The following is a 144179-nucleotide window of genomic DNA, read 5'->3' on the forward strand; positions in this document are numbered from 1 at the left end:
AAAATGGACATGGTAGGATCTGCGGGTTAATATAAATTATTGCAGTTTTGAACTTTGATGGATCAAAACATGGCTGAACAGAAGGACAGCTATCATCTATCATCTTTAATGTCTCTTTTGTATCTCAGTTTATTAAGAAAAGACATTTCCTGCAAGTCTAATTCATAATTTAATAACTTTTCTTTGTCTCTAATCATTTTAATAACCCATCTTTTAAACCCTCTGGACTTGAGTGAAGGCTGGAGCAGAGTATAAAAGGATCTTAAATACTTAAAGATAATTATGGAAACATTAGCTTTGGTTGGTTATAGGATGAGTTGTACAGAGTTTCACCATCTTTGTTAGCTGGAGGTTTTTATGCTCTCCTAGAACATTCTGGTGAGTGCCAAAAACGCCCTCATGAAAATGTAAAACCAGCTCTTGAGTAAGTAAAATATCCTAGAGCTGGACTCAAGATTTTTGAGGGGCAGGGGCAAAAATGCTAAAAAGGCACCAGCTGTATGCAAGGGAGTGCAAATGAAATATTATTCAATTATTTATTAATTAATGATTTAACCATTTATTTCAAAATGTTCCACAAGGGAGCACATCAGTGAAAATGAACTACAGGTATATATGGCAATTTACTGAATCTTCTCCACTACTGGACATGTGCCATACAGGGCAATTTTGTCCATTTTTGATGGCGCACTACACCGCATTCCAAATTATTAGGCAAATTTGATTTTAGTGTCAGAAACATTCAGTTTTTTGTTTTTCAGTTAAACTCATGGATGGTGTTGTGTCTCAGAGCTCTCTGGATCACTGAAATCAATCTCAGTCACCTGTGGTCATTGGTTTGCCAGGTGAGCTCAATTAAAGGAAAACTACTGAAGAAGGATGTTCCACATTATTAAGCAGGCCACAGTTTTCAGCAAAATGGGAAAGAAAAAGGATCTCTGCTGCTGAAAAGCCTCAAATAGTGCCATGCCCTGGACAAGGTATGAAAACACGAGATATTTTACTAAAACTTAAGCGTGATCATCGTACTGTGTAGAAATTTGTGGCTGATTCAGAGCACAGACGGGTTTGTGCAAATGAAGGCATAATGAGGAAGGTGTACGATCCTCCAGAGGCTTGCAGTCGTGCATAAACCTACTATTCAGCCACCCCTAACCAATGTTCACAAACAGAAACTGCTGCAGAGGGTCCAGAAGATGTTTTCACTCTTCTGCTGACCTGCCTCAGCATGAGTGTGTGATAGTTCAGGGGGAAAAGGTTAGTTGTGTGAGTGGTAGTATACAAGGCCTGCTAGCAGACTGATTAGCATGGACTTAGCTGCAGCAGGTTTGGCCTGAACTGGACACGCTTCTTTATCAAAATAAGAACATAGAGCAACACTGAAAGCTTTCCATGACAGAAAAAATGTTATCTTGCTCTACTCCCGGTCTGCTTTGGTATGTGTTTCCAATCGTTGGCTGTGTCCGGTACATACGAGGCCTGCTGCTGTGTTAGCGTAAGCTGGGATGTTGCTGTAGGACAGCGCCCGTTTAATCGGAACTTGACCGCTGTTCTTGTTAAAACCAGAGCAGAGAGCAACACCGAAAGCTTGTCTTGGCAGAGAAGAGGTTTAGTACATCTTCTGTAGTGATGTATTCCCTCTTCGCACCAAAAAGCACAGAATAACAGGAGGATGTTTTCTCCTTCTACGCTGTGTTTGAGTCAATTTGTACGACTTTTAACCGATCAGATGTGTAAAGGAAAAAAAGCAGAGAGAGAGAGAAGTGAATGTAGATATATAAACTTAAGTAACCAGTAGTAATAAATTCCTTATAAATACTCAGTTGTGTAACATAGCTTTGATACAAAAGATTTTATAAAATGTTGTAATTCTGTCAGTTTTATGGATTGTTTATTGTCCCCATGCTCCATTTAGAGTCTCATTTATGTGGGAAATATTTTGACAAAGCAGTGTTATGTATTATATTATTATTTCAATTATTCATTAAAAGAAGAACAAAGAACAGCAGTGAGTTGTTTTCTGTTAAAAAAAAGACAAAAGTTGTACACTGACATGTCTACAGTCGCCATGGTTCGTGCTACGCAGCTCTCTATGGAGTTTACTTGTCTGTAGCGGCTACGTCACGTGTTTTGTTGCTGTGATTGGCCTTTAAAGTTGTGACAGACAGAACGTTCATCCAATCACCCTCCAGTTTTTTTTTTTCAATGGCTCTGTCCTTCCCCAAACGCTGTATAGATTGGTGCAGTCATGACGTAATTTTGTAGGCAAACCTGGAAGTTTGTGTTGCATGGGTTCCCTCGGCATTGAGCCTATGGGATTTTTCAATGGGTTTTTGGATTATTGCTGAAAATAAGATCTGTGTCCAATAAAAGTTTATGAAACTTAAACGTTTTGTTCATAGAGATAATCTTCACAAATTGATAATATAAGAATCATATTTGGTTCGTTTATCCAACTGGCGAAGTCAAAAGCCAACGTCATGCTATATTGAACATCAACACGGCCAACTGAATTTAAGGTCATCACACACGGATACAACTGAACAGCAGGCTCAGTTTCCACGCTTCGAATGATGACGTATAATGCGCTGTAGTCCTTGTTAGCTGTCTGTTATTATTATTATCTTTTATTAAGATGCGAAAACATGCACAATTCAAAGGTGGGGCACGTTTCAGATGTATTTTATGTTGTAGTATAAAATGTTAAACTCTCTTGAGCTTGTGTTCATCACAGACCTTATTTCAGGCATTTAACCGAAAACTTTAAAAAAATCCCACAGACATTTAGACGAGGGAACCGGAAGTGCTAAAATGCTAACTTACTTCAGCATTTAAGGACTCATTCCTGCACCACTCTATATCGAAGGTTTTCCAGAAGGATGTGTGAAACAAATCCATCTGGCGTGTAAGGTTACTCCAGTATGGCTGTCAAAACAATTCTGTGAAGAGGAGTGGACCAAAATTCCTCCACAGCGATGCAAAAGACTCATCACCAGTTATCGTAAACGCTTGATTTTGGTTATTGCTGCCCAGGGTGGAACAACCAGTTATTACGAGCAATTACGTTTTCACACAGGGCCAGATAGGCTTGGATTTTTATCCCCTTAATGAATAAAATTATCACTTAAAAACAGCATTTTGTATTTACTTTGGTTGTCTTTGTGAGATATTAAAATTGATTTGATGATCTGATACATTTAAGCGTGATAAATATGCAAAAAATATCAGGAATCAGAAAGGGGCCAATACTTTTTCACGGCACTGTATGTTTTAAACTTTTTGGATCCTTCTTTTCTCAACCTAGACACATAAGGGACAGCACAATTACACACCCCATAAATGAACTAGAATGGCCGTCTGAGGCAGCAGACCCACGCCTAAGCAGCGCCACCGAGGAACTCACGCTCCCATTGATTACTATGGTGTTCAAAATTTCAAAGCCCGAGAAAAAACGAACGGGTACACGGATCATCACCAAAATCTAACTGATTCTTCCCTGTCACTATCCCAATATTCCCTGAAAGTTTGGTGAAGAAACGACTTTCTGTTCTCAAGTTATCTTGTACAAATGCAAACAAACAAACAAACAAACAAAGACACGAAACCCTTTACATAACCCCCTGCCGATTTCATCGCCGTGGGTAATCAGGCATCACAGATAGTTGCAGTCAGCCAAATACAAGGTTTTCACCTAGCCTTGTTTATCTGATTATTGGTTTTTTAGATTCAGTATTTCTACTATTAATAAATTGTTAACACAATACAGTCTCAGAATAAGAGCGTAAGGGAGTATTTACAGGTTTTCGTCCACCATACCGGACACATTTACAGGTTTCACTTCAGAAATCTGATCACTTTAGTCTGTAAGGGTTCTGCAGTCTAAACACCCCTGCTGATTTCCAGAATGGGAGTCCTCACTTGTACTACAGTGGTCCTTCTTTAGCCTTCTTTCTGTACCATACTGTATGTACCAGCCTGTAGTCTATGTGTGCAGCTATGTTCCTCATTCTGTAATGTTATCGCTCTTATCCCCCAGAGAGAGAGAGCCCACGTCCGAATAAGAGCTACACCTTTACTTTATGATTCTTTTGCTTTATTCACTGGTCAGAGAAATCTATTAGTAATCTGCAGGGCTGCCTGTGGAGAAGTGAATTAAATTGATCTCCACGTTGACCACAGCTCACAGAGGTTAGAGTTAATTATTGATTTCTTATCTCAGGAGAGTCATACTGCTTACCTTAAAGGAGCCGGCACAGGATTGAGCCTCCCAAGGACCTCCATCCTGGTTGACTGAGCTGTAAGATATTGCTTAAACAAACATGAAAAATAGTAAATTTCAGGAGTAACTGGGTCGAGTTTGTCGCTATTATGAGCTGAAAAATCAACTTAAGCAGTCACATTACAAACAGAATGAGAGGTGCTCTGTGAGGTTGAGGGAATCCCAAAGAGAATTCATCTCTTATTTGGCCTTTCGATGTGAGTCGTCCCACGTGCGGTATAACAATTACAAGGTCTTTTCCCAATCTCGCTCGCACAGGATCGCCTGAGGACACCTGGGACCGACTCGAACAAGCCCCCCCCCCCCCCCCCCAGCTGCGACGCAGATAATTGCTTTCTTCAACAGAGGGGCTTCAACCTCCAAACACTCGGCAGATGTGAATGCCCTTCCGGGTAAAGACAAAGTCATCTGTATCCCCTCGTGAACAGAGCGGCGTACAGTAGCTTAGGGCGTTATCTTTAAAATCCTTCAGCTTGTAATGCAGGATTTATGAACCAAGTTATGTGACTTCCTTTAAAATATGGTGGATTTTCTTCCTCTTTTTTGTGTGTTGCCGCCTGCGTACAGATCTCTCCATCCTTTGCCGTCACCCTTCATGTGGGAACTCACGGTCCATCTCCACTGAGTGCCACCTGAGTGATGAACTTCAGCAGGGAGGTGGCCCGGCAAACCAGTTGTTATACGTATGTGATAGAGGATGAAGATCCAGCCCTGGCAAGCCTTAACGTATTTGAGGTGAGGCTGACACCAAACGAAATAGTAAACAGAGACTCCTTTGAAAGGAGGTGTATCAATAAAGATGTGTTTTTCAACCGTTAAAGTCTAAAATAAGAATTTTAGGATGAGGCCTCCAGCTTATGCAACACCCAAGCTGTAATCCCCACCTTGTGTAACCTGAGGTCATAATAAAGAGCTGAAGAGACCTTAAGGGAACTGTCATATTGTATAATAATCTTACATAAGTTAGAGGTGCTAGCCTCTGATTGCTATAGCCAGGAATGAACAGACATTACATCCTGTGTGCTATTGCAGCAGAACAAGGCAAAAACAGCGTTTGAGGCTGTAAATCTAACATCTGCTGTAAAATCTGATGACGCTCTATCACATGACATTCTACGTGACTGTCTAGTTGGCCGAGAAGGGCGACCTGGCCCTTCTGGAGAACCTGGTCAGGAAGAGCCCAGAGGTTCTGAAGGAGAAAGATGAATTAGGAGCCAGTCCGCTTCATCACGCTGCCGCAGGGGGCTACATCAACCTCATCCACTTCATCACCAATGTCATCGACGCACCAGGTAGGCACGCCTCTGTCATCTATCACATGTCGCACTCTGGCGTTGGTAGAATAAATGCATTGTGGATCAACATATAAATAGCTCTATAAAGACGACTGTTTGATCATGACATTACAAATGCAATGCTATCTACATGCTTTTGTGTGCATATGCATGCATTTTTATATTCTTCCCAGAGAGGAACAGCTGTGATGACCAGGGCAACATGCCGCTGCACTGGGCAGTGGAGAAGAACAGGACAGAGAGCTGCAGGGCTCTGCTGGAGCTGGGGGTCGACCCCAACATCCTGAACACGGCCCTCCTGTCCCCTCTGCATCTGGCTGTCAGCCTGGGACACAACGGCCTGGTGGAGGTGAGGGACACAGAAACTGTCCTGAAATAATTCATATGAGGTGGATTTTATCCAGGGTTTTTGTCTTACAAAGATCAGACATAAATGGAACACACTGTAACATTTCACATTTTCAAAGACAGGAAAGCAATACCTAATAATCTTTATAACAGTCTTTAAAAAATCTAGACTAAAAATTTGCACCTTAATTTTAGGGATTGTACAAGAACTTAAGAGTAGAGTGAAGAAGTTTTACTGGAGGCTAACCTTTTAGGTTAAGATTTATTTTTTAGAATTTACTTCATTCATCCATTTCTACACTCTGTTTTTGAACTTACCTGAACAGAGGAAAAAATAAATGAAAGAATAAACAGATATACAGTCATGGACAAAAGTATTGGCACACCTGAAATTTTCCAGAAAATACACCATTTCTCCCAGAAATTGTTGCAATTACAAATAGTTTTGGTATACATGTGTTTATTGTCTTTATGTTCATTGGAACAACACAAAGAATCTGAAAAAAAAAGACAAAATCTACATAATTTTACACAAAACTCAAAAAATTGGCCGGACAAAATTATTGGCACCCTCAACTTAAAATTTGGTTGCACACCCTTGGAAAAATTTAACTGAAACCAATTTCTTCTTATAACCATCGACAAGCTTCTTACACCTCTCAACTGGAATTTTGAACCGCTCTTCTATGCAGACTGCTCCAGGTCTCTCAGATTTGAAGGGTGCCTTCTTGCAACAGCAGTTTTAAGATCTCTCTATAGGTGTTCAGTGGTATGTTTGACTGTAGGTACTGTGGTCTTTTCTTTGTAGGCCTCATTCTGTTTTCTGTAAACAGTAGGATGACCTGCTTTTATGAAAAGCTCTACCTTAGTCTCATCTGTCCACAAAATGTTCCCGAGAAGGATTGAGGCTTACTCAGGTACATTTTTGCAAACTCCAGTCTGGCTTTTTTATGTCTCTTTGTCAGCAGTGGGGTTGTCCTCGGTCTCCTGCCATAGCGCTTCATCTCATTCAGATGACCACGTATGGTCCCAGCTGACACTTTTGCACCCTGAGTCTGCAGGACAGCCTGAATTTGTGTGGAAGTTGACTGACGATGTTTATCCACCATTCCAACTATCCTGCGTTGCATTCTTTTGTCCATTTTTCTCTTCCGTCCACGTTTAGGGAGATTAGCCACAGCTCCATGGGTTATAAACTTCTTGATTATATTACACACAGTGGACAAAGGAATTTCTAGCTCTCTGGAGATGGTCTTGTAACCTTGAAATTGTTCATATTTTTCCATAATTTTGCTTCTTAAGTCCTCAGACAATTCTGGGCTCTTCTTTCTCTTCTCCATGCTTGGTGTGACACACACAGGCACACAACACAAATGCTGAGTCAACTTTTAGACATTCTAACTGGCTTCAGGTGTGATTTCTAGATTGCCAGCACCTGTTACTGCCTCAGGTGAGTTTAAATGAGCATCACATGTTTGAAATAAAATGATTTACCCACAGTTTTAAAAGGGTGCCAGTAATTTTGTCCAGCCCAATTTTTGAGTTTTGTGTAAAATTATGTCAATATTGGCTTTTTTCTTCTTTTTTTGTGTTATTCAAATGCACATAAAGGAAATAAACATGTTTATACCAAAACATATACAACTGCAACAATTTCTGGGAGAAATGGTGCATTTTCTGGAAAAATACCAGGGGTGACAATACTTTCATCCATGACTGTATATGAATACCCCTGTCTTAACCTCCTAAGCCCCTGCATGTACATACAAGGATGTTACAGTTTGGCTTTCCAACAATTTAATAAGAATTTCTGGTTTTTAGAAGTTTTGAGATATTCTTTTATAAATTCCACTGAAGCGTTTGTGATCTACTTAAAATATGGGAAGAATTTGCTGTAAAGCTATCAGGGATTTTCAGAGTAAAAGAAGGGAATTTATTTGGACATTTGAGGGAAGTTGCTTGGGAATTTTAAAGCATTTTCATTGTAAATTTTGGGAATAAGTTTGTATCATTCATGCAGGTTTTGGGGGATACTTGCTTTTTTAAAAATTAATTTATCAATTTGTTTTTTGGCAGGTTCAAGGCTATCCAGAAAATTTGCTTGGATGTTTAGGGAGATTTCTTTTTTTTTTTTTTAAGACATTTTCCGGCATTTTTATGGAAATTTGGGAAGGAATCTGTAATTTTTTTTGTCCATATTGTCCATCTTCTAACCTACATGGTTTTTTGATGCCTTTCAAATCGTGCTTTAGTTCTTATTTTACTACATTTGTTTCCTTATAAATGAAAGATAGCAGTGTTATAAAGGGATAAAATAATAACAAAGGTATTATCACATCACATCTTTATCAGTGCATGAACTTGTCACTTCAAGTAACAACTTTACTCCAAAGTGAACTGACAGCTCTTTACATATCAGACAACAAAAACCTGACTGGACTGTCTACTTGGGAAGACCTTGTCCTGTCGTCCCGTGGTGTTTGGCTGTTTTCCACAAACTGACTCAGAAACAGTGTGTGGGGGATAAAGGAGGACACAGGGGTGTATGTAAAAGAGAGCTGAGGACAGAAAGTGGATGGACTGTGAAAGTTTTTATCTCCCCACAGCTGCTGCTGACCTACAACGCCACAGACTGTAATCTGCAGGGAGACCTTGGGAACACCCCGTTGATTCTGGCCTGCTCCATCAATAACTGCGAGGCTCTCAGCATATTGGTTTGTACAGAAGTGATGCATTCACGCTCATGTATTCTCTCTGCCTACCTGTATAGGAGAGCTGTCCAGCTGTACAGGAGAGATTATGTAGCTGTTCTTTATGGTGGCAGCTTTGTCTCTGACAAAGAATTGTCTCTGTTTGTCTTTCTCTCCATTCATTCTCCTCTCTGTCAAAGATAGCGCATGGAGCGCGCCTCTGCCAGCAGAACAAGCTCGGCCATTTCCCCGTCCACGCTGCTGCCTTTGCAGGATCAAAAAAAGCCATGGAGGTGATCCTGAAGGCCGGTATGACAACAGGAAGCATCTGTCATAAAAGAAAATGAGAGTGCTGACAAAAATGAAGAAGTTATAACAAGGCCACACAGCACATCACTCTGATAGATAACAAGAACAATCCCCTCAGCAGCAAGGGAGCAGAAAAGCCTCCGTACACAGGCCAGATGCTGCAGACTGACAGCGTGTTTATCCACAGTGGGAGGTCTGTTTGGTAAATGTTGTGTTGTTGGAGGACCGTTTAGTCAAAGCACTAAATGTTTAGGAGTTTTCTGGGATTGCTCAGCTAGGGAATTAGTGTGGAGCCCACTGTGAATAGACACGGGTACATTATGAACGCCTTCATAATGAGGTCAGAGGAGGAAGGTTCGAAAAGAACATGATGATTAAATTACCTGGAGCTTTTCAGCTTTCAAAGAGCACAGACTAGTGAGCTGGGAAACCTCTTTCATGAGCAGAGAAGAATAAAATGCAGCTATCAGAGAGATTTTTAGTAGATGTTGCACTCTGGATTCAGATATGCATGCATAGATTCTGTTTTTATATCTTTGAAGGACTTTAGATGACACTCCGTCTTTGTTTGGGAAGTCAGTTGGTTTTTCTTGAGACACACACCTATTTTGCTCCTGGACACAGCATCCTAGATGAAGGACCATCTCTCCTCATGCAGAGGCAGTGCTAACATTTGGAGATGGAGGAATCTGCTAGAGGCTGCACAGCAGCGCAGGGGTTAGCACTGTTGCCTCACAGTTAGAAGGTTCCTAGTTCAATTCCCAGATTCCTGACTCTGTGCGGAGTTTGCATGTTCTCCCTGTGCACACGTGGGTTCTCTCCTGGTAGACATGCTCAGTGGGTTAACTGGGGACTCTAAATTGGGCATAGGTGTGAATGTGAGCATACCTGGTTGTCTGCCTCTATATGTCAGCCCAGTGATTGACCAGTCCAGGGTGTACCCTGCCTCTCACCCAATGACAGCTGAGATAGGCTCCAGCCCCCCGTGACCCCCAATGGGATAAGCGTTAAAGAAAATGGATAGATGGAATCTGCTTGAAAAACTCATGAATGAAATATGTTTAGATCCTCTAAGTCAGTCTTTTATCCTTAGGGTCCCCCTACTCATATCAGAGAGAAGCTAAGCCCCCCTTGAATGACAAAATCCCAACATAATAGGCCTTAATAAACTTATCCCTGACAAAAGATCCATGAATAAACTATCTATTATTATAATGGTTTATAATAGATAGGGCCTCTCTAGAAAAGAAAAGAGGAAAAAAAAACAAAATTCTCAAGTTTAAAGGGCCATTAGAGTTGTAAATGTATTTGAACCAAAAGATAGAATTACTGAGACTATAATGTCGAAAAATTGAAATTTCATACAGTTTTCAGTTTGGCTTCCCGTAAATGTTTTACCTTGCACCGTTGTAAAGTTAAAGTCGTCAAAATTAAAGACATTTTCAACTTTGAAATTCCATTTCTTTTCTTGTAAATTTCTGACTTTTTAAATTCTAAAAATTGGAGATTGATTTTTCGTAAATACATGACTTTACAATCTTAAAAAAAAAAAAAGAAATTCCAATATTTTGCACAAAGATCAACAGACTCTCTCATCTTATTATTATTCTAATAATGGTTAAAAATATATTTTTATGTACATCTAATTTTGACAACAACAGAGCAGACAGGGTCCCACGACCCCCCTGAGATCTTTACCCCCACCCCCTAAGGGTTCCCGGACCCCAGGTTGGGAACCACTGCTCCAAAAGACACATTAACAAACCAAAGAAAGTCGCTTCCCATCCTAATGTGAACACAGAGCTGAGAACAACAAACCCAGAGGGATCCAACCTCTTATTTTATCTAATGATATTCAGGATATCTACTATATTGATGCTGAAAATGTTGCTTACTACACCAAGTGTGTTGTGTTAAACTGTTGATGTAATCTTGTGCTGGCAGGTGAGAAGACTGGCCACCAAATTGAAGGTCATATCAACTACTTAGACAAGTCGAGGAGTAGCCCCCTCCATCTGGCCGTACGTGGGGGGAACACTGAAACCATCCAACTCTGCATCAGTATGGGAGCAAAAATTGACCAACAACAGGTACTGACATCTACGTCTCTATAACCAGATTCTGCACATTAAAACATATTTCATGTGTAGGAGGAAGAGTGTTCTCAGAAGGTGCCAGCTTTCTTTATTTGTATACAGAAGAGTGTTTTCAGATAGCTTTTCTGTGCTCTTTGGTTGATTAAAGAAGGAGTCTGTGGGTTGTGGTTCGATTTGGGACGACTTTTTATACTAAAGAATCGATGCATAGGCACCAGGATGTTCTAGGGTTAGAGTGCAAGCTGGAATGCATCCTGTAGTCCAGGGGTCATCAAGTACATTAACACGAGGGCCAGATGTAGTCCTGACAGAGACTCTGGGGGCCGGACTTTCAAATAAACATACATAAGATAGATATTTTGATCTGATTCACATATTATCGTGTTAGTATTTTATTTCTTTTAAAATGCAGGACATTTTTAGGCATTGCCTGTAGGATCTATCCATATTATCTATAACAGAAGGAGACGGCCCGCCCACAGAGTTGGCTGAAAATCCCAGTGAATGGGGCCTCCCCAGTAGCAGTTGCACCAGTAACTCATTTTTTGCCTCTTTAAAACCAATTTTTGCCACTTTTTCTTTGCCTGACTATTTTTGCTATACTTTTGCCACTTGTACCCCATTTTTAAATACTTTCTGTCCATTTTTACCTTTCTAACCAACTATTTGCCATTCTTTCCCCTCTTTTGAACCACTTTTCCTGCATGTTTTATCCCCACATGCCACTCTTTTATCCAGTTTTTGCAACTTTTTAGCTATTTTGCCCCTTTTTAACACATTTTCATTATTTTTTGCACCATTTTTCTGCTTAAACCAATTTTTATGCCTTTTGCCCCTTTTTTTCCTCTTTTACCATTTTTTTTGCCACATTTGAACCTCTTTTCCTTCCATTTTTGTCCATTTGTGAAACTCCACAACCCCACTTTGACACTTATCACCCATTTTGACACTCTCTAACCCATTTTCAACACTTTATTTGGTATTTTTTACAACGCTTCTGCCAGTCCTAACCCTTTTTTGATATTTGCTAAAAACAGATCAAATGTCATGTCATCAGCTTTTAATATATAACTATTTTTGGTATGGATTTAACAGCTGCAGACATTTTTAGCCAAAAGATAACCCTAAAACCCCAACATCTTCTTTTCTTCTTTTTTTCTGAATTTACTGATCTTCTGAGGGCCAGACAGGAAGCTTTGGGGGGCCTGATATGGCCCTCAGGCCGCCAGTTGATGATCAGTGCTATAATCCTTTGGCAATGCTGTACAACAGTGTTAATTTTGGCAGCTATTTTTAATACTAGATTTAGTCTTTAGACGAAATGACTTTTAGTTTTAGTCCCATTTTACTAATTTCAGCCCTTTTTAGTCTTAGTTTAGTTTTAATCCATAAAAAGTCCTCACATTTTAGTCTTTACTTTCAGTCCAAGCATTTATTCTCTTGCCTAAATCTGGTACCAGATCATGAGAGTGTGTTCTGTGCTTTCTGCCAAACCTGGGGTCCCTGCTTTCTACAGCTGAGAGTCAGAATAGATACAGCTGCATTGTTTTTGACAGATTTCCTACCAGTAGAGAAATATCATTGATTTAGAATGTCCGACAAAAACCTACATTACATTTTAGTCTAGTTTTAGTCATCTTGATGAAAACTAAATTTACTTTTTGTCAGTTTTAGCCATCACAGACCTTTTTTTTTGTAATCTTTGTCTAGTTTTTGTCATGGAATTAAAGGCTGTCGAAAGTTTTAGTCGACAAAATTCACACTGCTGTACAACTTTGTAGCCCTTTATTGATGCGTATAATCATAGAGTGAGACCGACACTCAGGTCAAAGTCGTTTCATTTTCACCCATTTCAATTCACTAAAGTTGGTTATTCAACTATAAACTATGATGTACAAACTTTAAAGTAAAAAATGGTGCAGTAATGCTTGACTGTACATTTTAACCTCCAAAGCCAGTGAATTCGGAGATCGTTGACGTCTTGACTTCAAGGAATGGATATAAAAAATATCTGTACACATGGAATCATACAGGTTTCTGTGAGTCTGTGTTTGTAGTTCAAGGAGTTTTGGCCAGCCAATTATCAGCAGGTTTCATTGTTTGTCAGAATAAAGGTATGGAGAGCATGAGCATGAAAATGTTTTCAGCTGTACTGACATAACAGTAACATACAACAGCATCTGCTCTTCTTAGAAGGCTTTCCACCACATTTTGGAGTGTTTCTGTGGGAATTTGAGTCCAGTCATTCTGTAGAGCATTAACGAGGTCAGCCTGGATGAGAAAGCCTGGCTCTCCATCCCAGTTCATCACAAATATGCTCAGTGGGGTTGAGGTCAGAGCAGTCAAGTTCTTCCACACCAAACTCATCATACCATGTCTTTATAGTCTTTGCTTTGTGCACGGGCACAGTCATGTTGGAATAGATAAGGCCTTCCCTAAACTGTTGCCATACAGTTGGAAGCATAGCATTGTCCAAAATGTTAAGACTGGCCTTCAGTGGAGATAAGGGGCCCAGCCCAGACCCTGAAAACAGCCCCATTCTGTTATCCCTCTTGGACCCAGCCTTCACAGTTAGCACAATGCAGGAAACATTCTCCCATCTGCCAAACCCATTGCTCAAAGCCATTATTCACTGCTCCACAGTCCAGTGGTGGTGTGCTTTACAGCACTCCATCCATGGCATGTGAGGTTTGTTATGAAGCTGCTCAGCCATAGAGACCAATTCCATGAAACTCCCATCACACCGTTTTTGTGCTAACGTTAGTGCCAGGGGAAGCTCAGGCCTCTTCAGCTATGGAGTCAGCAGATCGTTGCCAACAGTTACCCACCCTTAGCAGTCATTGACCCACTCTGTGATTGGTCTGCTTTCGTAGCTGAGCTGCTGTTGTTCCTAAATGCTTCCACTTTCTAATATCACTCACAACTGACTGAGGAAAATCCAGGCGGGATAAAATATCACAGTTTGCAAACGTGGCACTTGAAGTCACTGACTTCAAAACGACCCACTTAGTATCACTATCGAGTGCATGCCCAGGGCCTGATTTTAAACACCTGTGGCAATGGGTCTAATTGAAACACCTGGATTCAATAATTAACAGGTGTGGCCAAATACTTTTGTCCATAGACAGTTAACATTTTGCTAACAATCTGCTCTAATGCCAAGGTTTCAACTTTAGCAATGAATGTTGTTGATGCTTAGTTGCAGAAGTTTTATTCTAGCCTCTTATTGTTTATGGAAAACTGTGGTCACTAGAAACAGATGATGATGTTAATACTGGAGACATGTGGAAAGGGAAATTTGGCTTCACTTTGGACCTGATTATAGCCGCTTCTCAAGTCTTGCCCAATCTTAAATCGTTCCTTGCTAACCACTGGCTGCTCTTGAATCCCTGAAAGGGAAGCCTTTTCTCAGAGACATGTATTTCATGTGCGACATATCAGTCAACAGCCAGGTGGATTGAGAGATAAACAAAAAAAAGCCCCTATGCAAATGTCTAAATGTGATGAATTTGTCAGGAATCCCAGAGCTTCATTTGGTTATTTACCACTGATTTCCCTAGCACTCTTGACATTTTAGCACCTGGAAGCTACAGCTTACATCCTCTGCTAATAAAGAACCATCTGCACATGCAAGCTTTGACATATTTGCATTATTTATTTTGGTCTCAATGCTATTTGCCTACACCTGTTCAGCATTTCCCTGGCAAAGGGTCCTGGTCTCTACTGTTAGAGCATGTCAGTCTTCTCACAACCATCTGGCAGAGATTGTTACTTCCAGGCCTGGGGTAGTAGCCAGAGCTGCAGCAGGAGTAGTGAGTACAGTAATGGCTCCGGTTGGCTAAATTGATACAAATTACCTTCACTTACACAGTGGAGCTGAGTGGAGCGATCACTGGCCTCCCCCTCTGCCAGTCCTGGTTATCTCATTAAGGGCTTGTGTTACATCCCCAGTGTTCAGCCTCTAAGTCTAGGAGATACTCCACTAATGTTACACAGGGGAAGTGTACAATATGTATGTGTGTAAGTGAGTACTATGAAAAGCCAGCCTGCATACTAATTCATGTTCTGCTCTGTCTAACTCAGTCTGTCACAGTGTCTCTGCATGGAGCCGACATAATCATGTTTGAAGAGCTTGTGAATATTCATTGTGTTTGTTCATTATTCATCCCTCGTAATGTTTCCATGTTTGCTGGATCCAGAATGACAGGTCCACGCCGCTTCATTTGGCCTGCACCCAGGGTGCTACTGAGGTAGTCAAACTGATGCTGTCCTCCATTGACCAAGTGGAAGATGTCATTAACCTGACTGATGGGGCATGTCAGACCCCCCTACACAGGTGGGCTCACCCTATCCTTCCCCCTCACTCTCAGACTACTTCATTCAGTCTGTCTGTGTTTATCTGTTGACATTACTATCCTGTTTCTATCACTCCTTTCTGATGTATGTGTTAATATTACAATGCAATGATATGAGGCACCTCTTTTATTTATCGATTAATGTATGTGTTTTTTTAATGTCAGCACCTTTTTGTTTCCTTGCAACTATATTAGTGCTTTCACAGTTACTAATAGCTAACAAATTATCTGTTTTTCATCTAGCTCTTATTTTTCCCTGACCGATATTTTTAATATTTTCATCATCAACTAAGAATAAATTAGCAGTTATTCATCTTTCATTCCTCAGGTTTTCTCTATTAACAATGGCTGCCTTTTCCTTTTTATCAACAGTCAAAGGTCACATATTTTACCCCTTTAAGACAACTTTATATTGGTCTCAGGGGTCCCCAAAACATGTCTGTAAAGTTTGTTGCTGAAAAACACTCCAGTGTTTTGTATGTCTAAACACCCCTCTGTTTTAGTCCTGCTGGTGAATGTCACAACTTGTCCATGAGAGCGTTTTGGAGTTGTTGGATTGTCTATTTGATGAGTTTGATGAGGGATAGCCAGAAATACCGGAGGTCTCCATAGCGTTAGCTGAGCAGCTGGCATATCAGCCCCCCAGATCTAGAAACAGCTGCACCGACAACTAAAGGAAACAAACCTATTACTAAGACTATAGGGATTATGGCTAAAATGTTGAAGTATCCCTTTAAAGAAGAGCTGATACACAATGGTAAAAATGGACCTGTCCCTTCTTTTTTGTTGTTGCTATCAAAATCAAAATGAGCTAATATTTTTCATGAACTGTCTCAGTTTCTGATAAGTTGTTTGTGTTCTGTTGAGGATGTAAAATGGGTTTATGAGATATGCAAATTATTTCATTCTGTTTGATTTAACATTCTATACAGCGCCCTAACTTTTTTGGAATTGGCTTTGGAGTAGGATCTTTGTTTGTTCTGCTTTTGTTCTCTGGTGGCAAACTTTTTTTTTTGCATTCATCAAGGGTTAACAGGTAGCACATTCCTCATTCTTCTTCATTTGTTCCCAAGTATCCATGTAAACATTGGACCCAGTGGTCAGTGGTTAACCAACAGTTTGTCATTTGTTCCTTCTTTGTGCAATAATTATGCCAGGTCTGTTCTCACACTAGTGGTTAACCAGTAGTTAACTGTGCTAACTAATGTAAATGTGAATTTATATGACAACAGTTCATTATAGCATAATGGATAGACGCTGAGGAACTCCTCATCAGAGTGTTAAACTACAGAATTTCCCTTTATAGATCGATTACAGGAGCTTCTGCTCGGTTCTACTGGAATAAATGAGGGACAAAAGAGGAACTACTAATTAGTCGTGTAAGTTCATGATTATTTATGAGGGAGCAAATGAGGAACAAGTTTAACAGTATTCACCAGTTAACCAGAAGTTCCATCAGATTAAGTTGCCTCCTGGTAATTTTATCTTATAGTTAACTAAGCTGTGGCTCTGATTTATTCCTGATTCAATTCAGAGTAACTCTCCTTTCCTCGACTGTTCTCTATTATCTGACAATTAGCCACTCCTTCACATTTGATAAGGCGATACTCAGTATACATACAGTGCTTTGAAAGAAAAGAATTTGCCCTCTTTCTTCACTCTTGGAGTCATTTTGGTTGGCCGACCACTCCTGGGAAGGTTCACCACTGTTCCCAGTTTTCTCCATTTGTGGATAATGGCTCTGACTGTGGTTCACTGGAGTCCCAAAGACTTGGAAATGTCTTTGTAACCTTTTCCAGACCGATAGATTTCAGTCACTTTGTTTCTCATTTGTTCTTGAATTTCTTCGGATCGTAGCATTTCGCGTTTCTTTCTGAGATCTTGACCTACTTCATTTTTTCTGACAGCTTCTATTTAAGTGATTTCTTCATTCAACAAATCTGGCGGTAATCAGGCCTGGGTGTGGCCAGTGAAACTGAACTTAGCTTTCCAAGAACTGTGATTAATCACAGTTAACTCATGATTTAACAAGGGGGGCAATTACTTTTTCACACAGGGCCAGATAGGTTTGGATTTTTTTCCCCTTAATAAATAAAATCATCATTTAGAAACAGCTTTTTGTATTTATTTGGGTTTTCTTTGTGAGATATTAAAATTGGTTTGATGATCTGAAACATTTAAATGTGATCAATATGCAAAGAAATCAAGAATCAGAAAGGGGGCAAATGCTTTTTCACAGCACTGTACCTGTTAACTTAAAGTTCTTATTTTGTTTCTTTTATATAAATAAGCTTATTTAAAATGTACACCACAGCATTTGTGGAGATTTGTATCTGTGGTTACTCCAAACTGCTTGCTCATGCTATGGTAAGACCAATCTATCTGCACAATATCAGTGCTTTGACAAACAAGAGGGGCAGATATATAAATCCCTTGGGTATGACAAGCCAAATAACTTTTTAATTAGGAGCCAAACAATGATATGAATATTAAGCTTTGCTTCCAACTATCCAAGAGCTAAGAGCCTCACAGTATGACCTGATTGGGGTATTTCTATGTAACATTACAGTGCTCTTATCTTTTACCAGCTAAAACCATCATCAGTGATTTTTATATTTCAAGATTATCGAGCCCCTGCAGACCATTATTCCACCATGGAAACAGCAGTTGTGTGATTGCATTAAATCTCCATCATTCTGCAGTGTGCAAACAGAATACCTGTTATCAAAAGGCATCCTTGAAATGAGCCAGTCTGTCTACTAGACAGCAGATAGTGATCTGTTTGTAATATCTTGCACTGACTAGGCAGAATTATAATTGGATAGCCCTTATTTAACATCTGATGGCAGTTGAGGCCTTTGCTCACAAACCACATGTTGTGTGGCTGGTTTTACAACAACTCTATTTACCTTTCCAGGGCTACAATATTTGACCACACGGAGCTGGCAGAGTACCTAATTTCATTGGTAAATAAGGCAAACACACTCACAAACACACCTCACAGCTGTCAAGGACATGGCATGCCCACCTTCAGTGTCAGTGGGGTGGGGTTTTAATCTATTGCCATAAGCACCAGATCCACATCTAAACAATGCTTGCAGTTTCGGCTTGATGAATGTTTTAGACGCTGCCCATCCAAACAGACCATCTGCCAGCATCTTTATTAAGATAATGTGCTGCTGGAAAATACCCTGTAGTTATGTTTAATCTCTTGTCAGCTTATTTTGTGAGCAAACACTGCAACAGGTAATAAACTCTGAGTGTGTTGAATTAGAAATGACAACTTGGCGAGCTAAGTTAAAGCTGAGGCTAAAGGTCAAAGAGGTAAAGTTAATATCCTCATTACTAAATGATTCATAGCTGTAGACTCATCAGTGTAAGATAACAGTGTTTTTTGTTCTTACATCACATTGTTTGGCTTACATCAGGGTAAGTCAGAATATTTGTATGGCTAACTCTAACACAAGCTTTAACTTTAGCTGAGGTACCTCCATTAGTATACCATAGATGTTTATACTTAGATGCTGCGTTCGTGCCTTTTAGATGCGTCATGTGGGCGCTTTTTGCAAGAGGAACAATTGCAGCTGATAAAGAACGTAAGTCAATAGCTGGGTTTCCATTACAGTTTTTCGCAAAATAAAAGCGATATTTCTTAAATTTCGATTAAGTACAATTGCGCTTTGAATGCGTTTCCATTGAAGGGAGTTTTGGGCATAGGCCTTGCAATTCTTGTAAAATCTCATCTTGCATGAATCTGCTGCAGGGAAGCTTGACACTTAAAACCTGTTGCGTGTTGGTATGGTTTTGGTTACATGTACGGTGGTTGCCTTGATCATTTTGAACGAAAGGTGAAGGCAACAGATGATAGTTCAGAGGTAAAGTCTGGCAAAAGCCACGTATAAGGGTAGAAGTATGATGTTAAGAAAAGTCTCATCTCTTCTTCTGTCTACACGTACCGCGCCATGTTGTCTTGGAGTGACTGGCCATGTGACACCGTACGTCACGTCCCGTGACTTGTAAATGCGGAAAAAGTGTTTCCATTACACTTTTGCGATATATTTCAACACCGATACACCTGAAAAACCTCCTCATGAAAGCGTAAAAACTTTTTAGCGATATTTTAGGTTTTTTTCAAAATTCAGGTGTTTCCATTACCAGTTTTTTATTGCGCTTTGTAGATTTTGCGCATTTCCAAGTGTAATGGAAACCCAGCTAATGACAGTGGGAGGTCTACTCAAAAACAAAAATGCTCTTAAAGGGATATTTCAGGATTTTTTGAAGTTGGGTGGTACGAGGTGCTTGGTTATCGTAGTGGCGTTAGCCTCCAGTGAATTCTGTAAAAGTTGCTCCTGTGGTTATTATGCGGCATAGTGGCTATAGATGGGAACATTTTATTTGTGTTACTACTTCTAAAACATGTCTACACATAATCTAATCCCAGATTTGACCTTTGACCTTTTTGTTTTATTTACAAAATGCTTCTTCATCTGTAATGTTTGCAATGTAGTTATTTTATAGATGCAACTGCTAAACATTGTTTAAGACTAAAATTGAACTAAAAAACATTAAAACTGGAAATATGTTGTACTGGCCAAGTAGGACACTTCCTTTCTGAGATATACTGCGTCCCAGATGAACGGTCTGTGAGAGTGGTCATTGCAGATGGATGGTCTGCATCCAGACTTTTGGGAAAAATTAAGTCCTTTGTACGTTTTTGCAACAGTGCACAGGCGAGCCGACATATTTTCTTGGCCCATTTTTACATAAAACTCGCGGAGAGACTGTTCCTATCTACAGCCATTATGCCGCGGATCTCTCTGAGCTCGAAATAACCACAGGATCAACTTTCACAGAAATCACTAGAGGCTAATGCCACTCCTATAGCCAAGGACCTCATATGACCCAAATTCAAAAATCCAGAAATATCCCTTTAACATCTCTAATAACTATTAAAATGCATATTTAAATGGCCTGAAAATTACATTGAATTTCATTAATTTAACTCCTGTTTATTGAAAACTTTCGAACTGCAACTGGCCTGTAATATTTACTTCCAGTGTTGCTTGTTTCCCCATGGTTTATTTTGTTAGAAATAATTAAAGCAATGTGTGTTCAAACTGATGTGTTGATCAATGGTATCTCCTCAGGGTGCAGACCTTAATCGTATTGATTGTAAAGGGAACTCTCCCCTGCTGCTTGCTACAAGCTGTGGAGCGTGGAAAACAGTGACTCTGCTGCTTACAAAAGGTGAGCTACTGTACTGTAATTCAACAACAGTTACTCTCATTTAATTTATAAACTGCCTGATCATGTTGGTTGTGTGTTTTGTTGTCTTTAAGGGGCAAATATTAACGTGAAAGACAGATGTGGTTGTAACTTCCTTCACTTGGCCATCCTGCAGCCTAAAGGTCTGAAAAACCTCCCTGAAGAAGTACTACAGGTACCCTCAGATGAACCCCTGTCTGTGACTCATCAAATTTACTGCATGGTGTTAGACATAGACGTCATTAAGACTTGATTTTAATTGGAATATTGTCCTTGATCAACTAGCCTTGAGCTGAGTTGCACATATTCAAGGTCTGCTGATGAAGTTCATTATACTCTCAGTAAGCCTGATGATCCTTTAAACTGTGTAAGCTTTACCTAAAGCTACAATAATGCCTTTAAAATGAGCCACAGAGGATGGCTATTATTGACACTGGGTATAGAGTCCACCCATAACAGTGATTACACTACATTAGTATTTATATAATGTCTGTAGGCGTTTTTATGTGTGCCACTGCATTCATGGTTATATAATATGTATGCTGCATGTCTGCTGCAGGATACATCCTTTATGTTTTTACTTTATTAAATATGCATATATGATATAATATGATGCATGAATACATAAATGCATTAATGTTGTCTGACTTCAGCGTAACAGTGTGAAGGCATTGCTGAGCTGCGAGGATAACGAGGGCTGCACCCCGCTCCACTACGCGTGCAGACTAGGGATCCATGACTCAGTCAAGAACATGCTGGGCCTCTCGGGGCAGGTCGGCCTCGCATGCAAGTCCAAGGACAAGAAGTCTGCCCTGCACTTTGCTGCTCAGTGAGTTCGATTGGTCCCTTAAGGCATGACTTCACATACCATTGGACTAAATAACTCTGATCTGACCTAATCCTTTTTGCTCAAAGTTGCACAAACTTTCTTTGTTTGATCAAAGATTTGCAGGCAATGTCACTGCTTTTGACATTGACCAGTGTGGAATCAAGAGTATCTTCCTTGTTCCATTTAAATAGGTTCTGCTGATTATTTTAAGCTTCAGATTTCTTTTGCAGAAAGTGCCAGCCTTCAGTCCCTCAACAATACTTCCTGTAAATCTCACTAGGTTGCCATTAGAGCTTTAACCTCCTAAAACCCTGCATGCACATATGAGGACATTACATCTTGGCGCTCCTACAGCACAGTGATCATTTCTAACATTAGAGTTTTTAAGATAACTGTCTGGAATGAAGTTTGAATAATTCACTTAAAATACTGAGGGGATTTGTTATGACGCTTTTAGACATTTTTATGGATATTTTTGACCGTTTCTTTGGGAGTTTGTTGCCAAGAAATTTTTGAGTATTTGCATGACATCTGGAACTTTTCAGATGTTTCAGGGATTTTTTTTCTGGAAATTTTCAGGGATTTTGGAGAATTTTATTACAATTTTGGGGGGTATTTGCTTCGAATTTTTTGTTATTCTCAAGGAAAATTGGGAAGTTGATTTTTTTTTACTCTGGAAATTTGATTGTTAATTGGGAGGTAAAGCGTCTTTTGGAAATTTCCAGAAATCCCTGATTTTTATGGAATCTTAATATGTATGTATGTTTTGGGGAGTGTGTTGGCATTAAGATTTTTGGGAGTTTTTGAAACATTCCAGGAATTTACATGAAATTTTATTTGGGAAATTTTTATTAAAATTTAGGCTTTATGATAGAGTTTCACAGAAAGATTTTCAGGTATATTTATAGAAATTCAGGGTACTTTTCATGGGAAACCTGAAAATATGTTTAAGGTTTTTTCACAGAAAGTTTTAGTTGTTTCTATGAAATCTGGGGGAATTTATGTTGATATTAGACATTTATGGTCAAAATAAAATCCTGTTCAAAGACAAGGCTGAGCTTTTAAACTTATCAGGTCCTGATTGTTCCAGATAAGTGGAAGGAAACAAAAATACTTTGCAAACAAAAGCTCAGGTCTCAGGAGGTTAAAGTCACAAACAGCCGAATTCTGAAGGAAAATAAAGCAGCTGCACACGTCTTGCTTGTCTTAAAAATCCATTTTCATGAGCATCTTTAGATCCCCTTCAGTTATTCGTAAACAAGTGTTTATTATTGATCAGTGGCACCACAAGGGAATAAACTTTAATCAAAAGCAGCTTCACCGAGGATTTTGATTTACAATCTCACTAAAGCCATGACTTTTATCTTTATAATTGAACAATGGTCAAATGAAAAATGGACATCTAGCTTCATTTAAAACTGTTACCTCACCGCTGTTTTATCCAGTGAGCTCTACTCAGAAGCCTTTTCATGATTAATTGCCCTGACTTACCTATTATACAGTGACCCCGCTGGAATTGTCACAAGAATAGAAATCAATTAGCGAAGCTCATGTAAAGAAATGTTACTAATAGTGTGAAATGAGTGGACATTCAACATTATTGTTATTGATTTTTCTATCATGTACACCTCTTTCATTAGAGCTAGAGGGCAAATGAATGCCACGGTATGATCTCATGCTCTAACTCTTACAGACAGCTCATTCTGTCCCCACCCGTCCCACTGCACCGACACAAAGTACTGCTGACCTTCTTAAAAGGTTCACAGACAAAGAAAAATCACAGCACCAGCCAACGTGTCACTGATCTGATCCTGCAGTTTGCAACACCATTAGTCATTAACATTCCCAAACACTTCAAACCTATATTTTACCTGCAGGTTCAAGCCCTCCAACAGCAATCTTAAGTGTTTTTTAGCAAGACACTCAATCGCCAAGACGAGCTGTGCTGTAACTGCCCCCGGCCTCTGGCTTTGCTGTGCTGTGGGCTGTGCACAAAAAGCATTTCCATTTCAGGGATCAACAGATCATAACAGTGGGAAAAGTTGCCCTCAAAAACTAATGCTTCTCTTCACCCCTCTTTTCTTTGAGATACGGCCGCATCAATACGTGCCACAGGTTACTGGAGACCATCACCGACTCTCGGCTGCTAAATGAAGGTGATGAGCGAGGCCTGACTCCACTCCATTTGGCTTCAAAGGAGGGCCACACTAAAGTGGTGCAGCTGCTACTGCGCAAAGGAGCTCTCTTTCACTGGTACACTCAGACAAATGTGCATACAGGAAAACTGGTCCTTTTAATACTGCAAACACACAGATGAGTACACATAACCATGCAAAAGCACGGTCTATTTATGCTGCCACCTGCACACCTTAGGCTCTAACAAAGCCCTCAGACAAATTACTGCCATTCCCATGTTAGGTTTAATATGCAGTTATAATATTTTAGTCACAGTATGATATGAGTCCAAACATATGTCACAGCGTGTTACAATGTTGGAGATGAAATGCAAAATAATACAATACAGTACAAATGGATACGATACAACATGGTATGGCACAATAAGATACAGTACAATATGATTTAATACGATCTGGTAATGATTTTTTACCATTAAATAACATATAATCCCATACCATAACATACTGCCTCATTCTGTACTGCACCCTACAGTTCCATAGCTTACCGTACAGTATCATACCAAAACGTACCACCTCGTTCTGTTTACCACACCATACCACACCAAACCATACCATACCGTACCATACCATACCGTACTGTACCATACCAAACCATACCATACTGTACTGTAGCATATCGTACCATATCATACCATACCGTACCATACAGCGCTGTAACATACCATACTGTACTATACCCTACCAAACCATACAGTACCATACTATACCATACCATGCTATACCATACTATACTATACGGTACCTTTTCAATCCAAAGCGTATCAAATCGTACTGTACCATACTGTACAGTACCGTATAGTACTGAACTGTACCACACTATACATGCCACACCACACCATACCATACCAAATATTAACAAATAAAACAAAGCACTTCCTTGAATCAACTATTTTGTATTAACTGAAAAGTCTATACTGAACATTGTTTTTGTTTAAACTTTTTTGAATGTATGAATGTGTCTTTTTTTACAGCGATTACAAGGGCTGGACTTGCCTGCACCATGCTGCATCAGCAGGATACACAAAAACTATGGACATTCTCCTGTCAGCCAATCCAAAACTACTGGATAAAGTAGATGAGGATGGGGTATTAATCACTGTCTCTTTCAAATAAATCAATCTCATCTAAAATCCCTCCATTATTTCACATTTTTTGATGAGAGTTAGGAACTTGATTTTGTGGTTCATAAAATGCTACACAGAAAAAAGTAAGGAATCAGAGAATTTCAAAGTGTGACATAAATGATACAGTACTCTCTGTTTTACAGTAAATGCAGAGTATTCACTCCTGTTATGTAATATTTTCCTAGAACACTGCACTCCACGTCGCAGCGAGAGAGGGTCATGTGGCTGCAGTCCGGCTCATGCTTGGCCGTGGAGCAGAGATTGTCTTGAACAAGAATGACACGTCGTTTCTCCATGAAGCCGTGCAAAACGGGAGGAAAGACGTGGTGAACGCTGTGATTGACAGTGACAGGTATGAGACTGATGAAGGCTCAGTTCAGAGAGAGACAAATGAACCTTTTTAACATTGTTCACTGCAGGTTCTTTGATTTATGTGCCGGTATTGTAAGCTGTGAGCATTTCAAGGTTTGCCCTGTGAAAACTATAAAGCTTTAAAACATCAACTGTTCATCAGCTGAGAAAAAATGGATTGTATCTGCTTCAGGGCACAGTAGTTCCAGACAGTATTCTGGGTTTTTAAAGTGTTTATCTACTCTTGGATTTAGTGGTTGACATACAGCAAAGGAAGGCATTGCTAAGGGTCTCAAGGCAAAGAATGTGAGTCATCGACAGATCGTGAGTCCTCAAAGTTTGCCGTGTCAAGGACTCCCATTTAGCATTACTGTCTTGTCCTGCAAAGTTCTCAAATCACTTGTATTGTACGATGGTATACATCAAACACTAAAGATGCTTCGGTTTAATATGCCTTCCTTGTTTTTTTCCAATTGAAATGAATTAAATCATATTCATTCATTCATAAACTCATTTTTTTCATTTGATTAGATATGTTTTTTGTAAATACTGTGATTCTTCTTACATTTCTGTTTCCCTTTTTGTCCATACAGTAAATTTAGTATGCCTTTCAGAATTTTATTTTTTAGCTAAAAAGACTTTCACTGATGGGCTGCATGGCGGTGCAGGGGTTAGCGCTGTTGCCTCACAGCAAGAGGGTTGCTGGTTCGCTTCCGGTCAGGGCCTTTCTGTGTGGAGTTTGCATGTTCTCCCCGTGCATGCGTGGGTTCTCTCTGGGCACTCCAGCTTCCCCCCACCCCCAAAATCATGCTTGTTAGGTCAGTCTCTCTAAATTGGCCGTAGGTGTGCGTGTGAGCGTGCCTGGTTGTCTGTCTCTATATGTCAGCCCTGTGACTGACTGGCGACCAGTCCAGGGTGTACCCCGCCTCTGGCCCAATGACAGCTGGGATAGGCTCCAGCACCCCCCGTGACCCCTAACGTGATAAGCAGTACAGAAAATGGATGGATGGACTTTCATAGATAGTAGACACAAATTTCAACATACAGTGGTTGGTTACATACAAAAAGGGTCATGAAACATGTTTTAGGCTGATTTTTATTGTTGTTCCATTTGCCTCACGTTTCCTTCCTGTTTACCCTGACCTCTGTTGCACACCCATAACGATCCCCTGGGGGAAGGATCCCAGCCTTGCAAAACATTGATGTAGGGCAGTGGTTTTCTCTTTGGTGTTGCGAGACATTGAGAAGGGGCTGTCCAGATGCCTTAAAAAACACCCATTACACCAATATTTAACCCATTTCATCGCTTTTCCCCACCATTTTTTGTCAATTTTAAACACTATCCAACCTTTTTTCTGACTTTTTGCCACTTTTAAACTAATTTTACCCTTTTCCGCCTAGTGTTGACTCTGTTGACCTATAATAGCCACTCTTATCCACTTTTTACACCAATTTTTGCCAATTTAAACCACATTTCATAACTTATGGTACTTTTTGCCTATTTTTCTGCTTCAGTTAACTCATTTTTGCCAGTTTAAACCAATTTTGGCCACATTGTAATCCCTTCAACCACTTCTTATGCCTGTTTTTGCCGGTTTATCCCATTTTGCTACCATTTTATGTTCATTTTTTGCCACTTCTATCTAATTGTATCCACCTGTAGCCCATTTTTGATACGTTCAAAATCCCATTTCACTACCTTTTCCACTAATTTTGGCATTTTTAATCCATTTTGGACATTTTTTGTAACCTATTTTTATTCTTTTAAATTTAATTTACATTTTTAAGAAGGCTTTTTGGTACGGCATGAGAGAATTAAAAAAAAAAATTGATAAAAATTATTTTTCAAGTTAAATATAACATTTGGATATCACAGCTTAACTTTACAATGGTCTATCATTTTGCTGACTTTCATGGTCCCCGAGTTTGACTGGACCCCAGAAAGCCCCCCTCCCCCATCGATGGCCTTGTCTGTACATGACTGTTCTTCAATGTGCATGGCTGTGTTCAACCACCTTCAGGTAGAGTGGGGGTCCTGGTCTCCGACACCTTTATTTTGGGGGTCGCGGGCTGAAAAGGTTGAGAGCCACTGATCTAGGGTACATCAAAAATAAAATCAATAATGGAGATATGAAGATGAGTATTTAGAATGCAAATAAGATGCTCAGGGTTCATGAAAAAGCATCAAATTAGGGTGTGACAGTCCATAAATTTGAGTGGTAATTTGAGTGGTGTATTCTGTATTCAACACTGCTTTAGTGGTGGTTACAGTTGAGATCATCAGTTTGTTGAGCTAATATTGGACAGCTGATGATAAAACTAAATTTTAATTATGCAGAATACTAGCATGGTTGTCTGGTTGATGGTTATTTGTTTGGATGATTTGTTGGTATTTTCAGTGGAGGATTGTATCAGGCTGTTGTAAGCTGCTAAGTTATGGTAGCAGCTAATGTGCTAACAGGCTAACTTAGAGCTTCTTACTACTAACTTAGAGCTAACAGTGCTAATGTGAAGCTAGGTGCTGTTTTTTATGTGTTAAACATTGGTGTATATTGTGCAACTGACAGCACATGTAAGGAAAAACTCACAGCTTTTATTGTTTGTTTAAACAACTTACATAAAGACAAATTAAAGAAAGTCTTTGCTGTCATTCCCAGTCTGATCATGTGTAATATGTGTCAATCAGGCGGTAACAACTGACTCAGGTTTACTGTTGTACGGTTTTTACAGAAACATGTCTTCTCAGTCCTACATTAGTGCAAACATAAAACTTCATCACAGCGTTTCTTCTTTTGCTGTGAAATGTTGGTTGTTGGTCACAAGCCTGGTAGTTGTTTAAATGGCCAAAATTCTTGCTGACCGTTTTGGCTGGAGACAAAAATAAGTCTACCAAAAACTGGCCTGGAACCCTTGCTGTGTGCAAGCCCCTCAAGAAGCCCTAGTATTCTAGTTAAGTAAAGCTGTATCAAGATACCAAATCCATAAACAAGTGGATTCCTGTGACGTAAAATAGCATAAAAACAATTCATGGCAGAAGAACTGATACTGACACCTTTTACTTTAACATCACACCTGTACCGCTCACTCACAGTAGGTGTGTCCTTTAGTCATGTACTTATGTGTCTTTGTTATTGAAATGAAACTCTTTATATTATTTCCTTCGCCAGCTATGATTGTTCTTATTAAGCAAATGGAAAAGAGCCAAATATTAATCTTTGCTTGGAGGAATAGGAATCCTGACAGCTAAGTGTAAGCATCTTAATGTTTTATGTAAATTTGCTCATTTAAATTCTGGAAGAAGAATCGTGGATTGCTTTTTGCCAAAACTTCTTTCTTTAGACAACGAAAGGATTCCCTTAGGTTAAAAATGTTTGAATTGAATGCATACCATTGAGTTAAGTGTTTTTATTCTTACAGACTAGCTGAGGCTCTGAGACTGTTCATCCCCGGCTCCGGCCAGCGATGTCCTATCCTAGACATGATTGAATTTCTTCCTGAAACCTGCAAGGTAACGACTAAAAAGAGAACCATATAATTCAGAAATGTGTGCTTGCAGCAGTCCATTTAGAATAACCTTTTCTTTTGGATCTACACCTCTCATTCCTCTGTCACGGTGCCTCTCTGCTTTCTTTAACAGCACCTGTTGGACAGCTGTGTGAGGGAATCTGATCACGACCCCAACAGTCCGGACTATCATGTAATCCAGCCCCAAGCTGCACAGTCAGAAAATCACACTGATCTTTATTGTGCTCAGCAAACTCAACCTTTTTTTTTTTTTCATGTGATGTAGATCGAGTATGATTTCGGATTTCTCCAAGCTCCTCTGATCAGGGTGAAATCGTCTGACAAGACACAGAGAGTTCCTCCTCTGGCTGCTCTGAATGTAAGAAACTTTTAAAATCTTTGAAGAACTCTTTAGCCCAGAAGGATACTAAGAGGGAGCCATGTTCTATCTCATTCATGTTTTGTGCTATTTACTTGGATGGACCATGATTATTCTCTGCTATCAGTTGGGAGTTCAATGACTAAAGTGTTGTGGCCCTACCAGACATTTCCAGATCGGTCTGCTGCTCAGTGACCAACACATGGATTACTTCTAGTTTTGAACTGAGGGCTGTGTTCATTAAAGGGGACATATTTTACCCTATAAAGAAAAGTTTATATTGGTCTCAGAGGTCCCAAAAACATGACTGTGAAATTTGTTGCTGAAAAAACTCTCCAGTATTAGATTTTAGCAGGTCTAAAAAAAAACCTCTGTTTGAGCCCTTCTCAGAACGAGCTGTTTCTGTGTCTGTGGCTTTGAATGTTAATTAGCTGCCTGACTCCGCCCCTGACCACACCCCTCTCAGGAAATGGATGTGGCACTCCTGATGTTATAGACACATTTATCCTAAGTTAAGGAATCAAACTGGGATTCAAACCATCAATCTCCCAGACAAAAGTCAGCAGGGTAGCCCTCTGAGCTATCCAGCATCTCAGCTGGCAGCTGAGAGGATCAGAGGGGGAGCATGAAACTTTCTTCTCAGCAGGGAGGGCCAATCAAACCTGGGGACAGGTGCTTACCTCCCCATGTGACATCATAAGGGGAAATCTGAGAACAGCTTGTTTCAGCACACGTTTTCTGAAAGGTGAAGAAAGAGAGTGTGGAAGGGAATGTATTTTTCTGGTACTTGAGGGGATTGTGGACGGGCCAGGAGCACGTATTTTTGTTAGAAAAGCCTGAAAAAGTGATTTTTGGATAATATGTCCCATTTAAAAATGGCACACCAATTGGTATATTTACAAAACACTAGCTTGACAGTGTGGTTTCTCTGACGAGTTACATTTACGTTTTGTCTAAAGAAAATTTCTGTCAACACGGGATCGTTTTAGGAAATGACCACATAAGCACAGAACCACTGAACACCACTGAAAACGCTGTAGAACCTGAAACCTGAAACGCCAGATGGATTTGTTTCACACATTCATCTGGTAAATCTTCCATAGCCAGTATTTGGGAAAGGGCAGAACCTTTGAAAAAAAAAAACTCAGAGGGTGATTGGATGAACTTTCTGTCTGTCACATCTTGCAACAAAACACGTGACATCGAAGCCGCTAACGAGGGGGACGGCTAGGGAGGAGTAAACTCCATAGAGAACGGCATAATAAACCATGGCGACTGCAGACATGTCAGTACACGACTTTTGACATTTTTGAAAAGAAAACAACTCACTGCTGTTCTTTGTTCTTCTTTTATCTAAGAAATGTCATTAAGTTCTGATAAAACTGGCACTTTAGCAGCATCCACACCGATGTCTTCAGCCATAATTGCACCAGCCTCTTCTCACTTTTTGCTTACGTCATGACTCTGCCGTGCCCGAAAGTCCTGCTTCTTGTCGCTGATTGGTCCTATCACTTTCTAACCAGGCCAAAACGGTTCAGACGGGAGCTTTGCAAGATGGATTTGTCAGTGAGAAACACGGAAACGGGTAAATCCATCTGCTTTGCAGTTTTACAGGGCTTTACAGTGATGGAGAAAAGTTGTTAAAAGTGCCCCTTCCTGGTGTGAGCGATCCCAGAATGCTTCGAAAGTAGCTGGCAGGTCAAAACACAAAAAAGGGAACACCACTTCTCTCCCTCATTAGAAGAATTTCATAAACAAAGCTAAAGCGGATGCATTTACCCGTTTCCATGTTTCTCACTGGTGAATCCATCTTGTAAAACTCCCGTCTGAATCAGCGTCGAGGGGCAGTACTTTCAAGTGCGGTGGCATTGTGACAAAGACATTAGCGTGAATGTTGCATTAGCGTAAGTTTTATCAGAACTTGACAACATTTCTTTGTGAAAAGAAGAACAAAGAACAGCAGTGAGTTGTTTTCTTTTCAAAAATGCAAAAAGTCGTGTACTGACATGTTTACAGTCGTCATTGTTTGCGTTACGCAGCTCTCTATGGAGTTTGCGCGTCCGTAGGGGCACACCTCTGGTTGGGGCTATGATGTCACGTGTTGCGTTGCTCTGATTGGCCCGTAAAGATGTGACAGACAGAATGTTCATCCACTCAGCCTCCAAGTCTTTTTTTCAAAGGTTCTGCGCTTTCCCAAACGCCATCTGTAGAAGGTTTCCCAGATGGATGTGTGAAACACATCCATCTGGCATGTCAGGTTAGTGTTGGATGAACTTTCAAAATAAATTAACATAAACATTTGGTATGATGCTTTAAAAAAGATACAGGATTTATAGCCCCATCCTCATCATCTACACTGCTGCTAATGTATGACTGAGATATTTTAGCTACATATGTCTAGAGCTGTCTTATTGTATATCCTTGAGCTTGACACTAATATATTCTGTTGTGATTTGCCATAAAACAAATGCAGGAAACAGGTGTTTTTATTTTGATTCTCAGGCAGGGAAAGCTGCACATTAAAGAAGCAGAGACAAAAAGTTGATGGAGAAACAGCCGCTTTGATCAAGAATGGACTGATAAGAATGTGTTTATCAAGCAAGCTTTCTGACAAGCTGTGCTTGTTTGCCTCTTTTTTAATTTGTTTTTTAGGTTGTATGTTGTTTTTTTTTAGACTTTGAGACAAAAAAAATGTGAAAAAATAGCATTCAGTGGTTTTTCCTTCTGAAATAAAGAGGCCAGATGGCTACAGGGGGCCTGATCTGAGAGCTGTTTCTGTTAAACCAGTCCACCATTCAAAACAAGAAGTAAACAGAAAAGGTTGGAGGAGTTGTGCAGTGTTGAGTTTACTTACTGAGTATTTAAAGTGAATGCAGGTCATTTTGGCAGAGCTCCCTCTTTATACAGTCTCTTGCAACACATCCTAGTGAGATTGTTTGAACTCATTTCTGACAACAGATTTTAAGGGGTGCTGCCACCCTGGGCTGGCAGCTACATGCACCCTTACAGAACCAGTGTTAATTTCGTCGACTCAAACTATGACTAAAATTTTTGTCACCAGCCTTTTTTCCATGACAAAAATTAGACTAAGACTAACAAAAATAGATCTGTGATGACTAAAAATGACAGAAACTAAGTTTCGTTTTTGTCAAGATGACTAAAACAACACTAAAATTTAATGTAGTTTTCGTCTGACATTCAAAATCCATGATTTCTCTACTGGTGGCAAATCTGTCAAAAAACAATGCAGCTGCCTCTCAACTGTAGAAAGCAGGGACCCCAGGTTTGACAGGGTGCAGAGAACACACTACCGTGATTTGGTACCAGATTTAGTGTAACAGTACAAATACTTAGACTAAAAGTAAAGACTAAAATGTGAGGACTTTTTATGGACTAAAACTAGACTAAAATGTTCTGAGTTTTTGTGGACTAAAACTAGTCTAAAACTAAAAAGAATAGAGAGGACTACAATGTGACTAAAATGCATTTCATTTGAAGACTTAAACTAAGACTAAAACTAAAAATAGCTGCCAAAATTAACACTGTTACAGCTAAAGATAAAAAGGCCTTAGCATCAAAGCTTAATATTGAGGAATTGAATGAAACAACATTTGTTTTATAATAGATTCATTCTGCATGCTAATGCTCACAGATGTAATTTGGTGAGTCTACAGAGCCTCATTAAAGGGCTTGTAGCTTGCAGCGTCTTTTAATACACAGTTGCATTAAATTATTCTATTTGTTACAAAAACAAACAGCTTTTTCTGCCACCATTTATTAGAAACTCCTCATAGCATGTTTGTGCCTGCTGATGTCATCCTATATTATGCCTTAGGAGATCAATAAGATGCATTCACTTTTAAATCTTTTAGGCTCTGGCTGTCAGGCTGCTTGTAGAAAATGTGCCGTTAACAGCAGGCGATTTTTCTGTTTTCTTTTCTGCAGGCGATGGTGCAGTACAACCGAATTGAACTCCTCAACCATCCCGTCTGCAAGAAGTACCTGGCAATGAAGTGGTGCGTAAGCTTGACACTGGCATTTCTCCATCAGACATGTTTCTGATTTCAGTATAAGAAAGATCATTTATTCTGCAGGATGATTTTAAAGGGGCCCTAATGTCTCTTTCTTTGTTTCAATCCACAGGGTTGCCTATGGCAGCAAGGCTCATGTGCTCAATATGATCATATACATCTTAGGCCTGCTGCCCCTCACTCACCTGATCATAAATCTGAGACCCTCCCTGAACATCACTGAAACAGGCGAGCATGAAATCATCATGGTGCCCACTTCTTTCATTGAGGTATGAATGACAAACAATTTAAAGCTCTGATAATGCTTTTTATTCATTTATCAGTGCCTGCAAAGCATGGCAACACATTTCTGAGTAATTTGTCTTCTAATGCTTGAAGATAATCAGCTAGCATTCAACTAAAGTAACTGTAAGAGGCTCTCTATGTGTTGATCTTGGCGCCCCTGTGGACAAAGTTGCATTCCTTATCTTTTTAAAGATTTATTTTGGGCATTTTTGCGCCTTTATTTGATAGAGAAGGACAGTGGATAGAGTCAAAAACAGGGACGAGAGTTGGGGACAGACAAAGGGCCTTGGGCTGGATTCGAACCCGGGTCGTCCACGTACATGGGGCATGCCTTAAACCACTAGGCCACATTCGCCCCATGCATTCATTATCTTGTTGTAGATTTTCTCCTTTACACATACTGGTATTTGTATGTGATGATAAATCTCATCATGCTATCTTTGAAAATCTAATGTTGCAATCACTTTTTCATTGAAAATGAAGGTCTTGGCATCTGACACCTGACCTGCAACAAGCATCAAATTAACTGCATAGAAATTATCAAACATCTTTCCACTGGTCTTGTTTGCTTTTGTGGGTCACACAAAGGCATCACTGTTCATTTCAGTTTGTTTCATAAATGTACTGGCATTGAAATCCCATTAAATTCTAAAATCCCACTACGAAAAAAAAGTTTGGGCACTTATAAAATGTTAAATGCAACTATTTGCAAATCTCATAAACTCAAAATGTCTTCACAAAAGAACAGCAATTTGAATTTGATGGCAGCAGCACATCTAAAAAAGTAGGGACGGGCCTATAAAATGCTGAGAAGTAAGTGGTACTAATGGAAAAAGCTCTCTTTTAAAAATACAGATTGGCAGAGGTTTGCCAATCTGTCAGAGACTGTGTCTAAAATTGTGGAACAATTGAAGAAAAAATGTCCTTAATATAAAACCATAAAAGGCTTGAATATTTCACCATCTACAGTTCATAATACCATTGAAAGATTCAAAGAAACTGAAGAAATCTCTTTTTCTGGGCCAAAGTTCATTTAAAATACACTGAAGCAAATTGGAAAACTTTTCTGTGGTCAGATGAAACAAAATTATTGAAATTGAAAATAATAAAAAATTACCACAGACACTGTGTCTTACTGACTAAAGAGGAGAGGGACCATCCAGCCTGTTATCAGGATACAGTTCTGAAGCCTGCGTCGCTGATGGTGTGGGGTTGCATAAGTGCCTATGCAAGCGCTGCTTACACATCTGGAGAGGAACTATCAAAACTGAAAGTATATAGAGGTTTTAGAGCAGCATTACTCAACCCTGCTCAACCAAAAAGCCAAATTGTTGAAAAATACCTTTGCAAGAGCCACGATCTAAGTGGTTAAAAGTGGCAAAAATGGGTTAAAGTGGCAATAAAAATAAGTGAAAGGGGGAAAAATAGTCAAAAAGCGGCAAAACTGGGTTAACAGTGGCTAAAACGTGGAGAAAAAGTGGCAAAAAAGGGCATAAAGCGGCATAATTGGTCAAAAAGTGGCTAAAGCGTGACAAAAAATGAGTGAAAAGTGACTAAAATGGGCAAAATGCAACAAAAGGTGGTACAGTGGGCAAAAGCAGCAAAGAGAGGCAAAAATTGGGAAAAAGGTGGTAAAGGGCAGCTTAAATAGGTGAAACGTGGCAAAAACAGCAAGCAGGTTAAAAGTGTAAAAAAGTGGGGAAAAAGGGGCAAAACCTGGATAATAGTGGCAAAAAAAAGTGACAAAAGTTGGCTTGACGAAGTAAAAAAGGATTGCAAATGGTAAAAAATTGCAATGAAAATATACAACCAAAAGATAAAGGTTGATAATTAGAGCCAACTATATAAGTGTGAGAAACAAACTGATTAATGTGACATGCAATGGATCATTTCTGAGGTCAAGTTTCCCTTTTTTTAAGGTTTTCTGGGGGACTAGTATTTCAAATTTCGACACAAAAGAACCACAAATCATCACAAACGAGCCACATGTGGCTCTAGTGCCCCACGTTAAGTATCACTGTTTTAGAGCAACGCATGCCTCCATCCAGTCAACATCTCTTTTAGGGAAGACCTGGCATATTTCAGCAACACAATGTTAATCCGCATACCGCATCCATCACAACAGCATGGCTTCACAGGTGCTGAACTGACCTGCCTGCGGTCCAGACCTTTCACCAATAGAAAACATCTGTTGCATCATAAAACAAATTATCCGGCATTGAAGATCCAGGACTGTTGAGCAGATAGAATCCTATATCAGACAAGAATGGGACAACATTCCTCTCCTAAAACTCAGGTATCAGGTTTCCTCCCTTCCAGAATTTTACAGAGTAGTGACTCTATCTCTTCTTTTATGACATGTGTTGCTGCGATCAAATTCAAAACGAGCTGATATTTCTAATAAAATGGTAAAATGTCAGTTTCAACATTAGACATACTGATTATTCTACTCTGAACAAAGTATTGGTTTATGAGATTTACAAATGATTGCATTGCAAATTTTTGGGAATTGGGGTTGTATGTTTGAGTTGCCACTTGTGTATAATTCCAACTAGTTCCATAGACTTCATTAAGAGATGTCAATAATTATTATCCCCAAAAAGAACTAAATGTCTCTCTCCTGTTTCACAGCAAAGTGTGCTTTTGTCCGTCTGCATGCTCATGGTCTTGGTTATGAGCATCTACTCCTTAGTGAAAGAAGTGGTGCGGATATTTGAACAGGTACGGCAACAAGCATGTCATTACCTCAGATGAAGCATGTGCCAATAAATCTGTTCAGCAGCAGGTCCATGAGGACACATTAGCAATCAAATGTGAGGGATGGAGCAACCTCTGATGTAAATGACCACAGTCAGAAAGTCACCCCTACACTTCAGTCGTTTTGATTAGAACGAGAAGAAAAGTTGGTCCGTAAAAGGTTTTTGTAATTCTGCCTTTTTTCATCATTTGAAAGCGCTGGAAATACTTCAGAGATCTTTCCAACCACAACGACTGGTTTTCAGCTATCCTCTGCCTCCTCTTCGTCATTCCCATCATGGTCAATGCGGAAGGTTCCCTGCACTGGCAAGCAGGGGCACTGGCAGTTTTAAACTCCTGGGTTGGATTTCTTCTTTATCTCCAGAGGTTTGGTTTTTATCAAACTTTAAAAAAACCTTTCAACAGAATGTATCCTGACAGCGTAGACCACTAACTGGTGTAATCTTCTCTCTCCCCAGATTTGAGGGCGTTGGCATCTATGTTGTGATGTTTGGAGAGATCATGAAGACGTTGATGCGCATAGTAATGCTGTTCATGTACATGCTGTTAGCCTTCGGTTTGGCGTTCCATGCTCTAATGCTCAACCAGGTAGGAAAGAGAAGGAAACACACTAAGCGTGACCTGACAGAAATGGACACTTTAACAGTGTGAAACGACAACATCAACATAAAAAGAGGAAAAATCTCATTTAGACTTTGGAGGCTAAAGACAAAGGTATGCTATGGCTAGCATGGCGCTGACTGAAATCTAACACACTTGTGGAGCATTTGTGGTAAGCTAAAGCCGGGTGTACACTCTGTGATTTTCCTGCAATTCAGCCACGAATTTACAGTCGCAAGACTCACTTCAAAGTCGGGCCGACTCTCAGTCGGATTGGGCGTCATTTGATGTGCTGTGTACAGGGCGGTACGACAGCTAACCACAGCCTGACTATGACCCCACGACCTGCTTCTGACTGGTCGGGAGGATTTCTGGCATGTTTGATAGTTTGGTTGTACAACTCAAGACACTTCACAGTGAGAGCAGAAAAACAAGCAGAATAAACAACTTTGGGGGATTGTTTTCCTTTGTAAACAACGTCCTAAATTACCATGACAACAGCTGCAATGACTTTCTATGATAAACGAAATAAACGAGCAGGAAATATTCCTATCTGCAGACCTGCAGCTGACACTGAGGAGATGCTGTTTGTGTGTTTGGGACAGAGAGGGAGAGAGAGCAGGTGAGATAGAGGGGAGAGAGAGAGAGAGAGAGAGAGAGAGTATGACCTGGAGACACTTCAACCTGAGTGTGTGAGACTTTTTTAAAAATGAAACTCTGGGGGTTTCTATCACAGTCCGTCTCGACTTCAGTCGCAAAGTGTGAGCACTCAGATCATGCATGACCGTTGGATCGTACAGTGTGAGCACACAACTCGTGCATGATGGTCGTGCATTGTAAACGATTCAGTCGTACCTTGTGAGATGAAATTCTGCCACGACTGCCGTATGGTCGGCTTAAAATCACAGTGTACACCTGGCTTAAGCAGGGCTAACTGATGCTTCCACATCAAGCTAGCTAGCAAGGCAGCTAGCTTTAAGGATTTGATCTAGCTATCTCTCTAGCTATCTATTTAGCTGTTTTTTATTTAGCTAGAAAAAAGAAAACTCATGTTATACAGGAGAAAACATTACATTTAGGTTAACTTAACAATCACCATTATGAAGATACATGTCTACTTTTTACATTTTTACTTAATGAAACCCTCTCGTAGATTGAACTCTCTCATAAGATAAATTGGCATTCTTTTCTTACCCTTAGAATGAGTTTGACAGTGTGCCGCTCTCAGTCATGCAAACCTTTGTGATGATGGTCGGGGAAATGAACTACCAAAATAACTTCCTGGAACCTTATCTAAAGCGTCAGCTTCCTTTTGGTCCCATGACTTACTTCATTTTTGTGCAATTTGTTCTGCTCATCCCGATCCTATTGGTGAACCTGATGGTAAGTATTCAGTTATTTTTTTGGCTCCTTTTAGATGTCTTTGTCTCGTAAACAGCATTTGGTAGTTCAAATTATGAAATGATTCACTTTGTGTTTGGTTGTGTTGTAGATTGGTTTAGCTGTTGGAGACATTGCTGAAGTACAAAGAAATGCAGCCCTAAAACGTATAGCCATGCAGGTATGTTGGGACATAGGCAGGAAGTACACCGCGTTCCAAATTATTATGCAAATTGGATTTTAGTTTCATGAACATTCCGCTTTTTGTTTATTAATGAAACTCATGGATGGTATTGTGTCTCTTTGGATCCCTGAAATCAATCTTAGACACCTGTGACCATTAGTTTGACAGGTGAGCCCAATTAAAGGAAAACTTCTTAAGAAGGACGTTCCACATTATTAAGCAGGCCACAGGTTTCAGCAATATGGGAAAGAAAAAGGATCTCTGCTGCTGAAAAAACCTCAAATAGTTCAATGTCTTGGAAAAGTTATGAAAACTTTCGATATTTTACGAAGACTTAAGCGTGATCATCGTACTGTGAAGAAATTTGTGGCTGATTCAGAGCACAGACAGGTTTGTGCAGATAAAGGCATAATAAGGAAGGTTTCTGACAGACAAATTCATCACCTCATGCCTCTGGAGTCCCACCAACCTCAAGGTGTAGGATCCTCCATAAAAGGAGAGACACTCATGGTGTGGCCCCCATCCTCCCCTGACCTCAACCCTGTTGAGAACCTTTGGAGCATCCTCAAGCTAAAGATCTGTGAGGGTGGGAGATAGTTCACATCAAAACAGCAGCTCTGGGAGGATATTCTGACATCCTGCAAAGAAATTCAAGCAGAAACTCTCCAAAAACTCACAGGTTCAATGGATGCAAGAATTTTGGAGGTGATATCAAAGAAGGGCTCCTATGTTAACATGGAACTTGGCCTGTAAGATGTTTTTGATTGAAATAGCTTTGATTTCAGTAAATGTGACCTCCTAATGCTGCAAATTCAATGAATGACCATTTTCAGTTCTTTACAACCTATAAAATGTTTTGTTCCATAAAATTTGAATTATGCTCTAATGGTGGATGAGTTGAAAATTATACTGACTGTCATTTGCATTAACTATTTAGGAAAATCAGACAAAAATATCATTTGCATGATAATTTGGAACGTGGTGTAAAGCCACTAATGTATGCAATTTTTAAAGCTGGCAGGAGACCACCTGAGCTAAGGGCTAAATTGACAAAAGGGTTGCGCTGCTTTTGGAACGTGAGGTGCCACATAGACAGTTTCATAATGCTTTTCATAATGACATTTGGCTTGCTTAAAAATTTTAATCAAATAGTTTTTTATTCCATTTCTAACTATCTCAATTTCTGAGCACAGATTGACCTCCATACTGCTCTGGAAAACAAGCTGCCTTATTGGTTTTTGAAAAGAGTCGACAAACCCTCTGTGACCGTCTACCCTAACCACAAGTGCACCAAGGTAGGCAGCACCAATTATTATAAAGATATAGCCTACAACATATAAGTTTGTATTTTTAATTTATCTCATCTCCCATCCCTCTCTTTGTGACAGCGCTTCTTCTGGTACCTGATGACTGGTGATGAAAAGAAACCTAAAGTGTGGAGTCGTACTCAGACCCAATCCCAGAGCTGCTCTTGGATACAGACTGAGGTCCTAAAGCAGAAGAAAAGGTAAAGTATGAAAGGCTCTCATTATAAGCACATCTGAGTTAGTTTTATGCTTCCTGCAAACAGAAATACTTGCTCTCTTTTAAATGAATACAGCATCTGTTGTATGTCAAAGAATTTAATCCAAGTTTTTGATGCAACAGCGGCCCCTAGTGGTCATAGAGAAACACACTGATAGGAGAGCTGTGACTCATTGCATCCTTTCTATAATAAGCACAAAGGAGCATCCAGCTCTTTAAATGCCCGACAATAAATCTTCTCAGGTTACACTAACTCTGTCTCTGACACGTTTCTCTTCAGGATGAAGGAGATGTCAAGCATGATGGAGAAGCAGCTTGACCTCCTGAAGCTCATCATCCAGAAGATGGAGATCACCTCAGAGGAAGACGAGTACGACGGCCCTGTGACCATCAGGAGCAGCGTGCTGCCGAGCCCGAGTCAGGCAAAACCTAGAGTCCAGAGCACATCTCGTTGGGTCCCTCTGATGAAGGCCATCCAGGCCAAGAAAAAATGAGAAGCATCAGATAAATATTAAATATCACAAACAAAACAAATACTTTATATTAATAATGCAAAAAAAATAGATACGTTTGAAATGTAAATTATCAAACAGTTTAAGATTTTTTTTGGTATATTTTACATAAACACATGTCTACATGAAAGAAATATTTAAAACACAGATTTAGCCTCGCATCAACTATTTTCATACAACCTAACTTCTTTTGTCGGTGAGTTTTTGTGCATTTGTGTCACTTTACATAGACTACAGTTAATCTTGTGCTGATATGTGGAATCTGTGCTCCATTGTGTCTTAGATTTGACTTTTGTGTCTCTTATTGCCTGGCTTTATCAATAAAAATGTCAATGTTCTAAAAATAGAAGAATACTTTCTGAATTTATTCATCTTGACGTTTTTTAATCAAATCTAAGACACATTTACTTTCAGTCATGGTAATAGAATAAAAACTATTTTTATTGAATGTGGATACTTAAAAGTCAGGAAAACTTGTAGGAAAGTTATAAATGACCCCAGTTTTTCTGCAATCTTTCAGTCGTGCTTAGACCAACAAATCTGGACATTTTTTGTGGAATAACCCATCTTAGTATTTTCCCCCCATAGCTTATTCTAAACTCAAAAGTTTCTTGCCTCAGAAGTTTAATTTAAACCTTTAAATATAGATTCATGTAACTCATATAGGTATATATGGATTAATTCAATGAAAATACCAACAAAAATTTTATGAGTTGTGGCAAAATTAAAGATTAAACTGCTCAATTTTGCAAGGTGTTTAATCTAAAATTTCTGTGTTTGGGTTGGCTAAAAGTATGTAAAAAGAAAGAAAGAAAAAAAAAAAAGCTTGGGGAAATTACTCACTTTCTGGTGAGTGGGGTTACCTCCAGAAAGATGAAGCCATGGATTGCATCAAGTGGTTTCCCTGATAATGAGGGATAGTACAGCAGCATTCAGTTAAATACTACATCATAGGTCAGTGGACCTCCATAGGAACGTTCCCTTCTATCAATGCAAACTTTGACATTTCAAACCACTGTTGAAAAAAAAGATTAATGAAAGTTTGTCAGCCCCAGGACTGGCACAGGACCCCAAGCAATACTGGAAATAAATGTATAATTGCAAGTTTGACAGTCTGCAGGACTGTGCTTGCACTAATTTTAGATTGTGACGTTGGACACAAATCTGTCTGTTGAACGCTTTAAGGAATACGCTTAGAAGATTTATAAATTGCCACTCTGTACTTTTCCATTTCAAAATCAAAATAATACAGGCTAAGCTAAGCTAACTGGCTGCTATTTGTGGCTGCATAGAAATCAAAAGTTATCATTGAAAGTTTTAATCGAGACACGTTTTTTGGAATGGGTTATTAAGATGAATTGTATTGTATTGTACTGTATCTCTGCTAAAGCTGGGTTTTTTCAGCGATAAACTTGTTATTTCTGACATTCTTCAAAATAGAAGTCCCCATTTCTTATGTTGTTCGGATGCCTTTACAATGAAAAAGCCATATCAAAAAATTGTACTGAATTGCCTCATATCACAATGTATCAAATTCAATTGTATTGTATCGAATATTGTTGCATGGCATTTTATCATACCATGTTGGTAGTATCATATCATAATATATCATACGGTATCATCAGGTATGATATTGAATCAAACCCTGCCGTCTCATGTCTTGTCCTAATATATCATACCTTACTGTACCGTATTGTATCATATCAGATGACATTTTACAGTGTTGTGTGATGTTGCGTTGCATGTTGTCATACTGTTATGTATCTAATTGTAAATTGTATGGTATGATGTTGTATGGCAAGATATCATACCATATTATGTTGTGTTTTGTAGAAATGTATGGTGTGGTATTGCATGACATGGCATAGCATGGCATGGTCTGGTCTGGTCTGGTCTGGTCTGGTCTGGTCTGGCGTGGTGTGGTATAGCATGGTATGGCATGGCATGGTCTGGTCTGGTCTGGTCTGGTCTGGTCTGGCGTGGTGTGGTATAGCATGGTATGGCATGGCATGATCTGGTCTGGTCTGGTCTGGTCTGGCATGGTGTGGTATGGCATGGCATGGTATGGTATCTTGATCTTGGCTTGCAGAATGTTAGCTACAGTTTTTCTGTGCTTTTCTTTTGTCAACTCTTATCAAGATGGATCATAGTTCTCCAGTGAACACCTGACATTAAGATATCAACATAGATACCCTACATTGAAACTTCTTCATTACAGAAGAAAAAGTCTTGTTTCATTTTTACATCAGTATTAAACCCATATATGTGTCTCTTTGCTGTTTGTTTTAGCATTCTTTAGAAGAAAGAACAAACACCACCTAATAGCAGATAAAACACTTAAACAAGGTTAACTTTTCTTTTTGTTTTTCCCTCAGAAAATGTTTGACAGCGTGCCGCTCTCAGTCATGCAAACCTATGTGATGATGGTCGGGGAATTAAACTACCAAAACAACTTCCTGGAGCCTCTTCTGAAGCACAATCTTCCTTTTACTTACGTGACCATCTTCATTTTTGTCGGCTTTGTTCTGCTCATGCCCATCCTGCTGGTGAACCTGATGGTAAGTATATATTGTATTATAATGGGCTCCTGCACCTCAAACTGCAGAACTAAACCTGAAAACTGTTTTTAAATGAGGAAAAATATTGCTTCTGTTTGTGTGGCTCTGTTGTAGATTGGTTTAGCTGTTGGAGACATTGCTGAAGTACAAAGAAATGCAGCCCTAAAACGTATAGCCATGCAGGTAAGTAGAGTCTACAATTACAGAAACACTTTTTAATGTAGACAACATTTTTAAACCACATTTGGAGGCAAGATACTATAAGGTGTTAGCCTTAATAAGGAAAAATCCCAGGTTTACTTTGAGTAGAAGTTTGATTTATGATGCATAAATCTGAATTTCTGAGCGCAGGTTGACCTCCACACCGCTCTGGAAAACAAGCTGCCTTACTGGTTCTTGAAACAAGTCGACAAACCCTCTTTGATCATCTACCCTAACCGCAAGTGCACCAAGGTGGGCTGCATTCATTTACATTACAGTATTTACAGTATTTACATTTTTAGTTTTGGATAAAGTTTTCCTTCCTTTCTCTGTGACAGTATTTCTTTAAGACCCTGATCTTGGGTGATGAGGAGCAGCAGGAGGTGTGGAGTCGTGTTAAGGCCAAATCACAGGCTTGCACTTTTCTGCAGACTGAGCTCATGAAGCAGAAGAACAGGTAAGCTTTTCAAAGGATTTCATCCTTGTTTTTGGTACAACAGTGGCCCCTAGTGGTCATAGAGAACCAAAGGAGAGCAGTGACTTACAGTGTCCTCCTGTAAAAGGCACATAGAGGCTCTTTAAACCTGACTATAAATCCACTAAAGTTTACACTGACTCTGCCTTCAGGATGAAGGAGATGTCAAGCATGATGGAGAAGCAGCAGGACCTCCTGAAGCTTGTCATCCAGAAGATGGAGATCACCTCAGAGGCAGACGAGCATGACGGCCCTGTGAATATCAAGAGAAGCATGTGGCCGAGCCCGAGTCAGGTCAAACCGAGGGGTACCAGCACGTCTCGATGGGTCCCTCTGATGAAGGCCATCCAGGCTAAGAAGTGCTGAGATGCAGCGGATAGATATTAAATATTACTAAAACAAATACTCAAAATATACAAGCCAATTATCCAAAAATAGAAAATAACCTGGGTATAACATAACCACTTTGCTACTGCTCAACATAATCAGTAACATTAAGATTTACCACCTACATCACATATTTAGAACCTGCAAGTTTAAGAGTGCAATAGTTTGTGGATTTGTGTGTCTTCTGTAATGCAACTGTGTTAATTAATCAAACACTAATAAGTGCCTCTGTGTGGAATATGTGCTCTGTTGTGCCTAAAATGTAACATTTCTTGTTGTCTTGTATAATCATTAAACACGGTTATGACCTCCTTAAATCTGTTGGCTTTATTGATTTATTTTAATGTTTGTGTGTATCTAAATGAATCTTTTACTGTGGATGTAAATAGTTAAATATCCCTGTTTTAATGAAATATTCAGATACATTGAGATGACCTTATTTACAATGTAAGTACACCAAAAGTAACTTTAAAAATGGTTGTGTACAGCAGTGGTTCTCAAATGGTGTGGTAAGGCACACTAGCGTGCCTTAAGGCAAGTCTAGGAGTAGGAATTTGTACAATATGTTACAACTACAACTTTATGGCAAACACTGTAACCAGGCCTGCCCACAGACCTGGGTGGACCCCTGAAAACCCCAGAGAATGGGCCCTCCCCGGTTGGAATCTATTGATGATATCAGTGTATGTGTGTTGGATCAGTAGCATTGGTGCTAGCATCCTGGCTAACAGTTACCTCATTAAAAGCTGAGAAGCATGGCGAGCTACAGTATTATCGGGTTCAAACTGCTGTTAAAATTATTAATTCAAATACATTCATTTTAACCAAGTTAACCAATTTTTAAACCCATTTTTGCCACTTCTTTTGACAAATTAAACCTTTTGGATGCTTTTTTTTTATTCTATTTTATTTTTTTTTACCAATATCGCCACTCTTATTACTATTTTAGACCCATTTTTGACACTTTTTTGGAACTTTTTGCCACATTTAACTCATTTTTGCTACCCTTTTGCCACTTTTCACCCAATTTTGCTATTGTTTGGCAATTTTTTTTTGCCATCTTTCCCATCACTTATAACCTCTTTTTACCACCTTTTAACATCTTTAACCTTTTTTGCCACTTTTCAGCCACTTGTGATCTATTTTGCCATCTTTTTGACATGTTCAACCCTATTAAGCCACCTTTTTGCTAATTTTTGCCCACTTATGCCTTTTTTTGACCACTTTTTGCCCAATTTTGCCCTTTTTAAATCACTTTTAACCCCTTTTTGTTACTATTCTGCCACTTGTGATCTATTTTGCCACCTTTTTGACACTTTCAATCCATTTATGCCACCTTTTTGCCAATTTTTGCCTACTTTTGCCTCTGTTTGACCACTTTGTTGTCCAATTATGCCCTTTTTTAAAACATTTTTAACCCCTTTTTACCACCTTTTAGTGACTCTAACCCTTTTTTGCCACTTCTGATCTATTTTGCTACCTTTTTGCCCTCTTCCCTTTATTTCCCCTTAGAGGCCACCTTGACTGTAACATTATTTAAAAAGTCTATTTTGAATTGATTTAAATATGGTGTGCTTTGAGATTTTGGCCTAACCTTAGGTGTGCCTTGGGTGGAAAAATTTTGAAAACCACCGGTGTACAGTATGTTTATAGTAAAGTAACTAATTTAGATTTTATTTTGTTGAATGAAAAGTATTTTTCTAAATATTTAGGAGTTGTGGGTATTTAAATATTTTGAAAACATTTTATAAAGACTACACAGTTAGGGTTAGGGCTAAGGATGCTTTACTAATGCATCAATAAAACATTTATAGATCTGTTCATAAATGACATATGAATAATGGATAAAGCTGTAAAGATGATTAGGTAACTAAAGCTTTACTAATGCTTTATTTATGTCAGTGTGTAGTTACAACCAAGAGTCAACAAGATTTTGAATTATGAATATTGTTTTTGAGTGGTCTGAAGTAATATCAAAGTTAGAAAAACGCTGGGTGGAATCACTCTTATTTTTAGCAGACCTATTATATTGTAGAGCAGTGATCCTCAAAATGTTTTTCATGTGAGCCACATTACCAGGACGGACACAACAGGAGAGCCACTTTAGTTAAACCGAAAGCCACAGAAGGAAAATCATTACTGAATACTAAGGTGTCAGCCTACTACACAGTGATTACACAGCCAATACACATTTCATTCAAACCAGCATTACCTCAGTACTGTGATGAACAGAAGGTGGCGTGCATCTTCTTTACTTTGTTCATGTTGTATTTGTAGTTTGTTGTTGCAATCACTGTGAGGCATTGAAGACGTGCACGTGTCAGCCGGTTTCTCTGTTTTCTCTTGATAATGTTCATGGTTAAAAATGTTGCCTCACATGTGTATGTGCTCATAAAAAAAGACAACACTTTCTGTACGAATGGTTTCAAAGTGGGAATGTCTGCTTCAGACACCAAACTCCAGAAGTGGCCAACACCTGCTTGTGTTTCCAGCTGAGGACCAGCTAAGGTAACCTGACCACGCCAGATGGATTAGTTTCACACATGCATCTGGAAAACCTTCAATACTAAGCGTTTGGGAAAGGGCAGAGGATCTGAAAATAAAACTTGAAGGGTGATTGGATAAACGTTCTGTCTGTCACATCTTTACTGGCCAATCAGAGCTACAAAACACATGACGAAGCCTGATTGCTCAAAGGCTCTGCTCTTTCCCAAATGCTTAGTATTGAAGGTTTTCCAGATGGATGTGTGAAACACATCCATCTGACGTGTCAGGTTACCGGGTTGGTAGGTTTCATTCAAATTTGGATGTGCAGTTTTGAAATGGCGCTCTAGGTTGCTACGTTTAAAACCAGAGCAGGTCTGTTTGCATATTAAACACAATGGGTTCGTTCCATGGAGGAAAAATAGAAATTCTTCAGTCCATTTTTCTTGAAATGTCCTGTGCTCATCTTCTATGCCTCGTACCTTTCGTTTTTTACCTGGAATGCATTGCGTCTGCTTGCTGGTCCTTTCTCCAGTGTCCTCTTGTTGTTGTTTTCAGTTGTTGCATCCTCGGCATTTTCATCCTCCTCGTTTCTCACCTTACTCTGAGCCTGTTCATCTGGCTTTTTCCTCGGTTTAATAAGAAATCGATCCATTTTTTCCTCCGTGCATATTACGCTGGCTAGCGTGAGAAGCTGTGAAAAGCTGACACATACAGCGCATGCACTCTCCAAGACTGTGCTGTTTCCAGCTTTGACGATTGACCACCTTTTTAGAGACTACAATTATTAGGTCAAAGTAAAAATAAAATGCGATCTTTTTTAAGTGTGTAGCACTGTATACAGTATATATTTATCAGATCCACCAAATACATTGGCTGTGTTATTGTGTTATTTAATGCTTCCATGTGAACCACCAATTAAAGTTTGACTAGCCGCACATGGCTCACGAGCCACGCAATGAGTAGCCGTGCTTTTTATATTGTAGTGTTAGAGGGGCGGGGCCATCCCTTACTATAAGCTCACGTCCACATATTGGCCCCGCCCACATTAAACCAAGTCAGGAAAGGGGTGAAAAACTTTTTAACGGTCTTAATCCAAAATTCAGTCACATGTAGATCTCAGTGTTTTCACGTTTACAGCAACCACATTCCCACATATCCAGAGTGTTAAGAAACAAACTTTGGATTTCACTTAACTGAGTCTTTAAAGGCTGAAACAAACTGTTGTCTTATTGTCTTACTTGTTAAAATCCACAGTTCAACACATGTGAAAAAGCTTTCAAATTCACAGGTGGTAAGCTTTCAGGTATATATTTTTAACTCTACAGGGAAAAAAAACAATCAAACAGTCATAATTTGAGGCATCTAACTGAAAACTCATTTTTTAAAATCCCACAGACTTAAAGATGACAAGACGAGACTTCCTCTATGCAGCATTATTTATCTAGGTCTGGTTTGCATTAATGCTGGTCCTGTAAGCCCATGCAGGCTGGGCATGGCTTTGTGCATGATGTACTATGCAGTAATGTCCATAATCTCAAATACCTTGATGGATTTCTCTCTTCTTTGTGCACCCGTGCAGATCCGTGTACTGGAGCTGCTTCATGGGAATCACTGGAGGTTTTAGAAGGCGTGTGACATCATCAGCCTGCACCTGTCCCCCTGCCTCTCCATGGAGGTCAGGACCCCTGAAAGTCTGTGCTGATAGACAAATGTTAGCTCTCCCTTTGAGTCAAAGTCTAAAGTGATATTTATCCCTGTTGGGCCTGAGTTTAATTACTCCCAGGGCTAATGCAACAACCATGTAAGCATCAATTACACTCACGTTTTGGACAATATTTTCAAGCTTCATCTAAAGAATGACTAATGATCGCCTTTATTCTATCCCCGCCTGCTTCTTGTTGACAGTGAGTGAAGAAGCAGGTTGAAATATCTGTCAGAAAGCCAATATCTTCCCCTGTTATGAACAAGAAGATGACAGTGTATGAAATGAAGAGTAAATCCTTCCTACAGTATCCCTTAGCTTGCGCCTTCAGGTGTGTCAGTCAGGCCGTCCGGCTCGCTGACGGATGCAGTGACAAGGGAGGAGATGGCAGTCGGCCTGAAGCTCTGAGCGTAATATCTCAATCTCGTGACACACTCAAGGATAAACCGGGAGAGAAGATCCCTCCAAGGTCTGGCTGATGTCAGGTCTGCATGTGAAATTGCATGGAACAGCAGGATTGTGGGAATGTGTCCTTGGATTAGGAAGCATTATTGGACTGTAGAGGAGGGGAGTTTAAGCTGGGGCCAAGCATAAACCATTCAAATTCACCATAAGCTGCATTTTTTTTTTACTGGAAAATGTAATCAAACAACACTATAAGTAAGTAATTATTCATTGTTTTAAAGCAGCAATATGTAACTGTCCCAACGTAATAAAAGTCATACCAAATTTAGTGTAACAGTACAAATAACTCTCAGCAGCAACTCTCAAGATTTTCCAGGACCACACTTGAAACCCGTGTTAATTTCGTCGACTAAAACTTTGGCTAAAAATGTTCACCGACAGCCTTTTTTTCCCAAGACTATAACTAACAAAAATAGAGCTGTGATGACTAAAACTGACAAAAGTTCAGTTTTGTCAAAACTTGACTAAAATGTAATTTTTGTCTGACATTAAAAATCCAAGATATTTCTCCACTGTGGATAAGTCTGTTAAAAAACAATGCAGCTGTATCTCTTCTGCCTCTGAGCTGAAGAAAGCAGGGACCCCAGGTTTGGCAGAGTGCAGAGGACACACTACCACGATTTAGTACCAGATTTAGGCAAACTAAAAGTAAAGACAAAAATATGAGGACTTTGTATGGACTATACTAGACTAAAATGTTTTTGAGTTTTCGTTGACTAAAAGTGGACTAAAACTAAAAAGGATGGATTAGTTTCACACATCCATCTAGAAAACCTTCAATACACAGCAGAGGATTTGACAAAAACTCAGAGTGTGATTGGATGAACGTTCTGTCTGTCACTTCTTTATGGGCCAATCAGAGCAACAAAACACATGACTCCGCCTCCCTCAGGAAATGGATGTGCCTTAATGGATATGACTTTCAGAGGAGCATCAGGAGAGGAGGGCGGAGCTCTCTTCCAAGCGGGGAGGGCCAACCAAACTGGGGGCGGAGCTAACTCCTCACATGACATCATGAGGGGCAAAATCTGAGAACGGCTTGTTTTGGCACACACTCTCTGAAAGGTGGGGATTGTGGACAGGCCAGGGGCACATGTTTTTGTGATAAAATCCTGAAAAGGTGTATTTTGCATATTATGTGACCTTTAAAGCCAATGAAGCTATGTTAGCCACATTAGCTTATACTATGTTTGCAAAAGCTCACTTTGCTAAAGCTCATATTTCTAAAGCTAACATAGTTATGTTGGTTTACATAGTAATATTAACTATGTAGCTAGCATAGCTACAGCTTCTGCTGAAGCTAATGTAGTTATAGTGGGCCATTTGGAAAGCTCTCCCATCTATCCTCCCTTACGTGTGGCCTTGTCTCCTCATGACTATTCTTGAATGTGCATGGCGATGTTCAACCACCCTCAGGTGCAGTGGGGGTCCCCGGTCCCTGGCACCTTTATTTTTGGGGTCGCAGGCTGAAAAGGTTGAGAACCATTGCTATAGGGTAGAAAAAACATCAGTATTAAGTCTGATTTATAGTAAACACTCCTCACAGGAGCTGTAAGACTGTGCTCCATTTGCATGGATTACAGTAGAGCATTCAGAAGTACAGTACTTCATGGCTCACACCCAAACTCCAGTGTGCATCTCAGCTGCAGTTGGGTAATTCTTGGCAGAGTTTTGCTTTTGTAATAAAAATCTTGATTTCACACATATTATGTGGAGTAATAGCTATCAGGGACTTGGGATTTTCTGGGAAGATGTTGAGAAAGCAAAGGGGGGCTCCTGTCAGTGCTGTGTCCACAGAAGCTTCTGTTTATCCAGCAAAGTCAAACACCTTGAAGCTCGTCTTTTAGACAGTGTTCTGATTTGTATTTTTCTTAGTTTGACTTTAACGTCTCTGGCTTTCTGTCGTTGTAGTATCTCTGCAAACACAGGCTGTGATCTTGTAGCTCAGGGGCTCAGAGCAATCTCCCTTTCTTTCCTCACTTTTTACTTTTTTATCTCAGCCCTCATAAAAATAGTCTGATCTCTGTAAACGCACTCAGAAAGGGCCGGAGGATACAAAACAACAACTTACCACAATGCATAGTGAAGATGTGTGAGTCTATGGGAAGTTAGTCAGTGCCTCCTCGCCTCTGCCACACCCTTGTCATGCCAACCCTCCAGATGTCATGGGAACCAATAACAGCTGGCGCTGATGCTCGCAGGCTGCGTGTGAAAGGCCGCTCCATCTGCAGAAACCCAATCCCTCTGTGAAAGCAGTGGAGGATTAGGCACTTTTGATAAGGTCATCAAGACATTTCTATCACCTAAACACATCTGTGAGGCTGAGAGACTTAAAGCGTTTACTCTAAATCAGCTTTTTAATTCATACTGCAACACTGAGTTCATCTTTTTACCATAATGTTGTATTTGGACACTTTTTTCACATTTTTAAAGATTATCTGAGTGATCAGGCTGGATCTCTCCTTAAAAGCTGAGAGCTTTCATCACGTGTCTTTCTCTCTAGACGTTAACAATGATTACATACATTTATATGGATTAGATCAGTGTTACCCAACCATAGAGCCAAACTGTTGAAAAATACATTTGCAAGATTCATAATCTAAGAGGTGAAAAATGGCAATTAAAATAACCTAAAGGTGGCAAAAGTGGTCAAAAAGTGGCAAACACTGGGAAAAAAGTGGCAAAAAAGGGCAGAATGTGCAAAAATAGGTGGGAAGTGACCAGAAATAAGTTATATATGGCAAAAGAAATTGTCAAAAAGTGGCAAAAACTGGGGAAAAAAAGTGGGAAAAATGGGAAACAATCAGAAAAAAGGTGAGGAAATGGGCAAAAAGTGGCATTCAATTGCAAAAGGCAGCTTAAATGGGCAAGAAGTGGCAAAAAAGGGCAGAATGTGGCAAAAATAGGTGGGAAGTGACCAGAAATAAGTTATAGATGGCAAAAGAAACTGTCAAAAAGTGGCAAAAACTGGGAAAAAAGTGGGAAACTTGGGCAACAATCAGAAAAAAAGGTGGCAAAATTTGAAAAAAAAAAAAAAAAAAGGTTGAAAAAATGGGCAAAAACTGGCATTTAATTGCAAAAGGCAAGGGCAAACACTGGGAGAAAAGTGGCAAAAATGGGGAGAAAGAGTGGGAAAAAGGGCAGACGGTAGCAAAAAATGGATGAGAAGTTGCACAAAGTAAGTTACGGGTGGCAAAAATGGTCCAAAAGTGGCAAAAATTGAAAAAAGGCAGCTGAAAAAGGGCAAAAATAAAAAAAGGTGGGAGAATGGGCAAAAAGTGGCATTTAATTAAAAAAAAGGCAGCTTAAATGGGCGAGAAGTGGCATTTATGGGCAAATAGGGGCAAACACGGGGGGAGAGTGGCAAAAATGGGAAGAAAAAGAGGAAAAAAGGGCAGAAAGTGGCAAAAAAAATGGGTGATAAGTGGCAAAAACGTGGCAAAAATGAGTGAAAAGTGACTAAAATGGGACAAAAATCAGAGAAAAGATGGAAAATGGGGATTAAATAGAATTTAACTGCAAAAGGCAGCTTAAATGGGTGAGAAAGGAGGATCAAAGAGTCAAAAATGGGTAAAAGTGACAATTAGAAGTGACAATAATGTGCAAAAAGTGTCAAACACTGGTAGAACAGTGGAGGAAATGGTAGAAAAAGAATAAAAAAGGGCAGAAAGAGGCAAAAATGGATGAGAAGTGGCACAAAATAAGTTACAGGTGGCAAAAATGGTCCAAAAGTGGCAAAAAACATGGAGAAAAATGAGTGAAAAGTGACTAAAATGGGCAAAAATCAGCACAAAGGTGGGAAAACGGGTAAAATGCAACAAAGAGTGGCAAAATAAAAAATAATTGGGCGAAAAGTGGCAACAAAGTCAAAAAAAATTGGCAAAAAATTTGCAAGAAGCAGAATAAAAGAGTCAAAAACAGGAACCATGTTTGAAATGAAGACATAAAGGAGTTTCTCTGGATTCTCTTCATCAGGCCAAAGATGAGCAAATTCAGGCTCTAAAAGTAAACACAAGAAAACAGTTGTGGTCTCACTGAGGTCATGATGGCTTTGAGGAAAGGGGGAGGAGAAATAATCAGAAAAAACTGTTCACATGCCAACTCTGGACACTTAAATTAGAGAGGCAGACAAGCAAGGAGGCATGCTTCAGATCTGAGGGAAGACCTGGCTTCAGGAAGTTTGTGCTGTCCAGACTTTGGTTTTGGATTGGAGGTTTGAAGTCTTTTTAGTCCAGCTCGAGTCCAGCTTGCCTTTTATCCAACAAGTAGCACGCATTTAATTTAGATTTTTAGTCGCTGTGACGAAAAGCCACTGGAGTGCGCCTCAGACGCACAGGTGGCGCACCATGTCCACCGGCTCTGCAGCGAGTGATGCTGAGGACTACGAGACCTGCCACAGACCCATTCTGGAGAGGACAGAACACAAGACCACGTGCTGCAGCCGATCTTCTGATGAGGATTTGGAGGGTGACGCCGCTGAGAGGAGGAAGAAGCACCCTGAGCGCAAACTCTCCAAAGCGCACCAGCAGAGAGACGCGCGCCAAACGCAGAGAAACGCAGCGAACGCCAGGGAGAGGGCGCGCATGAGAGTGCTGAGCAAGGCTTTTTCCAGGCTAAAAACCAGCCTGCCCTGGGTCCCCGCGGACACCAAGCTCTCCAAACTGGACACGCTGAGACTGGCGTCGAGCTACATCTCTCACCTGAGGCAGCTGCTGCAGGAGGAGCGCTTCGAGAACAGATTTGCGCACCCAGTCAATCTGGTAAGAGGGTCAAACCCAAAATAAGCTCGGTTTATTTAGGTCAAGCATCAGAGTTTGAACCCTGCAAATACATAAAACAGCACAAACCTCTAAAGCAGTGGTTTTCAAAGTGTGGGGCGGGCCTCCACTGGGGGGCGCCACAGAGCTCCAGGGAAGCGCGGAACCGTGAACCAGAATAAAGGTGATTTGCTTTGCCAACCTCTGCTGTGCATGGAGCTAAATGGATAGACTCATAGTTACCATAGTAACTAAGCTATAGAGCAGTGATACTCAAACAAAGAGCCACATTTCTGAAAAATACCTTCGCAAAAGCCACAATCTAAGAGGTGGAAAGTGGCAAAAAACAGTTGAAGTAGCAATAAAAATAGGTTAAAGGTGGCAAAATGGTCGAAAACCGGGAAAAAATTGGTGAAAATGGGGAGGAAAAGTGGAAAAATGGTCAGAAAGTAGTGGAAATGGGTGAGAAGTGACAAAAAAAGTGGGTGGAAAGTGACGTAAATGGGCAAAAAGCAGTCAAGAGTGGCAAAAATGGTCAAAAAAGAGGAAACAATTGGTAAGTAATGGCAAAAGGAAGTTTAAATGGGCAAAAAGTGGAAAAAGTGGTTAATAGAAAGGGCAAAAATTAGGAAAAAGAGGCAAAAAAATGTGAAAGGGAGAAAATTGGGAAAAAAGGAAACAAATAGTATTAAATGGCAATGGGCATCTGCAATGGATGAAAAGTGGAAAAAAATGTGGAAAAAAAGAGCAAAAAATGGGAAAAAGTGGCAAAAAGACATCGCAAAAATGAGCAAAAAAAAAATGGAAAAAAGGGATATTTAATGATGAAAGGTAGCTTAAATTGGCAAAAAGGTGAAAAAGGGCAAAAATGGGATAAAAGTGGCAAAAATTGGGAAAAAGTGGCAAAAAGACATCGCAAAATTGAGCAAAAAAATGGGGAAAAGGGATATTTAATGATGAAAGGTAGCTTAAATGGGCAAAAAGGTGAAAAAGGGAAAAAAATGGGATAAAAGTAGAAAAAATTAGGAAAAACAGGAAAAGTTGTAAAATGGCCAAAAAAATATGAAAAAGGGGTATTTAATGGCATTATAACTGAAAAAGAGGGAAAAGCAGATGTTAAAGGACATTTGCAAACCAAAATATCTAAAATATATTCATGTTAAAAATGTTTAAAGAGCAGATATAAATGTTTGAAATGTTGCTGTTTAATTTTTTTTTTAATTTGAATCCTTTTTGTGGGTGGGGGTCCACTGAAAGAATCATTTCTTCTTAGGGGAGGCTCACTCTCATACACTTTGAAAAGCCCTGCTCTAAAGGTCTGATTTTCAGAGCGGTTTTATGACGTTCTTGGGGTGTTTCTTTGCTAACGTGCCCTTTTTGCCCAAACAGACCTGGCCCTTCATGATGACAGGACGCTCAGAGGACAGCCAGGACATCTCGTCCACCGTCAGACTGTGTGGCGCTACAGCATAGCCTTCTGCACTTTCACTTTGTCATGTGGACTCCTGCTGTCCACCAGCCATCTTTGGAAAACTGCCTGTGTAATGATGGATCAGTGTTTGTCCAGGAAATGCTGAATCACTGACCCTGAGTATTTCACAGTGTAACTGATGGAACCACAAAGAGCAGCATCTAAGAAAAGCTGACCCAGAGAGACCTAGAAACACAAAAAACTGATCCATAACTGTTAAAAGCATCTACAAGTGTAATCATTTTCATATTTAAACAGCAGAGTCGACAAAAACACTCGTTTTTACCAAAAAGGCATTTCTAATAAACCTGTCACCTGTGGATCAGGCACCCAGAGTGGGTCTATAGGAGGTCCCAGACCCCAGGTTTGGGATGGATGATGCAGCAGTAGCCAGCGTTTGTTTTTATAACTACATTTTGTAACTTGTGTGCATAAAAGTGTTACAGCATGTTTACACTGTGTGTAAGCTTATTCTCTTAATGGTTCAGTCTGACTGAATGCAGCCAAACTTTGTTTCTATTTTACTTGTAACTGTGATTGTTGGTCATGAAACATTACTGACGTAGCTCTAGCTCTACATGTACAGCACTGATCATCAACTGGCGGCCAGGGGCCATATCAGGCCCCCCAAAGCTTCCTGTCCGGCCCCCAAAAGATCATGAGATTCAGAAAAGGAGGAAAAGACGATGTTGTGGTTTTAAGAGTGTCCGTTGGCTTTAAATGTCTGCAGCTGTTAAATACATCCCACAAACCATGAATATTAAAATAGTGTTAGAATGACTTCACATTTGATCTGTTTTTACTGAAATGTACTTTTCACTCACATTTACAAGATATTTTTAAAAAAAGGGGGTGAGGTTGGTAAAAGTGTTACAAAAATAACGGGTGATAAATGGCAAAATGGGTTGTAGAGTGGCACAAAGGGACAAAAATTGGTGAAAAAGTGGTGAAAAGGGGAAAAAGAGTCAAAAGTATCAAAAATAGGTTAAAAGTGGCAAAAATAGTGCAAAAAAATACTAAGAAGGGAGCTAAAAAGTGTTAGAAATAGAAGAAAAGTGACATCAAGAGGGGAAAACTTGCAGAAAACTGGTTTAAAAGGGGTTAAGAAAGGCAAAACATGGATTAAAGAGGCAAAAATGGGTTAAAAATGGCAAAAATATGGCACAAATCGCCTGGCAAAGTAGTGGAAAGGGGTTAAAGACCAGCACACAGGGGCAATAATAGGCACGACAGCTGCTAAAAGGGGTTAAAGAGTGGCAAAAGGTATCAAAAATGGATTAAAAGTGCAAAAATATATGGCAAAAATAGCCTGGAAAAGTAGTGGAAAAGGGTTAAAGAGTGGCAAAATGGGTTAACAGTGGCAAATATTTCATTAAATGTTGAAAAAAATGTAATGAAAAGGGGTTAAAAAGTGGATTAAAGTGGGTAAAACATGCAGGAAAGGGTTTGAGAGGGGTTAAAATCTTGCAAAAATAGGTAAAAGAGGAAAAAAGGGGCAAAAAGATTCAAAAATGGGGGATAGATAGGGACAGATCTCACTGGTAATGACATAAAATGTCCTCCATTTTGAAAGAAAATGAAAATACTACTACAATAGTTTTTCAATCAGACCAAAACATTTCTTTAATGTTTATGTATTTGAAAGTCCGGCCCCCAGAGTCTCTGTGGAGAATAAATCTGGCCCTTGTTCAAATGTACTTGATGACCCCTGATATACGGTAATACTGCAGTGTCTTTACAGAGTTGATGATACCTCACACCTTCTTACTTTGACCGTGCTTCAGTCCAGATATGCAACAGGACTACTCTCTCTGAGAATCAGTATTCATCGTGTATGCAGTATGTTTGATATTTGGCATTTCAGATTAAAATGTATGATGGTTATCCATATTGCTTGTCTCTCCATCCACCAGCCGTCCTCAGACTTCAGATTTAAAACCTGTAAATCCTCTGATAGCCTCCATAAACCCTCACACAACGGTAACATGAGACTACAAGTGTTCACCTTCACATCTTTGTTTCTTAAACAGAGAATTTCAATGCCAACACTTGGATTTAGAGACATTTACATAACACAGAGAGTGTTTGTGGGTTCATGACACGAAGTGTCACCAGTTGAGCCAACACCAATTAAACTGTGACACCAGTTCAAGACATTAGTAATGGGTTGTTCGTGAACAAGCCGGTTCAAAGAGCCGGCTCTTTATGTGAACGAGAAGCTCCAGTTTGAGTCGTTTGATATCATTCTAACACTTTTTTTATTTTTATGTTGTTATGTTGTTTGTGTGATATGTGATTGGTTAGCAGGACTGGTATCCGAATGAAGAGCCGTTTGGGAGCCTAAAGAGATGACTCTTCTTGCTGAGCCGAACCAAATGATCGGATCACTTAAAAGAGCCCAATTCCCGATTCCCATCACTACCAGACATCAGGCAATATAAGAGTAATATATAAAATATAAAAGTAGTGTTATACTCAAGACCACACTATCCAAGACCAAGACTTACCTGAGACCAGAGTGCACTGAGACCAAAACAAGACCAAGACTTTTGGGGGTCAAGACCGAGACCGAGACAAGACCACGACTATAAAAATCAATCTTAAAAAAACATGACAAGGTTGAACGGTCCTTAATTTTAGTTTTCTTATAATCAAATTTGACAGATAAAAACAAGGAGTCTGCAACTCTTTCAAAGTGCAAAAATCTCAAATCTTAACAAATTTGTTCAACTAACTTTTTGTAAAAATAAATCCTTGTATTTAAAATCCACTGAAAAGTCAAGAATTATTCTAAGTATCTGAAAATAAGTTTTGTTTATCCAGATTTGTCAGGTGAATGAGGCCTAAAGTAAGTGTTCAGAGGGATTTCTGAATAAATAAGATGGACTGTCTGAGTTTTTGCAGGTGAAGCTATTTGTTGTTTTACAGAGTGCTTCTCCTTTTTATCACAATAATGAAGAGGAAGAGCAGATCAGTGCTGGTCTCGACTGGTATTAATGGAAAATGCAGGGTCAGGCCAGTCCGAGACAAGACCGAGTAAAAATACTTTCTAGTCCAAGACAAAACCAAGACGTTCTAAATATGGGTTGAGACTGGTCTCAAGACCAAGACTGTTCTCGAGTACTATAACACAATGAAAATGTGAAATGGTTTCAAACCTCTGGCTTTGCTTTGCTTCTTCTGTGATTGCAATCAGAACATGTAATCAAATATTTTTGAATGACCTCTTGCAGCCCACCTGTAGCACCCATGGGGTCCCCCACACTTTGGGAAGCACTGATTTATACTGTTTGTCCCCTTCAGTGTCACGGGAAGTTAGAGCCAATCATACCACTCCCACACTCACATCTATGGGCAATTTAGGGTCACCAATAATCCCAACAGGCATGGCCGACAAAGAGAGAACCTTTGCATTTACTGGGATTCTTGATGTGAGGTGGCAGAGTTAACCGCTGAATCACTGGACAGCTACCTAAACTCCCTGTGCCCAATTATAAAATATAATACGCCTGCCATCCTGATGCATTTAGATGCATTTTAATGTGTTACTGCATCTTTAGAAGCGGCAGTTGCCACAGCAGTGAGAAGAACCATGCAGCTCTGCAGTAAATCAGTTTTTGGCCACGAGTTGCAGCTCAGAGACTCAGAATGAATAATTTATAAATGCATTAGATTTGCTAAATCATGTAAACAAACTCCTAATTTGCATTTCAAAAAGGGCTGGAAACTGTGAAGTGTTACATTTTCTTATAAAGTTTTGGGATTAGGTCAACTCTAAAGTGAATCATCTAACATTCTTTTATTCTCCCTCACTAAGATGAAAAACTATGATACAAGAAGGTAAAGCTTTAGATTTCCACAGCAGATGCAGTGATGTGTCTCAGTCATGAAACCTGCATTGATCAGGTCATCACTCAGTCACTGTTGTATGTAGAAACAACCAGCCACACTAATACTCATGCTATTTAGAGCCACCAATGAACCTAACAAGACTGGACTGTGAGAGAGAGCCTGCAGAGATCTTAGGCTTTCACGAGAGAACGTGCAAACTCTGCACAGAAAGTTCCCGTTTGACAGCTTTTCAAACCAGGAACCATCTTACTGTGAGGCTTCAGCATTTTGGGGGCCCTTTGCAAAATGCTGTTTGGGGGGCCCCTAATCTGCCAAAATATGATGGGAAGACTCCTAATCCTTTAGATGGTCCATGAACATGCCACAGTCTATTCCACTTCATGAGAAAAACAGGCAACAGTCATGATAACCTCTCATATCAGATTATTGACGGTCTTAACCCCGATGTTTTAGTGTGGGCAGAGCTAACAGTCATATATAACAGAGTTTACATTACACTTCAGTTTGTGATGTTATGGTTAGTTTAGTTAGCAATAATCCACTGCCTTAATAGTCCAAAATAATCAACAGTAGGTCTAATTCTTATTAACCACTCAATAAGTAACAAGTGTTATTGATAAAGCAGTAGCACATTTCTAACTGGAGGCCTATAAAATACACACTAAACTTACTAAATGAACCTTTTTCCACCGCTCTAGTTTACCTTTTTTGATGCCATAAAGCTGTTAGCCATCCATATTCTCACTTATGGGACTGATGGGTACCTGTCAGTCATTCCCATCCTACCTGTAGGCAGACGCCATTCACTGCATGACTATGAAGTTCAACAATTTTCACATAATTATGCCTCAAAAACACAATCCACAGCTTCTCATTGCAGCTGATTTTATTCTTTTATCCTACATTTATTTTTAAGCATGTAAGAGATGAAGACGGGTAATATTCATTCTCTGCAGATGAGGCTGATCATTCACCTTTGGGGCCCCCTAGTGACCTGTGGGGCCCTACGCATTTGCATCGTCTGAAATTTAGCTTGAAACGACTCTGGTTGTATGTTTCAGAATCAGCTTCATCTTTTCTCATATCATCTTTCACCTCCTACGACCCTGCGTCCTCATATGAGGACATTACATTTTGGGTTCCATGCACCAATACTCTTCATTCTGGTTAACTCAGACCTGTTAGCTTCATTAGCGGACACTTTGTCTGCCAGCTTGCAGTCACAGAGCAAATCAAAATTATTGGTGTACTTTCAAGATGGCCGTCATTCCAACCAAAATAGGCTACAGCCGATCTCAACAAAAGACTGGTTAGAAAGGACAAAAAATCTAATTACAAGTTTAAAATTTATTTATTCCTGCTAACGTTCATTATTTTATTTGGCATGCAGACTTGAAAAGTTTTATCAACAACACCAGGGGGGTGGCTAAGTACTTTGTGCCCCTGAAAGAATTTTACACAGGGCCCTCCTTAACCGGCTAGACAAGCAACAAATGTGGCGTAATTTTTATAAATATCTATGCATTATAACAGTGTTAGTTTTGGCAGCTATTTTAGATTTTAGTTTTAGTCTTTAAATGACATGCATTTTAGTTTTAGTCCCATTGTAGTCATTTCTACCCTTTTTAGTTTTAGTCTAGTTTTAGGCCATAAAAAGTCCTCACATTTTAGTCTTTACTTTTAGTCCAAGCATTTATTTTCTTGCCTAAATCTGGTACCAAATCATGGTAGTGTGTTCTCTGCACCCTGTCTAACCTGGGGTCCCTGCTTTCTACAGCTGAGAGGCAGAATACATACAGATGCATTATGTTTTGACAGATTTACCCACAGTGGAGAAAAATCCCAAATTTTGAATATCTGACGAAAACTACATTACATTTTAGTCTAGTTTTAGTCATCTAGATGAAAATTAAACTAAGTTTTTGTCAGTTTTAGTCATCACAGATCTATTTTTTGTGTGTGTGTTAGTCTAGTTTGGAAAAAAAAGGCTGTCGACCAACATTTTTAGTCATAGTTTTAGTCAACGAAATAAAACTGCATTATAATGTATTTTTGCACCATAATTTCCCCATTTATGAGCAATATTTTTTTCTATGGTTAAATAGAATTTACTTCCTTTTTTCACAGCGCTGGACTATACATTTTTAAAGGAGGAGCAGAGGTCCCCCAGTTTTATTTTACTCTATTTGATACAAATTTCAGTCCATGGACTGATTCATTCAGTTGCTTTGTTCCTTTCAGTAATACACTAGTTACTAAGAAAAAAAAAACATTCTTTTCATTGCAGACTTCTCTAGGACCCTCACTGTGGGCTGGGATAACCAGTACCCATTCCCCCCCATGCTACGCCCATGTACAACACCACAAAACAGCAAGTCCTCATATGAGGACATGGGGACTTTATTATCATATCATTGTTTAATATAGCTTGGGAAGACTGGATAAAAGTGAGTAAATCCATTCATTCATAAATATGCATTTTTAGGGCTGCAGGGTGGTGCAGGAGTTAGTGCTGCTGCCTCATGGCAAGAAGGTCCCAGGTTCACCTCCCGGTCAGGGCCTTTCTGTGTGGAGTTTGCGTGTTCTCTCCAGGTACTGTGGCTTCCACCCATCACCAAAAACATGCCCGTTAGGCTAATTGGTGACTCTAAATTGGCCATAGGTGTGTGTGTGAGCGTGTCTGGTTGTCTGTCTCTATATGTCAGCCTTGTGCTTAACTGGCAATCAGTCCAGGGTGTACCCCGCCTCTCACCCAATGACCGCTGGGATAGGCTCCAGCCCCCTCTTTTGGGTATATTGAATCAATATTTTTTATCTAAATGGAGAAGGGTCTCATACTGCTCCTAACTACTAAAACCGCCTCTGATCAGACAGTCAAAGATAGTCAAAACAAAAACCTTCACAGAGCGTTGGTCAAAAGTTCACAGAGAGGCAGAAGCCAGACTCATTTATGCCCTCATAAACATCCACCCTCCATGTTGGACAGAGATCTCTTGATCTGCCTCCTTTCATTCACTTAAACCCAGAGAGAGCGCAGACGGATGGAGATCCGCTGCCGGGACACACGGACTAAAATGAAGTTTAAGAGACGGAGGGAAAAGAGTGAGGGTGACTTTTCATCAGGTTCATGTGGAGCTGCAGCTGTTGGTGAGTTGGTGACTTTCCCAGAAGTCTGAGCTGCTCTCCTGGGAGAGAGAAAGCTGCTCTGCTGGGCCCACACTGCTAATGAGCTGCTGCCTTCTCACACTCGAGCCACTCCATCCTCGCTCCATCTACTCCAAATGTGCTACTGAGGAAAAAGAAACACTTGTAAATGTCTCATGTGCGGATTGGCTGCACTGAAAACGAGCAGGCATTCATCAAAATATGACACATCGACAAAATGATGATACTTCAGAATACTTTACTTATTTTGAAGATAAACCATAAATAGTTTGTGCCAATTTGTGTCTACACTGCTGGGACATGACAAACACTGCTGCTTAGGAGAGAATTAAGAGCTGTGCTGTTTCACTTCAGCTCAATGCTGCAGGAGCGACATCTAGTGGTGAACATGTGAACACACATTTAGCAGAACAGAGGAACTATTAAAAATAAAGGCTTTCCTTTAATATTCTCCACATTACAACCAATCACTGTGAAAGATAGAAGATGGGACTGAAGAGCAGGTAAATGTGTAACATCTGATTAAATCAAATCTGAGAAAAAATCTAAGAAAATATGGAAATAGAAGAAATACAGTATTGATATACGGGTATATTCCAAATCAGTGCTCCCCAGCCTCTTAATGCAGGGCTCATCAACTTCATCTGTACAAGGGCCAGCTTTATTCTCAGCAGACACTTTGGGGCCGGACTTTCAGAGGAACGAATATGAACATTTTGCTCTGAATAAATTATTGTCAAAATATTTTCTTGTAAAATTAGCCCTTAGCTTTGAGATCACCTATACTGCAACCTGCCACAAGGGGGCGATTGAGATATTTTTGCCACATTTTGGTGCTGTTTTGATGCTCATCCCTACGTTTGATGCTAAAATGCTGTGTTTTGATTGGTGGAAAATCTTTGCAGGAACAGATCCTAGGGCACTGACCATCAACTGGCGGCTCAGGGGCCATATCAGGCCCCCCAATGCCTCCTTTCTGGCCCCCAAAAGATCATTAATTTCAGAAAAGGAGGAAAAGACGATGTTGTGGTTTTAAGAGTATCCTCTGTCTTTAAATGTCTGCAGCTGTTAAATACACCTCACAAACAATGAATGTTGAAATAGTTTAAAAATGACTTAACATTTGTTCTGTTTTACATAATCAGTAGATATTTAAAAATAAGGCTAAGGTTGGCAGAAGTGCTGCAAAAGTGACAGGATAAAGTGGTGAAAAGAGGTTAAAATGGGGCGAAAATTGGTTTAAGAGGGAAAAAGGGACAAAAAGTATCATGAATTGGTTAGAAATTACAAAAAAGTTCAAAAAGTAATGAAAATGGGTAAAAAAAAATGGTAAAAAATAGAAAAAAAATGGGCGAAAATAGATAAAAGAGTGGCACAAAGGGGATAAAACATGTGGGAAAAGTGGTTTAAATGGGTTAAAGAATGGCAAAAAGTGGGTTACGAAAGCAAAAAGGGGCAAAAAGTATCAAAAATGGGTTAAAAGTGGCAAAAATACAGCAAATATAACCTGGCAAATCAATGAAAATGTGTTCAAGAGTGGCACACAAGGGAAATGACTGGCAGGAAAGTTGCAAAAGGGGGTTAAAGAGTGGGTGAGAAGTTGCAACTATTGTTAAAAAAATGTAGTGATAAGAGGTTAATAAGTGGCAAGAATGGATAAGAGTGGCACAAAGGTGATAAAACATGCAGGAAAAGTGATTTAAATGGGTTAAAGATGGGCAAAAATTGGGTTAAAGAGGCAAAAAGGAGTTAAAATGAGTTAATAGTGGTGCTAAATCACAATTGTGGAGGGCCCATTTTCTGGGATTTTCAGGGCTCCAGCCAACTCTGTTGTCAGGCCTGTCTCCTTGTGGCCTGCGACATGATAGATAACAGGGAAAGATCTCACTGGTAATGCCTAAAATGTCCTGCGTTTTGAAAGAAGATACAAACACTACTACAATAATATGTTAACCAGACCAAAGTATTTATTTAATTTTTGTGTATTTGAAAGTCTGGCCCCCGGAGTTTCTGTCCAGTCTAAATCTGGCCCTTGTGCAAAGGTTCATGATGACCCCTGTCTTAGGGGCTGACTCTTCTGCATGGATATTACACTCTGGAAAAAAAAAAACAATAATAATAATAATAAAGAAAAGAAAAACTGACAAAAAAGACAAAAAACTTAGCAAAAACATTAAAATAATTGACAGAAGAAATGTTGAAAAAAATTGAAGAAGAACTGAAGAAAAAAGTCAAGGAAAAAAAAAATCAGGAAAAAAAAGTTGATGCAGAAAATGGCAGCTTTAATCAAGAGAAGTGTTCTTCATTAATCTAACATAATGGCTGATACCTGGATTTATGTAAACATATCAAACATGGAGTCATACCTGAGAAAACAGGTTCAATCTTCATTGGTTTTGGACTTTTACTATAGATGTGGTTGTTTAAAAAAAGTAAATAGCAGAACATATTTTCTCTCCTCACATTTCTGGATTTAGATAAAAAGCTGTGGGGGGCCTGATGTGGCCCTCGAGGCGCCAGTTGATGATCACTGTCTTAATGCATGTAGACTCCTAACTAAGCAAAACAATGTTTATAGATCATTTGAATACAAGTGGTTGTATTTTCTTGTTGCTATCTAGCAAAATAACCTGGTAAAACACCATCTTTGCCATTTTAAACCAGTACAGCAGTGTTTTCTTACTTCAATAAAACCACTGATTCTGATTTGAACTAATATAAAGCAAATATATAAAAATAAAGGTCTAAAGAAAGCTTTAAACAGTGATTTAATTTGCTGTCCCAGTCGCCTGTTGCCAGACATAACTGGTTTATACAAACTAATATGCTAATCCTCCTTGTTGAACGTTTCTATGTTTTCATTGTCAAAAACCACTCTGCAATCCCTGATAAGTAAAAGAACTCAAAATATTACAAGATATTGATTATCTAATAGAGAAACTCAGTTTTTCTGTTTATTCAGTTTTTAGTTTTTTCCACTTTTAATTCACTTTTGAACACCATTTTCCAACTTAATCTAGCCAATTTTTGCAACTTTTTTCCTCTTTAAACCCTTTGTGTCACTTTGTAACAGCTTTTCACCATTTTCAACCCATTTTGGCACCCTTTTTGTATTTCTGTAACCCATTTTTGCCATTTTTGCCCATTTTTTGCCTTTTTAAAAACTCTGCAACTACATCTTTTAGCCTTTTGTTCTGACTTTGAACTCATTTTGCCAGTTTTTGACCTGTTTTTACAAGTTTATCTGGCGTTTTTATACCAATGTTTGCCTCTTCAACCCATTTATGTCACTTTTAACTACTTTTCACAATTTTTTTCTCTTGTTGCATTTCTTTTTGTTTGAAATATTTTTATTAAAGAAATCGAATCTTCATATAGCATCCACAAAAGCATTTTGCTTTTTCCTTTACATACAAAAAAAAAAAATTATCCAGGCCTGGCATAATTAATGAAATGAATAAGTCCTTTCATCCTTAGTAGTAGGCAGAAAACAAAAAACAAAAAACAAAAACAAAATCATATATATATATACACATACATACATACGTACACACATATATACACAAATGCATACATACATACATACATATACACATACATACCCACATACATATACATAAAGTCTTCTTATCTATGTACAAAGTGAACAACAGAACAATAACAAACTGTTCTCATCCCAACCCCAACCTCAACCCACCCCTGGAGTGTCACCTGAACCTATATCTGCAAAGCCAAGTGGATTATTCAACTCTGCAAAAAGGAGACCAATGGGTGCCAAATCTTCTCAAATTTATCCAATTTGTCTTTGAGAATGAATCTAATTCTTTCTAAATGAAGTGTGTCCGTCAATTCAGTCAACCACAATTTGATAGTAGGCACTTCTTTCTTCTTCCAAAATAAAAGAATAAGTTTCTTGGCAGTGATAAGCCCATATGACAGAAGATTCTGTTGAACTACCTGTAAGCCTTTTAGTTCTTCTGCTACTCCCATAATAATCAATAGTGGATCAGGTTTAATCTCCACCCCAAAAATCTTTGAAAAAAATTTAAAGATTCCAATCCAAAAATTCTGCAGCCTTGGGCACAGGGCATAACTGTGTGTCAAAGTCGCTTCCGTTAAGTTGCATTTATCACAGCCAGGTGAAATGTCAGGAAATATTTTGTGTAGCTTCGACTTTGAGTAGTGCAGTCTGTGCAAAATTTTGAATTGTATTAGACAATGACGAGCATTTATAGAGCATGCATGCACGTATTTCAGGCTTTTGTTCCAGGTATCCTCCGATAGCTGTTTACCCAGTTCTGCCTCCCATACTGCCTTAAGGGTGTCTGTGTTTTTGGGGGCTATATCCTGAAATGTACAATACAGGCCGGATATTATATTCTCAGACCCAGCCAGACTTTTTAAACAGTTATCCAATTTGTCTGGCCCTGCATTTTCGAAGCCCGGTAAATATGCTCTCACGTAGCTCCTAACCTGCAGATATTTAAAAAAGTCTTGGTGCAGTAGGGCATATCTGTGCTTTAACTGTTGAAATGATGCAAAGACCCCCTCCACGTACAAATCTCCAACCTTACATATTCCCAAGTCTCTCCATCCAAGAAATGCACCATCCAAGTTGGAAGGAGCAAAAGAGGGATTAGCTACTATAGGGAGTAAGAAGGACATGGCCCTCAGCTTGAAATATTTAGTAATTTGTTTCCATATACGTATGGTATTATGAATAACTGGATTGCTATGGTAACTATGTTTACTTATTGATATAGGTGACAGGATAATTGCACCGATGGTGAAAGGTAAACAATCCTCCCTTTCCATCTCTAACCCACTGGGTAGCACTGCTGTATCATCTAACCAGTATGCAATGGAAACATTGGCAGCCCAATAATAATACAAAAATTGGGCAAAGCCAGCCCTCCCTGAGTCTTAGGTTTACAAAGGTGTGCTTTGCCAATTCTGTGCAATTTATATCCCCACACAAAGTCGAGAACAATAGAATCTAAACGTTTGAAGAATGCTTTAGATATAAATACAGGAATATTCTGGAAGAGATACAGCAACTGTGGGAGGAAAATCATCTTAATAGCATTTGTTCTTCCTATAAGAGAGATAGGGAGTGTCCTCCAGAATTGAATATTATTATGAAGCTTTCCTATTAGGGGATCGAAGTTGGCCTTAAATAATGAATTACAATTTTTTGTAACAACTATTCCCAAATATGTAATCCTCTCTTCTGTTATCCTAAAGGGAACCTGTTGGAGCCACTCAGAATCCATAAGATGAATTGGCATGAGCTCGCTCTTAGCCCAATTCACTCTATACCCAGAAAATGATCCAAACTGATTAATCACAGACAAAATTGAAGTAACTGAAATTTTTGGTTGAGATATGAAAAGGAGGATATCATCAGCATACAAACATATTTTATTAACCGTGTATTTTGTGTTATATCCATGGATTTCAGGATGTAATCGGATTCTTTCAGCAAGAGGTTCTATTGCTAGCGCAAAGAGTAGAGGGCTTAAAGCACAGCCTTGTCTTGTCCCTCTAAACAATTTAAAATTAGGAGAACAAGTCTGGTTGGTCAGTATTTTAGCCAAGGGATTTTTATATAATAATCTTATCCATGAAATGAAATTATTGCCAAGTTGAAATTTATGAAGAACTGCAAATAAATATGGCCATTCAACCTGGTCAAAGGCCTTTTCAGCATCTAGAGATAGCACTGCAAGGTCTTTTTCAGGAAAGCGTGTGGAATATATAACATTAAATAGTCGTCGTAAGTTAAAATATGAATGTCTTTGAGGAATAAATCCTGTCTGGTCTGGATGCACCAGCTTTCCTATCATAGTACTAAGTCTTTTAGCCAAAGTCTTTGTAAGGATCTTTTGATCTGTATTAAGCAAAGATACAGGTCTATAGGACCCGACTTCTTCTAGGTCCTTTCCTTTTTTTGGAATTAGAATTATAGTTGCCTCACTTAGCGTCTGGGGAAGCTCTCCACCTACAAACGCATGCCCATACATCCTGTTTAAATAAGGTACTAATAATTTGTTAAACTTCTTATAAAATTCATTACTAAAGCCATCCGGCCCTGGGCTCTTGCCATTTTTTAGTGATTTTATTGTTTCTGTTATTTCCCCACAAGTCAATTCAGAGCCTAAGTAGTCACGATCTGTTTGATTTAACGTTGGGAGTTTACATTCCTCTAGAAATTCCTGCATAACCTCTGGTGTTGCCCTCACTTGGGAGGAGTATAATCTCTCATAGAACTGCTGAAATCTTTCATTAATTTTTAAATGGGAGGTTAGCAATTCTCCTGTGTCTGATTTTATTCTATGAATTGTACGTTCATTCTCTAAATTGCGTAACTGTCTTGCTAGCAGTTTATTCGGTTTATCTCCGAATTCAAAATATTTCTGCTTTGCAAAAACAAAGGCTTTACTAATTTTTGCAGAGAGTATCTTATTTAGTTTGTATTTAAGGGTTAAAATCTTATTAAATTTGGCTAAAGAAGGGCACTGTGCATTTTCTGCGTCAAGTCTGTGTATCTGGGCTTCTAAATCCAACTGTTCTGCCTTGGCATGTTTCCGTTTTGATGCTTGGAATGAGATAATACACCCTCTTAAATAAACTTTCAGAGTCTCCCACAATACTGACGGTGTAGTCTCAGGTTTTTCATTCGTTTCATAAAATAAATTTATATGTCTTTCAATATAGTCACAGAATCCAGCATCAGTTAAAAGTTGTGGATTAAACCTCCAACTTCTCTGATTAGGGTATATCACATAAATTTAAAGAGAATGTAACGGAGAATGATCAGAGATAATGATATTATGATATCTGGCATTTCCAGAGTACGGCAACAGTTTTCCATCTACAAGAAAATAGTCTATTCTGGTATAACTATTATGGACGGGTGAATGAAAAGAATAGTCCCTGCCTGTTGGATTGAAAATCCTCCATACATCACATAGATTCATATTCCCAATGTACGAATTCAGAAATTGACTTGCATTGGAGGGGGTCATTGAATGCACAGATGATTTGTCCAGATGGTAATCTAGAACACAGTTAAAATCGCCCCAATAATCAAATTAGTAGTGGCCACATCCGGAATTAGCCCAAACACCTTCCTATAGAATTCAGGATCATCCTGATTAGGCCCATAAATATTTAACAGTGTTATGGGTTTAGAATGCAACTCTCCTACCACCAAAACATATCGCCCCTCCTTATCAGCAACAGTAAGTTGATGTCTAAAGGGAACTCCTTTCTTAATAATGATCGCTACACCTCTAGTTTTAAAAGGGAAAGATGAGTGATAAACTTGGCTAATCCATTTACATCTGAGTCTCAGATGTGAGTCTCTCTTTAAATGGGTTTCCTGCATAAATATAATCCCTGCTTTCAAAGACTTTAAATGTGCCAGCACCTTGCCCCTTTTAACAGGTTCATTTACCCCTTTAACATTCCAGGAACAGAATATCACCTCACCCATATTCCCCTTTGATGTACTTGAATCATCCGGTGTCATATTGGTACATCACACACTTGTCTGTCAGGTAACACTCCTCCCCCCCCCCCCCAGCCCCCCTATTCTGAACAACTAACCCAGAAAACCACTGCATTGTGTGTTACTCCTAGAGTACAACACAATCTCACTCCTGGAGGACTATATAAACTAAAATGTCAAACAGGATAAAATAATAATAATAATATCAAATAAAGATCACCTCCTTATTTATCTCCAGACAGTCTAGGTGTCAATTCACAGTTACAAAACACAAAAAGCAGCTCTACAGAATTGAAATGTAATCAACAAAACAGGACACCGGCTGCATTGCCCTTATGGGGTTTTATGAAGTAAAATAATACTAATAATACTGATAAGTTAAACTTATTGGGGAAAAACTGAAATTAGGAGTCTTGCTAGTAGCACAGTGACAGCACAGTAACAGAAATGTGCTGCAGTTGTGAACCCACTACTTCAGTAACAACCGGAGTCCATCTTAAACCGTAGTATGTGTCTTTCACCAAAATGACTTAGGTGTGGGGTGTGGATAACTATTATATGTAGTGCGTGCATTACCGTCCAGCTCTGATCACCCCGGTCCGAAATGTTTCTCAGCATAAGCCAAGGCCTTCTTTGGATCTGTAAACATAAGCTCCATACCATTGTGGGTCACTCTTAACTTTGCTGGATATGCAATTTCCAAACCTGACCCCGGGCTTGTCCCGAGAAGCTTCCTGACTGGAGTGAAAGCCGCACGCGCTGGCAACATCATAGGGGAGATCTCTAAACATCTGGATCCGCTGTCCTCGGTACTTTAGCTCCTTCTTGTTAGAAATCTTGCGAAGAATATCATCAAAGATGTGCCCATGATGAATCTTTAGAATCATGTGCCGCGGTGGCTCGTCATCTCCTTGGCGTTTCCTGATCGCTCTGTGGGCTCGGTCCAGCACTGGTTTTTCCTCTAGTTCCAGCACCTCCTTGAGTAGACCCGCAGCAAAATCCCTGGCGGGTTGTCCATGCTCCATCCCCTCCTTCACACCCGCGATCCTCAGATTTTGTCTCTTAGAGCGCCCCTCTAGATCCAGACATTTATCGTTCAGTTGGTTGACTTTGTTCGTGAGGCGTTTAACTTGCGTTTCCAACTCCGCCATAATGTCCGTTGTGCGTGAGGCTGATTGTTCCAGTCCATTCAGTGTTTCCGCTTGCAACCCGGTTTGGGTTTGTAGCTTAGCAATGTTAGCATCAGTTTCTGTACGTAAAGCGGCAATTTCAGCTCTCAGAGTAACCGAAACGTCCGCAATCCTTTCATCTATCTTGTCACAAATATCAGTTTTTATAGTATGTAGCTCAGAGCGTAAAGAAGCTATAGCCGCTAACACCACGCTCTCGTTGGGGTCATATTCACTTGTCTCGTCTTCCTCCTCCTCAGGCAAGGTCGAGGCTCCACCTGGGCCTTCATCCACAGAGTCACCCCTCGTCCTGCTCTTTCCCCGCCTTGAGTGCGGCATTTTAAATTTGTAGAGAAGTTGATGCCCCGAGCGTATACTGTTTGGAACTTTAAGGATGAATATCAAAAAACCCCCGTGTTTTGATGAAAATAGAAGATTTAAGTCGAAATTCACGAGAGCTGCCTCAGGTGCATCTCACCCGTCCATCGCGCCCCCTAGTGTCCTCCTCTTGTTGCATTTCTATAAGGTTTTATTTTTGCCATTTTAGTCCCATCGTTGCCTCTTTTGAACCCTTTTCACCGCTGCTTTCACAAGTTGACACTTTTTTGACACCTATTTCATTTTTCTACTTTTAAATTATCCAGCCAATCACATGAGCACATCAGAATGAACAGTGTTTCAATCAGGGACTTTATTAGTTTAAGCCAAGAAAAAAGCTATGCAAGGTCTCTTAAAGGACATTTAAAGGTCATGTGACACCGGTATTACGGTGGGTCCTTACATCCTCAAGCCTGATGTAGTTAAACACACAATGCTTGATAAAAAATTATACTACACAGCAAAACCTGGAGTGTTGAAATCTCAGTGTTAAACATTTCAGAGTTAATTTTAAGCCCCTAAGTGTTAATTTAACTCCATTCTTAGTGAAATGGTCTTCAGAGTTGCAGTCAGTTGACAGTGTTAGTGTTCTCAGTGTTAGTTCAACTCTGTAGAGTGTCGGTTGATCCAAGCACTACACAAAATCTCAAATCTGGGTTGCAGAGTTTTCCCATCATGCAATGTGTGTTTAGATGTGTTTTAGGTATTGTTAGATGTATTTATGTGTATCAACAGTGCTTAACAAATTTATTAGACCACCCTAACCCCAACCAGAGTAAGGTTTATGCCACAGCTGCCCTAAATTAACAGCATTGGTAATTAACAAAATCATTTTGATGTTTCTGCAATGGTTAATACACCAATATGTAGAAGCTCTTTAACCTAAATGATATTTTTAATGCTAAAATATAATTATTATTGTTATCCATGAATTTTCAAATTTACTGATTTACAAGAAAAAAGAAAAAATAGTAAAGCACATTGTTATTTCTTGATAAATATGTCAAATTATAGTTATTTACTTGCATTCCTGAACAGAACAATGAGTTTTAGTGGTTGAATGTTATGCTTGATTCATTTCTGACTTTTCAGAGAAGCCCAGTGAGCCGGCTCAAATTTGGGTGAATTCAGTTTGAAATTCCTCATTCCTGTTCAAAATGGTAAAAACATGGAGAACTGACTGAAAATGAAAGAGTCCGCATTTAAGCACTTCATGATGCTGGATGGTCTCTGAGACAAATATGACAGGTGGTCTAATACATTTGTTAAAACTGTGTATAGACAGACAGACCTGTATATCAGATGTCTTTTTCTGATGATATTGTTGTTTTTACATTTTAAGAATGTTTTCAAGGATTCAGTTCAACAGTCATCTAAAAATTGTTTTAAAAGTTTCAATTTCATCAGTTAAAAACCTTTTTTATAGTGATATGCCATTAAAAATGAAAAAAAAAACAAAAAAGGAAAAAGCAAATAGATTAGAATAAAAAGTAAAATGAAAGGAAAAAATAAATAACAGATAATATAAATATAATATACATGATATAATAATTATAACAATGATAGGATAGTATAGTAATACTGTAATATAAATTGGATGACAATCAATGATATAATAGTTGCATAATAACTATAAATGATCTGATAATGATGTAAATGATAAAAAAAGTAATTATATAATGACGATATAATATTGATTATCCCTAAACCAAGGTATTGAAAAAAATAGATAAATAAATAAACAAACAAAATAAAATTTAGGAAATTGAATAAGAAAATAAAGAGAATATGAACAAATGAGAATCAAATCAAATATGTTTTTACAGATAGCAAACAAACAAATAATACATAAATGAATGCAAAAACAGATGGGTTAAACATTAATAATTGCAAGAGTCGGGAAAAAATAAATTTAAAAAAATGAAATCAGTACGAAGGAAATTTGTGAGGGTCAGAGAAATAAGAATCCAAATATTAATAGGTAAGCTATTTTAGCAAAAGAGGAGTGGTTGGGTGTGTGTGTGTGTGTGTGTGTGTGTGTTGAGGGATTTATTAAAGTGTATTTTGTATGTTCAGGTGATTGTATTCATTGAATGAGAGTGTTGTTTGGATGAACTAGGTGAGTAATCTATGGAAGTGAATTGGAGTTCAAGTGACTGTAGAAATTAGTCTACTGATGAATGAAGACCAGGTATTGTTGAAGCCGGCTGGTTTGTGGGGGATAATTTTTTCTATGTATATATGTTCTATTAGAAGGTTTTTCCATTGTTTGACACAGAGATGTATTTTTGATTTCCAGTTTTGGAGGATTGTTTCCTTGGTGACAGTCAGGGCTGTATGGAGTATTCAAGGAGAGTATCTGATGAGTTGGAGTGTGGAGGTGTCACCTAGGAGGCAAAGTTGGGGGGATAAAGGGATACGGCAGCCCAGGAAAAGTGATAAGCGCTCTGTGATTTTGACCCAAAATTCCTTAACTGGAGTGGGAATGTAAGTGTCTGTTGTGTTCTGAGAGCAGTGTGTACATTTGTCAGGATCAGTGAACCCCATCTTGTGTAACTTCTCCCCAGTGTAGTGTGTTCTATGAATGACCTTGTATTGAATAAGTTGTAAATTGGTGTTTTTGAAATGTATAAAGATATTTTTACAGATTTGTGACCAGAAATTGGGATTAGTGCAGATGGATTAAGTCTTGTTCCCGTTTAGAGGAGGGCAGAGAAATTGAGGTGTCTGAGGTACTGAGGAAGTTGTATTTTCTAGAAAGTAGTCTTTTATAACCAGTTATCTGGAGAAAACCTTCTAATTGGGTGGGATTTGGATGAATATTGAGAATGTTTTTATGTTTGGCAAGGATGGTGGTTTTTAACTGCATGTACTGGAGATATTGATTGTCTTGGATGCCAAACTGTTAAAAACATTTTTAAAGTCCTTTTACTTGTCAGAGCCGTAAAACATGGAATATGCGGTTATTATCCAAATGAATGAAATATTTGTTATTCAGAAATATTTGTTTGGATTAAATGCTTGTTTTTACATTTAAAATTTGTTTTAAAAGATTCATAGTCAGGCAGAAAATGTTGTTTTCCTTGGTCTTCGAACAGTCTGGTCAACTGTGTTATTAAAGTCAACTCTGTTACCATCAATGTCAACTCTGTTTATCAACTGTTTTGCTTTTAAACTGATCATTAAATGTTTTGTTGTTGCAAAAGTGATTAGAATTTGTGTCTTAACTCATATACTCACTGTACAAGAAATTTCAAAGCATTCCATCATTCATTTTTAAAACCATGAAAATGGGCTCCATCTTGGCAACTTCTTATTTAAATGTGTTAATAATACTCCAAAACAAAAAGTTGAATTCTTACTAGACTTCAAGTTGGACTATTGGATGTAGAGACAATAATTCTCTCAGGAAAGATTGTATCTTAAATTATATTACATTTGTTTATTATATACATATATATATATATATATATATATATATATATATATATATATATATATATGACCCAATTTGTCCCCAACAGAGTTGACAGATTTTTCTGTTACTACAGTGATTTTGGCATTGAATATTTCAAATCTTGCAGGTTTAAGCTTAAATACAGAAAATGTTCAGTTGAAAGTGTGTTCTATGAGAATAACAAAAAAATCTGAAAAAAATCAATACATCTTTTCAATTTCTTTCTGTACTCAAAATGTACCCGCAATGCTGGAATGACCCACATACAGGTGCTGACCACTCTGGGTTTCTGGCAACAGGCTCCCTCCAGCAGCAATTAGCCGACAGGTATGTGTTTGATATCATTAACAATATATAATTGTACATTTTATGTCTAAAGCGGCTTTTGGGTATGATATAATACAGCTAAATTCTGTCCTTAGGTCTGGGATATCGCAGCCATCCCTCAACACAATAATGCCAGCCGTTTTGGATGGCATTATAAACACAGTGGGTTTCCTTACACTGTGGGTGAACAGGCCAACATTCCTTTTCCTTGTCATCTCTGCCATGTGTAAAATGCCGTTGATCAGCAGGCTAATTTATATGCATTAACATTCCTAGATCCTACGCAATGTTTAATAAATGAGGCCCCTGGTGATTAAATAATGTATATGTAATTCTGTGCAGCCAGGATCATTACCCCTGATTGATAAAGTAAAATCTGTATGATTTAACAAAAATATTTTATCACTTCCTCCCAGGTTTCTGTCATCATGATGTTAACAGAAGAGAGCAAGCTGTGCCAGCAGTCTTACCTATCCCATCAGAGTGTGAGAGGTTGCATATGCCAGGCATAACTAATCATTTATCCCTTTCTCCAGTGCTGCATTTATCATAGTTTTGCCCTTTTTCAGCAGAAATACTTTGATTTTTAGTTGTTTATATGCACTAGTATTTGTCTAGAGTTTGTTTTGTTAATGCTAACAAGCAAAGGACAGTAAAAGCTCATTCAGATCTTTGTTTATAAGGGTTGACTTTTCCGTGATCGATTGCTTCAGCCTAGGGGCTGCAGTGAGGAGAGTTTGCGCTCTGTTTCTTCACTCAATACACACGAGTGAAGAAGGCGGTCACACGCGTTTTTCCTGGTTCTTTACTCGCTGCTAATATTCCCTTTTTAAGGGTACAACATAAGCCACAGTCTCACCTGAACTGGTTGTGAAGAAACATGGTGGAGACCAAATCTGAGCTGTAATTCATCAGAGGAGGGTCTCCCTGCCGTCTTCATACCTCTCCAGTGTCTGAGACTGCTCAGAGCACAGCGAGCTGAAGGCGTGTTTTAAAAGGTTTTTATTATACTTTAAATAGAGAAGCTAATTTAATCAGATTTAAAACAATCTACTGTTGTTTACTTCACACATTCTATATAATGTCTTCAGATTACGTTTGAATTATTATAGGTGTAAGTTTTTGAGAGGGGGAAATATCTCAGTCAAACCTCAGCTGTCCTCTCTTATGACTATGAATGGACTTCTAAGGACTGTGCGTGATTCGTATCCAAATATGTGGACTCTTGTGTACATTATTGGTGATTGTGCTTTTACATCTTCTACCTCTATCTTTAGGAGTAGTTCCTTTATTTCTTAACAGGTTTCTATTCATATTTGTGGTCTGTGTCACTCATTATCACTAAATGTTGTGTAAAAGTAGATTTATTTAGCCAGCAGCCACTCACAGGCTCTAATTGTTATCCTGTAACCAATACCTGGAGAAGACAGATACTTATTTACTGTAGGTGAGAATTTTCCTCACTGTAATAAAAAACAAACAAAAACAAAACAATAAGAAGAAGAAGAATAGCTGGATACAGGCTGGCCAAACTTAAGTTACAGGTATGTGCAGCATTAGTGCCAATCCAGATTTTTTTTTCCCTCATTGTGTTTGTCAGTTTATCCATAATTCTCCTGACAGTGAGTTACTCTAGTTCCTAACATTGATAGAGTAACATTGGTTAAACAGCATTGCATTGCTCTATGAAGATTTCTGACTGAGCCTAAAAGCCAGTTTAATGTCACTTTCAGGAATGTTTGGCTTTGTTTTAACACAGACGACTATGATTCATTTTAAATATGCATCTACTTTTTCGCCACTAAAGTCACAAAACTTTTTTTTCTATTAGTATTTTTATTTTTGTGAAGTATGTTACGTTCAGCATCAGTTTCCAGTGAAGTTCTATCTTTAATTTCAATCCTCATCCGTGGTCATGGAAATCTACAAGCCGTTGTTGCTAAATGTTTTAATTGTTCACTGATCACACCAGAAGATGGGACTTCAGTCCAACTATGAGTTTGTCAATAATTAAGTAAATGAGTGAACAAATTTATAAAATCAGTTAAGGTGATCTTTTTGAATATTCTGTGTGATGTCAGTATCAAATTCTTAAACAAACATGGCCTTTAACCATATAAGAACAACATGGGCAGGTGGTGCAACAACTGTTTTTCATTGAAATATTAAAATATACAGAAAAATGAATATGGCATGGAAAGGACTATCCTATCTCAAGGGGATCAACTGATTTTAAACCTTTTTTGCAAAATTTGCCACCAGTTATTTAGAAAATGGAAATGTTTTTAGGCATGTTACCCCAGATCAGTATTACCAAAATGCATTAAATCTGAATTAAAAGGTTCTTGGATAAAATCTATTTTCATGTGATATTTGAGGGTGAGTTACTTGTTTACATGAGTACCTTTGAATACACCATAAGTTTATGAAATATGAAATAATTGCAATTATGTTATGGTTACACCATTTGACATTTTCAGCTCCTTTTAGTCAAACCTGTTGATAAAACATGTAAAAACTGTATCTTAAAGTACCTGAAACCAACCAAAATACAAAAATTAGTTTTTGAGAATTTTTTTTTTTTTTTCACCTTGCCAAACCTTGTTTAACACTGACCCTTTAAAAGGAACCCTGCATGATCAGACAAGTTCATCTTGTTGAATAGATATTTGTATGTCTCATATACCTATTTAACTAAAAAACTCACTGGATATCTGCATTTTGAGTAATTTGAGTTTATAAATTCACCAGGAGGCCGCCATGCGCTGTGACGTCACAGTTCTGCAGAGCTCGCCGTCCCTATGCAGTAACTGCTGTTGCAGACTTACAGCTGCACCTCAGAGATGCAGCACGTCTCAAAGCACTTCCGGTTTGTGCTTTTCAAAGTAAAAGTCCACTTTAGCATTTCTATAGAAGAACTCTGTTTGTATGTACCTACTGCTTTTATTTTGAAAAGCTCCCGACACGCTTCCGCTATACACTGTATCTCACTTGTACGGAGTTTTATTGAGGTAAAACGTAGGGGGAATGACAGAGCTTTGACAGCAGGGAGACAAAACCAGCATGCAGTAAACTCATGTCTCAGAAAAAACGTCTGAAAAACAGTTAACAACGGTGAAGATCGCTGCAGCACTGTGACGTCAAAACATAGCGGCCTCCTGGTGAGTTTGTGAGCTCACATTTACTCAAACTGCAGATATCTGGGATAGTTAGTGAGTTTTTTAGTTCAATATACATTTCAGAGATGCAAAAATCTATCCAACAAGATAAACTTGTCTGATCATGCATGGTTCCTTTTAATACTGCTTTTGCAAACGTCCTGACTAGTTTAAGGCAGTGTTAGAACTTCCTTGGGGTAATAATGTTGTCCTCCTCTGTTTGTATTTCTGCTAATCCGTTGTCCCTGTGATGTAGCAGTACTCCCCACTGCACCACCATGTCCTGTTCAGAAGGGTCGTCCTGCGTTTACATTGAGGCAGGGCTCCAGCAATCCTGGGTAACAGTCATACGTTCCACAGTTAGCCGTTCCAGTAGTCAGGGCATAATATGCAGTCAGTCCACCTACACAGGCAGTACCAATGTGCTTTCCTGCTGTCAGTAGACCTCTACCATAGCGCCTCAAAAAGCTTGGATTTTGAACCTCGGCAGGAGGTAGATCCATCATCTGCTGCTCTCCATCAGCCTCTCTAATCTTTGCTAGATTCGCCACAGCAGCTAATTCCTCCTCTTCCTCCTTCCTCATCTCTCGCTCACGCATCAATTGTTTTAATTCTTCACTGTAGTTTTGGAGCTCATCTATCCTAAGCTGCTTATTTTCATTGTCTCTTTGTAGATATTTATTCTGCTCATTCCTTTCACTGATTGATTGATAAGCATCCTCCAATCGGAATTGACAGTCTCGGAAATCTGACTTTAGCTTTCTAATTTCACCTTTTTGTCCAGTTATCAGGGTTGCCAGTTCTTCCAGCTCATGCACAAGGTTTTGGTTTTCCTCCCTCAGCAGTTGATTTTGTTTCTGAGAATCACACAATGTCTGCTTCAGTGTTTGGTTCTCTGCCTGATTCTGCCAGTTCAAGGATCGTGCATGATTTAGCTCCTCCAATAATCCGTCGTAATCTTCCTGGACTTTCTTCCCAACTTGAAGACCACGCTCAAGTAGATGTACCTTTTGTTTTAGCTGTTCAAGCTTGTCACTCAAACTTTCATTCCTCTCACTCAATTCTAAATTTTTCTCCTTAAGTTCAAAAACTTCTTCCCCCAGATTCTTATTTGTGAATTCAAGCTTATCACACATTTTCCTGCTGCCAGCAAGTTCCTCATTTAAACGTTCAGTATCTTGACTTTGAACCAACGTCTCTTCCTGACTTTGCTGCAGTTGACAGTGAAGTTCATTCACTTTATCTTCATGATTTCTTTTTGTAGATTTTTGCTTTTCAAGCAGATCATTTAAGAGTTTTTGTCTCTCACTTAAAACTGACTTCATAAGCCTACTGCCAGTAAGTAACTCATCCAAACATGTCATTTCCTGACTTAGAACTGACTTCTCTTCCGGACTTTGCTGTTTTGGACCTTGAAGTGGATGCACTTCATCTCCAAGATTTCCATCTGTAGAGATTTGCTGTTCAAGAAGATCACTTAAGCATTTATTCCTCTCAAGACTTGTTATATAGTCATCTGTTTCCTCCAAGGCCTCTTCTTTTTCAGACAAAAGGTTTGAAAGTCTCTCAATTTCCCCGTCTTTGCTGCTAAGCAGCTGGTCATTCGCTTTTCTCTCCTTGGCCCTGGAATTTTCTAACCTGTTGTGGAACTTATCTAGTTCTTGTAAAACTAATCCGAGCGAATCCGTAGGATCTGAGACCGATCTATAAGCGACTTGGGATCCGGCCGTAGAAGACGCGCTCGCTAATCCTGCCCGTTCCAAGATGGCAGACCGGCAGACGCACAGTGGCTATGGCCAGATCCCAAGTCGCTTATAGATCGGTCTCAGATCCTACGGATTCGCTCGAACCGGAAGTAGTTTCCGATCCGCCATCTTGACGGCTGTGTCTGATAGCGTCAGGGTTGATCATTAGCCTTCACACTGAATAATTATGATAATTAATAATTTGGTAATACAGCATTTGCAGGTAGAAAGAACCTGCATGTTTTTTGATATCAAAAAATTGTTGCAATGACATTAAAAACGTCTCCACTCTGTCTAAACAACGTCTAGATTTAACAGAAAAGTGAAAGGTGAAAAGATGTAATTTTCATGTTGTTGTAAAGACGTCTCTGTATGGTCGTACTTTTAACGACTATTATTGGGCTAAAATTGGTCTAAATCAGGTGGACAGAATAATTTAATCATTTTCTACGACTATCTTTTGTCTTAATTCAAGGTTTTGATGGACCGAATGTAGAAAAAATCCTCTAAATGATGTCGGTTTTTTGGGGAAAGGGAAGATTTATATCTGATTCTGCTGATTTTATGATTTTTTAACATGTTTGATGTTTGAAGGTGAATCAGAAAACAAATCAAATATAAATTCTGCACTGATTCACTCTTTATTATTAATTTAAATAAATAAATTCTCAACATTTCACTGTATTTCAAACACTTTAAAATCCCAGCCCATCAGTTCATGAGCCTTTAAAACTCCTGATGTTTACTGCAGGTTTCTCTTCATGCAGGGGTTTTCTGATCCCTGTAAATGCAGACATCTGTTAATTTATGGAGACACAATCAGCTGTTCCTGCCTGCTGACAGCTGACTGATGATAAGCTGATTGATGATCAGCCGGCACCGTCATCATTAACTGACGTCGCTTCAGGTGACGCCGCAGAGGTAAGGACGTCCCATGGACCGTTAATCGCTGGTCTTATGGCTTCAGTCTTCCCTGTCGATTCCTCGGTCTCTCCATGAGTCTTTGGTGGGCGGAACTAAGACTCAAGGAAAAGACTCAAGCCAAAGACTCAAGCCTTATAATAAGAGAAGTGAGACACACCCTTCATCTTGATATCGATGGGCATAAGCCCGGATGTTTTCATTAAAGCACCGAACCTTTTTGGTCTCAGAATGAGTGTGGGCAGAGGTAGTCATAAAAACACAACTATCCACATATCCTAGTTTGGGATTTACATATCCCTCCTCTCATTAGCAGCATTGAGTGAGGGGATATTGAATAACAAACATGCTGAAAGTGGGCTTTGGAAAGCTCAAAGCGTGCAGGCTGGATTCCTGCTGACTGTTAGAAGGCTACTCTTAGAGCTACAAAGGCAGACTCGCTGAACCCTGATGTTAGCTTTGGACCTGTGGTTCCTTCCTGGTCATGAAAATTCAGCTACAAAAATGTTTCAGTAGGACTAAAGATGGAGGATTTAGCTGAGACTAGATGACTAGAAGGTAGACTTAACCATATAAAGAACATGCACTGTGGATTTATTCAGTTCACATCTGAAAGATCTGTTTAGAAAATATTCAAATTATGTTTACATTTTACAAAACCATATTTGTGTGCAAAAATACAGAAGAAGCAATAAAGGTAATTATACTGCATCTGAACTCATTCAAATGTCTGTTTGAAAATATTAAAAGTATGATTTTTGTTGGTCATATTAGGAGGCCAAGAAAACAAATGATGTGAGGTTTTCCCCTGACTCCATGTGTTACTCTGTAAAGGAAATCCCCGTCTTTGCTGCACCATACTGACCACTGTGGAGATTTGCTGCCCTCTGCTGGATGAAACATGAACAGTTCACCTAAAACAACAAACAACATCCCAAGCAGACATATCTTTGTTCTGCCTGTCTAAACCTTGGATTGGTGCATTGGTTCTCAACCTGGGGTCTGGGCACCCCTTGGGGGCGCCAAAGATCTCTGGAGGGGTGTGGGACCCTGTCTGCTCTGAGGTTGTCAAAATTAGATGTACATACATATTTTTTTATTGAATCATGATTAGCAACATTATGTATTAAGGCCACCCTATAATATTTTTAAATGAAGAGAATCTGTTCATTTTTAAGCAAAAAAAGTCAACATTTTTAGGGGGAAAATGAGATTATAAAGTTGTTTATTTACAAGAAAAAAAACTCTGAATTTCAGAGTTTAAAGCGAAGGATATTTACAAGAAAAACTTGAAATTAACAAGTTTATCAAGTCTTGTAATTTGACAATACATCGCTTTCCACATTATTAAGCAAATGACTTTTTTTCCTTATTTTCCGAAATTTTTATGCTAATGACAGAGTATTTATTAAGTCATCAGCCGTTAGAGCATAATTCAAATGTTTTTGAACAAACTTCATAATAACTTTTTTTTTTTTTAATAAAAACCTCAAAATGTACTTTTCCACATTATTAAGCAGGCCACAAGTTTCAGCAATATAGGAAAGAAAAAGGATCTCTGCTGTTGAAAAGTGTCAAATTGTGTAATGCCTTGGACAAGGAATGAAAACATGAGATATTTCAGGAAAAATTAATGGTGATCATTGTACTGTGAAGAAATTTGTGGCTGATTCAGAGCACAGACAGGTTAGTGCAGATAAAGGCATAATGAGGAAGGTTTCTGACAGACAAATTCATCAGATTAAGAGAGCAGCTGCTAAAATGCCATTACAAAGCAGCAAACAGGGATTTGAAGCTGCTGGTGCCTCTGGAGTCCCACCAACCTCAAGGTGTAGGATCCTCCAGAGGCTTGCAGTCGTGCATAAACCTACTATTCAGCCCCCCCTAACCAATGCTCACAAGCAGAAACAGTTGCAGTGGGCCCAGAAATACATGAAGACTCATTTTCAAACAGTCTTGTTGACTGATGAGTGCCGTGCAACCCTGGATGGTTCAGATGGAGGAGTAGTGGATGGTTGGTGGATGGCCACCATGTCCCAAGGCTGTGGCGTCAGCAAGGAGGGGGCGGAGTCATGTGCTGGGCCGGATTCATGAGGAGAGAGCTGGTTGGCCCCTTTAGGGTCCCTGAAGGTGTGAAAATGATCTTGGATCTAACACTTTCTATGAAGACCACATCTATAGTGCATTATGAGTGCATTCATAGTGAATTATAATGCTCATCATAATCAATCATATTGCATTATGACTACACTCATATACCCACATAATGCTTTATGATGCACTACATCAACAGTTATGAATAATTATAAATCTGGCTTATAATGACTTATGATTCCAAGGGTCTTATGAGTGCTCTTGACTAGTTATAAACTACAGGCTGACTCATGGGGCTTATGATACATTATGACTACTTAAACCTCTCTATGCACACACCTCAATAATCAACTTATAAAGACTCATAAATGCTATAATACTCCATGAAGGATAATAAGTTATCATTGTGTGCTTTTAGTAAAATGAAGTTTATATGGATGCATCTATAATGCAGCATACCTCATCATAATGTTTCACTGTTGGTTTTAAGTAAAGTGTAACACATTTGCATGCATTTAAAAGACTTTTCTGCATCTTAAGTCGTTATGTCAGATACCAAAATATAGAGCATTACAATTTAGATTAGTCTGCTTTAGGAATATAACAAAGCCAGGTTTCAACCTGTAGAGGGCACTCCACGAGCATATTTTGAACACAAATGTTGATTTTTAACTGTTTGCACTAAAATGACAACATTTTGGACCTGAATCAATCTACAGCATACCTAGACATAATACTTTTCAGTGGTTTGGGGGTTTAGTTACCTTTAAAGGCATAAAACACAAAAGTGAGAAAAAGACAAAATACATTTTGTCAAGCTTTATTTTAACAATGAAAACAGTTCTGATAATTTTCCTGTAAACAGTTCTAACGTCTTAAAAATTAAGTGTGTAGGATTTACTTGCATCTACTGGTGAGACTTGCTCAACAGAGGAAATAGCATTGTGTGCTGCAAGATTTTATGCAGCTACTGTAAGAGTCTTTCTCTATTTACATTGGCTGAGTGTTAAATTTCCTTATATCATGAATGAGCTGGCCAAGAATACCATATCTGTGACATAGTCCAAGCCAGTACTCCCACTCAATAACCCTTAAATGTTCTTTTAAAAGCTCTGTAGTCTGATTTCCTCTATGATGCCAAACATCACATTTAAAGGTTTGCCAGGCTCTCTCTAAATTCTGTGTGTGACATCTGGAACCAGGATCTACAAAGTGTCTCTTTTGACAGACAGTATGATGATCATATCCTTCCTCTGACAGAGCTCTCCTGTAAGCTCTCCAGTCATCAGTAACAATGCTTGATCCTCTCTTAACATGGTGCTTTATAATAGGCCGAAGCTTCCAACATACCAAAAACCCATTTCTTATTCTGTCTCCATGCTGGCACCATCCTCCCACGACTGTACTGTCAAACATTGTTTGGGATACACATCAAATTAATGCATGCACTTTGTAATTCAATTTACATGGGTGTTTAAAACACATGTGTAACTTCATAATACAGAGGGATGATTAATTCTGCTGGTCAGGAATAAATCAAAACGTCTATTTGTTTTCTTATTTCAATTTAATAGCAATAACCAACAAAAACAGCACAAGTACAAACAACTACTATCAATTTCAACTGGGATGATTTAGTTTGTCATTTGAAAACTGGTTCTATCAAAGAAAATTCCACATAATGAGCAAATGTATCATACCTTTCTTTTATGTGAGAACTTGCTTCTATCCAGCATAACAAAGCAATGACGGCCTCCAACTTTCATTTTACCTTGAGTGCGAAATTTGTGAATAGCGGGTCTGCAGACCTGCATATGGGAGAACAAAAAGCATAATGACATCAACTAGCTGCTAAATACTAACTGGAAAGTCATGGTAGGTTTCTGGCATGTAAAGAATAATGTATAGCCAACCAGGTTCATTTGAGCAATGAAGAATCTCTCATTATCCTGATGGGGCTTAGAAGCCAGTTTACCAAAGGCATTTCTCATTTTACCAAAGGAAAAATGTGGTGTGATATCATACTTTTCTCAAAGACGAAACCATCTTTGTTAAGGTTCTGCTACTTGCGACACCATCGTCAATAAGGTCAACTTGCCTCATGCGTAATCCTTGGGAAAATCTACAAAGACATGAAAATAAGAACAGATCACTAGCCCAACAGATAAAAACTGAACATAAAAACTCACACAGAATTTTTTTTTAATTCTATGAGCCAGAGGCTTATTCCAGAAAGTGGAAATGAGAGGGGAGAAACTCTGGGTTTTCAATTATATACCACCAACTTTATTTATAGAGCACATTTTGAAACAAGGTTGACCAAAGTGCTCCACAGTAATATCATAAATGCAAGTGTACATAAAATATATTATGTAAGGGCATTAACGTAAACTCTGGGCCAGTTACCATGGTAACTCACTGTCTGAGCTTAACTTGTTTGCTGGCAGGTTTTCTTCAGTTAACCTAGAGTTTCTCTCTGTCTCCTCCCTCTTACAGAGCTGACATACTGTTTTATTTCCCCACTGATTCAGTCCATATCAAACTGCATACTGGAGAATAGTAATTAGTGGAGGTTTATTGTCTGTCATAATCAAATCCTGGTTGGAAATTAGTTTACTGGGTCTTCAAGTTATCGCTTTTATGTGCTGTCACTTTCAGAATAAAACATCAGCATTTCCTTTTTACAAGTGATATCTTTTTTTCTTTTTAACACCATGCACACAAGACAGCTACAGTATATATACTTATCAGTCCTACTTTTCCAAAGCTCCATACCTTTTTTTTTTTTTTTTTTTTTTTTTAGATTTTCAACTGAGTCCCATTAGCAACAGACAAAGCAAACCCACCTGTAGATGAATTCCAGGTGGTTCTGGAGTGATCTGCGGGACTTGTGGAACATGGATCCTTGGCGTACTGAAACACTTCTTCCTCTGTGTCGCCTGCAAATCCTGTAAAAACAAGTCACTTGATCATGTATCCGTTACAAACACAAATAGCCTAAAGATGTAGGATATTTATATCAAAACTTAAATTTATTAAAAAAAAAAAAAAAACTTGAACATATTTGCTGCTCTGTGGATATATCTAAAACAAGACAACATATTTTTACTAACACGAGCCAAACATAGCTAAATATTTCCCCCAGTGTTGTAGTCAAGTCACCAAACCTCGAGTCCGAGTCAAGTCCCTAGTCAGTCCGAGTCCTGGACTGGAGTACTACAAGACTAATTTCCCCTAGTCTTGAAAGTTGTTAGGTTATAAATAAGTACATGTTTGCTACAGTAGTAACGTTATACAGGGAGAAACAATGGCACACTCTTCAGTCATAGACACTTGTTGAAAGATGCTAGCTAGCTTTTCTTACCAGTGGAAGCCATCCTGTCTCAAAACCTGCACAGCAGTCATCCGAGTATCACATAATTTACACATTATTTGGCGCTTGAAGATTCCCTTTTTCTGCATCCACAACACAGTCCTTTGATTTACAAGAGTATTTCTTGCACGCAACAATTCGGTTAATCCTTGCCTTATTTTACCCATTTTGATGTGACTCCCCTCGCCTTTTTCACTCACACTCAGTTTGACAGTTGCATATTTGCATAGTAGAAGAAGAAGCGGGAGATTGTCCTCGTGCATACGCACAATGCAGAACAGCGCACTTCTTCTCTTCTGGCGATTGAATTCACGCTTCAAAAAGGTGGTGATGTGCGTTTGTGAGGACTATCTTGCTGAAAAACGTGTGTCATACTTTTCTGTTTGCCACAAACTTTGCTTTCTATATTAAATTAAAAAATCAGGAGCCAAGACAATTAACTTCTGTTTTTTTCTTTCTCATAGCGGGAGTTTTTTGGTGAAGTCTGACCTCCTCCCACATCACGTTTCTACCTTCCTGCAGTGTTGAACTTCAAAAAGGGGCTGTGACTGGTTGTACTGGTAAGAGATGGTAAAATAAAAAAAAAGCAACAAGACAAATTCTGCAACTTAAGATTAATGAAATTAAACCACCCGCAAAGACAAACTGCAGACACGCAGACTAAGCTAACTGAGTTTGCTCGCTAGCAAGGAAACGAGACCATCGTGCACTGAGACCAGCAAAAGACCAAGACTTTTGGGGGTCAAGACAGAGTTAAGACCAGTACAAGAAAAGACCACGACTATAAAAATCCATTTTAAAAAACACAACAACGTTGAATGGTTAAAAAGTATTCTCTCTTTAATTTTAGTTTTCTTTTTCAGAAATTTGAATGATAAAAACAAGGAGTCTGCAACTCTTTTAAAGTGCAAATCTCAAATCTTAACAAATTTGTTCGACTAACTTCTCGTAAAAAATAAATCCTTGTATTTAAAAGCCACTGACAAGTCGTGAATAATTTGAAATATCTGAAAATAAGTTTTGTTTATCTAGATTTGTCAGGTGAATGAGGCCTAAAGTAAGTGTTCAGAGGGATTTCTGACTAGAAATAAGATGGACTGATGTCTGAGTTTTTGCTGGTGAAGCTATTTGTTGTTTTAGAGAGAGTTTCTCCTCTTTATCACATTAATGAAGAGGAAGAGCAGATCCGTGCTGGTCTCTACCGGTATTGATGAAAAATCCAGAGTCAGGCCGGTCTGAGACAAGACCGAGTAAAAATGCTTTCTAATCCGAGACAAAATGAAGACATTCAAAATTTGGTCTTGAGACTGGTCTCAAGATCACAACCAAGACCAAGACTCTCCTTGAGTACTATAACACTAAAAAAATGTGAAATGATTTCAAAAATCTGGCTATGCTTTGTTACTTCTGTGATTGCAATCAGAGCATGTAATCAATTTTTGTTTTTGTTTTAATTTAAAAATATCATTTCTATGGTCTTTAGTCGTGAATGACCTCTTGCAGCCCACCTGTAACACCCGTGGGGTCTAGGGATGGGCGATATGGACTAAAAAATGTATCACGATATTTTGCTGTATTTATTGCGATAACGATATAAATCACAATAAAAAATAGCACCATTCAACACAACCTTTCTGACTAGGAAAAATGTATCAAATTGGCTGCTTAACTACACCAGCTACACATAAATATAGATATATAAATATATCTATATTTATATAAATAAATATCTATTAATGTAAGGATATTTTATATAAAAAAAAATACTATGTTGTTTCTACATTTAAGAGATTCAAAGAGAAATTTAGTTGGAAATAGTACAAATAATGTTCCAACTTGGCAGATTATTCAAAATTTAGCATTAAAAATTCAGCATTAAAAATTGACCCTAGACTAGAAGTATTTACATCACTATTTTACCTCCATATGGCCATTCCAGGATATGGTCTTTTTTGTCCAGTTTGCCTCTATCTTTAGTGTTTAAATGTAAAATCCAGTCTGATATCCTCTTTTAAGTCTGGAGGTTCCTTCAGTGGAGCAGAGCTGCCAGGCTCCACCATGTTTGCTTTTACAGAGATAAGTCACTTAATGCAAGTCCAAGTTAAAACTTCTGTTGTTAAATTAGTAAAAATAAGAAAAAGTAAATTTGATAACTTATTTTTAACTAAGTTTGATTAAGTCCATGATGTATACTGAAGCTTATAATGTGGTAGTAGTATTTATAATCACGTTTTCAGATATAATACAGTTTGGTGCTTTAATGTTTATCTGTCCCTCCATCATACACTTCTGTCTGTGAAGTGTGTGCTAAAGACACCTATGCACTTAACAAAATAAACATGCATGTTATCTATCATATCATGTACATTCTATGTTGTTGTAAATGTTATATATTGCTAACCTTATAGGAAATCTACATGAGATGCGAGTTTATTACTCACATCTTTCTAAATATTAGACTAAGCGCTCCGTTATTTCCTCGTATAAACTGTGGGACCATGCGTAATTTCCGCGGCTGTAAAACGGAGGAATAGGGGATCGTAAAATAAAGCACACTGTGCAAATTACCGTTGTCTGCCCCACGTCTGATTTCCTCTAACCAAACCATTTGCAGATAATAGAGGTAGCTCCTCGTTTAACAAACTCATCCTCCTTTGATGACGTATGTGTGCGCGACGATCGCAGACACATACGTCATCAACCATAGTTTATCGTTATTATCGTTAAAGGCCGTTTTCTCATCGTGGAAAGTTTTTTCGAGGTATATCGCAAACGATAGGATATCGCCCATTCCTACTAGTCAATACATGTAGCCCTACTGATAGATACACTGCTTAAGGATTAAAAATGATAAGTACACAAACTAAGTGTTTTCTGATTCGTTTTACATAAATCTTCCATAAAACTTTGAACAAGAATTCCTTGATAATTCAGAAAGTTTGGCCGAAGAGGCATAACTGTGATGGAAAGTTTTACAGCATATTTAGGCTACAGGCATTTCTTTAAACATTTGTTTAATTTTGGTGAGAACATATTATCTTCATTTCCCTGGTAGTCACTGTAGTACCATTTAAGCCCAGTATGTTCAATTTAAGCCCATCTTATGTGTTTCAATAGAAAAAAAATGAAATGTCTGAAAATCATCATTGTTACAAGCCAAACATTAAATCCAATAAGAATAAGATGTTGTAGATGCACTGTAATGTCATTTAATACTTTTAAAAACACACACATTTTTTTTTAATTTTTTCAATATTGAATCAAATTTTGTCAATACTAAATAAAATGTTCAATGAAATGTTAAATACTGAAGCCAGTGAAAATCAGTTTTAGGCCTACTTAGTCATGTTTGTGGTGGTCCATCGTTACAAGCCAAACATTAAAGCCAAGTTCAAAAATTAAATTGTGTTTAACATGTATAACATGTTACTGAATTAATATATGTTTACTACTTGAAAAATATAATATATTTTTAAATTTCTGTCAATAAATGTGGTTGTGGGTTTATTTGGAACACAGATGGGCTTAACTGGTACTTAGGTACCAGTTAAGCCCCTGCCAGACTTTTGACTTTATTCATAACATTTCTTTAGTTTGTTCTTTAAAATATGCATAAGTAAATAAATATACCTTCAAATGAGGGATTAATCCTTCATTTTAACAAATGATCATGTTTATAAACCATCTTAGTATCTATGAAAAATATGTGAACTTAGATTTTGGTGGGCCTAATGGGTACACTTACCCTAAATGCTTTGGGGTGCAAAAGGATTTTGCTGTAACAAAGATGTGTGGGCGCTGAATTTTAAATCAATCATAATGAAAACGTATGACTCACACAGAAAACTGTATTGGCCCCCATATGGTGTGATCATCAGAACACTGAGAACAAGCTGGACAAAGCAGTGGCATGGCAGTATTCTGGGTATTTCTACATGACCAGATTAATGCAGTGCTTGGTGTAAACTACATAAAATAAACATAAAATGGCTGATGTTGCTTAAAGAAAGATTAATCTAAAGAATTTATTGGGGTATGTACAAATGCTGTGCAAGGCTTACCATTATTAATCCTTGATAATTGGCGTCTTTTTAGAAGAGTGGAATACCGGAGACAGTATAAATGGAGTCCTAGTCACCACTAGCAGAAGAAACAGGGCCTTAAAAAAGAGTAAGGAAAAAAAGAAAGACAAGGTAAAGCACCAAATCATGTCAACTTATAAGTTTTGAACACTTATGTATGCACTGATTGCAAAGTACTATCCAATTTTTGAATTCACTCAAAAAAAGGAGTGGACCCAATCTCTTCCCGTCCCGTGAGCTGAATGTCTTGTCACATCCCTTGTGTTTTGTGGCAGAAGCTACAGCAGACTCAAAAATGCAGACATACATGTAGAGTGATCCAGCTGTTAAGCAGGTATCAGACGGGTGTTGCTGTGTTTATATGTTCTTCTAAAATCAACACTAAGCTGTGACTGGTGCTACCCCCTCCACTTAGAGTGTGTGTTGATCCCACAGCTCTGCATGTCATCTTGCTTGCCCTTGCGATTTTTCTGCTCACAACAGTTTTGGTTTAGAAAAAATGCTGTCCATCTATTTTTTTTGTTTGTTTTTAAAATTTGAAAATATGAATACTATCAAACCTAAAAATCTGAACCAGAATCTTTATTGTCATTGTACACAAGTACAAAAAATTTTTGCGCAGTTCCGTTCAGTGCAATTATTATTACCTCTGCCAAGGAGGTTATGTGATTGGCAGGGTTTGTTAGTCTGTTTTTTAGCAGCATAACCCAAAAAGTTATGGATAGATTCTGATGAAATTTCCAGGAAATGTCAGAAATGGCAAAAGGAAGAACTGATTAGATTTTGGGACTGATCCAGATCATCGTCTGGATCTAGGAATTTTTAAAGGACTCTTCACTATTGGGAGATAGGGCTAATGGCGGAGGTCTGCGCTCTCTGACTGCTTTTCTGGTTTATTATTGCAACTGCTCTGGGATATGTGCTGTTTTTCAGTCTGTTAGTTTTGGCTCTTATTGTCCTGAACCGTCTTCCTCAGGATAGCAGTTGTTACAGGTGACGATAACACAGTTATAAAAATAACTGATATTGTATCATATGATGCACATAGCTGGAAGGAAATACAACATTTTGCCAGCATTACACTATACCATATAACTACCTCTAAAGAGGAAAAATTATTACCTCTGTAGGAACTCCTGAGTGGATCCCACTGCTGGTCAATGCATAGCATGAGCTGCCTTGAAGCCTAGCAAGAGGCTCCTGGGAGGATGATAAAAGTAGAAAAGAATTACAAGCAAATCATCCATTACCATCCAAATGAGTCTTTAAAGTGTTTCTGAGATCCACTTACTACAAACAACAATCCATGGGGCAGGCTTTCCACTGGGACCTCATCTGGCAAGAATGTTTCAACAAGGCAAAAGAGGTTGTCTTCTTTTTCGTCGAAATAGGAGAGAAGGGGAAACACCGTACCCTTTATGTCCTCTGAGCAGCCCTCCAACTGTCCTCTCTGAATCTTGAGCTTTGTGGCATCCTGCAAAACTGCAAAAATCAAGTGAGCTATTAAATCTTTAGTGCCATGACACTGACGTGCACATATCCCCATTGCGCATTTAGGAGGTGCTGGAGCCAACAAGTAATGCCCAGGACCACCACAGTCCACCACCACACTATCCACCTTATTCCTGGGGCCGCTACTGTAAATGTGAATATGGGCGAAACTTCCAGTGCCTAAACGGAAGTAGGCTACATTAAATACATGTATTCTAGTACAGCAGCTAACTATAGATGCTAACAAAGAACGACAGTTGTTTCGATAGGAATTCTTCTGGAATTTGTAATTATTTATATTTTTGTTATCAAATGTTCACATTGTTTGTATTATAAGCTGTAGATAAGTAAATAAGGTGGATACCACATTATTCCTGGGGGTCTACTGTAGCTATGACAGGGTATATGCAGGAATCTTGGAGTTAATTTTAATACCTTTTTAAGACTTTTTCAAGACCTTCTCAATATTTTTTAATACCTCACCGCCACTTCAAGCTGTAACCATTTACATCAGAGACAATTTACGAACGCACCCACAATAGCCTAGTTTTTTATGTACCTGTTTATCTTTATTTTTTTAATAAAAATGAATACATTCACACACTTTACAATTTTTTGGGGACTCAAACTCTTGGACAGCTAATTCAGAAAAAATACTTTCAAAATTTAAGACTTTATAAAGTAGTGATAAGACTTTTTAATACTTTTTAAGGGTCTTAATTTTCCCAAAATTGATTTATCACCTTTTAATACTTTTCAAGACCCTGTGGATACCCTGTATGAATGGAAGTGGAACTTCCAGTACAGTAACAATAATAGCAAAAACATGATTTTTCCGAAGGCTTACTAAAGTGATTTAGTGTCAACAGTGGTTGTTCTGAAATAAATAAATATTTGCTGTAATAAATACTGCTTCATTTTTGTTAAATCAATGAGCTTAAATTTTTTAATCATATTTTCAGTAATGTTCAGTATCTGTTGCTATTTTCATGGTACTGATATTATGACAAAGTTAAATATGTCTTTCACAACATGCTGTCCACTGTCTAAGTGCATCGGGGATGTGATTCTTTTAGTATTAATTTATCATTAATTCTTAATACAAAACTTACATTTACCAAACTGAAGAGCTGGCAACTTGAGTCATGGATAATTTTATCAATATAATTCCCATATTTAAGGGGGATTAGTTTGTAAAATAAGAATTTCAGCAACCCCACAAACTAGAAATGTATCTTTTTATACTGATATGAAGCTAATAAAGTTAGCTAAATATGCCCGTGTAGGTTATCTGAAGTAATGTCATCAACAGGGCGGAGAAATAATAATAATATTATCCCGTCTGAGGTGAAGCAGTCGAAGTTTATGTAGTTTAGTATCAAAATTGCTTTAACAGTCACGTTTAGTATCTCGTTTCTATGCAAAGTCCCATTTAGATAGAACGGAGCGGAAGTTGCGCCCATATTCATGGAGGGGTAGGAATAAGCAGGACAGCCTGCCTCAGGGGACTCTGAACTCGGATATGAATTTGACTCTGAAGGGGAAAAATCCTTCACCTTAGGTCGAAGCATCAGTGCTGCGGCGGGACTCTGTGTCACGTTTTGGCTAGGGGACATCACGGTCCTCACGGTCACTCGCACCTCGTCTGGAAAACTCCGTCCTTTTTCTCTCCCTCTTCCCAGTGTTCCCAGTACCCAACCGCCCATTTTTTGTACATTTTTCAAAAGTTTGAAGTGGGCGGAGTTAGCTCTGAGCTTGGGGTTCACTTATGGACCCCAACACAGCAAGTGTTAAATGTTCTCCACGCTAAAATGACAGCAAAAAATACAAATCAAACAGCAATGTTGGCTGGTCTAGAATTGAAACAAAATGCCTCCTGACCCATTTAACTTCTACCTATATAGACATGGTGTTACTGAATGAAAAGAACTAAAGAAATATTTGACACTACGTCAAAAGAAGGTCTACATACCTTACCAATAGCTTGTAAGCCGAAGCTCCGGGTGACGTCGAATTAATACACGCCAATGTCCTGCTTCGTATTTCATCTTCGTTTGCAGCTTGTTCTACAGCAGACAGCAACTTTATGAAATATTTCCGCGCACACGAGACCACAGAAGACACGAAAACGCTGTAGTTTACCAGGCAGCCGTTGGCGGTTTGATTTTCCAACTAACTACACACGCATGCGTATAAGGTCCTTCTTTCCCCGCGCCTGCGCGAAACCGTATTCGCGCATGGCAACTGACTGCAACCATAGTGCGCAAACTAGTGGTGGGCGATACTGCAAAATTTAATGTCGATCCGATACCATGTAAATACAGGACCAGTATCACCGATACCGATACGTGATACGATACTTTTTACTTATAAAAGCAGCAGTATACATAATTATTACACTGATATAAATAAGGCCAATAAAAACTCAAAAAAACATAATCTATCATTTATTTATCAGTCCTAATAAATAGAACTAATTCTTTTCCGAGTTATCTTTAACTATCAACTAAGTATTTGGGGTAAAACATATTTCAAAGCAGGATTTTAACTTATATATTTTTTGTAATATGGGACTTGATTTTATCTTTTTTGTTTTCCCACTGTACCTAATGGTTAGACTGTTTAAATTAGTTAATTAATCCGTGGACTATTCAATGTGTGGTTTGAGAAAATGCTGCAAAAAACGTTCTGAACTCTGGAAAACGCAGCCAAATTATAGGAGAAAAACTAGTAAACAGTAATAAAGAGGAACACATTTAGAAGTAGACTCTCAAAGTCAATTAAAATTAATCACAAATGCATCAGAGTCAGCAACAGAACTTCTTTCTTTCCTGGTTTTTATGACTAACGGCACTAGCTGTGGCTTTGGCTCAATGAAAAACACCATCAATGTCTTTCATCGGAAAGTGAGCGGTGCAGATTTGTCATGAACCTAACATCCTCTTCATGCATCAGTTTTTTATAACTTTGAGATAGAAACTTATTAGACACTGGAAATGCTGACTCACCTTTGCATTTCTGTGGAAAGTTATTTCACAAAGCTGCAGCAGTTTATTTCTGCCATTCTCTCCAGTTTGATACAGACATGAGGCCTCTGAATAACCGTGTGTGCGTGCCTTGAGTGTGTATGTGCGCGTTTGCTCTATCTGATTAGTCGCCAAAGTAACGTGATACGTTACTTTGGCGACCAATGCAATGCAGCCATGCAGCCCAGACGTTTTTTTTAAAGTACTCATTTAAAATTGATATGAAAAAGTACTCGATACCAAATGAGTACTTTGTAAATATCGATATATCGATACTTTAGGATCGATACGCCCACCACTAGTGCAAACGCATTTCGAGAAAGCAGCACTGTTTGTGAACATGGAGGGAGGTGCCTGAAAACTGTTCACTCTGGAGCTCGTTTCCAAATTGTTCTGTTTTTTAACACCCAAATCGCTGTTCTAGTACAGACAGAATAGAAAACATTCCTGTGTAGACAGGATTGAATGGTGACGGGAAACAGTTTTTCAAAATTATTTTTATATATTTATTTTTTATATTGATACAATTTTATTGAACAGTTTCCAATAGTTAGTACAGCATTGGCACATGAAACAAAAAGTATTTACTAGACATAAATAACCCCACATACAGGTAAAGAGAAGTTTAGATTAAATGGGCTCTATGCAGGGCAGGGGTTGGCGTATCTCCGGTGGAAAATAAGACCGTTTCACAACTTCCGCCTAACGATACTGAATCTAAACCCTCCTATGCTGCCTTAATTTATCCGTTTCGTTAGGTTTTATTGTTTTGATTGTTGTTTGTGTTTACTCTATCATCATCGCTTGGCATCCAAACATGCTAAAATGATGTTTCAAAAACAGGTTAAAAGCACTTCTGGACATCATTGCTGCGTGCTGCAATGTACATCTTCAGCTAAATTTAACTAATCATTGAGAGTCAGCTCAGGTAACTCATGCAAACAGCGAGTAAACCGCAACGAATTTGCCATCATATGCCTTTCTCTTCTCCTGACTGGAAGTGTGGGAGCAGTCTAATGCCAAATGCGGAAGCAGTTCATGCATAGAGCCCATTACATAAGGTAGGAGAAGGTCATGAAAATTTTAGAAACTAAACCATGGTTTCATATTGTTTTTTAAAGATTTTTTTTCCTTAGAAATCAATTTGATAGACTATATGTACAGTTCACATTCATTTTTAAAACTGATTATGGAGGGTTTCTTGTCATTCCATTTGCATTCATGTTTAAGTTATTTAACCAGTAAAAATAACTATTGTATTTATATACTGTATATACTATATATTCAACTGTATTATATACACATAATTCATGGCAAATTTAATTAATTCATGACACATTTAATTAATTCATGACACATTTAATTAATTCATGGCACATTTAATTAATTAATGACACATTTAATTAATTAATGGCACATTTAATTAATTCATGACACATTTAATTAATTCATGACACATTTAATTAATTCATGGCACATTTAATTAATTAATGACACATTTAATTAATTAATGGTACATTTAATTAATTAATGGCACATTTAATTAATTAATGGCACATTAAATTAATTAATGGTACATTAAATTAATTAATGGCACATTTGAGTGTAAAAGTTCCATTAAAATGATGAATAATAAGAAATCTATCCACACATTTAACTTGATTAAAGACTTTTTTAGAGATCAGGATTTTGACCGCCTTTAGCCTCTTCAACCTTGACTGACTTGTTTTTGTTTCATTTATTTACTGCCTCTTCAATTTTCCTTTATTTATGTTCCTGATGATGTACTGTTAAATGCAATTTATTGTTTGACTGTTAGTGAGATGTTAAATGATGATTGTATTGTGCATATCATTCAGTAAAAATCTGTTAAAAAAAAAAAAGGAACTCCCGCGATATCCCTAAAGACAGCGGTGAAGCTAAAGATAGCAAGCTAGCTTCGTTTTAGCCATCCGCGGAGTGAGAGGGTGTCTACATGGGTTTAAGCATAGATGTGGATGCGTAGATGACGCATCCACGGCTGTTAAACGTAGCCGCTGTGCGTCTGCTGGTCCGCCGTCTTGGAACGGGCGGGATTAGCGAGCGCGTCATCTACGTCTTCATATCTATGGGCTCAAGGATGTTTTCATTAAAGCGCCGAACCTTTTTGGTCTCAGAGCTTCTCACTCCTCAGTGAAAGTTATTGATTGTGTGTGAATTTGGGATGAAGTGAGTGCTCTTCTCGTCAATACGCAATCTTCTTTGAAACCAAAGTTGACTGACGAAACGTTCAGCGTAGAGGACAGCAGGTGGTCAAAATACAGGTAAAGTTTATAAAGTAGATTTAGCAGACAGCCAGCAGGCAGCACGTTCATTCAGCCTGAGCTCACAGCTCATTCATGTCGTGTTTTCTGCTTGTGTTTCAGTCTGACTCACTACTGTAATTTAACCTAAACACACAGACACGTCCATCACATGAACCAGTTAGATTGTGGAGCCATAACTGAAAAAAAATAAATGCATCCTCCACGTTTCAGACAGCACTCTTTTCTTAAAGTTCTCCTCTGAGTTCTGCACATGTTTGATAAACAGTGACTGGAAAAAAACTCTTAGCATAGACTTTAACATTTGGTTAAGGCTGTGTTTAAAACACTGTAGTCAGACATGAACCATCTAGAATAAAGGAAAAGAGGGGAGATTAAACATCATGATTTAGCCTGGGCCTTTACTGTGTTTCTGCTGATGTGTGAGCTGACTGTAGACTGGAGAGGTTAAAATCAGATAGAAACACTCCTTTTTTTTTTTTTTTTTTATAAAATATGGGCTATTATGAAAGTCTGACAGGATTTGATTTCTAATTTAATTTGGATCTTATACAGAAAAATATGATGTGGCTTTTAGACTCTAGAAGATGGTTTGATTTTATGTTAGGATTGTTTAGGCTGACCTTATTGGCTCCAGTCGTGGTAAACAGTTCATTGATGTGACTAAGATACAAATAAAACTTGATCTTTTAATAGTCGTATAATGGTCATAAATCTGAAAGTCCTTGTTTGTGTATTTTCCTCTTTCAGTGGAGCAAACTTCCATCAGGGAGTAAAGAGTGGAGCAGAGAGAGAAAGGGAGCGAATGAAAGAAGATGACAGGAGGAAGAGAGCAGAAAACAGAGTGAGTCAGAAAGAAACTGGTCAGAGCAGTGGTACTCAACCTTATTCTACCAAAGAGCCACAGTGTCTAGAAAAAATTTTAGCGAGAGCCGCAGTCCAACCCCGAAATGTAAGGTAGATAATAGATCAGTTCATCTGTAGTTGAAATGAAATAAAACTGTGGATTTGTGGATAATTATGAGGTTAAATGGGATGCAAATGTCTGTGTAGAGTCAGAAGAACCAATCTGTCACTGATAATGAGCATATATTTATTTTATATATCACTGACACCAGGCTAAAACCTTGTATCTCAATTTATCATGATTTTAATTTGCTTTTATAAATCATATTTATATCATTTTTATCAGTTAGAAACTTTTCATCCCCTGAAAACTGGTCATTTTGGAGATACCAGTCTTTGGCCCAACATCAGCATTATTTAAGTTGCTCCTGGCCTGAAGATTTTTTAAGATATTAGAATGAGCTGAGTTTGAGCTCTGAGATGCTTTTCAAAGAAAATGATGAATAATGGTAGGTTATTTGGGTATGTATATCTCACACTGGGGCATTTACTGGAGTTCTGTGACTTTATTAACATAAAAGAGATCCTTTCTAATTTGTTTCCACTCATTATTAATCCTTTAGTTAAAGGGGGAGGGGCCTCATATTGGTTCTTTGCCCTGAGCCTCCAAATGACTCAAACCAGCCCTGCCTCACACCTGCAGCTCTCCAGACACATCGCTTCACCCTGCCTCATTCTGGAGCTTTGGTTTTATATTTCTGCTCTTTTGGCAATATTTATGATCATTAGTGCATTAAAGGTCAAATAAAACCCGCACGTTTGAACAACTTTCACTAGATATTAGATATGACGTTATCTCCACATGCGATCCGTGTGAGTTATGCTCGCTTATGACGCACATCGGCGTAATTGTCATAATAGTGGGGCAGCTTAACTAGAAATTCCAAAACAATTGTTCATTTTGTGATACAAACATGAAATTTGATACAGCTATAGCCAAAGGCATTCCCAAGAGATGTGGATATGGAGGCATCCTGAATTTTCAACATGGCGCCCATGGCAGCCAATGATAACCATTTTCTTATCCATTTTCTTACCAGGAATGGATATTTACTGATATTAAGAACCTAAATTGTTTAATTTGTCTACCATACCATTGGAGAGGGTGGAGGTTAGGTTAGAAATTGGCGGGGCTTAGATCAGAAATGGGTGTGGCTTAAACAGGGGTTGTTTTATTTTTACATAGCACAAAAAGTAAGGAAATTTGTGTTTGGTACATTATTTCTTTGTTGTAACAATGCTTCTTGGCAATAAATCTTATACCATTGGAAAACCGGTTTATTACCCTTTTAAATGATGCCACATTTGTAAGGATCATGCATTTGTGGGATGAGGAGCAGAGCTGAGTATGTGGGTTGCACCCATGAAAAATGTGCCAAATCTTCTCTGCCAGTGCCAAACAGCTTATTTTGCTGTTGCTATTGACTCTTGTTTTGAGCTTCTGGTACCCACAGGGCCCTGCTACAGTGGTCAGTAAAATAATACAATACAATATAATACAATAACTTTATTTATCCCCGAAGGGAAATTCATTTGTCTGGAGTCTCATCTGTTTATGGTAGAGTTATATAGTCTTATTGCTGATGGTATGAAAGATCTTCTATATCTTTCTGTCCTGCAGCAAAGAGAGAGGAGCCGTCCACCACCGTTGTTTCTTTGACCATTTAGGGAGATATGAAGTGGATGATCCATGTTCCCTAGAATGGCCTCCACCTTCTTCATTCTGCGTCTCTCCACCTCATCCTCCAATGAATTCAACTTTATTCCGACCACAGAGCCAGCTTTTTCACCAGTTTGTTCAGATGCCTTGCATCCTTGTGTTTTACACTGCCTACCCAGCAGACTGTAGCATAAAACAGAACAGTTGCCACCACAGACTGATAAAACATCTGCAGCATCTTACTGCAGATGTCTATTGATCAGTCTTCTCAGGTAAAAGAGGCGGCTCTGCCCCTTTTTGTAGATGAAGTCTATGTTTTTAGATCAGTCCAACTTATTATACAGGTGTACACCTAAATATTGTAGATGCCAGTAGATGATGTAGAAGATGTAGAAGCAGTAGTTGTCTGCTTCAAGAATCGGCCTGCCACGTTCGACTTATCTGGATAGGGCCCATGCAATAGGGCAACTTAACGTCAGAGGCAGGCCGCGAAGTGGGCGTCCCAAGAAGATGAAACCTGAGTGCTGCTGCACTCTGCATCTGAGAGGGAGGGGACAGGCACTCGGGCTGAGTTCAGCATGGAGACACAACACAGAGCACCAGGAGCGGAGACAGCAAAAAAAGTTAAAAGTTAATATATCGGCTACATTTTGGCCGATGTTGATTAATCTGTGAAACGCTATAATCGGCCCGATTAATCGGCCCGCTGATGAATCAGTCAGGTTCTAGTACTGAGACACCTGCAGCAGCAGCCTCTCAGTGCGCTGTCAGCACAGAGACTGATGTGCTTTCATTAATCTACGATGTTGAGATCAGTGAGAGAGCCCACTGCTACAAGATATTTTAAAAGATTAAATAAACTCCTTGATAGTCCATGTGTGCAAAATGGAAAAGGTGCATCTGTCTGAATGCGCTCTTCTCTTACACATGCTCCTCCATCAAGCGCATCAGGCGGAAGTTAAAGCCTGTCTTCTTCGTGTGGGAAGCAGATTTATTGATGTGACTTAACATGAGTCTTTACTGATGACAGTGTTTACCTTCATAAATGTTTTTAGTTAAAGGTCACTAAACTGGTCACTAAAGAGCCACATGCGGCTCGTTGAGTATCACTGGGTCAGAGTATAGATGATAAGTCCCATTTGAGATTCTGTTATTCTATTTAAAACATATATAATAGGGTTACAGGTGTAAACCCAACACTTATGTGTTTATTATTAGATAAGGTTTATGGGCTACTCAACACTTCAAGCCAGCCAGCCAGCTGGCAGCACACATTTCATGTAACTTGATGAAAAAAATCTATGCATTGGTGTTTTGACTATAATTCATACAGTTTTCAACAAATTGAAGAACCCAACTGAATAGCCAGCAAAAAACTGCATATTCTTATGCAGTGATTTTAATGCCTACAGATCAGTGATTCAATAATTGCCATAAGGACCGATCATTTTGCCAGGCTGTGGGACATTGGAATTACGCTGACTATCTATACCCTGAATAAACCACTAGGGGGCAACATCATTACAACAAGAAGCCATTTAACTCTTTACCTACTGAGTCTAAAAATGGCGATTTGGACATATTTTGTTATTCTGGCTGTAAAATAGTCAGGAAATGCCCTAAGTCTGAGAGCTTTGGTCCCTTTTCCCAGGAGTACTTGAAATTGACTTTTCAACTTCTGGTTAATGATTATTGTACATTATATGGAATTGTCAACAGTTTAAAAGAAGAAAAACACAAAAACAGATTTTTTTTTTCATGGCTTATATGAGAAGAAATGTTGTTATTGCTCATGAAGTTTTGATTTGAGATTTGAAATGTGAACCTATACATGTTTAGAACAATCACCAGTCATTTTTTGAGTCTAGGACTCTGGGTGTGCAAAACACAGTGCAAAAGATAACTATATACATAGGCGACAGTTAATGCAAATAAAGGTGGAAAAATGCATTCTCAACATTCTCAAGTAACATATTGTTATTGCACATGACAGACACGTACAAATGCCACTATCTAACGCTATTTTTTGAAAACAAAACACCACTCTCGCTCGCTCTCCTTTTACTCTCTTCCTTCACTCTCCTTTCTCACTCATCTTCTGCCAAAGCTGCCATTTTCACGGTGCTGTTCAGCATTACCATAATATATATATATATACCACACATCATATATTGCCAGAAAGCACAGATTCTCAGCTCTCTGTCAGCGTTGGAATTTTTTTAAATTGAGCAAACTTTCGAGGAGTTACAGTGTTGAGAATCCATGTAGCGGTCTTGTGATACTTCTGGTGTTTTGCTATGAATGTCCACGTCATATGGTTGCGAGTACCGTAATGAACCATATATGTGTGCATGCCCACAATTCTCCACTTTCCAACGCTGTTGGAATTTTTCTGATTGGACAAACTTTGACAGAGTTATGGTAATAATACTCCGGACATATAAAACACAGTGCCGGCGCTGGGTCAGTAGGTAAAGGGTTAAAAGACTTTTTATTTAAAAACAGATTATCAAAGATAACTACACCTGCATAAAAACTTTACCCAGAGCATTTGTGAAAATGAAATCTAAACTGAAAATAGTAAACTGACATTTGAAAACTAAAAACTTGAAAGGTGAAGGACATTCACTTGATTCTCCTCACCTAAGCACTTTTCCTTTTTTGGTCCTTACCAATAAACAAGCTAGTGAGTCAGTCAGTTAGTGCCAGCCTGTCTCTAACTACCCCCCTCTTGATTGTGTGATATAAAAGTGAGGGATGCAAGGTGCACTGAAACTCAACAACATAACAGTATAGAGTTCTCATCCATGTGTTGCTTATGAAGGCTGGGTTGAAGTGGTTTATGTTGATAGTGGGGCAGGGGTAGAAAGTAACATTACATTTACTCAAATTACTGTAATTGAGTAGCTTTTTGTGTACTTTTACTTTTTTGTGTAGTTTTACAAATAACTACTAGCAGTATAGTTTGAGTGAAGTATTGTACTTAATGACATCAAGTACTGAGTAAAAAAATAAACACTAAAAGCTAAAAGGAGGTCCAAGCTTTCAGTCAACAACATGAAAACAACCAGTCGTTTGGCTTTCACATCTCATGATGGTCAGTACATGCACATAAGAAGAGAATCATTCCACATTTCTGCCCTAAACAGCTGCTGCATTTTACTTTGGGTTAGGTCAAACTTTATATCAAATAAACTGGCTGGAGGTCCATATTTTCTTCTTGTTAATGCACATTAAAGACAGGTCATATTTCACTGTGAAAGACCCTTGCATATCAAAAGTAGCTAGTCAGTACTTTGAGTAAATTTTAAATGATTTACTTTTTACCTTTACTTGAGTAGATTTATAGACCAGTACTTTTACCTCTACCCAAGTAAATTTTAACCAGAGTAACTGTACTAATACTTGGGTACAATAGTCTGGTACTTTTCCACCTCTGCAATGGGGCCACCGTCCTCTCTGGAGTCCCCTCTGGAACATATATACTGGTCTATCTGGATGAGAGACGAAAAAATGGTGTACACAGTATTGACGTTATCAGCAAAATACAAATATGGCAGTATTAAACATTAGTGCACGAGTTAGTGCATATGGCTAAAAAAGCAAACAAGCCAAACAAACATCGTGGTCATTAAGATCACCATAATCATACTGGTGCTTTGTATGGGTTCCTGAGGCCGTTCTCCCAGTTGCTCTCCTGTTTTGCTCTGGGTGTCATCATCATTTCTGCTGTGAGGCCTCTCTCTACCCACCACATCTGGATCATCTTCAGTCTGAGTAAGAGATTGGTGTTAATCATGCTAGTTCATCAGTGCAACAACACTATCAGTAAACATTAACAGGTTAGTTTAATATTAGTATGTACATGAGATGAGGTAAGGATATAACATTGTATTAAGCCTGGCACATACACACCAGGGCAGCACAAATTATTTGTTTGATTTTTTATTATTATTATCATTATTATTATTTTATTATTTGTTCATCATGATCCCAATATTAACTTGGCAACACAGCCTGTAGTTTCTCCTCATTTCAGACAGGCCTAATAAACACTGGTAAATTTCAAACAGACAGTAACATTATCTACAGGCATGTTGACAAATACAGAAAAAACTGACTAGTTCTAATTTTGGACTTTGCTAAATCTAACATTAGGCTAGCTATCACTACCTCATCAAGGTAATTAAGAAGCAAACTAGAGTTAGCCAAGCATTTTCATGTACAGCACCACCAAGTCTCGACCATAACTTACCATTACAGCGCTGGTTCTTTGACTGGGCTCTGGAGACCGCTTTGTAACCTGCTCTGCTGTCTCAGACCTTGTCCACATGGAGACGAAAACGATATATTGCCGTTTCGTTTTGGAAAAGTTTTCTGTAAAGACGGGATTGTTTCAGGAAATATCCGCGTAAACACGGAACCACTGAAACGACTGAAAACACTGTAGTACATATGCCAAGCCTATACGTGGCGCTGTAACGCTGCCACGGAAATGCACCAAAGTAGAAGAAGAATATCACAGAAAAGTAACACAAACTTCCATTTAGTTGCCCTTCTGGTTGTTCTCCACGTTGGATTTAAGAACATATGGGTTATGCATTTCGTAGTGGTGGTAAAGGAGCATTAGATTTTTCTGTAAAAGCCACAACAAGCTCAGTAGCTTCTGCAGCACGAACACAACCGTGTAGTCCGATATTATTGTTTTGGCTGAACCCCCGCAAGCGCCTTAAGGGGGCTACCCTGTGTGTGACGTAATCGTTTCAAGAAAGATGCGGATAACAGTCCACATGGAGACGAAACGGTATTTGTTTACGGATTTATGCACTCTGGGACCTGGTTTCAAAAAGTATCGTTTGCAGTCACCCGAAACGCCGTTTCCATGTGGATGAAACGCTGATCCGACAAAAAACCTTTGCATATACACCTGAATTTGTTTCCGTGTGGACGCAGCCTCGGACTCTGGGTCAGATTCAGGTGCATGTCTGGAAGTTTCAAGCTGTCGAGGCTCACTGCTGCTAACGCTGCTGATGCTGGCTAAAGCAACATCAGATCCTTGTCTGCTGGTGATGGCTGAGCCTGAACGACCCCCAACAAGTCGGTATTTTCTTCACTAGCTGCTGCACCTTCCTTGAATGTTTCTTCCCCCTTTCTCTCTCAACTCTCTTGCGCTGACTTGCTCATGCCACTGCTGTGTGATTGACAAGTGACAGATGCAACAGCCTGAGGAAGTGAGCGGGACACACCCACAGGCACTGAAGGTGATTGGTTATCATCATAGGCAGTGATAGGTGAATTTCTTATACTTCCTTACAAAACACAGGGGTAGGGTATCACAATAACCCAGCCCAGCCCCCCTCCCCCCACAAACAATTCTTTGAGAGGGCCTGTGTCCACAACACTGTGGGCCATAGTACTGCTTTCCTTTTAACCCCTTTTTTTTCTCTTCTTGCCTGGCCAACTGGCCCATCCGGCCCATCAGCCCGTCGGCCCACCAGGGAAATCCCCGGCTTCCCCGTATGTCAGTCCGCCTCTGGTGGCACACAGGGGAAATGATTGGCAGGAAAGTTGCAAAAATGGGTGAAAAGTTGCAACTATTGTTAAAAAAATGTAGTGATAAGAGGTTAAAAAGGGGCAAGAATGGATAAGAGTGGCACAAAGGCGATAAAACATGCAGGAAAAGTGATTTAAATGGCTTAAAGATGGGCAAAAATTGGGTTAAAGAGGCAAAAAGTGGTTAAAATGAGTTAATAGTGGTGCTAAATCACAATTGTGGAGGGCCCATTCTCTGGGATTTTCAGGGCTCCAGCCAACTCTGTTGTCAGGCCTGTCTCCTTGTGGCCTGCGACATGATAGATAACAGGGATAGATCTCACTGGTAATGCCTTAAAATGTCCTGCGTTTTGAAAGAAGATACAAACACTACTACAATAATATGTTAACCAGACCAAAGTATTTATTTAATTTTTGTGTATTTTAAAGTCTGGCCCCCGGAGTTTCTGTCCAGTCTAAATCTGGCCCTTGTGCAAAGGTTCATGATGACCCCTGTCTTAGGGGCTGACTCTTCTGCATGGATATTACACTCTGGAAAAAAAAGAAAAAAAAGACAAAAATAATAACGAAAAGAAAAACTGACAAAAAAGACAAAAAATGTACCAAAAACATTAAAATAATTGACTAAAGAAATGCTGAAAAAAAAATCAAGGAAGAAAAAAATCAAGGAAAAAAATCAAGAAAAAAAAAGTTGATGCAGAAAATGGCAGCTTTAATCAAGAGAAGTGTTCATCATTAATCTAACATAATGGCTGATACCTGGATTTATGTAAACATATCAAACATGGAGTCATACCTGAGAAAACAGGTTCAATCTTCATTGGTTTTGGGCTTTTACTATAGATGTGGTTGTTTAAAAAAAGTAAATAGCAGAACATATTTTCTCTCCTCACATTTCTGGATTTAGATAAAAAGCTGTGGGGGGCCTGATGTGGCCCTCGAGGCGCCAGTTGATGATCACTGTCTTAATGCATGTAGACTCCTAACTAAGCAAAACAATGTTTATAGATCATTTGAATATAAGTGGTTGTATTTTCTTGTTGCTATCTAGCAAAATAACCTGGTAAAACACCATCTTTGCCATTTTAAACCAGTGCAGCAGTGTTTTCTTACTTCAATAAAACCACTGATTCTGATTTGAACTAATATAAAGCAAATATATAAAAAATAAAGGTCTAAAAAAAGCTTTAATCAGTGATTTAATTTGCTGTCCCAGTTGTCTTTTGCCAGACATAACTGGTTTAGTACAAGTTCATTGAAAATAATACGCTAATCCTCCTCAGAACAGGAACATAATCTTCTTTTCCAGTTAAATGAATAATTACATTTTAACAGTTACAGAAATGTATCACTTGTTGAACATTTCTATGTTTTCATTGTCAAAAACTACTCTGCAATCCCTGATAAGTGAAAAAAAGATATTGATGACCTAAAAAAGAAAAGAAGACTAGGCTAAAATCTAATATATGACTGACTGCAGAAAAGAAAAACCCCCAAAATGCACTTGTCCACATTTCCATATTTACTGAAATCAAAGCTATTTCAGTCAAAAACATCTTAACAGGCCAAGTTCCATGTTAACATAGGAGCCCTTCTCTGATATCACCTTCACTATTCTTGCATCCATTGAACTTGTGAGTTTTTGGAGAGTTTCTGCTTGAATTTCTTTGCAGGATGTCAGAATATCCTCCCAGAGCTGCTGTTTTGATGTGAACTGCCTCCCACCCTCATAGATCTTTAGCTTGAGGATGCTCCAAAGGTTCTCAGTAGGGTTGAGGTCAGGGGAGGATGGGGGCCACACCATGAGTTTCTCTCCTTTTATGCCCATAGCAGCCAATGACACAGAGGTATTCTTTGCAGCATGAGATGGTGTATTGTCATGCTTGAAGATAATTTTGCTTCAGAAAGCATGGTTCTTCTTCTTCTACCATGGAAGAAAGTGGTCAGTCAGAAACTCTATATACTTTGCCGAGGTCATTTTCACACCTTCAGGGACCCTAAAGGGGCCTACCAGCTCTCTCCTCATGAATCCGGCCCAAAACAGGACTCTACCCCCTCCTTGCTGACATCTCAGCCTTGTTGGGACATGGTGGCCATCCAGCAACCATCCACTACTCCTCCATCTGGACCATCCAGGGTTGCACGGCACTCATCAGTAAACAAGGCAGTTTGAAAATGAGTCTTCATGTATTTCTGGGCCCACTGCAACTGTTTCTGCTTGTGAGCATTGGTTAGGGGGTCTGAATAGTAGGTTTATGCACGACTGCAAGCCTCTGGAGGATCCTACACCTTGAGGTTGGTGGGACTCAAGAGGCACCAGCAGCTTCAAATCCCTGTTTGCTGCTTTGTAATGACATTTTAGCATCTGCTCTCTTAATCTGATGAATTTGTCTGTCAGAAACCTTCCTCATTATGCCTTTATCTGCACTAACCTGTCTGTGCTCTGAATCAGACTCAAATTTCTTCACACTACAATGATAACCATTAATTTTTCCTGAAATATCTAATGTTTTCATTCCTTGTCCAAGGCATTGCACTATTTGACACTTTTCAACAGCAGAGATCCTTTTTCTTTCCTATATTGCTGAAACTTGTGGCCTGCTTAATAATGTGGAAAAGTACATTTTAAGGTTTTTATTAAAAAAAAAAAAAAATAAATAACCGTTATCATTATGAAGTTTGTTCAAAAACATTTGAATTATGCTCTAACGGCTGATGACTTAATAAATACTCTGTCATTTGCATAAAAATTTTGAAAAAAATGATTAAAAAAAAGTTATTTGCTTAATAATGTGGAAAGCGATGTATTGTCAAATTACAAGACTTGATAAACTTGTTAATTTCAAGTTTTTCTCATAAATATCCTTCGCTTTAAACTCTGAAATTCAGAGTTTTTTTTCTTGTAAATAAACAACTTTATAATCTCATTTTCCCCCTAAAAATGTTGACTTTTTTTTGCTTAAAAATGAACAGATTCTCTTCATTTAAAAATATTATAGGGTGGCCTTAATACATAATGTTGCTAATCATGATTCAATAAAAAAATATGTATGTACATCTAATTTTGACAACCTCAGAGCAGACAGGGTCCCACACCCCTCCAGAGATCTTTGGCGCCCCCAAGGGGTGCCCAGACCCCAGGTTGAGAACCAATGCACCAATCCAAGGTTTAGACAGGCAGAACAAAGATATGTCTGCTTGGGATATTGTTTGTTGTTTTAGGTGAACTGTTCAGGTTTCATCCAGCAGAGGGCAGCAAATCTCCACAATGGTCAGTATGGTGCAGCAAAGACGGGGATTTCCTTTACAGAGTAACACATGGAGTCAGGGGAAAACCTCACATCATTTGTTTTCTTGGCCTCCTAATATGACCAACAAAAATGATTTTAGTATTTTTAAACAAATAAACAGACATTTGAATGAGTTCAGATGCAGTATAATTACCTTTATTGCTTCTTCTGTATTTTTGCTCACAAATATGGTTTTGTAAAATGTAAACATAATTTGAATATTTTCTAAACAGATCTTTCAGATGTGAACTGAATAAATCCACAGTGCATGTTCTTTATATGGTTAAGTCTCCCTTTTAGTCATCTAGTCTCAGCTAAATCCTCCATCTTTAGTCCTACTGAAACATTTTTGTAGCTGAATTTGCATGACCAGGAAGGAACCACAGGTCCAAAGCTAACATCAGGGTTCAGCGAGTCTGCCTTTGTAGCTCGAAGAGTAGCCTTCTAACAGTCAGCAGGAATCCAGCCTGCACGCTTTGAGCTTTCCAAAGCCCACTTTCAGCATGTTTGTTATTCAATATCCCCTCACTCAATGCTGCTAATGAGAGGAGGGATATGTAAATCCCAAACTAGTTCAATCACATTGGTCTAATGTATACACTTCACCATAAGTTCCTCTGCGGTGTTTACAGAATGCATTCTTTCCAGGTATGAATGTTTTGACCCCCGTTTAACCCAGAGGAGAAATTTAAGGTAGAAAGTGTGCTGTAATTTTGGAAAGATTGCTGTAATCACAGTTATTTCAGTGGGATTGTACTGTAATGTGGATAGTTGTGTTTTTATGACTACCTCTGACCACACTCACTTTGTGGTGCCTGTGCAGGAACCTGACCCTGAAACCAGAAGTTTACTCACAGCACAGCCAACCCTGGACTTTTACAAAAACATGGTGGGAAAAAGTCTCAGAGAAGGACGGTGAATGATGCAGGCATTCTGGTGAGAAAATAGGAGCTTTTATGTGTATGCACAATTTGTGAATGTGTGGTAAAAATAAGTTTTTAACCTGAAGTTGAAGTAAAAGAAATCTTTATGCTCAGGGTGTTTGTGAACAAAAATAGAGGCATACACAAATATATAATATGCATTTAGATTTTTTTCCAACTCTCTTTGGATAATCTTTTTACATCAACATCAGACCTGAACATAAATGTCATAAATATTATTTACAACTTTTATGCCTATAAATGCCAATTAAAGAGAAGAGAAAAATGAATTTTCTCGTTCAAAAAAACAAAAACAAAAAACCAACAAAAAAAAAAAAAAAAAACAGGAAAAAAAAATTTAAATCCTACATGCAAACTGGATCCCATCCCTTGATGTTTGCATAAACACAGTCTAAAATAAATAAATAAATAAATAATAGCCTAAATAAAAAGAAAAGAAAAAATGACCAAAAAGCTGCAAAATAACTTAGACACCCTCTATGGGATTTTCCCATACGTAAGTAAAGAAAAAAAAATTTGTATCTTAAATGACCAGATATAAAGAAACCGCTTTATAAATCTGGATTTTTACAAATTTGATTAATTTATGGATCACCAAAACCATAAAATAACAAAAATGAAATTGAAAATAGCAGTTGATGTCTAAAATCAGAACACAGAAATGCTTAAATTCTCAGTGCAAATGTAGGTGTTAGAATTTTTCATGCAGGGGCTGCCCACAGGAATATCTGGGCCACTGTAAATGCGTTGAATATTCTCTCCCTAAATTTGAATGATTCATGTGTTCACATGTGGCTACTGAATAATAGCCACTCCTTTCATAGAAAACACAGTGGTCCCCAAACCTTTTGAATTGTGCCCCACACACGACAGAGAGAATACTTCAGCTCCCCCATCATTGTAAACATTAAAACATGGACATTTATCTTACATGGAGAAACCTCACACACACGTGGACGTGACTAAAGGAGTGTGTCTCTCATCATCAGCCTTTTCCCGTACCTGTGAGGCTGAGGATGAGCTGTTTCTTGTGTTCTTTCTTGTTTTTGTTTTAGTTTTGAAATCTGCTGGTGATTCATTGTTAGTCCCCCATTTACCTGGAAATTCTCCGGAGGTCTAAAGGATCTATCGTTTCTTCTTTTTAAGATATATTTTGGACATTTTATGCTGTTTTTCATAGAGCAGGACAGTGCATAAAGTCAGGAACAGGGATGAGAGATCTGGGGATCATGCTGGATGGGAGCCACGGGCCAAAAGTGGCATTTATTTGTAAAAGGTGAGAAGTGGCAATGGATAGGCAAAAAGGGGCAAACACTGGGAGGAAAGTGGCAAAAATGGCAAGAAGTAGCGAAAATGGGTAAGAGGTGGCCAAAAAAAATGAGCTACAGGTGGCAAAAATGGTCTAAAAGTGGCAAAAACATGTAAAAAAAAAAAAGGAATAAAAAGTGATGAAAACGGTGGGAAAACAGGGATTAAGTGGCATTTAACTGCAAAAGGCAGCTTAAATGGACGAGAAGTGGCAAAAATAGGCAAAAAATAGAAAAAAGCAGGATTAAAGTGGCAAAAATGGGTGAAAAGTGGCAAAAAGAAGTGGCTAAAATGCGACATAAGCAGAAAACACTGCGAGAGAAGTGGCAGCAAGTGGCAAACACAGTCAAAAAGTGGCAAAAAGGCCAAAAGAGGGAAAAAATGAGTTCCAGGTGGCAAAAATGGTCCAAAAGTGGCAAAACTGTGGCAAAAATGAGTGAAAGGTGGCTAAAATGGGTAAAAATCAGAAAAAGGTGGGAAAACAGGGGTTAAGTGGCATTTAACTGCAAAAGGCAAAAAATGGGCAAAAAATAGAAAAAAAAGCAGAATTAAGATGTCAAAAATTGGTGAAAAGGGATGAAAAGAGGTGGCAAAAATGGGCCAAAAAAGGCAAACACTGTGAGAAAAGTGATTGATATGAGCTGCAATGAATAATTTCTGAGGTCAGAGTTTCCCTTTACTTAAAGTTTTCTGGGCTCAAATGTTTCAAATAAAGACAAAAAAGAGCCACAAATCACCACAAAAGAGCCACATGTGGCTGAAGAGCCTTGCGCTGAGTATCACTGACTTAGAGTAACATACATACCTTCCTATAAGGTTTAGGGCTCAAACCCTCTATGATAGCCATTAAGGCTACGTTCACACTGCAGGCCTTAATTCTGATCTGATTTGTTTGTCTGGCTGTTCACATTGCAGATTCAGTTCTATAAGATCAGATGTAGATCTGATTTAGTAACTCATATGAAGTTGGCCTGATTTAACGTGACTTCTACTGTTTATACTGTCAGAAAAAAAAAATCAGGTGTGAGTCACATAAGAGCAGAAAAATCAGATCTGGGTCACTTTAGACTGCAGTGTGAACATCAGACAAATAAAGCAACATGTCTGACTGTGTTCAGTACTTAGCACTTACTTTGATTTTATCTGAGTTTAGGACATCAGTGAGGCACAAAAGTACAAAGATATAAAGTACATTTGACCGTCTTTAATGGTCTGTGATTGGACTTTTCAAAGAAAAATAAGTAAATATAGAAAATCAGCTGATCTATTTTATAACAATATAAATCTTCAGGGCAGCTTTAAAATAGCTTGAAACAAACTTCATGTTGCTGAGTCCATGTATGGATGTGTGTATTGTTGGTTTATGTATGTAAATGCCCTGTGGTGTGTTAATGTGACTCAGAGAGAGACAGAGATCTGTTTTTTGCCCGAGACTTCCTGCTCCTCTGTGGAGATGACACACTCTTCTGTTAGAGAGGTGATCTGGTTACAGTGCAGGCCTGGCATCCTCTCAGGAGAGAATGGAGGCTCTTTGTGGCGGGATGAGCCGGACCTTTGAAAGGGAAGGTCGAGCCAAACGGAGAGAGGAACAAAAAAAAAAAAAAAAAAAACAGAGTCGAAGAAGATGGGAGGGCAGATGCATAAATTGGTGAGGAAGGGAAAGAGAGACAGAAACATCCAAACACAGACCCTGCAGCCCTCTGTTAGTCTCCTCCAGTGCTGTCTTGGTCTCTGGGCAGCAGGACAGAAGCCAATCTCAGCTGTGAATGCTTGTTGTTGCCTTCTTCCTCGGTGTCCCGGTGCCAGTGTTAGCTCTGGAGAAACAGATATTTGTGTTTGCCCTCGGGGCATGCGGAGTTATCCCTGTTTACAAGCACTGGGCGGTGCCCCCTGGACCATTATGTTGTCCTCGCCTCTCTGTCTCTCTCACAGAGAGATTTACACCAGCAGCTTCTTTCAGACGGCTTGTTTTACGCACATACTCATGGCATTTTTCTCCCATTGTGTCTGGATATCCAAGATGCACTGCAAGATGAGCTCCAGTAGACGTGCTAGAAGGTTTATGATGTGCATGCAAATAGAGGGAGAGACTTAGTTCAGTCCAGACTATCATTTCTACACACAACCACATACACAGTTGAATTACTGAATTATTAAAGCATGCTCTAAAACCAAACTAGTGAGGCAACATTAAAAACTAATTGAAACTAAAATAAATAAAAAATAAAAGTTAAAATAAAAAAAGCTTCTTGCTCTCATTCTGTCTGAACTTGGTTCACACAGTCTGGGCTGTTCTAGGGTTCTTCCTGTCCCCCCTCTGGTGCCATATTCTCTCCGAGTTCATCTTCTGACATTACAAAGACGGCCACAGCCTGACAATAGAGATAATATTTTCCCCTTCACAATGGTCTCCCAGTCTCTGCTCTGGGCGAAGGCTCAGCCGCTGTAAGCAGCGCGGGTTTTCCCATCCCTGTCAGACGGCGGCCCTGCCCAGCAGAGAAATGAGTCCCCAGGTTGCTTAAAGGCCCAACCTGTCAGCGGTCCAGAGGGATTAGCCATTCACAGCCTTCATATTGTTCTCCAGGCCACAATGGGGCTGCATGGGGCCCGGCCCTTTGTCATCAAGTCTGTTGTGAACTTCTGCTGGGGCAACAAAAGTGTAACACACCTGCAACTATGGATTAGAACTTTTTTCTTTTTTGACCCTCCCTTTTCCTTCTCTCTTGTCTTTGGCTCTTTCTTCCCTGACACATTGCCCATGGCAGTGTTGGCCACATCAAAAGTGAGCTTTGAGACAAAAACAGGTCAACAACCAGAGCTATGCTGCAGGAAACATGAAAATAACTTTATTTTCCTTATACTTTTTTTTAATGACATTATATGAAAGAAATGCATTTATTTCCCCTGTTTTGAGCTGAAATAGTCAGACTGTTATTGGGGTTATTCAATTCAATCAACCCAATCACCGTACCAAATGTTCTTATGCTTTAACATGTCCAAATAAAAGTCAGAAAGGATTTATTCCTCTTACATCATTCTTATTTTGACATGACTTCATCACCTTTGACCTTGATGAGAAAACACCCGTCAACATCCAAGCAACCTAACTCCAGATCCAACCTCATTTCAAAGAGGCTTGAACTCTCCATGACCACATGAGAAATCAAAGTGATTTCACGGCCATCATGTCGAACGTGACATCTTAAAAAGTCTGGCTGGAAGAAAGACATTTATTGAAATGTTTAGTTTTTTCTTGTTTATTGCCTCAGAAGCTTTTTTTCCTGTTTGCACAGGTGCAAAATACAAAATGTTTCAAATTCTGACAAAAGCAAGAGCTTAAGGCAGTCTAACTAAATCCTGCTCAACCAAACAGCCAAATTATTGGAAAAATGGTAAAAGTGGTCAAAAAGGGGCAAACACTGGGAGAAAAGTGGCAAAAAAAGGGCAGAAAGTAGCAAAAATGGGTGGGAAGTGATAAGATAAGGTGGCAAAAATCAGGAAAAAGGTGGGAAAATAGACAAAAAGTGACATTTAGTTGCAAAGGCAAGAAGTGGCAAAAAAAGGGGCAAACACTGCGAGAAAAGTGCCAAAATTAGGGAGAAAAAGTAGCAAAAAAGGGCAGAAAGTTTCAAAATGGGTAAGAAGTGGCAACAAAAATGAGCTACAGATAGCAAAAATGGTCCAAAAGTGGCAGAAAAATGAGTGAAAGGTGACTAAAATGGGTAAAAATCAGAAAAAAAGATGGGAAAACAGGGACTAAGTGGCATTTAACTGCAGCTTATATGGACTAAAAGCGGCAAAAATAGGCAAAAAGGGGCAGAAAATAGCAAACAGCAGGATTAAGGTGTCAAAATGGGTAAAAAGGGACAAAAATGTGTCAAAATGGGCTAACAGCAGCTAACACTGGGAGAAAAGTGTCAAAAATAAGCTGAAGAAATGGAAAAAAGGGCAGAAAGTGGCAAAAATGGGTGGGAAGTGACAAAAACACAAGTTAAAGGTTGCAAAAGAAATTGGCAAAAATCAGGAAAAAGGTGAGAAAATGGACAAAAAGTGACATTTAGTTGCAAAAGGCAAGAAGTGGCAAAAAATAGTCAAACCCTGGGAGAAAAGTGCCAAAATTAGGAAAAAAAAGTAGCAAAAAGGGCAGAAAATAAAAAATGGGTGAGAAGTGGCAACAAAAATGAGCTACAGATGGCAAAACTAGTCCAAAAGTGGCAAAAAAATGAGTGAAAGGTGACTAAAATGGGTAAAAATCAGGAAAAAAAAAGGTGGGAAAACAGGGACTGAGTGGCATTTAACTGTAGCTTATATGGACTAAAAGTGGCAAAAATAGGCAAAAATGGGCAAAAAAATAGCGAACAGCAGGTTTAAGGTGTCAAAAATGGGTGAAAAGAGACAAAAATATGGCAAAAGTGGTCAAAGAGTAGCAAACACTGGAAGAAAAATGTCAAAAAAAAAGGGCAGGAAGTGGCAAAAATGGGTGGGAAGTGACCAAAAAATAAGATAAAGGTGGCAAAAAACATTTGGCAAAAATCAGGAAAAAGGTGGGAAAATTGTCAAAAAGTGACATTTATTTGCAAAAGGCAAGAAGTGGTAAAAAATTGTCAAATCCTGAGAGAAAAGTGGCAAAAAGGGCAGAAAGCAAAAATGGGTGGGAAGTGACCAAAAGGTGGCAATTTACTGCAAAAGGCAGCTTTAAATAGGCAAGAAGTGGCAAAAATAGGCAAAGGGGGGGGGGGTGCAAAAAGCAGAATTAAAGTTTCAAAAGTGGGTGAAAAGTGACAAAAACAAGTGGCAAAGATGGGCTAAAAGTGGCAAACACTGGGAGAAAAGTGGCAAAAATGGGGGAGAAAAGTGGCAGAAAAGGGCAGAAAGTGCCAAAAATGGGTGAGAAGTGGGGAAAAAAAATCAAATTACAGGTGGCAAAAATGGTCCAAAAGTGGCAAAAATCAGCAAAAAGTTAGGAAAATGGCCAAAAAGAAGTGTCAAAAATGGGCTAGAAGCAGGAGTCCTAGAAGGAGTCCGGTAAAGAAAAATATTTATCTGAGAATATTGAATGGATAGCAAATAGATTTGGAGGGAGTAGTTAAAAAATACTTATTTTATGGGGTGTTTTGTATGTATTAGTGATAAAGCAAGCACATATTTGCACTGGTTTGTGAAGAGTTATAGTCCTAACCTCATCATTTAGATATTAAAATAATCCTCATACCAGCTATCCTGTTAGGTAACTTGTTGCAGACCTTCAATCAGACATCACATCTTTAGGATTAGTTTTACGGTGCGTCCAGTTCCAAATTGCTGAAGAGGGGATTGTCATTATGGCACATGATGGTCTCTCTGGGCTAACCTCAGGGTCACCATCGTACACCGAGACACAGCTGACAGCAACACTAGGCCAGTTAACGCCGTTTGATGGATCGCATGTGCATGTAGGCGTGCAAGTGTGCATGAAGGTTCTGTGTGTGTATGAGAGAAGTGTGTGTGTGTCCCTCTGGAGAGCCTCTATGGCCGGATGGTGTATCGGATGGCACGTTAATTACTCAGCCTTCAAAAGGGGGCTGTCCTGTGCCGGAGTGAGTGGAGGGCTGATGGCTGTGTGGTGGTCAGAGAGGTGGCCCGTGGGGGAAAAGGTGTGGGGAAGAGGGGGCACATGTGGAGATCCACACAGATATCCAGTCCTCACACTGACATGCAGCCAGTCACAGGTGACAAACCCGATCACACGCAGGAATACAAAAGTCACTCTGTTGGTTTTTATGAATGTCACTAGACAAACAAAAAGTTCTGCTATAAAATATGAGGACCTTCAGTGCTGTCTTTGATAGCTTTAAGCCAGTTGCTAGCTTGCTGGTTGCAAATAAAAATAAGTTTGGCCTTAAGAAATGATGCAAAGAATTATTACAGATTTTCTTTTTACGGTTTGAACAAAAAAAGTCTTTGCTCATGCTGGAACAGCCTTTTAGCAATCACAATCCAACCTTGAAAAGTTGTCCAGATTCCATGTTTGTCATCAGGCAAATCCACCTTCCATAGCTCCAATCTTAAACAACTGTTCCAGGTCTAAAAATGGACCTGACCAGTCCAAGTGTACCTAGATGCAGTTAAGGACCTCCGCTTCACAATGGAAGTCGGAAAACCGCTGCCACCAGAAGTCACTTGAACTGAACATCTTCTTTGTTGTTTTCTCGCCGCCATATTGATATAGGCAAGTCCGACAGATAAGGAAATACATGTAGGCAAAAAATGTGCAGGTTTTTGGGTCAACAAGCACAGCAAAGTTACATTAATTTTAATAAATCCAAATTCACATATCACTGAGCACAGACATAATATGGGACGGGTGATTGGCTAACCAGATGTTGCCACCATGTTGCTAGGTCAAGTCTGGATCCGTCCCCATGTGCCCCCCCCAGCATTCACCGATCACTCCTTCCCCGGTGGGGTGGAGACGCAGTGAGGTAAAGCATTGGCTTCGCTACGGGTGGACTGTCATGGTGGAAGCATTGCCTGCTGGTGCCAACAGATAAACTGACAGTCTCACCCATAGTCTCAATGGACGACTGGAAGTCATGGCAGAGGGTGAATATTCCTCTATTCCTCCCAGCATTGTGAGTAAACTTGCTACAATTCGCTGTCTTTCTCTCTGTTACAATCTGACTCGTCTCCTCAACCAGGCATACTTCTTTCAAACTCTATAAACTCCAAAACTTTGAATAGAAACACACCCAAAATGCTGCTGGGATTGAAGTTACTCATGTCCGCCATCTCCTGGTATAAAGTGGTAACAGCGCAGACCTCTGCCATTAGCCCTATCTCCCAATAGTACAAAATCCTTAAAAAAAATTCCTGAATCCAGACGGTGATCCAGATCAGCCCCAAAATCTAATCAGTTCTTCCTTAGGCCATTTGTGACATTTCCTGAAAATTTTCATCAAAATCCATCCACAACTTTTTGAGTTATGTTGCTAACAAACAAACAAACAAACCCACCCAATCACATAACCTCCTTGGCGGGGGTATTTAGTTTTTTATTCGAAACTTGCACAATCCTCTTCTACTGTATTGAATGACGTAGCAGACTTGCCTCTGACAACATGGTGGCAACATCAAAGTCCAGCCAGTCAATCTCCCGTTGCATATTATGTCTGTGCAAAGTGATACTTGAATTTTGATCATAAATTGATATATTAACATTAATATTATGTAATCGCTGTGCTTGTTAGTCTGAAAACTCACATATTTTTCATCTACTTGCATGTCCTTATGTGGCGGACCTGCCTATATTAATATGGCGGCAAGAAAGCAAGGAAGAAGACGTTTAGTTCAAGTTACTTCTTGTATTAGAAGATGAGATATGGTGGCGCTCGTCCGACTTCCGGTATGAAGTAGAGGTCCTTGGCTACATCCAGGTCCCTCTAGACCAGGGTTGCCATGTCCGCTGTTTTCCTGCTGAATTGGGCTACTTTAAACGTACTGCCACAGGTAGATTTTTTGTCTGCGGGTTGAGCAGACCCATTTTTTATGTCTTGTGTATGAGTATTTAATTTCTGTAGCAGAACAAACTACTCTATTTACACTCAAGTACAACTAAAACAACCAGCAGAGAGGCAGGAAACATGGAACATGGCACACAGACATACACACCACCCACGGAGAAGCAGAATGTCTGCGGGTAATCAAGCAATGTACGCAGTGTGGCAGAGGTTTTACTGAAAAATATTATGACTGTCATTTGCATTGATATTTAGAAAATCAGAGAAAAACGTCATTTGCATAATAATGTGGAACGCGGTGTACGAGCTAAATGGTAATTTACCCTCAATATAAACCACTACAGTAGGTGAATTTGTACAGAAATTAGACAGAAATAATAAAACTAAAGTTAAAAGCACAAGCGTTTGGCTGTGTGTTTTAAATGTTCATATCGGTAAATAGTGCTTGCATGTTTTGGTCGTCTTTGTAAATAGTCCTGCTTGGTAAAATGGGCAATGCAAACGATAAACTTTTTTAGTGAAGAAAGTGGGGTGTTTATTTCCATATTTAGTGCAACGAGCAAAAGTTGGCGAAGACTGATGTCACGTAGTGGAATACAGTGAAATGGTGTATGGTGTCCAGGAGGTGTGCTTGTTGGCATCTTCTGAATCTGCAGAAAAAGGATCAAAAAACTAGGAGAAACTGTAACTAGAAAAAAACTGTAGTAACCGATGCTTGACCCCGCTACGCTGCGACCCAGCTAACCGGTGGATGTGTGAACAGTGAACAGTGTGGAAGGATACAAAATGGTGAAAGCTGCATTGTTAATTAGTGCCTGACACACAGGTTTTTTTTTGGGAGAAATGAAGTGCTTTGTAAACTTTCAACACAGGCAAGCCAACATAAATTCTTGGCCCATTTTTTCGTAAAACTCCAGAGGTCGTGTTAACCGAATATTCTCCGTCATTTTGACGGGCTGGAATGATAAGGATGAGCCTGCATTTCAGCGCACACACACAGACAGATGCATAGACCTTTTCCATTTTGCATACATGGACTATCAAGGAGGTTATTTAATCTAGCCAGTGGGCTCTCTCACTGACCTCGACATCGTAGATCAGTGAAAGCGTGTTGGTCTCCGTGCTAACGGTGCACTGATAGGCTGCCGTACACAGGTCAGCATGCAAAGTGTTAAGGCCTTTGCACAATGAGCCCATTTCATGTTGTTATAATCATGTCTGCACACTGATTATGCCGAAATTTTTGTTTTATTTCCCGTTTTGTTCGGAACTGGTTCAATTTTTGGGGAAATTTCGTATGTGTCCAAGGTGACCGATGATTAAAACAGTTCCCCCTGCTTCCACCTCGGTTGCTCACCACTGAAAACTCACTTTAAACACCAAGTTTTCTCATTTATCATGTGGATATCAACCATGAAAATATAACAGATGAAGGCATAGGCTTGTAGCCTACTCACAGGTCATAGCAGAGACAGAATTAAAGTTGTTCTCCATCTCTCCAACTAGTCTCAGCGCTATGACGCATGAGTGTGTGTTGTATGAAGCTCTCTGTCAGGATGGATCCAGCGGGATTTTAAAGGAATGGCAGAGACACAGAGACAAAACTATTTGACACATTCTACGAATTTTCGCAGTGAAGGTTTATACAAACGCATCGGACTCTGTGTGCAACTCACTCAGTGTGATGTTTTTTCGGATTAGACTCCTGTGAGCAGTCAAAAATGCGCACGGCTCCACAGTGTAGCCTTTTAACAACTTGTTATCAGCTATGGTCGTCAAACCACAAGATATTGATGTTAAAAATCAATAAATCGATAAATCAAAACTGCGCGATATCATAATTGCCTCAGTTCATAGTTGCTTGCTTAAAGACAGGGATTGTTGTTCCACTGTCACTGCGTAAAAATGACGAGGAGTAAACGCTGCTGTGTTCATCTTTCTCTCAATGCCATTTAAAAATGCAGAACCTCAAAGATTGTTTTTCGAATAGAATTTAGAAATGGTGCTTCATAAATTAAACACTACTAATAAAATCATATTGAATTATATCATATTACAGATATTAAAGAGGAAATTATAGTGACGGATTGTAAAATGGCATGACGGAATTTTTACAACCCTTTCCGTCAAAATGACGGACAACAAAAAAGTCCAGCGCAACCTCTGTCAAACCCGTTAATTTACGTGGACAAAACATTCCCATCTACAGCTGCTATGCGCCGGCTCTCTCTGAGCTCGTAATAACAACAGGATCAAATTACACGGAAATCACTGAAGGCTAATGCCACTACCATAACAAAGCACCTCATACGACCCAACTTCAAAAATCTTGAAATATCCCTTTAAGTGTAATGATTGTTTATTGCTGATGAAGTCCGGATTGTTCCAGATCGGGGTGAAGAGTGAGAGTGCCAAAGTGAGGTTAGTAATGTTGTAGAATTGATTGGCTATTCCTCTATCTCACATCACAAGTCCGCTCGTGTCCTAGATGCTGGCCACACACAACAGGATTTCTGGGTGTAAACACAGAATATGTTTAATATTTACAATTTCAGGTCAGAGCACCTCCAATCAGGTCAGATAGGCAAAATTTCAGTCATAACACACCACACACTGGGATGATCTTAAGAACCATGAGATGCTCTGGTCTGTTCTGACTTTGGTCAGTATTCATTAGGAATGGGCGATATCCTATCGTTTGCGATATACCGCGAAAAAAACTTTCCACGATGAGAAAACAGCCTTTAACAATAATAACGATAAACTATGGTTGATGACGTATGTGTCTGCGATCGTCGCGCACACATATGTCATCAACTGCGCTGCACTCGTAACTCACGTGCAGAAACATAACAAACATGGCCGAAGGCAGAGATGAAACGGAGGATGAGTTTGTTAAACGAGGAGCTACCTCTATTATCTGTAAATGGTTTGGTTAGAGGAAATCAGACGTGGGGCAGACAACGGTAATTTGCACAGTGTGCTTTATTTTACGATCCCCTATTCCTCCGTTTTACGGCCGCGGAAATTACGCACGGTCCCACAGTTTATACGAGGAAATAACGGAGCGCTTAGTCTAATATTTAGAAAGATGTGAGTAATAAACTCGCATCTCATGTAGATTTCCTATAAGGTTAGCAATATATAACATTTACAACAACATAGAATGTACATGATATGATAGGTAACATGCATGTTTATTTTTGTGGGTTCTGTCCGTTAGGTGCATAGGTGTCTTTAGTACACACCTCACAGACAGACCGACCAACAGAAGTGTATGATGGAGGGACAGATAAACATTAAAGCACCAAACTGTATTATATCTGAAAATGTGATTATAGCTACTACTACCACATTATAAGCTTCAGTATACATCATGGACTTAATCAAACTTAGTTAAAAATAAGTTGTCAAATTTACTTTTTCTTATTTTTACTAATTTAACAACAGAAGTTTTAACTTGGACTTGCATTAAGTGACTTATCTCTGTAAAAGCAAACATGGTGGAGCCTGGCAGCTCTGCTCCACTGAAGGAACCTCCAGACTTAAAAGAGGATATCAGACTGGATTTTACATTTAAACACTAAAGATAGAGGCAAACTGGACAAAAAAGACCATATCCTGGAATGGCCATATGGAGGTAAAATAGTGCTGGAAATATTTCTAGTCTAGGGTCAATTTTTAATGCTGACACTTAAATTTTTAATAATCTGCCAAGTTGGAACATTATTTGTACTATTTCCAACTAAATTTCTCTTTGAATCTCTTAAATGTAGAAGCAACATAATTTTTTTTTTACTAAAATATCCCTACATTAATAGATAACTATTTATATAACTATAGATATATATCTATATTTATATGTAGCTGGTGTAGTTAAGCAGCCAATTTTTATACATTTTTCCAAGTCAGAAAGGTTGTGTTGAATGGTACTTTTTTAATCGTGATTTATATCGTTATCGCAATAAATACAGCAAAATATCGTGATAAATTTTTTTGTCCATATCGCCCATCCCTAGTATTCATGCAGCAGTCTATCTGTTTCTTATGGTTCAAAATCCATTTAGTTTTTGGGACTTTGAGAAAACCTGTAGGCCTATCAGTGTTAGCATTCAGCTGTCTAGCCTGTGGGGCACTCTGAATGCTAAATGCTAGTTGTTTTCTGTTTTGGCTAGTCGCTAACTTTGTCCAATTGTTATTTGGAGCTGGTCATGAGCTTTTTTTTTTTTTTTTTTTTTTTTTTTTTTTTTTCTTTTTAAATGATGAACAGCTTTAGCACTTCCGGAAACCAAAAGCTGAAAGAGTGGATTGAAAAAGCAAGCCTCAGTTGAGGATCCGTTTAACATAAAAGGTTTACTATTATCTGTTGGTTCTCCAACTAGTGACAACTTTAACAATCAACATACCTCATTAATATATTTAACTACCTAAAACTGCATTTATAAAAATATTCAACAGAGCAGCTCTGAACTCTTTGTGTCTTTAACTCTCACTGTTAAAAGCCTTAAATGCATGTGTTATGGTTGTAAATGAGTCTTTCTGACTGTGTGTTTAAACAAGTGTGTAGTAGCTGTTCTTCCTTAGGCAACAAATAAGACAGTCAGGATGGACGTCCTGACCTTTGACCCCACCTGACCTGGACCATCCCCCCACCTTTCTGCCTGCTTACACACAAACTCTCAGACCTCAGAGTTCCCAAAGCCCTCTCAGACCTCCTTCTTCTATCCGTCAGATCAAAGCCTGCCAGGCGCTGAGAGGGACCTGACCCGTGGGACAGGCGGAGGACCCTGCTGTTTGGCTAGTCGTCGGTGTGGAAAGAGACAAACATGCAGCTCCAAGGACAGGCACGGCGATCCCACCACCACCACCACCACCCTGGGGCTGATGGAGCTTTAAATCTGTGGAGGTTTTTCAGAGCCGGGTATGACAGAGGAGGTTCTGTCTTTGTAGAAACAAAAGCACTTGAAAGCCACATGCACTGTTTACCTCACTGTCTCTTTATTTTTGAGACAAAATTCTCATCCTGCATCATTTCATCATAAATGCACAGAAAACTCAGTCTCTTTCAGCATTTTCATCGTCCCTTATTTGAATCGCTTTGTGTCCTACAGAAATTTTTAATCCATCATCCTTCTCCAACTGTCCAGTCCTGGAAAATGAGTAATTTTGCATAATATTATAGAGAAACAACTAGCATTAGTGTCACTTTTTTTTTTTTTTTTTTTTTTTTTTTTTTTTTTTTTTTTTTTACAAATTTTGATACACAGGCAAACGTCACAGGGATGATGTAAAATTATTAATTCTCAGATCCATATCTGACTTTAAACACTTGCTTGGTTGTGATTATACTAAGAATAATTATTGGAACAGCTCCATGTGTGTGCATGATCAGAGCTTATTAAGGGGCTTCCGCTGGTTGCCATGGTAACTAATGCCTGCATTCCAGCTGCTTTCATCTGTCAATCAGTGAGTGACATCATCACTAACTGCTCTCTTGATCAGAAGTGAAACTTACTGAAATCTTTTGGAATCTCACCTCACAGATGCCATAATTTTGACAAGATAACTCTAAAAATAAAATATTTTTGTAGTAAATTTTGTCAGGAATCCATCCATGTCATTTTTAAAGCTGTAGGACCTTTGGTTTTTTGTGTAGAGGCCCAACTGCCGCAGCTTATGTGGATTCTTCAGGGTTGACCAACTTTGAGGGCTTGGTTTTCGAAAACCGTTTGAGAAACAACAAATTCCCAAATAACTTTTGATCAGCATGGCCTAGCCTGTCTTCTCTGCGAGTTTCAAGCTGATACAATTTACGGCCTAGGGGAAGATACATTTTGTTCGGAGTCCTTTTTTCCTGGAAAATTTTATTTTGAAAGGCAAATTGCCGGCTTCCTGTTTTTAGATAGGTTAGGGGTGTCAGCGCGTGATTTGTGGGTCTCAATGAGACGAACGTTTCAACGTTGGTTTGATCCCTCTACGACATTCCTACTGGCCGTGAAGGCCGTTTTAGTGTGCCTAGGTGGCGCTAGAGAGCATATTTTGGCATGTTTGTTTTTTTTGTTTTTTTTTAATTTTATCAAATTTTTCGCCGAATCTGAGGTGTGTGCCAATTTTGGTGAGTTTTTGAGCGTGTTTAGGGGGTCAAATTAAGGTTTAAAGAGACAAGGGAATAATATTAATAATAATAAGAAAGAAATAGACCAGATACAATAGGGTCCTTGCCCTTGTAGCTCCTGCTAGAAGGGGTCCTCGGACCCTAAAAACAGAATCTCAAATGGGACTTATCATCTATACTCTGACCAATTTCTTTCTGACTCACTCTGTTTTCTGCTCTCTTCCTCCTGTCATCTTCTTTCTTTCGCTCCCTTTGTCTCTCTGCTCCACTCTTTACTCCTGGATGGAAGTTTGCTCCCCTGAAAGAGGAAAATACACAAACAAGGAGTTTTAGATTTATGACCATTATATTACTATTAAAAGATCAACTTTTATTTGTATCTTAGTCACATCAATGAACTGTTTCCCATGATTGGAGTCAATAAAGTCAGACTAAATCATCCTAACACAAAATCAAACCATCTTCTAGAGTCTAAAAGCCACATCATATTTTTCTGTATAAGATCCAAGTTATATTAGAAATCAAATCCTGTCAGACTTTCATAATAGCCAATATTTTAAGGAATAAAAAAGGAGTGTTTCTATCTGATTTTAACCTCTCCAGTCTACAGTCAGCTCACACATCAGCAGAAACACAGTAAAGACCCAGGCTAAATCATGAGTAGAAGTTTAATCTCCCCTCTTTTCCTTTATTCTAGATGGTTCATGTCTGACTACAGTGTTTTAAAAACAGCTTTAATCAAATGTTAAAGTCTATACTAAGAGTTTTTTTCCGGTCACTGTTTATCAAACATGTTCAGAACTCAGAGGAGAACTTTAAGAAAAGAGTGTTGTGTGAAACGTGGAGGATGCATTTATTTTCTCAGTTATCCACCTTATTCCTGGGGCTGCTACTGTAAATCTGAATATGGGTGAAACTTCTGGTGTAAAGGCTGAAGTACATAATTACATGTAATTTAATACAGCAGCTAACTATAGATGCTAACTATGAACAACAGCTGTTTGATAGAAATTCAAATTTGTAAATATTGATGTATTTTTGAAATCACATGTTCACATTGTTTGTTTTGTAAGCTGTAAGTAAGTAAATAAGGTGGATACTACATTATTCCTGGGGGTCTACTGCTACAAATGTGGTTGGAATTTCTCGTACAGTAGCAATAATAGCAAAACACGATTCTTCCAATGGATCACTAAAATGATTTAGCGTTAACAGTGGTTTTTCTGAAATAAATATTTGCTGCAATAAATACTGCTTCATTTTTGATCACTCAAAAAAGTTACATGAGCTGAATGTTTTAATAATATTTTCTGTAATGCTCAGTACCTGTTGCTTTGGTCTTGGTACTAATTACGTGACAAAGTTAAATATATGTCTTTAACAACAGTGTTTTAAACATGCTGTTCACTGTTTAAATGCATTTGAGATGCAATTCTTTCAATATTAATTCATCATTTATTCAAAACTTGACATTTACCAAACTGAAGACCTGACAACTTCAGTCTTGGATAATTTCATTAATATAATAAGCACATTTTAAGAGGGATTAGTTGGTGGAATAAGGATTTCAGCAACCCCACAAACTAGAAATGTTATGTGAAGGTGGTGTCCAAACTCATTTACCAAAACGTGATCGTTTATTACTATACTGATATGAAGCTAATAAAGTTAGCTAAATATGCTTGTCCAGGTTATCTGAGCTAAAGTCGTCACTTTGTACTCTTTAGTAGAGGGCGGAGAAATAATAATATCGTCCTGACTGAGGTGAAGCAGACGAAAGTTACATATTTTAATGTCCAAATTGCTCAAAAAATCACGCCGGGAGTTTCGCCCATATTTCACGCAAAGAATCATGGGGAATAGGAATAAGGTGGATAGCTCCATCATAGATATATATAGAAGAGTAGATACGACACGCCCCTTTGAGCTGCGTGCCTACGGCGAGGCAAAGCTAGTGGGGACAAAAGTGTCGGGGCATGCCAAGGTTGTAGATGGCACGAAAACTAAGAAAACAAGGATGCCTGCGCATTGGGCTGCATACGGTTGCACACTACACTGTACGGTTGAAACAAGGAAACTGGAAATAACCTTTTATAGGTAAAAATAGTTTTGGCTCTTTTTTAATTGTTAAATCTTGTTGAGAGCTTCAGTAACTACCTGGCTACTAGTAAAACACTAACGCGAGCTAGCAGCTTTGACAGCCAAATACCAGACGATTGTAGCTGTAGTATAGTTGTACAAGTAGAAGTAGTATAAATAGCCTTTAGCAGTATCAGAAATTGGTAATAGTATCACCAGTTGTAGTAGCAGTGCCAGTATCAGCTGTAGTAGTTGGTGTATTACTACCACTACTACTAGTAGTAGTTATATTAGTTATAAATGTTATAGTTATATGTATAGTTAGTTATTTAACTCCAAGGTGAAGTGAAGTGTTAGTATTTACTCAGTGACACGTACAACAATCTCAATGTACGTGATTCTAACTTGTACAAATGGCAATAAACTCTATTCTATTCTATCTTCACAATGTTTGTTTCTATAAACATATATAGAGAGAGAGAGGGATGAGGGGGAGAGAGACAAATAAATTAATATTAATGATTATTTGATTACCTTTACAATTAAATCTTTCGATCTAAAAACATATTTTCTATTCATGTATATCTCTATCTTTCTATTTTTATGCATACCACTATATATCTATGTATATACGTTTATAAATATATAATGGCTGAACATAACTGATTCCCAGACCTCTGGACTGAAAGAGTAAAATAACTAAAATTGTAGGCTGCATTGGTAGAAAGCCCTTTTCCGTCTGTTTTTGTTTTTTTAAATCAAATGTTCTGTATTAATAGCACATGTTTTGACGTTGACAATAAAGCAAACTGCGTGAAAACGGGTTGAGAAATGAGCAAGTTATGATTTATTTTCAATGTACATGCATTGCCTTTAACGAGAACGCCACCCCGCCAAGATGGCCGACACGTAGGCACGTCGCCTAGCGGGCTGCTACAGCGCTCCATAATCTAAGTGGATCATGTGACGGACGTGTCTGTGTGTTTAGGTTTAGGTTTAATTACAGTCAGACTGAAACCCAAGCAGAAACATGACGTGAACGAGCTGTGAGCTCAGGCTGAATAACCCTGCTGTAGGTTGGCTGTCTGCTAAATCATACTTTATAAACTTTACCTGTATTTTGACCATCTGCTGTCCTCGATGCTGAACGTTTCATCATTCAACTTTAGATTCGCTATCGCAGCCCCGGAATTTAAGATAATATATTGATGACAAGAGCACTCACTTCATCCCAACTTCACACACAATCAATAACTTTCACGGAGGAGCGAGTCGCTCTAAGACCAGACAGGTTCTAAGCCCAGAGATATCAAGACGTAGATGACGCGCTCACTAATCCCGCCCGTCCCAAGATGGCGGACCTGCAGACGCACAGCGACTACGTTTAACAGCCGTGGACGCGTCATCTAGGTATCCAAATCTATGCTTAAACCCATGTAGACACCCCCTAACTCCGCTGATGGCTAAACGTCACCGTTGTCTTTAGGGAAATCCCTGCGGGAGTTCTTTTTTTCCCAATCTGAAGTAAACAGACTGTGACGTCACAGATCAATGGAGTCGCTTGGTGATGTCACACAGAAGGCACAGCCCACAACTAGACTGTATTGTTAATCCAAATGAGCTGACACAGCTTGTGATAGCAGTGATTTCATTAATTCAAAGCGGACTCTGTTTAACCGGGTATTTATTGCCAAGACAACTAGCATAGAGACCTGTGCTGTTTGAGGAAAAGAAAATATATTTCTCTCAATACAGCTCAGTAATTTGTTTTGAAAAGCTTAATTTACCCACCGCTCTCAAGCAAAATGTCTCAAGGAGATTTGCTGTCTACATCTTCAGCCATCTTTGAGGAGTTAAGTCACCTCAGCATGGCTGACTCACAAAAATCAGATCTTCAGCGCGTTAAAGAGGACATCCATGCAGCTCGATTAGAGCTTGATAAACTGTTGAGTGGTGAGCAGGCCATGTGTATCTCTTTAATGAAGGGCTACATAGAATTGAAGACACTTCAGTCAAAAGTCGGGATGCCGGATTCAGGATTAGAGGAGGAAAAGGCGAAGAGGGCCCATTTTGATGAACAATCCATAGTCTATCGAAGACAGTACGCTGAACAGCTCAGAAGTATAAAAGAGCTGCGTGCAAATTTAACTGGAACTGAGCAGAGATTAGAGACATTGGAGAACGAAATGCTCAGGAAAGATGCATCGTACCAATCAAAGATAGATGGATTGAAGTTGGACTTGGATGATTTAAAGACTACGGAAATCAGCCTGAGAGAACAAGAGACTAAACAGCACGAGTATGAGAAGCTCCAGTCAGAACTGAAGACGTTGGTTAACTTACTGAACCAAACTAAGGATGACATGAGCAAACAGAAAGTGTTGTTTGAATCGGAGGTGAGGGCTCTACATGTGGAGTTTACTGATGTAAAGGGGCAGATTCAACGCTGTATCGAAGCAGTACGGCGTCTTACCCTTGATTGGAGGACTCTAAGTGAGGAGAACAAGATTTCTGTGGCCACAGTCAGTCATCTCAAGCCTACTAATGTAAAAAAATACCAAGAAGACATTACGCACCTGACCCAAGAAATGCAGACTCTTAGAAACAAGATGATGAGTCTCAGTGAGGAGAATCAGAATCTTATTGCTGAGGTTGCAAATCTCAAGTCACAGAATAAGAAAGATAGGATGAGATCTGACTTAATTTTTCAAGAACTAGATAAGCTCCACAACAGGTTGGAAAATGCCAGGGCTGAGGAGAGAAAAACGAATGACCAGCTGCTTAGCGGAAAAGACAGGGAAATTGAGAGACTTTCACACCTTTTGTCTGAGAAGGAAGAGGCCTTGGAGGAAAGAGATGACTATATAGCAAGTCTTGAAGAGGAGAATTTAGCATTAAGTGAGAGCAATGAATGCTTAAATGATCTTCTTGAACAGCAAACCTCTACAGATGCAAATCTTGGAGATGAAGTGCATCCACTTCAAGGTCAACAACAGCAAAGTCCAGAAGAGAAGTCAGTTCTAAGTGAGGAAATTGCATGTTTGGATGAGTTACTTGCTGGCAGTAGCAGTATAAAGTTGGCTTTAAGTGAGAGACATAAATGCTTAAGTGATGAGCTTGATCTGCAAAACTCTACAGATGGAAAACTTGGAGATGAAGTGCATCCACTTCATGGTCAACAACAGCAAAGTCCAGAAGAGAAGTCAGTTCTTAGTCAGGAAATGACATTTTGGAAGGAGATACATGCTGGTAGTGGGCTTATGAAGTCAGTTTTAACTGAGAGGCAAAAATTCTTAAATGATCTGCTTGAAAAGCAAAAATCTACACAAAGAAATCGTGAAGATGAAGTGAATGACTTTAACTGTCAACTGCAGCAAAGTCTAGAAGAGAATTTGGTTCTAAGTCGGGATAATGCACGTTTGAAAGAGGACCTTGATAGCATTGGGACTACAAACGTAATTTTAAATGAGAAAAATGAATGTCTAAATAAGGAACTTACTGGCAGTAGGGTTAAGTGTGATGAGCTTGAATCCACAAATGAGAATCTGAGGGAAGAAATTTGTGAACTGGAGACTAAGGAACTCGAGTTGCAGGAAATCATCAAGAAATATGAGTTAACCGTGGAGGAAAGAGACTCCTGCATCAGACGTCTAGAGGAGGAAAAGTTAGATTTAAGTGAGATGAATAAATGCCTAAATGACCTTCTTAAACAGCAAAACTCTACAGATGGAAATCTTGGAGATGAAGTGCATCCACTTAATGGTCAACAACAGCAAAGTCCAGAGGAGAACTTAGTTCTTAGTCAGGAAATGACATTTTGGAAGGAGATACATGCTGGTAGTGGGCTTATGAAGTCAGTTTTAAGTGAGAGGCAAAAATTCTTAAATGATCTGCTTCAAAAGCAAAAATCTACAGAAAGAAATCATGAAGATGAAGTGAATGAACTTCACTATCAACTGCAGGAAAGTCAGGAAGAGACGTCAGTTCTAAGTCAAGATATTACACATTTGAAAGAGGACCTTGATAACACTGAGACTAGGAATATAGTTTTAAATGAGATGAATGAATGCCTCAAACGGGAACTTGCTGGCAGTAGGGTTAAGTGTGATGAGCTTGAATCCACAAATGAAAATCTGAGGGAAGAAGTTTGTGAACTGGAGACTAAGGAACTCGAATTGCAGGAAGTCATCGAGGAATATGAGTTAACCATGGAGGAAAGAGACTCCTGCATCAGACGTCTAGAGGAGGAAAAGTTAGATTTAAGTGAGAGGAATGAATACTTAAATGATCTTCTTAATCAGCAAAACTCTACAGATGGAAAACTTGGAGATAAAGTGCATCCACTTCATGGTCAACAACAGCAAAGTCCAGAAGAGAAGTCAGTTCTTAGTCAGGAAATGACATTTTGGAAGGAGATACATGCTGGTAGTGGGCTTATAAAGTCAGTTTTAAGTGAGAGGCAAAAATTCTTAAATGATCTGCTTGAAAAGCAAAAATCTACACAAAGAAATCATGAAGATAAAGTGAATGAACTTAACTGTCAACTGCAGCAAAGTCTAGAAGAGAAGTTGGTTCTAAGTCAAGATATTACACATTTGAAAGAGGAACTTGCTGGCAGTAGGAATATGTGTGATGAGCTTGAATCCACAAATAAGAATCTGAGGGAAAAAGTTTCTGAACTGGAGTCTAAGGAACTCGAATTGCAGGAAGTCATTGAGAAATATGAGTTAACTGTTGAGGAAAGAAACTCCTGCATCAGACGTCTAGAGGAGGAAAAGTTAGATTTAAGTGAGAGGAATAAATGCTTAAACGATGAGCTTGAATCTGCAAATAAGAATCTGATCGAAGAAGTTTATGAACTGGAGATTAAGGAACTAGAATCGCAGGAAGTCATCGAGAAATATGAGTTAACCATGAAGGAAAGAGACTCCTGCATCAGACGTCTAGAGGAGGAAAAGTTAGCTGTAAGTATGAGGAATAAATTCTTAAATGATGAGCTTGAATCTGCAAATAAGAATCTGATTGAAGAAGTTTATGAATTGGAGGAGAAAAATTTAGAACTGAGTGACAGGAATGAAAGTATGCATGACGAGCTTGAACAGCTAAAACAAAAGGTACATCTACTTGAGCGTGATCTACAATTTGGTAAGAAAGTCCAAGAAGATTACAACGGATTATGGGAGGAGCTAAATCAGGCACGATCCTTGAACTGGCAGAATCAGGCAGAGAACCAAACACTGAAGCAGACATTGTGTGATTCTCAGAAACAAAATCAACTGCTGAGGGAGGAAAACCAAAACCTTGTGCATGAGCTGGAAGAACTGGCAACCCTGATAACTGGACAAAAAGGTGAAATTAGAAAGCTGAAGTCAGATTTCCAAGACTGTCGATTCCAATTGGAGGATGCTTATCAATCAATCAGTAAAAAGAATGAGCAGATTGAGCATCTACAAAGAGACAACGAAAATAAGCAGCTTAGAATAGATGAGCTCCAAAACAACAGTGAAGAATTAAAACGATTGATGCGTGAGCGAGAGATGAGGAAGGAGGAAGAGGAGGAATTAGCTGCTGTGGCGAATCTAGCAAAGATTAGAGAGGCTGATGGAGACCAACCGATGATGGGCGAGCACCCACAGGTGGATGTACCTCCTGCCGAGGTTCAAAATCCGAGCTTTTTGAGGCGCTATGGTAGAGGTCTACTGACAGCAGGTACTGCCTGTGTAGGTGGACTGGTTGCATATTATGCCCTGACTTGAGGAATGGCTAACTGTGGAATGTATGACTGTTACGCCGGACTGCTGATGCCCTGCCTCTACGTAAACCCAGGAAAACCCTTCTAAACAGGACATGGGGGTGCAGTAGGGAGTACTGCTACATCACAGGGACAACGGATAAGCAGATATACAAACAGAAGAGGACGACATTATAATGACCCCAAGGAAGTTCTAACATTGCCTTTCCAAACATTCTGCTTTTATTCTGGATGCTGACATTTATTCACAGAAAAAAAAACTAGAAAAGCCTTCAGAGAGCGCAGACCTCCGCCATTAGCCCTATTGTACGGAATCCTTTAAAAATTTCCAATCACATGGCGCACAGATAGTCGAGTGGTTAGGGCGCACGCCATATACACAGGGGACCCGGGTGGCACTATTTCCTGCATGTCTCTCCCCGCTCTCTCCCCTGTTTCCGACTCTATCCACTGTCCTATCACATAAAGGCCAAAAATAAATCTTAAAAAAAAAATTCCAATCACATAACCTCCTTGGCAGAGGTAAAAATCACAAAAACTACCAACTGGGCCAACTGTTTCGCCTCCCTGAGGCTAATAGTCATTTGTGACTCCTTCCAGCAACAACAGTTCAGTTTCTAAGCCACAGGCTCGTCTCCTGAAGAATCCCAGCCCATTCTTCTTTGAACTGTCTCTCAAGCTCCTTGATTTTTGACCCTGGTAGCTTTTTGTTTTTGTAAAATTAATTTTGTTTCTGTGTGCAAAGTAAAATAATGTAAGTATCCAAAATAGAACCATTACGTTTGGAAAAGCAGTGTTAAAGGGTCAGTGCCAAACAAAGTTTGGCAAGATGAAAAAAAAATAAAAATTCCCAAAAACTAATTTTGGTTTGTCAGAATGTTATTTTTTGTATTTTGTTTGGTTTCAGGTACTTTAAAATACAGTTTTGACATGTTTCATCAAAAAGTTAGACAAAAATGAGCTGAAAATGTCAAATGGTGTAACCATAACATAATTGCAGTTATTTCATATTTCATAAACCTATGATGTACTCAAAGGTACTCATGTAAACAAGTAACTCACCCTCAAATATCACATGAAAATAGATTTTATCCAAGAACCTTTTAATTCAAATTTAATGCATTTTGGTAATACTGATCTAGCGAAACATGCCTAAAAACATTTCCATTTTCTAAATAACTGGTGGCAAATTTTGCAAAAAAGGTTTAAAACCATTTGATCCCCTTGAGATAGAATAGTTCTTTCCATGCCATATTCATTTTTCTGTATATTTTAATATTTCAATGAAAAACAGTGATTACACCACCTGACCATGTTGTTCTTATATGGTTCAAGGCCATGGTTGTTTAAGAATTTGATACTGACATCACACAGAATATTCAAAAAAGATCCCCTAAACTGATTTTATATATTTGTTCATTCATTTACTTAATTATTGACAAACTTCTAGTTGGACTGAACTCAGATCTTCTGGTGTGATCAGTGAACGTGACATACAGAATCACTAACATGGGACAGCCTCAGCAGGGCCAACATGAACCAGGAACATGTGTGACTTGTACCAAGGATGCAGACATAGGCTGTGTCTGTAACCACACACCCATTCACTACTCCCTATCCACTATATAGTGAGCAGCATAGCGTGGACTATATAGTCGACTTAACTGCAAAACACAAAAATCATTTCAGACACTACTCCAGCCACGGGCGATGACATCGCCATCTCACAAAACATTTAGCAGCAACGGCTTGTAGATTTCCATCACAACGGATGAGGATCGAAATTAGATAGAATTTCACTGGAAACTGATACTGAACGTAACATAATTCACAAAAATAAAAATACTAATAGAAAAAAGAGTTTTGTGACTTTAGTGGTGAAAAAGTAGATTTTTTGTGTTTTATAACTTACTTTCGCATAAAAATGATGGTCTCATGTCTTGTAATCATCATAGAGGGATAAAGTTACTTTATTTTACATCCTTAATATTCTCTTACAGATTAAACACTTTGGTTTAAACCAACAAACAAAAAAGTATTTTAAAAAGTCTTTAAATGTGTTCCTGTGCTCCTCTCACTTGTCCGTCATGTTCGAGAGCAGCAACCGCGATGCATGATGGTAAAAATATTTGCTAAGCTAGTGACCATTGGCTATTCACTACTTTTCACAATGCATTGTGGAGTGAGTGTACTATATAGTGAATAACAATGCTCACTCAGAATTCAGACCCCACTACAAAATGGTGTTTTTATATACAGTGAATGGGGAGTGATTTCAGATACAGCCTTAACTTTTATTATGAGAGACAGCAACAGCCCCAGGGTTCATATTCCCAAGGTACTCCCCACATGATCCCTTGAGGGATGTGATTGTAGGACTTCTCCAGGTAGATTAAGGAGTTCCTCAAAGTGATCTTTGGGTCAACAGTCCAGACCAGCACTTCTCCACTCCTGCTGAGAACATGTTTATGTTGTATATGAACATGTTCTCTCAGACAATGAGATTTCCAGAACATCCTTGGAGATTACTCCAGGACCCCACCCAGGCTCTAGGAAGGTCGTGTACTCCAAAATGCTGTTTGGAGTGTAAAGCCCGTTTTAGACTGGGAGCGTGACGCACGCGTCTTGACCGCGACACACGTGAATTTTCAGTTTGATTGCCCTGTGTGAAAGCCGCACCGGCAGGAGCCGGAGCTGACGCACGACACACGCAAGCAGCAAAACACGCTCCCAGTCTGAAACAGGCATAAGGAAAACCAACAGTCAGGGCCTTGTTTCCTGCTTCTTTCAGTCAGAGATACCTTAATACCGAACATTTCCCAGACGTAACCTTTATGTCTGGGAAATGTTCGGTATTAAAGTATCTCTGACTGAAAGAAGCAGGAAACAATTAACCCTTGAAAAAAAGTTCTAAACAGCAAGTTTCTTCTTATTACCTCTTTAATCAGCATCACAAAGTTCTGATTATTGATAAAATATGGGTGTTTATGCGTGTCAAATGGTGTAACCGGTTACACAAGTAAACCACTGTATGCTCAACCTAATTAGAGGGTTATAATATAAACACTGTTTTCCTTTTTGACAGGAGATCCTTTGAACACTTGTCTCTCAACTGGTGGGCCCAGGCCCAATAGGGGGTCACAAAGCCATTTTCGTTGAGTCATGATTGAGACAAAAAAAGTGGTAAAAAGTCTGTGATGTGGTCTTATTTTGGAGGATATGTCTCCATCTCTTTGTTCCATCATGTCTTTAGTTCCATCTCAAGTACAAACTGCTCATTACTCTTTAAAAACATTTGGTTTTGATGGAAAATGTAAGAAACGTGGGTCCTGATTTGTTACAGAGGTGTTGGAGACCAGTTGTGAATCACTGCCTCGACTGTATGGGCAAAAGTCAAGGTTATTATAGTTAACTAAAACTAGCTAAATAACTAAAACTAAAATGAAAAATCATTTTAACTAAAACTAAATAAAAACTGAGCTTCAAAAAAATGAAAACTAACTTAAACTTAATTCTGTGTTTAGAAAACTAACTAAAAATTAAATTTTGGACAAAATCTCTTTAGTTTCAGTCTTTGACAGCAGCTTAATGACTGACATGTATGTCCAAGACTGAAGAGAATAAATGCCCTGATTTGACTGGAGAAGACTTTATATAATTGTACTTTTGGTCTTAAGTTGTAAATAAACATCAAAACTGAATGAATGTGTCATGTTTCAGGAAGAACTCAAAAGAAAGGACCCAAAATGCAGATGAAAACAAATGACTGATTTAATTAAACAAAAAAACTTACTAAAACACTGGAATCAAAATCAAACAAACAAAACAAAATCCAAATGAGGCATGAGGAATAATCACAAGGAGTAACAACGGGGAATCTGACATCTGACGAACCAACACAGACACAGAGAGACACAGAGACTAAATACACAGGGCGTGATTAGACAAAGAGAAACAGGTGAGGATAACGAGACACAGGTGAAACTAGTGGGGGTAATCACAAAAGAGGGAAACCGGAGCAGGAAGCAAAACTGGAATCAAACACAAGGGAAGGCAACTACAAAATAAAACAGGAAACATGGAACACTTTACAATACACAAGAACACAGGACCAGGACAGGAATCAAACATGAGACACTAGGAGGGAGCAAGGAAGCAAATACAAACACAGGGAGCAAAATTAACATGAAACACAAGGAGTTAAACCAAACATGAAGCACATGGAGTAAAAACTAAATATGAAACACAGGGAATATAAAACTAAACATAAAACACAAGGAGTCAAACTTAATACTAGAAACAGGGAATTAACAAAACATGAAACACAGGGAATACTAAACATGAAAATATATACCAATAAACACAAGAAAACAGAACATAGATCATGACAGAATGAAATGAAAAGTGATGAGCGCTTTTGGGTCTCACCCCTCACAGGTATCCGATATAGCCGAAAAGACTTAAACTAACACTAAAATGAATAAAAATCAATCAAAATGAAGCATTATTGCAAAGTAAAATAAACAAATAAATGAATAAATAAACAAGTAACCTAGCAGGAAACATGAATTAAAAATTAAACTGAGTCCCGTTTGGGTTACGGGACACAATATCTCTCTCCAGTGAGTCCATCAGGTCGCCGTCATATCATGCACCATCAAACTTTTCCTGATTCCCTGAAACATCTCCGCCTCCTTTCTCTCCCTGATGGACAACAAAAAAGGAAAAAAATGTGTTTGGGCATTCAACAAGGGCCTTGGCAATCAATTTGGCTGTCTACTCAACCAAATATCAGCTACTGTCGCCTGACCTTGTCAGCCTTGCCCTTTGGACCCCGTGCATCCCTGGACCCTGGTCGGTCTACTTTCGGGTTAGCCTGGCCACGACCTCCAGGTCCTGCTCCTTGATGCTGTAGAGCAGGGGACTCCTTCCTCTGCTGTTTTACTGCACTGCTGGGTCGCTTCTCTGGAACAGGATTCCTACAGAAAACAACACCAGAATAAATCTAACACAGTAATAGTGTGAAGCAGCTGGAGACAGAAACATAAGAGGTATTCTGCAACTGGAAATTGTCATAAAAACATGTTTTGTAATAGAGTGGCATTAACTTGAAACCAGCTCTGCCAGTTCTCTGTGGTGGTAAAGCTTTACTTTAAGTCCACTTTCAATGACCTGGGGCCTCATTTATAAAACATTGCGTAGAATCCATACTAAAAGTGTACGTGTGCCCAAAAGCTGAAAATGGTGTGCACCAAAAAATAATCTGATTTATAAAACCGTGCGTGCGCACACCTCCAAGAACTTTTCTCTTTATAAATCACAGTCCACGTGGAAGATTGCGCAGGTGGATTCATCTCAAATCCCGCCCTCTACACACCCACATTTTACCATGAATGGTCAATGCAAAGTACCTCAAGAATGAGCCTGCCAATCGACGGCATTTTATGCTCAATCATGGCAGAGACAACAAGGAAAAGGAATTTCACGGAGACCGAAATAGAGGTGTTTATGATTACGCGGGTCTGTAAGTCTGATATGTGATGACATTAAATGTATGAGATGAAACTGGCTTCAGTTCACCACCTCACCATCTGTGCCGCAAATTTCCCCCGTCTCCAAAATGTTCGTGCGCAAGGATCAAAGTTGACGTACTGGTGCGCACATTCTCCCGCCAAGTTTATTTTTATAAATCACAACCTTTGCGTGGAAAGTGGCGTGCGCCACTTTTAAGCCCCGTTTTGTGCGTAAGCAAGCTTTATAAATGAGGCCCCAGATAATGGGAAAGATCAAACTTTGTGAGTCACATTGTGCTGGTAGAGATTATCCGGTTCATCTCTATGCATGTAGAGATGGAAAAGATCATGCAAAGTAGATCTCTTTGAACTTCAAAGTGCTTTCTTATAGAGGTACTTTGTTCTAAACACTTTAGTAGTATCAGTCGCCATCTGTTCTGTCAGAAAGTTCAGTTGGCCTGGTGGAGTATGTGAAGTCAGAAAACTGCACTGCAGTTCAAAAATTTAAACAAAAATATAAAGTCACAATGTTTGGTGTCCATACTTCACGTATGCAAATTTTCAAACTGCAAGATAAACGTATGCGGCAGTAATCTTGAAATAAACGTGTGGACTGATGAAAATGGTCAGCTGAAAATCTCTCTGAGATCTTCCTGAGACGAGATTTCGATGGAGCGAACTGATGAGGTCATCGCAAAAGGATCTCCTGACTGGTTCGTGGTTCGTCCGTGCTGCCAGCAAAGCGGAACAGAGCGCCCTCACAAGGCCTTTTAGCCATTTAGAAACACAGTAATGAAACACTTATCAAACAGATACGTCCTCCTCTATCCTTCGCTGCTGCTGGTTTTCTTCCCCCCTCTCTCCAAACTATCAGGATCAGATTCCGGGTCTAACATGTAGGGACGTATATCAAAATTCGCCGTATTTTATTCAGTCGGACCAGTTCATTCAAAGTTTTCAACTACTAGCATAACAACATAGCCACATTGGAGGGGGCAGGCACAAGACATCGAGTCCTGCCGCCAGCCAGCGTCCAGAAAATCAGCCAGTTGAAGGAAAGCAGGTCTGTAGAGTGGGGTGGTGTTAAAGAGACAGCAGCGAAAATAAAGCGTTTCAGATGGAGGTTATAAGAAGGGTTTTTCACAACACCAGTGTGACAAACATGAGTTATTTTTAGCTGTAAACCATGTGAAGCTGCTACGTGGGTATCAGAGAGATGGTGTAAAGCCTTGAAAAAAGGCATAATACCCCCACTTTAATGACGGATATAAACGCTGCTGTATGAGCTCATGTGTCATCCTTAATGAGGCGATGCTAAAACAGGAGTCAGTTCAACAATTAGAAAGTTAAAGCCATGACAATAAATCAATATTTTTCTCACAAAGGAGCTTTGCGTAGTGTGCACCTGTCTGGGTGGACAAGTATCTGCTACATGCCTAGCATGTAAATAAAAAACGACACATTTAAGTCCGCAAAACTTTAAACCATACAACATACAGTTAGGTGAACTTGCTATATATATTAATATTATTTTATCGACTGCTATGAACCATTCAGCATTAATACTAACTTGAATGTCAGAAACATTTCTTACTAGCTTTGTTTTTGGGCATGAAAATTTGATGAACACACGGCTAACCTAAACTATGTCAATAAGATCAACTTGTTGAAGTTAAATATGAATATTAAATCAAACTTTACTCACCATGTAAAGTAGACTGATGCCGCTTCAGCTCTGACCGTTAATGCAGCAGATTTGCTTCATGAAGCTTCTCATTCAAACCGCAGCATTACAGTATGATAGTGTTGGACTCATTTACAGTCAGAAAACAGCAAGGCTGTTATCATACAGACTGCTACTCTAGTTAACTACTGTAGGCTACTGTAATCATTTTTTACCCACAATGCACTGCAGTATACAGTTAAACTCTGTGAAATAACCAAATGATAAGTTATTGTAAAATTTTACTGTAGAAATTACATCAGTTTGTTACAGTGTATAGCTGGCACTATATACAGTGAATGGGGAGTGATTTCAGATACAGCCTTAACTTTTATTATGAGAGACAGCAACAGCCCCAGGGTTCATATTCCCAAGGTACTCCCCACATGATCCCTTGAGGGATGTGATTGTAGGACTTCTCCAGGTAGATTAAGGAGTTCCTCAAAGTGATCTTTGGGTCAACAGTCCAGACCAGCACTTCTCCACTCCTGCTGAGAACATGTTTATGTTGTATATGAACATGTTCTCTCAGACAATGAGATTTCCAGAACATCCTTGGAGAATCCTAAAAGTTCTCCCAATAAAATTAATCACACACCAGGCTTTTTGTGTTCTAAAACTGCCAATCCAAGACCCCCAAGCCATTGCATCCTGTCTGCTGCTTTCAGAGACCCCAGAGTAAGCCAAGCCCAAAAGGTCTCCTTTTTATCCTGTTGACCTCCTTCACCAGTGGGTTTTTAGGCTGCCATCATGAAAGGCACCAGTGGTCCTCCTGGTGCAACCACTCCCAATATGGAAGCTTTAAATATGGACCACTTGGACTCCATGTCCCCAACCTCCCCCAGGTAGCACAAAACTTCTTATGGATGAGAGCTGAAAGACCCTTCAGGCAGGGACCTCCACCTGAAGTTCTCAGTTCATTTCACAACCTGTTTAGGATTACCAGGTCTACCTGACAGCCTACTCCACCAACTGATCCAACTGGTGGTGATCAGCTAACAGCCCTTCTCACTCCTTCACCTCAATCTCCAAGATGTACGGGGACAGATCTGACAAGGCAACTACAAACTGTATCATCAGTCTCTGGACCAGTATGGTCAAACATAGAGTTAGTACGGGCAGCGGACAGCAGGCAGAGAAGTCTGATAACAGAACACCACTCAGATCAGCATTCCTCCAAATCACCCCACAAAGTTTCTCCATCGCTGCCCACATGAGGGTTAACACCTCCAATCCAAAGACTGGCCTTACTCCAGGACCCCACCCAGACTCTAAGAAGGTTGTGTACTCCAAAATGCTGTTTAGAGTGTAAGGAAAACCAACAGTCAGGGCCTTGCTCCCTGCTTCTTTCAGTCAGAGATACCTTAATACCAAACATTTCCCAGACATAAAGGTTACTTCATAAAATTGTTTATCCTAACCTTACAGAAATCACATTAAGTTGTGAATAAATCCCATATTTAAAAAATATTCACTGATTAACCCTTGAAAAAAGTTCTAAACAGCAAGTTTCTTCTTATTACCTCTTTAATCAGCATCACAAAGTTCTGATTATTGATAAAATATGGGTTTTTAATACGTGTCAAATGGTGTAACCGGTTACACAAGTAAACCACTGTATGCTCAACCTAATTAGAGGGTTATAATATAAACACTGTTTTCCTTTTTTGACAGGAGATCCTTTGAACACTTGTCTCTCAACTGGTGGGTCCAGGCCCAATAGGGGGTCACAAAGCCATTTTCGTTGAGTCATGATTGAGACAAAAAAGTGGTAAAAAGTCTGTGATGTGGTCTTATTTTGGAGGATATGTCTCCATCTCTTTGTTCCATCATGTCTTTAGTTCCATCTCAAGTACAAACTGCTCATTACTCTTTAAAAACATTTGGTTTTGATTGAAAATGTAAGAAACGTGGGTCCCGATTTGTTACAGAGGTGTTGGAGACCAGTTGTGAATCACTGCCTCGACTGTATGGGCAAAAGTCAAGGTTATTATAGTTAACTAAAACTAGCTAAATAACTAAAACTAAAATGAAAAATCATTTTAACTAAAACTAAATAAAAACTGAGCTTCAAAAAAATGAAAACTAACTTAAACTTAATTCTGTGTTTAGAAAACTAACTAAAAATTAAGGACAAAATCTCTTTAGTTTCAGTCTTTGACAGCAGCTTAATGACTGACATGTATGTCCAAGCCTGAAGAGAATAAATGCCCTGATTTGACTGGAGAAGACTTTATATAATTGTACTTTTGGTCTTAATTTGTAAATAAACATCAAACCTGAATGAATGAAATGAAAAGTGATGAACCCTTTTGGGTCTAACCCCTGACAGACTAAAACTAACACTAAAACGAATCAAAATCAAACTAAAATGAAGCATTTTTGCAAAGTAAAATAAATAAATAAACAAGCAACCTAGCAGGAAAAACGAATTAAAAACTAAACTGAAATGTACAACACAAGGTAAAACCAATATATAAAATATAAATAAAAACTAATGAAAACTTAAAACTATTTTAAGGGTTAACATAATTGGGATTTCTGTATGCACCACAACATTTCAATAAATGTTCATAAATTAGTCCAGTGAATCTTGGAAGCTAACCTCGTCTTGCAAAGCTGATGGATTTGCCAGAATTGATGTTTGTCTAGAGGCAGATCAATCTTGCAAAGCTTCAGTCTCGAAGAATGACTGGACCGATCCCCATCATTTGAGGAGAACTATGCAGTAACTACTGACTGGGTCTAGTTCAATCAGGCGAGGCTTAATACGAGTTTTTGCATTTTTACAAATTTTCATGAAAGAGAAATGTGCAATGTCTTCTGCCATCAGACTTCATTGTGATGACTTCATGTACTTTCAAACGGTAGGAATAGGATACCTCCTATGGCAGGGATCATCAATAGGGAGTATCCACATCAGGTCCCCATGCCTTCCCATCCGGCCTACAGAACATTATTCAAATCAACATGTGCAGAGGAAAAAAAAGATGTTGTGGTAATTCCGGTATCATTTTTATTCTTTTCTTAAGTTCCTACAGTTATTAAGAAGACTCCCTAAATAATTGAGATTGAAACCATTCAATCAGGAATGACTTTATATTTCATTTATTTTTCTGAAATCCACCTGCCAGTCATTATCAACAAATATAATGTATGTTAAACAAAAATATATAAATCCATTCTTGATTTTAAAAAAAATACTGCTGTCTTCAATGGAAACTTTTGGCTTCAGGTGTTTTGGGAGGGGAATTTTCCTGCTTGGGGTTTTCATATATCACTACACAACATATTAGCATCAAACTCATCAAATTCAGCTAAAATATCTCAGTCGCCCCCTTGTGGCTGGTTACCACAAGGGTACCTCCCCTTAGAGCAGTGGTTCTCAACCTTTTCACCCCACAATCCCCAAAATAAAGGTGCCAGAGACCGGGGACCCCCACTGTACCTGGAGGTGGTTGAACACAGCCATGCACATTCAAGAATAGTGCAGACAAGGCTGTCCATAAGGGGGGATAAAGGGGGAGGTTTCTGGGACCCAGCCAAACTGGGGACCCATGGAGGTCAGCAAAACCATGGTCGATTGTGAAGTGAAGCTGTGAAAACCACATTTTATATTTGACCTGAATAATAACTACTCTTATCAAAGTAACAAATATCTTTATTTATTCATTTGTGTAGTAAATAGCCTTCTTTAAATTAAAAAACAAAATGTTAAAAACATAATTAATATGGGTTAAAAATTGCAAAAATCGGTTAATAATGGCAAAAAATATGGAAAAGTTGGTGAAATTGGATTTCTAAAGAATATCTTTGGATTAAAGTGGCAAAAGCAGGCACAAAAAGTGGTAAGAGGGGATTAAAAAGTGGCTGAAATGGCTTTTAAGTGCAAAAAATGCGGGAAATTAGGTAAATGTGATGAAAATTTGATATAAACTGGCCAAAATAAAATAAAACTGGCAAAAAAGGGTCGTAAAAAGTAATTGATAATAGCAATCATGGGTAAATAGAGGCAACAATAGGCAGAATGTGGCAGGAATTGGTTTAGAAGTGGCAAAAACAGGCAGAAAAAAGTGATCGAAGGGGTTTAAAATGGAAAGAAATGGGTTTTAAATGGCAAAAATGTTCTAAAATCGTCAAAATTGGTGTTAAAAAGCGATGAGGGTTGAAATGTGGTAAAATTGGTGTAAAGTGGCAACAGTGTTATTTAAAAAATATTCTTCGTTTTTTTAAGGCATCTTGTGACACCCTCTCAGTGTCTCGTGACCCCCAAGGGGGTCCTGACCCCAAGGTTGAGAACCACTGCTTTAGAGCAACAAATCCAAAGTAGTGTCCATATCTCCACCCATCTAAAGGTTACCAAGTGGTCACTGATGTTGGGAAAACTTTTCCTTCTTTCAAGTATTTTTTCGAATTTGTACCATTTCCTTCAGGTTTTTTATGAACAAATTGAAAATCTTTCTTTTTAACATTTTCTTTGGCCTCCTTTAACACCAAGTACAATGCTTTTCAAAGGATAGTCACGGTATAATACCCGGTGTACCACAAGGTTCAATATTCGGCCCATTTTTATTTTCTGTGTACATGGTAAATTAACCACTATTTTTGCCATGCTAAGTGTAAAAAAATGCCAAATTCTCGATCCCTAAACAGTAAACATGTTTTATTCTTGTTGTGAGTGTGTTTTGCACTGTGAATATCCAGCTGTCTGAGCCTGTGGCACTGATTAATCTGTGTGATAATAAAGACAAACACAAAACCCTTGTGGGTGTGTAATCACTGTAATCACTTAATAATTATGGCGTGTTCATAAGGAGCGGATGTTTCATGATCCGTTTACTCACTTTATCAGCACTTGATTAGATCTAATCACTCCCCTGTAATACAAAGTTGTTTTTCATGATAATAACGTTCCACTCTAGTGAATTTATAACGTGCTCTTTCATTTATACTGGAGCTTTTAAATGGCGATGGCTCATTTGCATCTA

At 38.9% G+C, this 144179-nt stretch overlaps 2 protein-coding genes across 2 annotated transcripts; both read left to right on the top strand.

Moving 5' to 3' along the window:
- The first annotated feature begins 4918 nt into the window (after nt 1-4918).
- Nucleotides 4919-43895, top strand: trpa1b (transient receptor potential cation channel, subfamily A, member 1b). The gene is made up of 27 exons (XM_041814677.1): nt 4919-5014; nt 5409-5571; nt 5748-5923; nt 8529-8636; nt 8813-8921; nt 10866-11011; nt 15217-15353; nt 18290-18338; nt 20520-20619; nt 20712-20812; nt 21291-21466; nt 23555-23719; nt 24636-24750; nt 24974-25140; nt 28557-28647; nt 28777-28836; nt 28930-29022; nt 32968-33038; nt 33166-33322; nt 35970-36059; nt 36292-36461; nt 36554-36683; nt 37896-38078; nt 38188-38256; nt 43205-43306; nt 43393-43511; nt 43682-43895. The coding sequence occupies exons 1-27, from the start codon at nt 4919-4921 to the stop codon at nt 43893-43895; spliced, it is 3357 nt and encodes a 1118-aa protein (XP_041670611.1).
- A 9021-nt stretch (nt 43896-52916) lies between these two features.
- LOC121527726 (transcription factor 21) lies at nt 52917-54800 on the top strand. Its single transcript, XM_041814753.1, has 2 exons — nt 52917-53330; nt 54717-54800. Exons 1-2 carry the CDS (start codon nt 52917-52919, stop codon nt 54798-54800), a joined length of 498 nt encoding a protein of 165 aa, XP_041670687.1.
- The last annotated feature ends 89379 nt before the right edge of the window (nt 54801-144179 follow it).

Source organism: Cheilinus undulatus, linkage group 19 (assembly GCF_018320785.1).
Source record: "Cheilinus undulatus linkage group 19, ASM1832078v1, whole genome shotgun sequence".
Lineage (NCBI taxonomy): Eukaryota > Metazoa > Chordata > Actinopteri > Labriformes > Labridae > Cheilinus > Cheilinus undulatus.

Bases quoted from the DNA above. Each gene is read 5' to 3' on its own strand.
- trpa1b (XM_041814677.1), top strand. From the start codon at position 4,919: ATGAACTTCAGCAGGGAGGTGGCCCGGCAAACCAGTTGTTATACGTAT. The intron at 33,039-33,165 runs GTGCGTAAGCTT...TTCAATCCACAG, and splicing joins AAGTACCTGGCAATGAAGTG to GGTTGCCTATGGCAGCAAGG. The intron at 38,079-38,187 runs GTAAGTATTCAG...GTTGTGTTGTAG, and splicing joins TCCTATTGGTGAACCTGATG to ATTGGTTTAGCTGTTGGAGA.
- LOC121527726 (XM_041814753.1), top strand. From the start codon at position 52,917: ATGTCCACCGGCTCTGCAGCGAGTGATGCTGAGGACTACGAGACCTGC. The intron at 53,331-54,716 runs GTAAGAGGGTCA...TTGCCCAAACAG, and splicing joins TTGCGCACCCAGTCAATCTG to ACCTGGCCCTTCATGATGAC.